The sequence below is a fragment of the Vipera ursinii genome (assembly GCF_947247035.1).
Source record: "Vipera ursinii genome assembly, chromosome: Z".
Lineage (NCBI taxonomy): Eukaryota > Metazoa > Chordata > Lepidosauria > Squamata > Viperidae > Vipera > Vipera ursinii.
In genome coordinates, this window is record NC_139517.1 from 100711561 (window position 1) to 100855739 (window position 144179).

The 144179-nt window shown below is 37.9% G+C and overlaps 3 protein-coding genes across 7 annotated transcripts; 2 read left to right on the plus strand and 1 right to left on the minus strand.

Annotated features, from left to right (window-relative positions):
* Positions 1–1788: 1788 nt before the first annotated feature.
* VPS50 (VPS50 subunit of EARP/GARPII complex) lies at positions 1789–84086 on the minus strand. Of its 5 annotated transcripts, none has more exons than XM_083376177.1 (28): positions 83947–84086; positions 82639–82707; positions 77031–77153; positions 76630–76701; positions 74945–74998; positions 73587–73657; positions 71894–72011; positions 71774–71809; positions 70174–70256; positions 64741–64783; positions 63978–64076; positions 62317–62457; positions 61035–61167; positions 59663–59754; positions 57764–57858; positions 56641–56739; positions 54950–55040; positions 53936–54112; positions 51531–51649; positions 43389–43495; positions 27378–27499; positions 21967–22047; positions 10997–11145; positions 9806–9902; positions 9466–9624; positions 7073–7194; positions 4284–4473; positions 1789–2551 (listed from the first exon to the last, which is right to left on the minus strand). In XM_083376177.1, the coding sequence occupies exons 1-28, from the start codon at positions 83977–83979 to the stop codon at positions 2432–2434; spliced, it is 2895 nt and encodes a 964-aa protein (XP_083232303.1). In that variant the 5' UTR covers positions 83980–84086; the 3' UTR covers positions 1789–2431. The 5 variants fall into 5 exon arrangements, 4 of the variants coding, with proteins under 4 accessions (XP_083232303.1, XP_083232306.1, XP_083232305.1 ...); XM_083376180.1 differs by having other exon boundaries at positions 10997–11184; XM_083376179.1 differs by lacking the exon at positions 4284–4473.
* A 6447-nt stretch (positions 84087–90533) lies between these two features.
* HEPACAM2 (HEPACAM family member 2) lies at positions 90534–119865 on the plus strand (the record flags this gene model as incomplete). Its single annotated transcript, XM_083378722.1, has 7 exons — positions 90534–90558; positions 93814–94164; positions 95043–95327; positions 105606–105899; positions 117592–117708; positions 118745–118818; positions 119737–119865. The coding sequence occupies 7 exons, from the start codon at positions 90534–90536 to the stop codon at positions 119863–119865; spliced, it is 1275 nt and encodes a 424-aa protein (XP_083234848.1).
* Positions 119866–126552: 6687 nt separating this feature from the next.
* Positions 126553–127651, plus strand: LOC310650200 (sterile alpha motif domain-containing protein 9-like; the record flags this gene model as incomplete). The annotated part of the gene is given in 5 exon segments (XM_083379031.1): positions 126553–126639; positions 126722–126922; positions 127353–127468; positions 127470–127520; positions 127522–127651. Coding segments are annotated over 5 exon segments (585 nt in total).
* Positions 127652–144179: the final 16528 nt, after the last annotated feature.

Here is a 144179-nt window from a genome sequence, read left to right on the forward strand (position 1 = left end):
TTTTTGTGTGTGCTAGAAAACAAAGATATGTATCTTTTGACATATTTATTGCAAAATACCCGGGTTGCTGTGTCATTAACAATTGTTTGGGTTCTAACAAGAAATATAAAGCATGAGTGTCTACATCCAAATGAGGCCTACAATTCAAATGAAGAGCTTTCTGCTGACAGTTAATTTCTAAGTTGAAGAAAGAACCCCAAGATCTGGGAGAAGCTAGAATTTCTGGCTTACTGGAATGTAAAGCTGGGCCTGAGATCCTAAAACAGATCAGGGTTCTGTTTTATACAGAGAAGATCTATTTCTATATGGAAGAAAAAACAACAAAGGGGAAAAAAGAGAAAATAGCCTTCAGCACCATTTTATGGAAATAATGAAGCAAATATCTTGCTTTAGATTAGGCATACCATATATGGACTATAAATATCTGGAAAACTATTAGATGGCAGCAAAAAGATACAGAAAATTAAAATTCAGATTCCAGCTAATGATCATTGGGTTTCTATAGCCTATTCATTGTACATCTAGCAATCCACCAAGAGAGAGTGGCATAAAAGTACTAGGAGAGCTTAGGAGCTACTGCACACTCTCCAATCTGGATTGAGTGCAGAGCAACACAGGTAACCCATTCAAAGGATGAGTGATATATTTCATTCAAACACAACTAGCAATAAAGTCAAATAGATAAACACTCTTAGCAGAGTCCGTTATAGTTCTAAGTGAGACAAGGGAAAGCTGCTAGGAACTAGCTCTCCATTCATTTTGTCCTCTCTGTAAAGCCTTGGAGGTGTTGCTCTATGACTTTTCTACAAGGCAGAGAATTTCTGAACAGGTTCTCAAACAGAGAACAGAATTTCTGAACAGGTTCTCAAACTCCTTTCTTCATTGTTCAGAATACATTATCAAACTCATGAATACTAAAGGATGTAATACATCTGAAATAGGACCTCCCCCCCCCATGAGTAATACAACAGAACCTGCAAAAATATGAGATTGATGTTTCACCTGACATCTCTCTGATCAATTGGTAGGATCAATTCCAGCAGCTGCTTGCTCACCTAGGCAAGTGCTTTAAGTCAAATTCAAATTCAGTATCTTCTAAAACAAAGCACTTAACATTTGACATTTAATAAGACTTTTTTTGTATAAGTTCTTCTAAGCCAGTGTTTTGCTGGTGAGTTCCGGGAAGTGAAATCCACACATCTTAATGTTGCCAAATTTGGGAAAACACTGTTCTAAGTAGAAAGAAGTAAATTTTGAATTTGGGAGAAATTCAGTACCTACAGCCAATCATTTCCATCCAGAAATTCCCCAGCCCCACTTTTTTATCTTGTTTTTTCATTGTGTGGTAGTTATAAGAATTATAATTCAGTTGTAGGTTAGAAAAGCTATATGGAAAACAGAATGAAGTTCTTTAATCTTTAAGAGCATGAAAACAAGATATTTTCATGAGATAATCCTTCACCTAGTCAATCATTAAGTTTTTCAGAAGCACTATCCTATTTTGATTGTGGCTCTTTTACTCATTTTTGAAACTGAAACAGTTTCAGAAGAGGGCCAAAGGAGGCTATTAAATTAATTACCTGTATTATTTTTAAAATGAAGACTCAGCAACATTTGAAATCCAGATAAAATTCTATTGCAGAGGTATTTTGTGAATACATCTGGTGATAAAATTGAGTCAATTGCTTTTAATCCTTTCCATCTCATGTAGCCTACTTATAACAGAATGCCATGGGAGCAGATCTATTGCATAAGCTGCCAAGAACAGATTCCAAAGCACCATTTCCTAGTATTCAGTGTTTATTATTTTGCCATAATTCCTAGTCAATTCCTTTTACAAGATAGGATTCATTCTGAAATGAATTTGCACTTAAAGGTATGTAAAGCAAAACCTAATAGTATTAAGCATTGCACACTTTTAAAGGACATGCATAATTCATAATCTCGATACAAGATTTTCTTTTTTATTTTCACTCATACCATTTTGTCAGCACAGAAGAGAGAACTATGTAGGAACCCTTTGGCAAAAAAAACAAAAAATACCAACCAACCCCCAAAACCCTCAGAACCCCAACAGAAAACCCACCAATCTAATATATTATTTTAGCTCTATTTTCTTATACTGATTTTATGTGTGTGTGTGTGTGTGTAAACATATGCATACACAAACATGCACATAACACACATACATACAAAAACAAATTTAACTTGTCATGAAAGTAAGCATACTGCCAAAGTGACAGTGGGGGTAGAAGAGTTGAGAAGACCACACATTGATTTCAAATGTCTTTGGAGCCAGTCAGAAAAGGATGCCCACTTTCTCCATTTAGCCAAACTTCATCTGTAGTTCCATGAGATATTTCTTCATGTTTCACATGGTCAAATAATAATACAGGCAAAAAAAAATCACAAGACTGGATAGTCTTTTAAATTATCTTTTAGGTCTATCTAGATCATCAATAGCTGCTAACAGTTTCTGCTTAGCTTTTTTGTTGATGTGAGTTCCCAGACAAACATTCACCAAATTGGTCAGTTGTTTGGTGGAATATTCCTGTCCAAAGTAAAGAAATCACAGTTTAGTTTCCAACAAACAGAATGTGAGTGCCCAGAAAAAAACTTGTTATAGCAAAAAAGGATATTTTCACCCCAAACTGACATTTGGGAAGAAATACTGAACAAGGGCTGAGATGAGTATTGTTTTTGTTACAAACCTCTGAAGAAAAAAGCAGTACAAGGGTAGCAGCTTAAATAGGAGCTGCTTAGAGTTTTAGTGAAATGTTGGACAGCATGAAATTCTTAAAATCTGTTTTCCACTCCTCATGGAAAAACATGTCAGATTGGCTTAAGACTCAGAGGTACTACAAAAACAAAGTTTCAAAAAACCTTCTGTTCACATTTCCAATTTAGTTCTCCCAAAGGGATTAGACACAGAGGCCCCCAACCTATGGCTCAAAGAATGTATTTTGTTTCTAGAACATCTTAGTTGCATCACCTAATCAGGTGCATCACTACAGGGATCCCCAGCAGGAAAAAGGAAGTCCTAATCCTGCTACATAAGGCTTTAGGCAGACCCCATTTGTTAATATTGTGTCCAATTCTTAAAAAAAATAAGATGAAAAGATCTGATCAAAGAGAGAAGCAACCTGGAATTAAGGAGAAACTTCCTGACAGTGAGGGTCAATTAACCAGTGGAACAGCTTGCCTCCAAAAATTGTGGATGCTCCATCACTGGAGATTTTTAAAAAGAGGCTAGACAGTCACTTGTCTGAGATGTTAGGCTTTTGAATGGGATATAATCTCTGTGAATTTATGCAGAATTGACTTGGGAGGCCGGTGTGTGGTGTAGTTGGTTCACATGGTGTGGTAGGATGGTTTGTTGTCACTGTGTGACGGGGGGAGGGAGCACGGGGGGAGGCTCAGCTAATCTCAATGTACACATGTTGTACTTTGACAATAAAGGTTTATTATTATTTATGGTATAGGTTCTCCTGCTTGAGCAGGGGGCTGGACTAGAAGACCTCCAAGGTCCCTTCCAATTCTATTCTATTCTCTATTCTATTCTAATTAGATTGAATGAGTCCAGAGGCGGCAACAAAAATGGTGCAAGGTCGGGGGGACAAAACCTATCAGGAAAGATTGAAGAAACTGAATATGTACAGCTTGGAAGACATAAGGGAAAAGGGGGACATGAGTGAAACCTCTAAATATATTAAGAACGTGAATAAGATTCTAGAAGGCCAGCATTTTCAATATTAAGCAAAAATCAAGGGGACGTAATCTGAAACTGACAGAAGGAAAGTTCAAAGGTCTACTTCACAGAAAGGAGTAGAACCTTGGAACCAACTTCCAGATGAGGTAGTGGGTCAGTCCTCAGTAATTGAGTTTAAACATGCTTGGGATAAAGTCATCCCATCATCTGACAAAAATTAAAAAAGAAAATAAAACAAAAAATAAAAAATAAAAAAGCAGACTTGATGGACCACAGTGTCTTTTTTTCTGCTGTCAGCTTTCTATGTTTCTATTTAGGCATAATTTAGCAGATGTAGAACACACCTTCATGGCCAATAAGTTCAACAGAGAAAATCAAATTGAAAAGGCTGCCAAGCAGGCAATGGATGCACCACATCAGTGTAGGATCTTTTTAGTTAACAAAGTAAAAGTCATCAGAGTCTCTTTCATATTTAAATATTAGCAAAGAACCAATTATTTGGGCTCACAGCGTATCAATATAATCTCCCCCACCAGATCCAATCCAATGAGAAAACCTAAAAATTAGTTCTTACTCTGTGTTCCTTGATCCAACGTTCCATGTCATTTTCAGTCAAATAATAAGCTTTAATATAGGTCTCCACAAATTCCTTGTCTGGAATAGGCCTAATATCTGTGAGTTTCTCCAGCTTCATTAAAAACTGTTGAAAATCCAATTGCATCAAAGCACGACCTTCATTGCTACACTTCTTCACATTCGCATAACTAGATAGATAAGCAAGAGGTAAGAAGTCTGGTTCAGTGCTTTAATTCTGATTTTCTGAAGATTGTGGTTGAATTACAATAGGAAATAGCAAAAGGTTATCCAGGAACTCAAGATCAGGGCTTTTCAACCACTGGTATGGGTACCACCTGTGGTACATTGGCACCTGGCAGGTGGTATGTGGCCATCCTAGAAAAGTGGTAACAGGGGAGGGGAATGAGCTGAACCGGTGGCAGCACCACACAAGCCTGAGCGAGATATGTCTGGAGCTGCAGGGCTCTCAGGGCTCAGTGGAAGCGCCAGCATCAGCGCTTCTTCGGGGCTATCAGGGCTCAGTGGAAGCGCCAGGCTCCAGCTGGAGCTTGGCGCTGATCCTGGCGTTTATACTGAGCCCAGAACAAGCACCGATCAGCTGGAATGTTGCAGCATCTCCAGGGACTTGTGATTTACATTAAGATGCTTGGCAACTGATTCATATTTATGATGGTCACAGTGTCCCAGGGTCATGTGAAGTGACCAAAACCTGCTGCAACCACCCAGCAGATGGGGGGGGAATAAAAACCAAACATCCCCCACCCCACCCCTGCTGCCAATCCTCAACAGAAATGCTCACAACAATGAAAACCTTGGACAGGAGGAAGAGTGCCACCAGGCAGGCAGGTAGGCAGGTATCTTGCTAGGCTGTGGCTTGGGGGGCACTTTTTTCAGTGCCATTGTAACTTCGAACAGTCACTAAGTGAACTGTTGTAAGTCGAGGACTACCTGCATTTCATCACTTTTTTCCTTTTTTTTTCTTTTGGTCATCAAGTTTTTGACACCTTGCTAGGCCACTGGTGGTACTCGGATGTTGCCATATCCTAGAAGTGGTACAATGGGTGAAAAGGTTGAAAAGCCCTGCTCAAGATTACTACAGATAGTTCTCACTTAATGGCCAGTGTTTAGCAACTGTTCAAAGTTATAAGAGACCTCCCCAGAGCTACCTATGATCCATTTTGAAGTTCTGACAGCTCGCCCCATTTGAACCCAGGAGATCCCATTTTGGATAGTTGGCAAGTGGCTTGCACTTATAACCATTTGCACATCATCACAATTTTTGGCATTTTTCCCTATTTCCAGGGTTTACTTCTGATTTCCAGCAAAAAACATCCATTGGAGAAAATGGGTACTTTAACAACTGCCTATTTAACAACAATGTCTATTTAACAACCACAGCAAACAAGGTTGCTTAATTAGCCATGGTCACACAATGATCCCTTAACAAGCATCCTAACCTATGACCATATTTCCAGACACAATTACAATGATAACTCGAGGACTGGTAAGAATGGGAGTTATTACTTCTGAACATACATACAAGGAAGTGATTTTGATTTGCATCTAAATATTTTAATCAACATGCATTCTAAAACAGGGCTTATCAACCTTTTCACCCATTGTACCACTTTTATGATATGGCAACATCCAAGTACCACCAGTAGCCTAACAAGGTGTCAAAAACTTGATGACTCCCCCCCCAAAAAAAGGAAAAAAGTGATGAAGTGCAGGTAGTCCTCGACTTACAACAGTTTGCTTAACGACTGTTTGAAGTTACAATGGCACTGGAAAAAGTGCCCCCCAAGCCACAGCCAAGCAAGAAACCTGCCTGCCTGCCTGGCGGCGCTCTTCCTCCTGTCCAAGATTTTCATCATTGGAGCATTTCTATTGAGGATTGGCAGTGGGGGTGGGGTGGGGGGTGTTTGGTTTTTACTCCGCCCATCTGCTGGGTGGTTGCAGCAGGTTTTGGTCACTTCACATGACCCTGGGACACTGTGACTGTCATAAATATGAATCAGTTGCCAAGCATCTGAATGTAAATCACAACACCCTGGAGATGCTGCAACATTCCAGCTGATCGGCGCTTCTTTGGGCTCAGAAGCGCCAAGTTCAGTGCCGAGCTCAAGCTGGAGCCTGGCGCTGATCCTGGTGCTTCCACTGAGCCCTGACAGCCCCGAAGAAGCACTGATCCTGGCGCTTCTGCTGAGCCCTGACAGCCCTGCAGCTCCAGCCATCTCTCGCTCAGGCTTGTGCGGTGCTGCCACCGGTTCAGCTCATTCCCCTTCCCTGCTACTTTTCTAGGATGGTCGCGTACCACCTGCCAGGTGCCAAAGTACCACAGGTGATACCCGTACCACTGGTTGAAAAGCCCTGTTCTAAAATATACCATTAGCATTACTCCAAGAGGTTGCAATAGCTGCTCTTCTCTGAATAGAAGTGTTATTCACTAATAAATAAAATCTTTACACATATGTCCAAGTCATATGCTCAGCTGAATTTGGCAATTTAACTTCCTATAAGACATATGGCAGTCAGTTTGCAAGTATATTATAATTATAAAATGAACAAAATTCTAATATCACCTATCTCAAGACTACACTTGAACTAATTAAATCTGCCACATTTTTGTGGGCAACATTAGGTAACTGGAAGTTATGATTATCATAAGACTAGAAGAGAAAGAGAGATAGTATTTGGGGGAGGAATACATTATGTGAATAAAGAACTTTATGAGTCCAACCATGATTTTAATGTTCATTTCAAAAAGACTATCCAAATAGCACTTACCCTTCTACAATTGTTCTATTGGCTAGTCGTATGCAGTGTTCCCAAAGAATATTTGAAACTGGCAATGGAATACGAACTCTCTTTGACACTTCATTCATCCTCTTGTTAAACTCTTCAAATTCCTAAATCATATAAAATTTATATAATGTATAAATTATTAAAAGATGATGAAATGTAAATGCCAATAAAAATGCAGTTAATCAGAAAATATGCAAACATACAAACAAAAATTACACGAACTGACAAGACAGTTGATGGGCATTCTATAGCAGCTTTTCCCAACTGGCTCCTCTTCTTATTTATAAGAACTAAAATTTCCTGTATTCCTAACAGCCATATTTTAGACTCAAGAGTTGAAGTTACAATATACCTCAAGACTAAGTTTGAAAAGATTGACTCCCTTTGTGTATCTCAGTTCTCATTGAATGAATCTATGGCTGCTTAATCCAACAAGGCTTAAAGCTTCTTGCTGAAAATACAATATTAAAATATGAACAATAACAAAACAATTGCAACCTAAAAATAGCTAGAACATCCAAGCCCATTGCAGAAGGCCTTGATTATCATTGGGCAGATCCTGAAAATGCCAGGATTTAATGGCTTTTGAAGAGACCAATAGAATAAGATCCAATCTGACCTCAAGGCTACTGTTCCATATTAAATTTTGCATTTGCAAAATGTGTATTTAAATTTGCTAACCATTTTTATATTATAAATAGGAATCCAATAGAATAGGTTATTTGTAGTTTAGGGTTGAACTGTGGGGTTCTTGGTGAACTCTTAATTTGGTTGCTTTCTTGCAGATGTTTCATTACCAAACTAGATAATTTCATCAGTGGTAGGAGGGAGTGGGTTTGTTCTCATTTTACATTTTAATGGTTTGCCCTGTCAGTATTGGCAGGAGTGATCTTGGTGATAAGTTGCTCACAATTTCCAGTTGAAATTATGGTTGAGTCTGTTCATGTGTTGTAAAATTAAGGAGTTATCATCAGGTCTTCTGCTATTTGGTGTTAATGGATACACTCTGCTAGTCTTCTGCCTGCATGCCCTACACCAGGGGTGTCAAACTGCCAGCCTTTGGGCTGGACTCGTCACAAGGAAACTGTGCCCACCCCATTGCCAGCAATGGGGGAAAAGCTCTGATACGTCGTGCGACATCACGTGATGTCGCAAGTTTGATATGTCTGCCCTATACAATAGCTGTTACAAATTTACACTGTATGTTGTTGGATAATTCCTGGTTTTTTCCTTCTGGGGCTGATAGGTCATTTGGATTATTTAAGCTGTTTTGAAGGGCTTTAGATAGTTTGTGTGCTATGGTGCCATGTGTTTGTAATAGGAATCCAAATAATATTGTGGCTACTCTCACCTAAATGATTTATTATTATTATTATTTTAGTCTTGGTATGAGATCCTCCTTAAGGATTTATCTAAATGTGTAGAGGACTTCAGACATGATGGAAAACCAGAGAAGCATATAATCTTCTTCTCTATTCTCTCCAACCTTTCAACTGAAAGATCTAAAAGGCAGCTGAACCTATCATTCAGACAAGTACATATCCTGAAATCCTCCTTTATTTATGTCCCAGATTATGCAGAAAACTGTACTTATATTTATGTTAACAGAGCTACAACTTCCTTTCAAAGCTCCAGCTGAATACAGAAGTGGGTTGAATACAGACAGCATTCTCCACCCTAGTGTGAAACTCTCAGAACATTCATGCAAACAACACCAAAGGGTGTTATAGTAACTATTAAAATTGGAAACATTCACTGGGAATAAAAGCTTATTTGGTACTATAAATTATGAATGGAGGAACATATGGCAGACAGAAAGCCAGTTTTCACTGGTTATTTGGCAAATTGAAGTCCATACCTTTTAGCCAAGCAATACAAACAGAAAGGTACAGAAACACTATAGACATATGCATATTTATTTTTCAGTAATCAAAATCACAATTAGGACTTTTAAGTAAGCATGCAAATAATTCTTTAACATCGAAACCCATGCTGAAATGGATAGTCAAAAAGGAAACTGCAGTAGACTGATTTCAGTAGTAAATGGTATGGTATGTCTTTTTCTCTATACTATTATGTGGGACCATGTCTTGGTACTTCTAATTTTAAAAAATTAACAATACATCCTCTCTTAAGGATGTATAGATTCATAGACTGAACATTGGTGAGAATCTTTCCTTATGTTGGCATATTATTTAAACATGAATAGACAAAAATGTGACTTTTTTTGCTATGATAAGAACTGAAGAAAACCGAAGGAATCAAATTACTGAAGGAAGGACTTATTGCTCTCGACGTGGAACAAAGCTACTATATTAATAATTTATCTCTTAGTTAGGAACATTTAAGTGCAAAGCAATTGAAAATATACTTACTTTTAAGAGTGAATCGACATAAATATTGTGTTGTGACATGATTTCTTTTACATCCCACTTCACATTTGCCATCAGAAGTAACATCTGTTCATAATCAATTGCTTTAGCAGCTACAATCCAATATATAGGTTTACGTAGTTCATTGGCTGTTGAAACTGTCTGAAACATGAAGTTAAACAACATTTTTTTCAAATGCTATTGCGGTAATTACATTAAGAACCAGAATGCATTAAGTAAGTAGCACTAATTATTATTAGGCATCTGAAGGTGTTTGTTTACAAAAGCAATACATAACACATTCAAAATTACAAAAAAAAAAAACTGTATTCAGAATCCTGACCTGTGAATAGAACTGTTGTAGAAAAGGCTTCTTGGCTGGAGGCATTACAGCATCAAGATGGGACTGGAGGAACTCAAATTGTTCAGCCAAAAATACTCTAAAAAATAAAACAGAGGTGGGGTGGGGTTTTTTTAAATTGGGTTTTATTATATAATGGATTTTGAAAATTTTGTAAGTTGCCTTGAATCAATTGTGAGTTGGATAGCTATATAAATTTGTTTAATTAATTAATACAGAAAAGTTACTAAGATCAAAGTCTCACTGTTTTGCACCTGACAGACAATGGGCCTACAGAACGGGTGCCTATCAATACTATATCTGCAGTTACTTACTTACTTACTTATTCAAAACATTTATATGGCCACCCATCTTAATCAACTCTGGGTATACAAAAGCCATAACACCAATAAATAAAACAATCATAAATCAATAAAGCAAAAAAACAAAAACCACGTACTGTAGTAATTTCCCTTGAGATGCCCCACAACAGACTATATTATTTTCCTTCCAGGCCTTTTACCTGTATAATTCCAGCACCACACTGAAAAGGCTACATCTTAACGCCATTTGAAAGGCTAAAAGGAAGGGGGCCGGTCAAATCGCTGGCAGGAGATGTTTCACAACTAGGTAGGGGCCACCATAGAAAAGGCAGCCATCTTAGGTCCCACAAGATTTCAGGGAGGGGATCAGAAACATGCCCATCCTATCTGATCTAGTAGAACAATTGGATATTCTTAGAGAAAGGCAGACCTGCAAATAACTGTGTTCCATACCAAATAGGCCTTCAAAGGCAATAACCAGCACCTTGAATTGCACTCAGTAGAAAACTAGGAGCCACTGAAGTTTGCACAACAAAGGTTTAACATGGGCAAATCTATAGATACCCAATATGGAGTGCACCACTGTGCTCTGGACCAGCTGCAAACTTTTAAATGGTCTTGAAGGGCAGTACCATGCCTTTGCTGGCTACAAGGGGGAATTAATCAAATTAAAAAACAAGTGGCTGTAGGCTAACATTCTCCATCTCTGGCATCTTTCAGGTACAGGAACTTTTTGTGGGGTGGGTCAGGAAGATGTTGGCAGACTTTACTTTGTCCTGCCTTATTAACAGATGCCTAAGTTAATTTGTAATATCTTTTGCAATTGATTTTAAGAAGCAGAAAGAAACACTGTTGAGAATTCTTAACATACAAGGATTCTGTGGCTACCACTCTCTCTGCCAAGCCATAGAGACTGTTGCTGGATGTCAAGATTACAAGATGACTTAGATGCGGCATTGGAACCTTTTCCTTTCTTTCTTCAACAGCAGTTAGCGTTCCAGCAGCATCAGAGGAGACATCCTTCAAAAGAAGTAAGGGTAGAAGAGGATGGGAAAGAAATTACATTGGCTGAAAATACAATCAAATGAACTTAATTAAGGCAATATTCAGACAGTATGAAGACATTCATCTATACTTTTCAGTACTCCTGAGCTACAGTAGCATAATTAATAATATAGTTATAGTTTCCAGGGCATAAGTTAGCATATTTACTTCTTCTGATAGAAACTTAATTTCTTAATTATTTAATTTAATGACAATAAAGATATTCTATTCTATTCTAAACTTCACATTATATACAGTATCTTCAGCTCTGAAAGTTCATTTATGAATAACAATGATAATCTATGATTCTGATGCATTTTATGAGCATAGAATATAGAAATATTGTTTGTAGCCGTAACAATCTAGTTTTATTGAGTAGGATGTGCCTATTTCCTCTGAGGTCATCCTTCTATAGTATTTCAATGAGGGGTTACAAGAACGTAATTATAATTTATACATGTCCTCAGGAACTCCTTTATTGATCTAAAAAAATAAATGCACTTTTAGGGATGAATCAATTCCTATGCTCAAATTAGATGTATCAGCCAGGGTTGCAGAAAGAAAAGCTTTAGGAAAAAATAATGCTCTCATAAAATATTTGCAATATAATAATAATAATAATAATAATAATAATAATAATAATAATAATAATAATAATAATAATAAAGTTGGAAGGGACCTTGGAGGTCATCTAGTCCAACCCCCTGCTCAGGCAGGAAACCTTATACCATTTCAGGCAAATGGCTGTCCAGTCTCTTATTAAAAACCTCCAGTGTTGGAGCATTCACCACCTCTGGAGGCAGGTTGTTCCACTGGTTAATTGTTCTAACTGTCAGGAAGTTTCTCCTTAGTTCTAGGTTGCTTCTCTCCTTGACTAGTTTCCATCCGTTGCTTCTTGTCCTGCTTTCAGGTGCTTTGGAGAATAGCTTGACTCCCTCTTCTTTGTGGTAGCCCCTGAGATATTGGAACACTGCTATCATGTCACCCCTCACCCTTCTCTTCATTAAACTACACATACCCAATTCCAGCAACCGTTCCCTATATGTTTTAGCCTCCAGCCCCCTAATCACATAATATTTATTTATTTATTTTTTATTTTAATTCCATTTATATCCCGCCCTTCTCCGAAGACTCAGGGCGGCTTACAAGCTTAGCAGTAGCCTTCATTCTATGTATATGCCTGCTTATTAGGGCTTTCATACACCCCCCAAGCGGCATTATTACAAAGTCAGCTTATTGCCCCCAACAATCTGGGTCCTCATTTTACCTACCTCGGAAGGATGGAAGGCTGAGTCAACCTTGAGCCTGGTGGGATGCGAACCTGCACTAATTGCAGGCAGCTGGTGTTACTTAAGGAGGCATTAGCCCACTGCTCCACCAAGGCTCTTATATAGCCTATACTATATGCCAGAAACGTCAAACTTGCAACATCACATGATGTCACGCAACATATTGGGAGTGTTTTGCCATTGCCGGCAATGGGATGAGCGCGGCTTCTGTGTGACGCATCCGGCCCGCGGGCTGACAGTTTGACACCCCTGCTATATGTAATGTAGGAAGATTCTGAGAAGTCGGTCTTCATTATCTATACTGACAATTAAATGGAAACACAGTTCATATTCAGAAGTATGAGTTAGGCTGCAACAGGAAACTTGAGAGTTATAGTGCACTCCCTTTCACTGAACATGTTTAAGTGGAGTCTAGATAGTTTGGATGCCTGCAGTGAATAAAAAGGTTGGATTTGATGGTCTAAATGGTCCTTCCAACTTTACGATTTTAAGGATTTTTTCCCCAGTGCACTGCTGGGAAAGACTCTCTCTCACCTCACTTCACAGGAAAAGAGCTCTTTTGAACAAAGCTAAATTGGAGAATGCCAAATTATTGGTTGAGTAATTCCTCACTAATGGGATTTAGGATTTGGAATTATTTCAAACCACAAACAGGCAGTAAGTAAACCACTATAAACTTTTAATTCAAAGCACAAGCAGTATAAAATGTTGTAACTTAGAGTTCAGAAGTATTTTCATCCTTTCATCAGTACTGAAATGCTCTTCTTTGTGCTTGTTTTGTTGCTGTTTGTTTTACAGTCTCACTGAAAGAGGCAAAACTGTTCACTTATTTGCAGAGAGGACAATGATTTCTGAACTGGCACCAATTGTCTTCACGGAAATCATCACAGACATAATTGTCCTTAGTAAGTACTATAACAAAATAATTTCATACTATGTGATTCATAATCAGTCAAGAATCTTCATGTGACCAATCAAAGTGGGGAAAGGGACAAAATTTGGAAGAAGAAAATTAAGAAGAAATTTGTTATCAGGGCACAAGAAAAGAGAAGAAAAAAAATCTGTGAATAAAAGCAAAATAGTCACATCTCAAACAATTTAGGGCATTTTGATTCAACATGCTAGCCCTCAGAAAGTCCTACTTTTGATCCAAATATCTGAGCAGAAGGATATGTCCTGTAATCCTAGCTATGGTGTTGCACGTCAGCATATGGGTAGGATATAAATGAAGAAAGAAGTGAATAAAATGTTCTTGTGTTCCCATCAAAACATGGTAATTCTTTGATCTAGCATACTGATCATATCCAACAAACATTTTTGACCCTTGAAGACATTTTGCTTCTTTAAAGAATCATTGTACAGGTCTGTAATTTCAATCTACCAATGAAAAAGTCTTCTTTAAGACATCAAAAAGCAGGTAGACACAGAAGAAAAGGAAAAAAAAAGCTTGGAGTCTTAAAAAGCCAAAAAGGAACAGATTGTTTCCTGGTCTCATTAATTCCCGTACTCAGGAGTGAAACTTCTTTCTTGCATTTTCTTCTTACTGCTTGGGGGGGGGGGGGAAGATTTTTGAGCAACTGCCAGTGCAACATTCACAAAGACATATATCAGTTCTCAACAGATTTTGCACAATCGAGTTTCTTATATTTAGATTCCTATATAGGAGGAAGGTATCATGGACCGTTATATTAAAACATGCAATCTTTTCTTGTTGAACAGTTTCTTTTCCTATCTAACCATCTTAAAATGTCTCATCATCTTAATAGGCACACACACACACACACACACAGCCTACACTGGAAATACAATACCATCTTTTCTTCAGCAACAAAAGATGAGAAGCAAACCAAGAGCCGCTTTGGTATAGTGGTTATGAGGCTGACCCAGAAACCAGGAGACTGTGAATTCTAGTCTCTTCTTATGCATGAAAGCTGGTTATATTCCTTGGGTCACTTCTCTTAGCCCAAAACTGTTGTTGTGAAGAAAATAGGAGAAGGAAGAAGTATTATATATGTTGGGTAATTTATAAAAACAGCAACAGTAAAGCAGGATAAAAATTTAATAAAATAAATAAGTAAATAAACTATTCACTCCATTCTACTCCTACTCCTTAATCTAGCAAAACCTATCCCGGCAATATATTAAAGATTTTTATCCTAGTTTTTCATATGGAAAAATTAAGCCATGTCACGATATTCTCATTCTTGGAAAGAAAAGGCAAGTAACACAATGAAATTAATATATAATTTGGTCCTCTATTTCTGTAACAATTTAAATTATACAAAGGGCCATTGCCTTGATTTTGACAGGAAGAGGTAAAAAGGGTATCTTTCCCTTCTCTAAATCTTTCCATCAAATATGAGAAGAAGGCAACCCGTTACCTTGCAAAATCCTAATTATATTCAGTCAAGATATACTCCCAATTCCAACATTTTCTAGAAAATACTTTCTCTTCTCCACACATACAAGACATGATAGGGCTAATCAAATACAATGGACCACCAAGATAGCTTTTCAGATCCAGAAGAACACCTAAAAAGCTAACACCCAAGAGCTGATTTAATTTCCTTAGCTGCCTTTAAAATGTTCACTAGTAGATTTATGTGTTTATCCTTATTGTTGAGAAATAAATGCTGAACCTTTCCCCTGCACACATGATCTTCATGTTTATTTTAATTAAATACTAAAGCAATAATTCTAAAGCAATAATATAAAGCAATATGTTGAATTCTTAAATCATAACTGAAAAGGGGGAAATTTTCTGTTTTCTTCTTACATAACGACTTAAGAACTTGCCTTATTTAAAGCAAAATTACCCACATTAAACTTAATAGAACCATTCAAAGTCGGCACGGTGCAGGAAGTCATCTAAAATGCAGTTGGTCAAAAAGGTAACAGCTAGACGTCATTGCCAAAGAAAGATTTCTCGGAAATTAAGGAATAGAATGGATGAAGAAGACTGCTTGAAGTCTTAGACCTTTCATATGAACAAATCATCTTTAAAAGCTTAAAAAGTAGTTGGGACTATTTTCTGCTTATTAAAACTGGTACAGTACACAGATTAGAAACTGAGAACTCATGCAAACCCTACCTGACCATTCATTAAACCTTTTAGCAAACCTGAGTAACATTTTTGGATTGTGCTTTGATTTTATTTTATTTTTAGATTGACTGTAGTTACATAAAAGAGACACACTTCTTTGTATATGGTTCCTTAGTATTCAGCTATGGCTGAATACAAAGATTACCTCTAAGCAATCGTGCAGAACATAACACAATCTTTTTTCAAAACTTTTATTAAAGTTATAGATTTTAAGCTTGATCATGTTACATTCACAACAAATACTTGATCTAGTTTAAGTTAGATGAGAACTTAATCTGTCCTTGGGCAACAATGATTTGTATTCACTCGTTCATCTATAGGGGTAGGTAACTTGTTCTGCAAGGATGAAGGAAACAACCTACCAACCATGACACTACTTCTGTCCCTTGTAAACTATGACTCAAAGGGCCTTTACGCTCAACTATTCATTTTACTTCTCTGTATACACATTTCCCACACTGAAAAAGGAGCAGGAATGAGATCGCCAGCTTTTACTTAATGTCCACTAATTCAGTAGACTCTTAAGGGAAGTTATACCTATGGCTATAATAGAATAGGCTTTTCTTCCTTGTAAAAGTATAACTGTGCAGATATATAGCTGCAAATTAAAGGTGACTTATGATATAGTTTTTCATGAATGTGTTTATTTAAAGCAGATTTTCTCTATTTACCACCCTTCAGAGGTTTTGAATTATAAATTCCACAATCCTCCCCACACTGGCAAAACTACGTTTGGCTATGAATTCTGGAAGTTTTCTAGGACATGAATCCATACTCAATACATGTGGAAGGACTCAAAACAATGTAAGATTAGCATACTAAGGTTAGTATAAAATATTTCCTCTAGATTTTTGTAAAATATTCAAATCTCTATCTAATATGAGCAATTTTTTCCTGTAAATATAAATGATCTAAGTCCATATTAGTAAACATAAATTAAATGAAAACAACAAGATTTTATATCAGATGTATCAAAGCCAGAACTAATCTATTTTTCTCTTGGGAAGTCTACTTTTCTCTCTTAGCTACTCCAATTAACTTCTTTCATTTTTGTATGGGCTTAGAAATAAAGTGTGCATGAGCAGAATGACTATATGTATATTTAGCACAGACTCTGGAAATATCTTATGGAGATTATCATAGATGGTTTTTTAAAAAAGAAGAGGATATAAAGTATACAAACTTAAGCAGCTCCTGAATGAAACACTTACCAGTTTAAAACCTTAAAACTTTCTTTTAGAAAACCTTTTCTAAGGAAAGCAAATATAGATTTAAAAAGAATTCTACATCATCTTCCCTGAAAATATTTGTGCAGCTAACCTGAAGAAAAGATTATGATGGTGAACATATATGTTACACAAGTGACATGCTATGACATTTTTGGTGACACACCAGGCCTTTGGGGCCTCTGGAAGTTATGCATAAGAGACCTCTGGAGCCTCCAAAAAGCATGTGAGAATGGGGCATGCTTTCCCACTCTTTTGGAAGCTGCAAGGCCACACAAGAGCATTCTCCAAAGTTTCCAGGCTAGAACTGCTTAGACAGGCATTCTGAAAAATATTTACAATTTTATAAGTGTGTGTGTGTGTGTGTGTGTGTGTGTGTGTGTGTGTGCGCGCGCGCGTTTATTTATTAATAAATTTAAATGATTTAATTTAATTTATTACTACTTCTTGTGAATAGTTTTTCATGTGTGTATGAGGGAGAAGAAAAGGAAAGAGAGAGAGAGAGAGGGAAAGATGGCAGGTGTTTTCTTAATTTTGATATGCAGAGCTCAAGAGATTCACCATTATTGTTCTGGGATATCAGGGAGGAAATGGTCATTCCCTTAGCCAACTCTTTATGAGAGGAAAGGGGGGAGGGAATTTGCAAGGAATACTGGTCTATCCTGCTACAACTCTTGTATTCCTTAACCTAGAATAGCTTAATGAAGACAAAAGACATGGACCTCTTACCATGTTTTATACTGCAATCTGAAATACAGGGATTTTGTAACAATATATGGTGTGTTCTATTAGCAAGTGCTGTCAAAGTCTAGCATATTTATCTTCTCCAAAAATTTCCTCTGGATTTCCAGCCTGATTTATCTTTCTTTGATTGCTGTTTATCTACATATATATGATTCCCAATCTCTCCTGTGTGGAAGGAAGAACTGTATTAATCACACCTCCCAATGCAGAGATGACCAAAGGGGAAAAGGGAGAGAGTTGTTAAAAAAAACCCTATATGGTGGCTACAATCTCAAAACAGCAGTTACAGTATTGTGGTTGGACTTTGAAAGCACAGTTGTATACACCATTTGGACTTTTTTGACATCCCCTGTGGATATACCTGCCATCACAAGACTATATACAGTGAGGAGGGAAATTATTTGATCCCCTGCTGATTTTGTACGTTTGCCCACTGACAAAGAAATGATCAGTCTGTAATTTTAATGGTAGGGGTTTTTTTAACAGTGCAAGACAGAATAACAACAAAAAAATCAGAAAAATGCTTTCAAATAAGTTATAAATTGATTTGCATTTTAATGAGTGAAATAAGTATTTGATCCACTGTCAATCAGCAAAATTCCTGGCTCCCAGGTGTCCTTTATACAGGTAATGAGCTGAGATTAGGAGCACTCTCTTAAAGGGAGTGCTCCTAATCTCAGCTCGTTACCTGTATAAAAGACACCTGTCCACAGAAGCAATCAATCAATTAAATCCCAAACTCTCCACCATGGCCAAGACCAAAGAGCTGTCCAAGGATATCAGGGACAAGATTGTAGACCTACACAAGGCTGAAATGGGCTACAAAATTATTGCCAAGCAGCTTGGTGAGAAGGTGATAAAAGCTGAAGCAATTATTTGCAAACAGAAAATAACTGTCAATCTCCCTTGGTCCGGGGTTCCATGCAAGACCTCACCTTGTGGAGTTTCAATGATCATGAGAATGGTGAGGAATCAGCCCAGAACTACATGGGAGGATCTTGTCAATGATCTCAAGGCAGCTGGGACCATAGTCATCAAGAAAACAATTGGTAACACACTACACCGTGAAGGACTGAAATCCTGCAGTGCCCGCAAGGTCCTCCTGCTCAAGAAAGCACATGTACAAGCCCGTCTGAAGTTTGCCAAATGAACATCTGAATGATTCAGAGAACTGGGTGAAAGTGTTGTGATCAGATGAGACCAAAATCGAGCTCTTTGGCATCAATTCAACTCGCTGTGTTTGAAGGAGGAGTAATGCTGCCTATGACCCCAAGAACACCATCCCCACTGTCAAACATGGAGATGGAAATATTATGCTTTAGGGGTGTTTTTCTGCTAAGGGGACAGGACTTCACCGCATCAAGGGGACAATGGATGGGGTCATGTACCATCAAATCTTGGGTGAGAACCTCCTTTCCTCAGCCAGGGCATTGCAAATGGGTTGTGGATGGGTATTCCAGCATGACAAAGACCCAAAACACATGGCCAAGGCAACAAAGGAGTGGCTCAAGAAGAAGCACATAGCCAGTCTCCAGACCTTAATCCCATAGAAAATCTGTGGAGGGAGCTGAAGGTTCGAGCTGCCAAAAGTCAGCCTCGAAACCTTAATGACTTAAAGAGGATCTGCAAAGAGGAGTGGGACAAAATCCCTCGTGTGTGCAAATCTGTGTGCAAATCTGGTGGCCAACTACAAGAAACATCTGACCTCTGTGAGGTTTTGCCACCAAGTACTAAGTCATTTTTTGCAAAGGGGTCAAATACTTATTTCATTCATTGAAATGCAAAGCAATTTATAACTTTTTTGAAATGCGTTTTTTTGGATTTTTTTTGTTGTTGTTCTGTATCTCACTGTTAAAATAAACCTACCATTAAAATTATAGGCTGATCATTTCTTTGTCAGTGGGCAAATGTACAAAATCAGCAGGGGATCAAACAATTTTTTTCCTCACTGTATATCTGGAAACTCCTTTTCAGCAGGCCCAGAGCTCTGAACAAAATGAGTATTAGGCAGTCCATCCAAAATTTGTACTCCTGCTTAATGCAGTGTTATATAAACATACTCCATCTCAGCAATTTATAAACTATTTGTTATGCACTATTAGAAAAATTCTGGGAATTATCAGAGATCATTAGAACATATACTTTTTAATAAAGAGCTGCTCAAAATGGCAACAATCTCCTTCATAAGAAAAGAAAAATTAAATGCAGGGCCAAACAGGTACTTTCAACAATTATATACTCATTCCATCTAGAACATAAACTGAATTTATTAGGTATTTTTCAGTCATCTTCTCAATTCTAGTGATGGAAATATTATTAATAGTCCAAATAGGATGTTCCTGATTTTATTGTTACATTTATGATTTTTCTTTAAAAGGATTCATAATACTGACCTAATTAATTCCATTAAAAAGAGAGGGGATATCATCAAGGGAACCATGCACTATAGCTGTCAAGTTCCTGCAGCAGTCAATAGCAGCAAACTGCTTACTTAAAACAATCTACTTTGGAATATTTTCGGAAGTCTTGAGATAAGAGAATAAACTCTCAAATCTCATTGTTCCTTCTATTGTAGTAACTATTTCTGCCACAGCCCTGCTAAACATCTTGGTCCATCTTTTGGGCAAAGATCAACTGTACAGGGTCTATTTCATGTCCCATACCATTTAAGTCCAGAAAAGTGTGGTCCATTCCTCACAGATTCCTTTCACTTGTGAAATCTTTTCCTAGAAAGAGTTGCCTATCACTAATCTTATCATTTTTTGAGAATTAGAAAAAAGTGGAGTTTATTCTGCCAGGTATTTAAAGTGCAACATTACAGTTCAATATGTCATATTCTATTTCCACTTTACTTCTTTCTGTTGTATTTTTTAAAAAATAGTTTTATTTATACAAAACAGAAAAAAAACTAGAAAAGTAACAGAAAATGAAAAGAAAAACAAGAACAATAATATAACAATAACATCTCAGTGACTGCTCTTCAGAGTACCATTATTCCAGAAATTAGATGGCTCTCACCTTTAAGCCTTTTGCAAGGCCTTAAACCAGGGGTCTTCAAACTTGGCCCTTTTATGACTTGTGGACTTCAACTCCCAGAATTCCTCAGCCAGGCTGGCTGAGGAATTCTGAGAGTTGAAGTCCACAAGTCATAAAAGGGCCAAGTTTGAAGACCCCTGCCTGAAACACATGGTTCTGTTACTGAGCGTGGAGAGTCAGGAGATAAAGCTTAAGCCATACAAATGTTATGTTGATTTGATATTGATCAGTTTGCTGTTACCCTGGCTGTGGTATATATGTGTGGTTTTTTATATTTTATGCTATTATTAACTGGACAGAGTCATGGTTTAAGACAGATGTCAATTTGAATTGAAATATAAATATAGAAACAAACATTCTTGTTATAATCTTGCTGTTACCATTGTATACTATTTTGAAAATTATGGTAAATAAACTTGCCCAAACAATTTTCATCATCTGTAAATATTACCCTACAATGAGATGTAATTCCTGCATATCAAATACAGTATATATAATCAGCTACAGAATTCTAGTAAAAACTTTTAAATACTTTTAAGTTTTTACAGTATTTCATAATATTGTATTTTGACAAATTATATAACATAGTTTGTTAGAAAATATATGTATTAGTCCCCAGTTTCAATTCTGTGGAACTGCATACAAAACAGAACTTTAAAAACCATTTTTCCAACTTTTCATGGTAGTAAAATGGCTTCAGTTATTTTCACTAAGACCTTGTGGTAAGGGAAGGCTATCATGACAAATTCACAGAATAAAGGGAAAAATATTGTTCTGTCACTAAAATGCAATTAAAGTTCAACTGTGATGGACACTGTTACACTAGTCACTACCATGTAACAGAAGAGCTTCCCATCAAAGAAACTAAGCTTCATTGAATAATTAAATCAATCCACAAAAGTATAAATTGATGGTGCAATTTTGAGAGAATTCAAGAACAGGTCTTTTCTATTGTCATTGCTCTTTCATATCCACAGACATTTTGTGACCAATCTGTCACATAAATCTATCTACAACATTGGTAGAAAATTTAAACTCGTACAACACAACATTTATTGCAAAACAATTGCAGTATGGTACATTTAGTTCAAATTTCTGCAAGAAGCTTAATCTACATTGTGGTGTTTTTCCACCTAAGAACATACACTATAGCACAGCATCTTCATTACAGGTTTATTTTGTTCATGACAGCAAAATACAGAGAAAGGATTAAATTAATTCTACTTCCTTAAGTAAAAAGAATGGGAAGGTAAAATACATTTTCAGGAATCCTTACAATTGTTCTGACAGATACAAAATACATCTTAAATCCCTATATTTTCTCAAGATAAATTTGAGGATACATTAATATTTCCATTTTAATCCTCTTGTGAAATTCTACCAAAGTCCTGTGACTTACCAGATCGATCAAGCTTTCCTGGATTCTATTCAAGGTGGTACGAAGCCTACTGCTACTAAGTCCAAGTCCTGTTGATTCAAACTAGAAATGAGAAAGAATTTTAAGTAACAAGTCTTGGGTGAAAGATAAATAAACGCAAGACTTTCCAATTTGTCATATCTTCTGCCTCAACAGACCCCCCCAATGAAATTGCTGAGACATGAAATTAATTAATTCACCAATCCTATCCATAAATAAAAAAGATGAATTAATGTCTGTACTGTCAAAATAACTCCCTCAATTACTATTGACATAAGAATTATCTATTGTTTTGGAAGATAGTAATCGGGATTGTTTACATTGCTTCATTATGGTTATACTTTGAGACACAGAAAAACCATGTGAAACCCCAAGTGAATTCAAATCAGAATGAAGAATTACTGTTCAGTAACATCTCGTCATACTCCCTGATCACCAACTTTATAATGCAGATTTTCAAGTTTCCAAGAAAAGTGTCAATTAACAATGAACATAGTTATTTTTATCAATAGGATCATGAAAAAGTTAAGCTGATTTTGTTTCATTGGTATGGATAGTCCTTAATTAGCTACTGTCTTGTTTAGTGACTACTTAAATTTACAACGGTGTTAAAAATGTAGCATTATGACCAGTCATAAAGACTCAAACTTAGGGTTGTTGCAGAATCCCCTGGTCACATGATTGCAACTCAGGCATTTGGCAACCAGTTCGCAATTATGATATCATGGGGTCCCATGGTTATGTGATCATTATTTGTGATGTTCTTAAGTCAGCTTCTGAGAAGCAAAATCAATTGGGAAGTTGGCAATAAGTCACAAAACATGGTCATGTGTTGTTGCACTTAATGACAGGATGATTCGTTTAACAACAACAGTAGAACTGAGTGTTTAGTGATGCAGTTTCAAGTCCAATTGTGATGATGAAGTGAGACCACCTATATTAATTATGCAATAGCTCAAAAATGGAAAATATTTTCTATTTGTTTGTACTGATATTTGGCCATATCTTTTAGATTTATAACTTCTAAATACATGGCATATGATAGATGTGAAAAATATGACACAGCCACAGCCAGTTTATCAATCTTTGCCGATATTTTATCCAAATGTAGAGCACAAAAATTAACTATGGGAAGTATAGCCCCTTCCCTAGAACTTTCTCCCAATTTGGGCCAAGAGACTAATGACCACAGCCACCTCTATGCTCTTTAAAGACCATGAAACAAAAAAAAATATTCTTCTCTTTATAAACTAGAACCATATCATTGAGGTTATATAGCTAGTACCATGATCTTCATGGTTTCATGCTAAGGTAACTACATAAATAACTACTTTAATAGTTGTTGTTGCTGTTAGTTGCAAAGTCGTGTCTGACCCATGGACAATGTTCCTCCAGGCCTTCCTGTCCTCTACCATCTTCTGGAGTCCATTTAAGCTCACGCCTACTGCTTCAGTGACTCCATCCAGCCACCTCATTCTCTGTCGTCCCCTTCTTCTATTGCCCTCAACCTTTCCCAGCATTAGGCTCTTCTCCAGTGAGTCCTTCCTTCTCATTAGGTGGCCAAAGTATTTGAGTTTTAGCTTCAGGATCTGGCCTTCTAAAGAGCAGTCAGGGTTGATCTCCTCTAGGACTGACCAGTTTGATTGCCTTGAAGTCCAAGGGACTAGAAGGAGTCTTCTCCAACAGCATGGTTAAAAGGCCTCAATTCTTTGGCACTCAGCCTTTCTTATGGTCCAGATTTCACAGCCATACACTGCAACTGGTAAGACCATAGCCTTGACTATAGACACTTTTGTTGACAGGGTGATGTCTCACCTTTTTAGTGTACTGTCTAGATTTGCCATGGCTTTCCTCCCCAGGAGCAAGCGTCTTTTAATTTCTTGGCTGCAGTCCCCATCTGTGGTGATCTTAGAGCCCAGGAAAATAAAATCTATCACTGCCTCCATTTCTTCCCAATCTATTTGCCAGGAATTGAGAGGGCGGATGCCATAATCTTGGTTTTCTTAATGTTAAGTTTCAACCCAAGTTTTGCAGTCTCCTTCTTTACCCGCAACAAGAGGCTCTTTAGTTCCTCTTCACTTTCTGTCATTAAAGTGGTATCATCTGCATATCTTAGGTTGTTGATATTTCTCCCGGCAATCTTAATTCCAACTTTTGATTCATCTAGCCCTGCCTTTCTCATGATGTGCTCTGCATATAAGTTAAATAGGCAGGGCGACAGTATACAGCCTTGCCAGACTCCTTTCCCAATTTTGAACCAATCAGTGGTTCCATGTCCAGTTCTCACTGTTGCTTCTTGACCCGCATATAGGTTTATGAAGAGACAAATAAGATGGTCTGGTACTCCCATCTCTTTAAGAACTTGCCACAGTTTGTTGTGATCCACACAATCAAAGGCTTTAGCATAGTCAATGAAGCAGAAATAGATGTTTTTCTGGAACTCCCTAGCTTTCTCCATGATCCAGCGTATGTTGGCAATTTGATCTCTAGTTCCTCTGCCTCTTCAAAATCCTCCCTGTACTTCTGGTAGTTCTCAATCAACATACTGCTGGAGTCTAGCTTGTAGGATTTTAAGCATCACTAGCATGTGAAATGAGTGCAATGGTGCGATAGTTTGAACATTCTTTGACACTGCCTTTCTTTGGAATTGGAATGTAATCTGATCTTTTCCAATCCTGTGGCCACTGTTGAGTTTTCCAAATTTGCTGGCAAATTGAGTGTAGCACTTTACTGCATTGTCTTTTAAGATTTTGAATAGCTGAGCTGGAATACTGTCACCTCCACTAGCTTTGTTATTGCTCAGCTTTCCTATGGCCCACTTCACTTCATATTCTAGGATGTCTGGCTCAAGGTCAGTGACCACCTCATCATGGTTATCAGGGACGTTAAGCTTGTTCTTGTATAGTTCTTCTGTGTAATTTTATCACCTCTTCTTAATCTCTTCTGCTTCTGTCAGGTCCCTGCCATTTTGGTCCTTTATCATGCCCATTTTTGCATGAAATGTTCACTTCATCTCTCCAATTTTCTTGAAAAGAATTCTGGTCCTCCCTATTCTATTGTGTTCTTCTATTTCTTTGCACTGTTCATTTAAGAAGGTATTCTTATCTCTTCTAGCTATTCTCTGGAATTCTGCATTCAATTGGGCATATCTTTCTTTTTCTCCCTTGCCTTTCGCTTCCCTCCTTTTCTCAGCTATTTGCAAAGCTTCCTCAGACAGCCATTTTCCTTTCTTGCATTTCTTTTTCTTTGGGATGGTTTTAGTTGCTATCTCTTGTACAATGTTGCGAACCTCTGTCCATAGTTCTTCAGGCACTCTGTCTATCAGATCTAATTCCTTAAATCTATTTGTCACCTCTACTGTATATTCATCAGGGATATGATTTAGTTCATACCTGAGTGGCCTAGTAGTGCTTTTCCCTACTTTCTTCAGTTTAAGCCTAAATTTTGCAATGAGAAGCTTATCATCTGAGCCACAGTCAGCTCCTGGTCTTGTTTTTACTGACTGTATAGAGCTTCTTCATCTTTGGCTGCAGAGCACATAGTCAATCTGATTTCTGTGTTGACCGTTTGATGATGTCCATGTGTAGAGCCATCTTGGGTTGTTGGAAAAGAGTGTTTGCTATGACCATCGTATTCTCTTGACAAAATTCTGTCAGCCTGTGCCTTGCTTCTTTTTGTACCATCGTATTCTCTTGACAAAATTCTGTCAACCTGTGCCCTGCTTCTTTTTGTACCATCGTACTCTCTTGACAAAATTCTGTCAGCCTGCGCCCTGCTTCATTTTGTACTCCAAGGCCAAACTTGTCTGTTATTCCAGTTATCTTTTGGCTTTGTACTTTAGCATTCCAATCCCCCATGATGATAAGGACATCATTTTTTGGTGTTAGTTCTATAAGGTGCTGTAGGGCTTCATAGAAGTGGTCAATTTCATCCTCTTCAGCACCAGTGGTTGAGGCATAGACTTGGACTACTGTGATATTGAATGGTTTGCCTTGGATTCGAACTGAGATCATTCTGTCATATTCGGGATTGTATCCCAGTATTGCTTTTCCTACTCTTTTATTGACTATAAAGGATACTCCATTTCTTCTGAGGGATTCTTGCCCGCAGTAGTATACCTGATGGTCATGTGAATTAAATTCACCCATTCCTGTCCATTTTAGTTCGCTGATTCCTAAGATGTCGATGTTCAGTCTTGTCATCTCATTTGACCACGTCCAGCTTCCCTTGATTCATAGATCTTATATTCCAGGATCCTATGGAGAAAAAATCTTTACAGCATTGGACTTTCCTTTCACCACCAGATACATCCACAGCTGAGTGTCCTTTTGGCTGTGGCCGAGTTGCTTCATTCTTTCTGGCACTACTAGTACTAGCCCTCTGGCTCTTCCCCAGTAGCATATTGGATGCCTTCCGACCTGAGGGGCTCATCTTCCAGCGTCATATCTTTTTGCCTTTTGGTACTGTCCATGGGGTTTTCATGACAAAGATACTGGAGTGGGTTGCCATTTCCTTCTCCAGCGGATCATGTTATGTCAGAACTCTCTGCTATGACCTGTCTGTCTTGGGTGGCCCTGCATTGAATTACGCAAGCCCTTTCGCCACAACAAGGCAATAATCCATGAAGGGTACTTTAATAGTTAATGATAGCAATTTGGAAATAATTAGTTAAGTCAGACTTTTATTCAGATATAATGATCAACATTGGCATAAGACAAGGCAGGATTTTTGCAACAAAGTCACTGAGATATTGGAGGGAAGAACATTTAGCCTGAAGTTTGTTTCATGTTTTGACTCAATGTTTCATTATATTTGTCAATGAACACATGGCACCATTTACCTCTTATTTTTATTCTTCCAGGAATTTATTTTCCAAAACATAATAATACAATATCAATCCCAAATAAAATCTTTCCATTGGTTTGAAAACATTCCATTTCAGAAGGATTGTATTTATCATTGTCAGTATCTTCCATGATCTTTATATAGGCAAATTCACTATAATGTATTGTAAAAGGCATCAGGTTTAAGGCCCAAAAGATTCAAAAAATAATTAATTCAAAAATCTATTTCAGAATACCTTGTAAGCTTGTAAGCCGCCCTGAGTCTTCGGAGAAGGGCGGGATATAAATGGAATTAAAATAAAATAAAATAAAATAAAATAAAAATAATGTATCTTCTTCATCAATGCTCAAATTATAAAAGCCTTATTCTTTGACTATACAGATTGCATATAAACATTGGAGAAAAATACTCTTAAAAAGCAAAGTAAGAAAAACACGTCCACAGCCTTGGTAATATTTCACAGGCAATACACTATGCTAGCTACAATTAATTCCATTATTTTCCATTTATACTGTGCTCAAAATTACTGTTTACTTATATTTACTTACTGTGTTATTTCGGCCAAAAAATGTATATATTGCATACATGTAGTAATCAAAAAGCTGTGACATAAAGTGAATCACATCAAATGCAATGGGCTTCAAAATGTTCATCATTTGCATGTATTTACCTTGAAGAAGAAGAAAAAAAACACAATTCAACTTTCTGACTCAAGAATGCCCATATACAGTGCCTGTCTACAAAATTAAAACCAGATCACAAACCTTATTATAGCTTTCCCCAAATGAGAATGACAAATGCATCCAATAGATCTAAGGCAGCCAGCTGGTACTATGGTTAAGATATTGGATTAAGTCCAGGGAGATCCAAGGGTCACTTGATGACTGTGGCAAAATACTATCATTCATAGAATGAAGGCTACTGCTAAGCTTGTAAGCCGCCCTGAGTCTTCGGAGAAGGGCGGGATATAAATGGAATTAAAATAAATAAATTTTTTAAAAAAATCTTCCATAGAGCTGGAATGTATCAGCAGAAGACTGCTATATATATACCACAATGTATTTCTGAAGGTAAAGCAGCATTATAAAGCTAACAAATCAAGCTAAATAATTATCAAAAATCTTGAATACTAGACATCAATGAAACATCCACAATTTACATGATTGCTGGGCACCATCAGGTAGTCCTCAAGGTATGAACCTAATGGAGCCTAGTCATTAGACTTGTAAGTAAAAAAAACTCATTAAATGAATCAGACTCAATTTTACAATTTTTTAAAATCAAATTCATTAATCAAATCAAATCAAATGAAGATATGACTTACTATTTCCTCCCATAGCTGCCATGTTAACTGAACTGGGAGGGTTTCCCACCAGACACCCATCAGCTGTTTCTGGTACCGGGTCAGGAACTAAATTGCCTTCAAGCAGGGCTTGCAGTCATTAAAGTTCTTTTTTAAAAAAACAACTGCTGCTAGCCAGCTCAAGCATCTTCAGCTGCTCAGGGGGGGGGGGGAGGGCATTGCTTTAAAAAAAACAACCATTCGCCAGTTTAAGAATCTCCAGCCAAGCACCCAGCGGGAGGGATTTACAGAACTCTTGACTTGCAATAGTAACAGAGATGGAATGGACGTTGAAGTCATCTAGTCTAACCCACTGCTCTCGCAAGAGAGTACAATACTTCTGATAAATGCCTATCCAGTCTCTTCTTAAAAGTTTCCAGTGATAGGGTACCCACAACTTCTGGAGCCAATTTAAATTTAAAAACTACAAACTACAGTAATATATACTAATCTCCAAAATAAAAGCTCAATAGTTTGCAAACACAAGCAGAGCAGTTCCCAAAGTTTGCAAGCACTATAGAGTAACAAAAATTATATATTTTAAAATACTTACAGAAGTAATTCTACCATACACTCCAGTCCAGGCAGTAGCAGATTGCAGCAAAAGCAAAAGAGCCCCAGATCAGCTCTTGTTGGCCATGTGACCAGGGATTAAAAAAAAACACCAACCACCAAACCTTTTGGCTTCTCCTACGCCCAAACAAGTCACAGATTTAAAAATGGAGGCCACTGCAACAGAGCCTTAATCCAAGCCACATGGCTACATAGGCTCTTTTTAGTCGCAATTTTTAATTTCTAATGTAAGTACCCTTTCTGAATTAATTCGTTTTTGTGAAAACTCGCTAAATAAACGTTCATACCTGGGGGTTACCTGTATTCAATGGATATAGACTGGGTGAACTAAGATCTAGTTCAGCTGCTAAAATAAGTGAGATAGCAGTATAACTCAATTGTGCTTTCCCACTGAAGTCCTCATTTCAGCATGCACCTCCAAGAGTTTCTCAAACCTCCGGAGTAGGATTTTTTTAAGATTCAGAGACTGTAAACGAGCCCCAGGAATAGGATTTAAAATACTTATTTTTGTCACAGAATAGATCTGATTTTAAGTACCACAACTAAAATCCAACACATTCTATCTACTTCCTGTGCTAGTAATACTGAATGTTGGATTTTGTTCTTGCTGCAATAACTGCAATGCTCAGGTTATTGTCAGTAGTCTTTCAAATATGTTAGTTTTTACTAAGAAAGACATAAGGAGATCCATGTGTAGCATAGACTGACTATCCATATTTTTCCTAACTGTGAGATAGAAGCTATGATGAATGGAGTTTTCCCTTTCCTGACTTCATTACATACATTTGTCAGCATTATTTTTAGCTCGGTGACTCCTCCATTTTTATGCAACTCCTCCATTTTGATGTCTCTCTCTATTCAGACAATGCATAATAACCCTCCCAGTTAAGAGTATTGGGGTAGGTAGATTCTTTGGGGCAATTACAATAGAATACACCAGAAAATAGAAAAATATTTTTTAGTTTGCCACACAGAATGAAATCTTATCCTTATGGTCTGAGCTACTAATGTTCAAGCTTATTCCCATCACCTTAATACTATTAAGTTCCCATTTGTGGACCAAATTATGTAGGATGTCATGCTAGAATTTGGCACAGGTATCTCCAATGGGATCTGTTAAAAATGCTACACCAAAGACACCTTCTGTTCTAAGATTCCCAAATACATATTCTATTCTTTATTCAGTGCCATATCTTCTACCCCAAATATCAGCTAATATTTCATGCAAAAAATGCCATCTTGGTTAAAAGCAATTATACAATCTGGACATCGTAAATCATGGAAATAATCAGGAAATTATAATTTATTTATCCCGAATTTTCCAATGAAAATCATATCACCTTAAAAGAAACATACCATAATCATAAAATATTTTAGGCCTCAGTACAAGAGATACACAATATATTTTTTAATTCAAATGAAACCAAGAACAGAACTCTTTAGTTATATGAATGAACACTGAGTCTCTAATGGTTCTTGGTACAATGCAATGAGTTGGTTATTACTTACAAAATTCTTCAGTCCAGCTATTTGCTGGACTGGTTATCTTCAATTCTTTCTGCCTTTTCCACAAAATCTGACAAGAATGGCATATGATGTGTTCTTCTATTAAGCAATGTTATCTAAGGAGTCATGCCTTCTACGTCTGTTGTGATTCAGGGTCAGCCTGTGGGTTCGGCAGTTGGGTCGGACGATTCAGAGGATGAGGAGGGGGGTGTTGGAGAGCTTGCTGAGAATAATATTGAGGCTCCACAGAGCCCTCAGCCAGGCCCCTCCCACCTGGTCACGACGCAGACCCAGCTGTGTGAGCCTGACAGCCTGGATGAAGATGACCCACAGCTGGCCCTGTTCAAGGACGCCTGACGCAGGAGGCAGTCAATCAGGAGTAAACACTGGAAGGCAATGGGGCACCTCGGAAGGAGGTAGAGAGAAGCCACGCCCTGAACTGTTTAAAAGGGGAATGCGTGGGAAGGCTGGTTTGCTGAAGGCAACCGTTTGAATAGCTCCTGTTTCATGGTTCGTGTTTGCTCTCTTTGCTCTGTTTATGTTTTTATGTTAATAAATTTGGCAGGCTTAGTTAATAATCTTTCTGGCTTTCTCATTGAAAATGTGAGGTATACATAGGCATTTGACCAGGATACAAGGTGAACCATTCTTTATTGTTAGTTTGTATGAAATTGGCCTCCAACATGTTTTTATTTCTGTTGTTTTGGTGCTTTCTTCGTTGTTGTTTCCCACCAGAATGGCATTGTGCAAGAAAATTGTTTTTAAAGAGGCAATTATTTATGGATCTTGTAAAAAATAATCTTAATTTTGTTTCTAAATGTTCCTATTAGTCCAAAGAAAAAATATCACTAACAGGGAAAAAAATCAACTTTTTCTTAATCTTTGTTTTCATGGTTGTATTACAGCTTTAGTTATATCAATTTTCTTAAAAATACCAACACATTTTCTTTAAACTATTTAAATTTTGCAAAGAATTAAAAAAACACTGACATAGATCTGGGGAATGAATTTAATTTATGATTTATTTTTTTCTGTGCCCTGCTTGGGTGGAAGTGCTGAATCAAGACAGAGGAGATATAGTTTTTCTTTTCCAATACATGGGCTATGTTAAACAGCTGACTCTTGCGTATTTCCTGTGGTATTCACTTAGTATCTTATCCTAAAAATGTAAGTAATAGTAAGACAAGTTGCACTCCAAAACAAAATGTACAAAGTGCCCACATATACTTTTAAATGACATTTCTTCTTTTAATGGTATTAACAACATTAAATAATTCTGAACTGTTTAATTTTGTGAACCTCTTTTTCTAGCTCTCATTACTCTTTAGGACTATAACATAATAATTCAAGTACTTAAGAACACCTATATACAATATAAAATAATTTACTCTTGTCATGCAGGCATCAATGTTCCATTTTTCTTTTAATATGGCAGTTTGAAGGACAATATTTAAGAAACCATGGGAAAAACAAAGTACTCCTCACCTAAATCTTGTCCTTCCAAGATAATTTCCACTGTTATGTGCCAAGAATATTTCTTTATCACTGCATCATTGTGCAGCTCAATACCATTTATCTTCCAGGAACATTTCTTCATTCCAGCTATAGAATGAAACCAAATTTTCAACCTACTTTTACAAAACTAGCAACCAGTCAGTAAATTGGTCATTACCAGGAAGTTATTTTTATTGTACTCTACAAAAATCAAAGGCAATGAAAACAAATGTGAAGAAAGCAAATCATATTTCTTGACAAATACAGCCAGTCCTCACATAACTATCAATATTGGGACCAGCAGCTGAGTCATTAAATGAACTCTGCTTACAAACTTGTTTCACCTTGACTTTGCTTTACAGACCTGCAAAGGTCATAAATCTGAGGACTGGTCACAAAATCACTTTTTCATCTGGTCATTCAAAATCACCTTCGTATCTGCAAACTGTTGCTAAATGTCTCTAAGCTACGCTCTGCAATGACTTTAAAGAAAAATACATGTTCACGTTTTTATTTAAACTATATTTTATTTCATTTTCATAAACTTATCTAGCTTGCAAATTGCTCAGTCATATGATTAAGAAAAAAGAACAAATTATTTTTCAAACTAAAACGGGCTTATATGATGGTGATTGTTCTTATTAAGTTATATATTGCAATTTAATTTTGTATTGGTACAATCTAAGACAGGGGTGTCAAACTGCCGGCCCGTGGGCCGGATACATCATGCCAAAACCACGCCTACCCCATTGCCAGCAATGGAAAAAAAGTCACGATACGTTGGGACATGTCACATGATGTTGCAAGTTTGACACCCCTGATCTAAGACATCTTTTACATGGCTACCTTCATCTGTATAAATTTCAATCTGGATAGATAAACTGAAAATGGATATATGTACAATTATTAGGCAAGTGAGTATTTTGACCGTATTATCATTTGCCTGCATATTTTCCACGTCCAAGCTGTATAAACTTGAAATGGTTAGTGGATGTAAACATACCAGGTGTGGCCCAAGGAGATCAACACCCTATATCAAGGTGTGTATAATTATTAGGCAACTTCTTTTCCTCAGGCAAAATGGGCCAAAAAAATAATAATTGACTCTGAAAAGTCAAACCTTCTAAAAAGTCTTTCAGAGGGATGCAGCACTCTTAAAATTGCTAAGATATTATGATCACAGAACCATCAAACGTTTTGTTGCATATAGTCAACAGGTCAAAAGAAACGTGTTGAGAAAAAAAGGTGCACATTAACTGCCAAAGATTTCAGAAGAATCAAAACGTGAAGCTACAAGGAATCCATTATCCTCCATGGCTGTCATATTCCTGAACTGCAACCTACACTTGGAGTACCCAGAAGTATAAGGTATTCAGTGCTCAGAGACATGGCCAAGGTAAGGAAGGCTGAAACCCGACCACCACTGAACAAGACACATAAGCTGAAATGGCAACACTTGGACAAGAAATATCTGAAGACAGATTTTTCAAATCTGTCTTTTTATGGACTGATGAGAGTGACTCTTGATGGACCAGGTGGATGGGCCCATGGCTGGATCAGTAAAGGGCACAGAGCTCCACTTCAACTCAGATGCCAGCAAGGTAGAGGTGGGGTACTGGTATGGGCTGGTATTATAAAGATGAGCTAGTTGAACCTTTTTGGGTTGAAGATGGATTCCAAATCAACTCCCAAACCTACTGCCAGTTTTTAGAACACACTTTCTTCAAACAGTGGTACAAGAAAAAGTCTGCATCTTTCAAGAGGACCATGAATTTTATGCAGGACAATGCTCCATCACATGCATCGAAGTACTCCACTGAGTGGCTAGCCAATAAAGGTCTTAAAGATGAAAGAATAATGACAAAGTCCCCTCCCCAACTGACCTAAACTCTATTGAGCACTTGTGGGCCCTTCTTAAATGGGAGATTTACTGTGAAGGAAAACAGTACACCCCTCTGAACGACGTTTGGGAACTGTGATTGCTGCTGCACAAAACATTGATCGTCAACAGATCAAGAAACAAGACTCCATAAATGAAAAGCTTATGACTGTTACTAAAAAGAAGAGTAGCTATATGGGTCACTGATTTTTTTTGTGTTAAATGTCAGAAATGGTTGTTTGTATATTTTGAGTTGTTTATTATTCTCATTTTAGCAGATGCAAATAAACGAGATGGACAATTTTTTCTTTTCCATTTAGTTAATTCTGCACATTAATAGTTGCACCATAATTATGCACACATATTCTCCTAAGAAAGCCAAAAACCTCACTTTTACTTTCTTAAATATTCAGATTTGAGGTTTATTAATATTTTGGATTGACCAAGAGCACTGTAATTGTTCAATACGAAAATTAATCCTCCAAAATTCAACTTGCCTAATAATTGTGCTCACAGTGTCAAGTGTTTGTCATTTTATATGTATTTACACAAACTTGCAAAACACATACAGTATACAAGAGTGTGCACAAGCAAAAATATATAGGTGTTTCTCACTTATAACAGTGCTTAGCAACCATTCAAAGTTAAGACAAGATCCTGAAAAAGCTAGTTATAACCCAGATTCAACGTTCAGATTCCTGACCCCCTTCCAATACCCATGTGAACACATTTTAGGTGCTAGGCAACCAGCTCACATTTACAATTGTCTGCAACATCCTGTGGTCATATGACCACAATTTTTGTCAGAAATTGGCATTTACTTCTGCTTTCTGGCAATAACACTTCATAGCAAACAATGCATTTGCTTAATGACTGCAGCATTCACTTAACAACCACTGCATAAAACAACCAAAGGTCATAAAATTGGGCACAATCATTTGATGACACACTCAACTACCATCATGACTCACAACCATAATTGCAGGCTCAATTATGGTCATAAGTGGAGAGCTACCTCTATGTGTATTGCCCATTTTTTCTTTATCTCTTACAGGTTGTTGATTGTTTATCAACGTCTTCAAATATTCCTATACTTGCTCTGGCTTAGGTTCTGTTTCACAAATATAAAGAAAGGAAGGAACCATCAAAGAGAAAACAATTGTTCAAGATAAAATGATCCCATATGGCTTATGAAGAAGCTATCTGAGATTTGTCCTTTACAGTCTAGCAAGGTGATAGCAGGAAATATTTTTGCTCTATATTTTGAGAAAGAAATTAAGTAGCAGGATATATCATGAGCCATATATATGTAAGATCTCTTGTAAATTCAATATAGCTTCAAAAATGTGTGAGAGCCCAAGCAGTGAAAGCTGAAATTCTAAAAAAAAAAAAAGAAATAACCCTAATCTTGGAAGCCTCCGCTCAGACACTTTCCAAGATTCCTTTGGGATATCCCTGCTGTTTGCTCTTCCAAGGCTTTCATCAAGATATACCTTTTCATGTTCATGCTGGAGTTGGTTAATACATGAAAGCACAGTTTTGCCATTTTTCATCTTTTTGTTTCAGACTATTACTGAGAATGAAAACAAAAGTTTCACAAGTTCAAATATTTCACCCAGTTAAGAGCTCTGCGGGCATGCCAATTAGCAATTTCTGAATACAGAACAGTAAAAGCTATACATAATGCCACTATAGAAATCTAACCAAACAAGATAATTAATATTACAGGTTTAATGGTGGTAAACATTCAATTAACCCTTATATTCTACTTTGGGAACCTTTTTTTTAAAAAATTACTTCATTAAAACAGGGGCAAATAACTTTTTCTTAGCTGAATCCTATCTGCAGCCTTCGGTAACATGCTGAAAACTGCACTGCAAAATGCTGGCAGAGCAAATACAAAAATGTGGGTACTGCAAGCCAAATGTGAAATATGATTATTATTTTTAACCTAATTAAATTTATATTGAGAGCCAGTTTGGAGTAGTAGTTAAGGAATCAGGCTACAAACCCTGCATTCTAGTCCAATATTAGGCACAAAGCCAGCTGGGTGACCTTGAGCCAGTCACTTTCTTTTAGCCCTAAGAAGGAGACACTGGAAAACCATTTCTGAAAAACCTTGCCAAGAAAACTGCTGCAACTTATCAAGGCAATTTTTGAGAATCCGACATGACTGAATGGAAGGAAAAAGTTAAATTCAGTACACTTAATACAATTAATATCTTCCCTCTCTATGAATTTAATTATTTTCCCCATTCTGTCAGGTTAAAAGTCACAGTTTAACTATAATTTTGAGAGGGGATCTGAAAGCCTCACTCAAAGTCTGAGGAATGCAAATTCAACCTACCTATATATCTCTAATGATTCCAATCCTTCCTAAATGGACAATTCCAACAGAACTACAATAATAGAGAATGGTTCACTCCCTTGTAAAGTTTGCTGGGACCAATTCCCTCCCCTGTAATATTTAATATCTATGTAAGCCTGATGAGGGAAGTTATCAACCAGATTCTGATGAGGTATCAGTAGCATTCTAAGCGAAATACCGTTATGCTGGGCTTGGCTGGGCTGGAAATATCATGGAAAACTTGATCCAGAAGCTGTGAGGGCCTGGATGAGATAGAACAAGATGAAGATGAATCCTAATGAAACAGGACTGTTATTCGTTCAAAGACCATTTAACTCTTTGCTGGCTCCAAATATATCTCAGGTTGAGGATATTTCCCATGAAGGAACAAGTTTTGTCTCACTTGTGCCCTTGGACTTCCAGCTACAGCTGGATGCACAGCTGGAATTGTATCTTAAGGGCTTTCCCCTATAGCTCTTACTCGAGGTATCAGTTGCAGCCCCACTGTGAGTAGGGACTTACTAAGAGCGATTCATGCCGATAAGAGGAGAATATTTGTAGTGCAGGATTGAATTGTGGGATATTTGGTGCTCTGGGCTAACAGTAAATAGACCAATCAAAGAACCACAAAGGAGAGGGCTAAAGTGAGAATTGAGAAATTAGATGACGGGGCTTATCAGAGGGAATACTTAAAAATTAAACACTTGTTCAAATATGGCTGAAGAAATAGAAAGATTTTAGTTTAAGAGGGATAAATACCCCAAGTAAGATGGTTTTTTTTTTCTTTCCTCTTTTTTAGTTTCTTTTTGATATGGGGAAATATAAAAATATTTGGGATGGTTAATACAAAGGAAATGTTTTAGATATTTAAGTGTAATTGACCTTAAGAAAATTTTAATAGATAACTAAAAAGTGTTTTGAATAGAGTTAAAATATTAGATGACTGGATTTATTAAATGGAACATCTAAAGATTAAACATAGGTTTAATTATGGGTAAAAAGAACAGAAAAAACTTGGAAATAAATGTATATTAGTTTTTAAGAGGGATATGTATTTTAAGTAGTATATTATTTTCTTATTATTTTCTTCCTTTTTTCTTCTCTCTTCTTTTCTTTTTTCTTTTTCTTTGGTGTCTTTTTTCATTTACTTTTTAAGATATGAAAATAGACTTAAATACTTAAATATAATTAACCTTGAGAAATGTTTGGCCAGTAAGAATGTTTTGAACATTGGAGGGAAAACAAATTTAAATAAGAATTGTAAACAGGATTCAAGATGAGGCAACCAAGATGACTAGACAGAAAAGCATGATGTTATGTGATTATTATTGGCAGAAATTTCAGGGGAAAATGTATATTTAAATATTACCTATTGAATTAATAAGAATTGTATTAATTCAAGGTTGGCAAAGAGAATATTATTGGAAGAAGAGGAAATCAAGCAAAGCTATTATATGGACTTTGGAATATAAAAACTGATTGTTAGTGATTACTTTGTAAATATAAGCCCAGACAACACACTGTTTACCAAATATTAAGGTGTTTATGTTACAAAATCAATAAAATATATTTTAAAAAACAAAACAAAGAACCACAAAGAATACAAACTGAGAGGAAACCCTACTCTCTACCATGACTGATGATGTTACCTAGTTTGGGTAATGAAGAGTCTGCATGAAAACAACAAAACTCAGAGAGCATCAAGGACTCTGTAGTGATTCTTGTCCTGATCACCCTTAAGGTATATAGCAATGCCCTCTCCATGGTGTTAACTTCTGAAAATTAGCTGGAAACTGCAACTGCAGTTGGCAAGTGAAAATTCTTAACAGCCATCCATTATATTGTTCTTCTTGAGGTTTCTGTGTATAATTCATAAGTCCAAGATGCCTTGGCTGTTAAGTACGTTATTTAGGAAGAACGGTCCCATTCAGTACATTGGTCCCAACTGAGGATATCAATTTTTCCCTATTTGCTATGAGGACAAATCACTGGGGATCCAGAGGCACTGATTTTAAATTGTAGTTCCACTTAACAGAATAATCTCTCCCTCTGCGTCCCACCTCAAAATTAGGTCAGCTCCAATTTGGCATCCTGCTACAAAGCTATTAAAACAGAGCTTTTCAAAGAGCTATTTGAATATTAATATCATATAAAGTAGGCACAATATAGAATTCCCAGTATAGGGATATGTACATTTAGGCCCAAGAAAATCATACAAAAGTAGGAGATGAATCCAAATAAACTTATTCTATTCATCTAAATCAGGGGTACTTGTTTTTATGATTTTTATATATCCCATTTTATTCTGGAGAAGGCATCAACACTCCTATGTAGCTTTTCAAAAATGATGTGCATCTCTATTCTGTGCTGTGTCCGGATTCTTATACTCAAACTAATATTTAAAAGCAAGACTGAAAACTTCTGCAACATAACTGCCAGGCTATCTAGGGATACTTTTTATAGAAGTTATAATGGAAATAGTTAAAAATGATCAATTTGTGAGCTGCATTTAGGATTTTTTTTCTTATTTTTCTTATTTCAATTATTTTATATATGCCAAGATCCACTAAAGATGACCAGTGTCTCTATCAAGTTTTACAAAGATAATTCAGTGTAGTGTTTAAACTAGCAAATATGACAACAGATTAGTCTAAAGACAGATACCAAGAGTTTGGCCATGAAGACTGGCAAAATTTATTAACCTATTATGACAGGATCCCAGAAGATTCTGAAGTAATACAACTCGTGCTTTTAAATGAAATTAATCAATGTAGATTTTTTTAAGCATAATGAAAATCAAGAAAGAACTCAGGGAAAACAGCACTACAAACAAAAATGCATACAAATAAGGTTCTGTGGAAAATCATTACATTCCCTTATGTCCGTATAATAAAAAAATCCATTCATTTAAATTAAAGAATGAGTACAGAGAAGAGCAACAAAGATGATTAGGGGATTGGAGGCAAAAACATATAAGGTACAGTTGCTGGAATTGGGTATGTCTAGTTTAATGAAGAAAAGGACGAGGGGGGACATGATAGCAGTCTTCCAATATCTCAGGGACTGCCACAAAGAAGAGGGAGTCAAGCTATTCTCCAAAGCCTTTGAAGGCAGGACAAGCAGTAATGGATGGAAATTAATCAAGGAGAGAAGCAACCTAGAACTAAGGAAAAGCTTCCTGACAGTTAGAACAATTAACCAGTGGGACAAACTGCCTCCAGAAGCAGTGAATGCTCCAACAGTGGAAGTTTTTAAGAAGAGACTGAACACCCATTTGTCTGAAATGGTATAGGGTTTCCTGCCTGAGCAGGGGGTTGGACTAGATGACCTCCAAGGTCCCTTCCAACTTTACTACTACTACTACTACTACTACTACTACTACTACTATTATTTTATAGATTAAGCTAATGAGTCAGTAGGATCACTTGATTGGGAATTGTTATGAAAAAGCTCTCTAAATAGTGAAGCAAATTTTGTTACGTCAGGGATTATAAAAACACATATATTGATGCACATCCAGAAGTAGTAAATTCTCCAAGGACCATCTCTTACATCTTAACAAAGATTAAGTAGTAAACAGAGTAACCAAACTATTTAAAGCTTCCTTGTAACACATACCTGTTTAACACATCATTGATTCTGTTAAAATAGTGCAATAAGATATTGCCCTATTATCTTCCCCTGATCAGAAGTCCATGTAGCATATAATGTAATTTAAAAACGTTTATAGATATTTTATCTGCAAGTTAAGAATATTAATTCCAGACAGAAACTGTTGTGAGCTTACTTCCAATAAAGATTTGTTTGTAAAATAAAAATAAAATAAAATTATGGCTCCTTAGACTTTTATTGTTATCTTTGGAAGATCAAGTACAGAAATAAGGGCCTTCTTTATTTCACAATAATTTATTTTTACCTGTAAGAAGAATCTTCCTCTTCTGAACTCAGTGACATTAATTTGTATTTACCTATTCTTTGTTAGATTCAAAATAATAGGGTTTTGCTTTTCGTTTAATATATGAGGCACACAGTGCAGAAAAAAGAAGTATCCAAAATCCACAACTGAGCATAGGATAAGTCTTTTTTTATCCCAAATCAAAAGTTAAAAGTTAACAATACTGGTGGGGGGGTGGGGTGAAAACAGCTATTTTGACTATGAATTCTCTTAATACATTTAAAATCCACACAAAGCCAAATAAAGGTGAAAAGAATAATATTTGTCTTTGCATTTGATATTATGTTCCTACTGCCCTTGGTATAAACTGCATAGTACTGGGGGTGGGGGAGTACTGAGTATAACACCAAAAACTCAACCAGATATATAAAAAGCACAAAGAGACAGCAGAAGCAGGAGTCCTGCAACAGACACCTGACTTGATAGAATGTGATTATTGCTCCTGGAACTTGTATCTACAAGGAGACTTGATTTAGAAATATGCCTGTTCTTCCAAAGCAATAGTGCCATCAGCTGGAGGGTGAGACTGAGGCAAGATCCAGTGCCCAGGAGAAGCAGGTGATTTTTTTCCTCCCCAGTCAGCACTCTCCTTTACCTAACCTGGGGTTGAGGGTGAATATCAAGAGACAGAATGGATTTTCTCTTTTCCTAATTCCCAGCTGAAAGCTGCAGATGGCAGACACCCAGAAGAGCCAACCATCACCACGAGGCTGGGCACACTGTGGCTCCAAGACAGTAAAAAATGGGAGTAATTCAAACCTAGGTTGAAGAACCATGATTTTTTAAAACATGCACACAAACATAAACAATCTTTTTTATGTATGCCAGATATATAAACATACATCTAAACCCTAAATAAAAATAAGCATTAAATACAAAAAAAAAATACTAGTTACCAAGATTAATCAGTCATAAATGAGACAAATAAAAAAATAGAGGCAGACCCAGGCAGACTGGGATGACACATTAGTATCCTGATCAGATGGAAGAAGCAACAAATAAGCTTGGCATTGCCTGCCAAGGGATTTCTTGAGAATGGAATAATCACTGTATTTCAACCTTGACAACTTCAAGATATATGGACTTCAGTTCCCAGAATTCCACAGACAGAAGACTCCACAGAGCCCACATGGAATATGTATCAAGGGATATTTTTATAATGCCACCATAAGACTATGGATGAATCCTTCCAGGTTGCTTGATTCTGTGCCTCTATTGCAATGCTAACTTTTTATTTATGTTTGTAGATTTTAGCTCTACGTGTTTCTCTATATATCAAATATATATCAAATATTCCATATATATATATATATATATATATATATATATATATATATATATATATATATATATATATATATATATTCTTTGGTTATTCGGGTTGACTGGATGACTTCCTCACACACCTCAATAGCCCACACCCCAAAATACAATTCACCATGGAAACAGAAGCTAACAATCAACTTCCCTTCCTTGATGTCTTAGTCTACAAGAAATCCAACGGCTCCCTAGGACACACTATCTACCATAAAAAAACACACACAAACCGCTATCTGAACGCACTCTCACACCACCACCCAGCACAGATCAACTCCGTAGCCAAGACACTCATCTCCAGAACAAAACACCTAGCTGACGAACAACACCAAAAAACCGAACTACACACTCTCACTAATGTACTAACAGCCAATGGATTCCAAAGAAACACGATTACCAACTTAATCCGAAGAGAGACACCCACAAAAACCTGAGACAGAGAACAAGAAAATGGCAAAGCCCTCCTCCCATACTTAAAAGGGACCACAGACAGAATCAGCAAGGTCCTCCAAAAACACAACATCAAAACAGCATTCTACACAGACAGAAAAATATCCACCATCCTAAGAAACCCCAAGGACATAATTGGCTTAGAAAACCAAGGAGTATACGAAATCCCATGCACCACCTGCCCCACCACATACATCGGACAGACCAACAGAAGAATAAGTGCACGCATTGAAGAGCACAAAAACTCACTCAGAAAAGGAGAACAAACTTCATCCCTGGTCCAACACTTTGAAGCCACGGGACATGAAATTGATTTTAAAAAAACCAAAACTATCGCCAAAATTGAACATTTAACAACAGAATAATCAGAGAAGCCATTGAGATAGAAAAACGCCCCCACAGCATAAACAAACGAGATGATACCTCTCGCCTACCAACCATTTGGAAACCCGCCTTGATTGACAGACGAGTCCCAACCACCAAGAATGATAGACCCAAACTCATGATAACACCACATGACATCACCACCACACAACCATTCAAAAAGCAAATCCGAACCCACAATGATAACGAGGCACAACCACAAAACAGAAACCTAACTACAGCTGCAACATCAGCCACTTTAAACCCCTCCAAACCACACAATAAGCAAACTGATACCCACTATAAAAACATGGCACCACCACAAACACGAAGCCAAACAAAAGCAGTACAACTCACCAGCTCAGGTCTAAGGCTGGCAGCTGAGACCAGCCCATCCACTCAAAACACACCCCCACCCAATCAGAACACACCCACCATTCAAAACACACTCCCACCCAATCAGAACACACTTACTCCCCCACCCAATCAGAGCACACCTCCACCCACAGAACACACCCCCTCTGGCAGTTTAAAAAAGAGGAACAAACAGCCACATGCTTCTCCCAGAAGAAGGAAGCACAAGCCACCAGCCTGATGATGACGGATGGGATTCCGTCGAAACGTCGCCCCTACACCTTTAGTTCTACGCGGGGAAAAACCCGAATAACCAAAGATCCACATACGAACACCCGCGAAAAGGCTATAACACTATAATAAAGATTAAGAAAATACTCCTACACACACTGAAATGTTATATGCCTTGGTGGAGCAGTACCAGAAATGTTATGTGCCTTGGTGGAGCAGTAGGCTAATGCCTCCTTAAGTAAACACCAGCTGCCTGCAATTAGTGCAGGTTCGCATCCCACCAGGCTCAAGGTTGACTCAGCCTTCCATCCTTCCAAGGTAGGTAAAATGAGGACCCAGATTGTTGGGGGCAATAAGCTGACTTTGTAATAATGCCGCTTGGGGGGTGTGTGAAAGCCCTAATAGGCAGGCATATACATAGAATGAAGGCTATTGCTAAGCACATTGGTTTGTGCTTAAAATTGTAAGCCGCCCTGAGTCTTCGGAGAAGGGCGGGATATAAATGGGATTAAATAAAAAAATAAAAAAAAATATGTGCATACATATTTTTTGTGATAGTTGTTATACAATCAAAATGACGCATCCTGGTTTGTTCTGTTGCCCAAAAAATAGAGGATATATTTTCATGAGAATGTTGAGAGCTCTAATAAAAACGTTTTCCTAATAAGGCTTAAGTTCCAGTTTTATCAAAATATATAAATCACACACAGTGGACATTTAAAAATAAAAAACCCAAAAATTCACTTACCAACAAGCCTAATTACATTTAGCGTAGTGTTGGTTAAAATTGGGGCGTTCACCTTGTTGAGGCAATAATCTGATCTCTTCCTGGTCCTCAGAGTTTCTCGAGAAACACTAGGTTAAAGATATTATTAAGTACACAAGATATCCAGTAAAATGCTCAGAAGTGTCAGAAAAACAAATATTTCATTTTATGTCAGCAAACATTATTATATATACGTATGTATATTCTATATCAAAGTAGCAACCAGTGACTATATTGAGAACAACTATCATCCTCAGTCATTGTTATGATGCAACTTGGATATTAAAAATCCTTAAATCAGAGATGCCTTATAAATACTGTGTTGAAAAAAAATGGGGGGGAGAGAGAGAATAGGAAAAGCCAAAAATTTTTTTTCCCCTTTCACATTTCAGAAATTCATTTTTTTCTTCCTTCTTTGTTCTTTTCCTTTTTCCTTTCCTTTTTAATCTATTTCTACTGCAGTTTAAACAGTAGACAAACAGAACAATTAACCAGTGGAACAACCTGCCTCCAGAAGCTGTGAATGCTCCGACAGTAGAAGTTTTTAAGAAGAGATTGGACAGCCATTTGTCTAAAATGGTATAGGGTTTCCTGCCTGAGCAGTGGGTTGGACTAGATGACCTTCAAGGTCCCTTCCAACTTTATATTATTATTATTATTATTATTATTATTATTATTATTATTATTATTATTATTATTATTATTATTATTATTATTATTAAAGCTTGTTCAAGTTTGAAGTTTTAGTTTTTTAGTTTTAGTTTAGTTTTTATTCCTTTAGATATGAAACGTTCTTAACAGAAGTTAAAGGAAACATATTTGTTCTTTGAGTATTATCATTTATATTATTACTTGAATTACTTGTATAATTAATTGTACTAGGTTAAAAATTTAATATAATTCTTATAATATAAAACAAAGTTGAAGATAGTGTGTCCATATTTTAATATATTTTAATTGTTTTTGTTCTGACATCTTAGACATTTAATTTCAATCATGAGAGAATTGTAATACCTTGCTTACCTCCATTTTATTAACATATTCAAATAAAAACAATTGCTGGAATAATACAGCAGTTCCCTAAAATTGCTTTTAGGATCTATTCATTGTCATCCTCTCACTTTGTACTTTGGATTATTTTATTTATTTATTTATTTATTTATTTATTTATTTATTTATTTATTTAATTTATATACCGCCCTTCTCTCAAGAGACTCAGGGCGGTTAACAGGGCAATACGTAAAAGACAAATACAAAAGTTAAAATTATTAAAACATGATTAAACAATGCCCATAGTACAAATTTAAAATTAAAGTCATAATAACAAACCCACCCCGTCCCATCAGGCCAGGCCCGCTTCCTTAAAGAGATGGGTTTTAAGGTCGCGCCGGAAGGAGCGGAGGTCGGGCGCCATCCGGAGCTCTACCGGAAGATGGTTCCATAAGTCCGGTGCACCCACAGAGAACGCTCTCCCCTTGGGGGCCACCAGTCGGCATTCTTTGACCGGCGGCACCCTGAGGAGGCCCTCTCTGTGGGAGCGTACTGGGCGGAGGGAAGTTGACGCCGGCTGCAGGTGCTCCCCAAGGTATTCTGGACCCATGCCATGGAGGGCTTTGTAGGTCATTACCAACACCTTGAACCTCACCCGGAAGACAACTGGCAACCAATGCAGCTCGCGGAGCAAAGGTGTAACACGGGAGTATCGGGAGACCCCCGACACAACTCTCGCGGCTGCATTCTGTGCCAGCTGGAGCCTCCGAGTGGTCTTCAAGGGTAGCCCCATGTAGAGAGCGTTGCAGTAATCAAGACGAGAGGTCACGAGCGCATGAGTGACCGTGCGCAAGGCATCCCGGTCTAGATAGGGCCGCAACTGGCGCACCAGGCGAACCTGGGATTAAAAAATACAACAGATGAACAATTTAATTTAATTTTATAGGCAATTTATAATGTTTTATTATTCTGTATAAGGACTAGAAAAAACAGATTTATTGGTTTTCAGGATAAAGGTTATATGTTGACCTTGAGTACAAGTAATAATACCTAAGAATTAAAGTTAGGCTAATTTTGGAAACAATGAGTGTTGCAAGAAAATAAATCTTCACCTAGGGGAGATTTAGTGTTAGAAATGCTTAAATAGTTCTTTCCAATTATAGAGGACTTTTTTCTTCTCTCCACAGAAGACATACCTAATGCTAAAGTCAAGACATTTTGGCTGCCTAAGACAACAAAGCACATGCTCATCCTCACTAGAAGTGAAAGATCTCAGGACCCAAGACAATTTATAATAATATTGTGATGGTCATTAATTTTAACAACCCAGACCCAGAAATCTATCTAACTAACACTGACTGTTTTCAAAAGGTTAATCAGACTGGGCTTCCGGTTTGTGCGTGCAGCGCTTGTGGATGTTCAGCAAGAGCTCTCTCCCTGCGTCCGATCTTTCTTCCTTGGAGGACCCTGAAAGGGTTGAAAGTCGCCCTGGAGGGGCAACCACCGTGAGGAGGCCCTCCTTGTGATTGTGGAAGGGTGGCAGCCCTCCGCTTGAATCCAGAGCAGCTCCTTTGGCCTTAAGAAGACGAGATCGGCCATTAAGATGGCCAATCATTAAGCCATTCCTTGCTGAAAGCCGAAAGCACCATCTAGCACAACGAAGCAAACTGGAGGACCTTGGTGAGACCTTACCTTTCTTATTCCCCTAACTACCGTATATACTTGAGTATAAGCCGACTCGAGTATAAGCCGAGACCCCCAATTTCACCCCCAAAAACTGGAAAAAGTTGGTGACTTGAGTATAAGCCGATCCGCCGTTCTGCAAGCCTCCGCCGCCGGCTGCTTCGTTCCGCAGCGGAAAGAAGCAGGCAGGCTGCTTCGTTCCGCAGCGGAAAGAAGCAGGCAGGCTGCTTCTTTCCGCTGCGGAAAGAAGGCTGCTTCTTTCCGCTGCGGAAAGAAGGCTGCTTCTTTCCGCAGTGGAAAGAAGCAGCCTGCTTCGTTCAGGCTGCTTCGTTCCGCAGCGGAAAGAAGCAGGCAGGCTGCTTCGTTCCGCAGCGGAAAGAAGCAGGCAGGCTGCTTCTTTCCGCTGCGGAAAGAAGGCTGCTTCTTTCCGCAGCGGAAAGAAGCAGCCTGCTTCGTTCAGGCTGCTTCGTTCCGCAGCGGAAAGAAGCAGGCAGGCTGCTTCTTTCCGCTGCGGAAAGAAGGCTGCTTCTTTCCGCAGTGGAAAGAAGCAGCCTGCTTCGTTCAGGCTGCTTCGTTCCGCAGCGGAAAGAAGCAGGCAGGCTGCTTCGTTCCGCTGCGGAAAGAAGGCTGCTTCTTTCCGCAGTGGAAAGAAGCAGCCTGCTTCGTTCAGGCTGCTTCGTTCCGCAGCGGAAAGAAGCAGGCAGGCTGCTTCTTTCCGCTGCGGAAAGAAGGCTGCTTCTTTCCGCAGTGGAAAGAAGCAGCCTGCTTCGTTCAGGCTGCTTCGTTCCGCAGCGGAAAGAAGCAGGCAGGCTGCTTCGTTCCGCAGCGGAAAGAAGCAGGCAGGCTGCTTCGTTCCGCAGCGGAAAGAAGCAGGCAGGCTGCTTCTTTCCGCTGCGGAAAGAAGGCTGCTTCTTTCCGCAGTGGAAAGAAGCAGCCTGCTTCGTTCAGGCTGCTTCGTTCCGCAGCGGAAAGAAGCAGGCAGGCTGCTTCTTTCCGCTGCGGAAAGAAGGCTGCTTCTTTCCGCAGCGGAAAGAAGCAGCCTGCTTCGTTCAGGCTGCTTTGTTCCGCAGCGGAAAGAAGCAGGCAGGCAAGGCACAGAGATCCGGAGACCTGCCGACGTTTGGGGAGGTTTGGGGAGGAGATCCGGAGACCTGCTGACGTTTGTGGAGGTTTGGGCACCTCCCCAAACTTCCCCAAACGTCGGCAGGTCTCCGGATCTCCGTGCCTTGCCTGCCTGCTTCTTTCCGCTGCGGAAAGAAGCAGGCAGGCAGGTCACGGAGATCCGGAGACCTGCTGACGTTTGGGGAGGTTTGGGCACCTCCCCAAACCTCCCCAAACGTCGGCAGGTCTCGGGATCTCCGTGCCTTGCCTGCCTGCTTCTTTCCGCTGCGGAAAGAAGCAGGCAGGCAAGGCACGGAGATCCGGAGACCTGCCGACGTTTGGGGAGGTTTGGGGAGGTGCCCAAACCTCCCCAAACGTCAGCAGGTCTCCGGATCTCCTCCCCAAACCTCCCCAAACGTCGGCAGGTCTCGGGATCTCCGTGCCTTGCCTGCCTGCTTCTTTCCGCTGCGGAAAGAAGCAGGCAGGCAAGGCACGGAGATCCCGAGACCTGCCGACGTTTGGGGAGGTTTGGGGAGGTGCCCAAACCTCCCCAAACGTCAGCAGGTCTCCGGATCTCCGTGACCTGCCTGCCTGCTTCTTTCCGCAGCGGAAAGAAGCAGGCAGGCAAGGCACGGAGATCCGGAGACCTGCCGACGTTTGGGGAGGTTTGGGGAGGTGCGCGCGCACCTCCCCAAACCTCCCCAAACTTCGGCAGGTCTCCGGACGGCGGCTGCTTGGGAGAGGTGCGCGCAATCCCGGAAGCACCAAAGCCTCGGCCGCGCACAAGTCCTCGGTAAGTTTTTTTTGTTGACTGGAGTATAAGCCGAAGTGGAATTTTTCAGTCCAAAAAGTGGGCTGAAAAATTCGGCTTATACTCAAGTATATACGGTATTTTCCTGTGGGACTTTTCCAAAAATCTCCTCCCCCTCTTTGGAAAGACCAGCGACTGCATACTTGGGGAATAAACTTTAAAGCCTTAAAGCCTTAAAAGAAATCAAATGACTAAGCAAAGAAATTAAGGAATCTTATTTGTATTTATTAATAAGCTTTTATTTTTGTGGGGATCTTCCACCCTATTTTCTGCTTAAACTTAAGGAAAAAAATGGACTAATTGAACAAAAGCTTTATATTAATTTGGAAAAAGACTTTACATCTTATTCTATATGCTATTGATGACATCTTGTGGTGAAACTTCGTATAGCAAGTAAAAAAAAATATTGTGAGAGTTGACTGAATAACAGAGCTGTCCTTGACATTATCTTCAAAGATAAGAATTGGGAACAATTTTTAGGAATACTGGAAGTGGACAATCTTTGACTCTTATTAAAACAGCCTCCATGAAAGACCTGTCTGTAAACATCAATGAAATGGAGGAATATATTCCACCACTTAACTACAAACTGTCTTGGCAATGACTCAGCAAATCAAAGCCAAACTGCAAGATAAATCTGACAGCTTAAAGCTACCAAACCAAACTTTGATCTTAAATGATGAATTGACAATACAAAAACAAACAAAAGAAGTGGAAACTAACATTAAAATAGGAGAGTCTAAAGTACAACAAATACAATTTACAGAGAACCTTGAAGCCCAAACCTCGACCTCAACTATAAAATCTACAACTCAAAAAACAATAGTACCCGAAGAAAACATCAAGAAGGAAGATATTAAAGGCCTTCAAATACAGTACGTTGAGGACCCAGCCAATCAAATGACAACCATAACACCAATTACTACTTCTTACCTAAGCCAGATGGAATCGGAAGAAGAAAAAGACCAGACTGAACTAATGACAATTATATTACACCAAACATCGAAAATTGAGCTATTAAAGAAACACTTCAATGATTACAAAGGGGACACTTTCTTTGCAAAACTGATATTTGGATGGTCTCCCTGGATTCAAACAATGTGTGTAGAAAGAAAGGGAGACAAATCTGAGAATCTAAAGGCACCAATATGGAAGCCTGATTGGCACAAAAAGAAGGCGAGTTAGATTTAAAAAATTAGACTTGTCTCTTTCTTGGGATTTGTAAGGACAGAGTTTAAAAAATTTCTATTAATGGGCTAAGGGGAATCTCTAAAAAAAATAAACTGATTTTATAGTTAGGTTCTAGATTTTTAAGGGAAAACAAAATTAAGCTAGTAGAACATAACTCTGAACTATATTATAGAATCTGGAATGATATAATAAAAGACATTATTTTAATAATTGATGAACTATTAAGATGACATATAGAATATATTTGTTGTAATGATACAGATATAAATTGATTTTATATTAGAATTTGGAATATAACAAAAAGATATTTTTCTAATAATTGGTGAACTATTAAGATGATAAATAGAATTTACTTGTAAAAAATAACAATGTACTGAAATGAACAATGTAGGTTCTGTAGACAGGATAATTACTTTTTAATGAAATAGGGAAATGTGGGTTACCCAAAAATTGTGTGTGTGTGTGTGTGTGTGTGTGTGTGTGTGTGTGTATCATAGGCTATTCTAGAATATTCTATTGCAATTAGGTAAAACTTAAAAACAGGACATGGATATGTATGTGAAAATCTATTGAAAATTCTTCTAATTGATTATGTCACAATTTGAAATGTATTAATTCGATTAATTTGATTATGTTATAACTAAGGGAATCGGAGAGGGAATCTTTGTTGATGTAACTTGAGCTATTTACAAATAATTTGTTATTTGCTATTGTTTACTTTTGATTACCCAACCACCATATTGCTTCACAAATACCTGAATATAAAATTAAAAAATTAATAAAACTTGTACAAAAAAAGTTAATCAGACTGGCTTGGATTTGGTTGGGAGATCACAGAAAAACACAGGCTTGCAACTCAAAATACATCCCAGAAAATGGCAATAGCTTATTGTTGCCAAGAAAACTAAATGGATGTGTCCATAATCTCAGCAGCGGAGCTGACCACAATTCAAAAAGAGGCTTTCATTTAGGCAAGTCATGGAGAATAGTGATCATAATTAATAATCTTGATATATTATCTCCTGAATCAAATGCAGCATATCTTAAATACAGTAGTCTTCACTGAGTGATCACCACTGAAACTGACATCTAAGCACCATGGTCACTAAATGGAAAATCATGTGACCACAATGAGCTTACAACCTTCTCTTTTGATTGTTAAGCAAAGCACTGCAATTGTTAAGTGAAACATCAGATGACCACAACTTAGAAGTTTATTTCTGCCTTCTCTATTAACTGCTTGTCACAGGCCGATTGTGAAGCACACAAATGGTGATCATGTGATTCAAGGATCCTGAAACAATCAGAAATTTGAGGTTTGGTCACAAACCTTTGTTGTTGTTGTTGTTAGTTGCGAAGTCATGTCCGACCCATCGCGACCCCATGGACAACATTCCTCCAGGTCTTCCTGTCCTCTACCATCTTCTGTAGTCCATTTAGGCTCACGCCTACTGCTTCAGTGACTCCATCCAGCCACTTCATTCTCTGTCGTCCCCTTCTTCTCTTGCCCTCAACCTTTCCCAGCATTTGGCTCTTCTCTTAACCGTTTTTTAACACTTTGTAATTTAGAATGGTCCCTAGACAAGGCAGTCAGTAAGCAAAGACCACCTGAACTACTATTTGAGGAATAATGGTACAAAGGTATCATGCTCTTGTCCTTGCTTGTGAACTATAGGAAATACTTACTCGATCATTACGTGCCATAAAATTCTAAGACAAGTGAAATCTTTGACCATTTAGCAAGGATCTTCAGTTACCATGGCAAATGACCCAAAATATCTTAAATATGCTCCTGGTCTTTCATGATGGCTCAGCACGCTGGGCTTGTCAGCTTGAAGGCCAATAGCCCAGGTCTGAGACCCAAGCATTGCGCAATGGGGTGAGCACCCATCTTTACCTAGCTCCTGCCCACCTAATAGTTTGAAAACACGCAAATGATAAATAGGTACCACTTTGATGGAGAGGAAACAGTGCTCCACAATGTCATGCTGATCACATGACCACAGGTCCATGGCCTTGAATCAGAGATGAGGGCTGCCCCCTATAGTTAACAATGACTAGTGGAGTAAAATCTGTAGGGACTCCTTTTTTCCATGATAGTAAAAATACTATTAACACATTAATAATTAACTAATATTATAAGCTAGTTAACTGTTCCTTCAAGATATTCAAAGTGAGGTTCTTGAGGCAAGTTGCTTTATTCTCTCTACAAGGCCATTTGGCTATCTGAAAGTAAGGTTTTTTTTTAAAAAAGTTGTTCTTTCTTTTGGAATTTCAGTAATGCTGAAGTGATTAACAAATTCTCAAGAATGGAACAAACTGTAAAATATGTATGCTCATAAAAGTACCTTTTTACTGGGACATCTCCAGTCTGTTCATCAACATAGTCCCTTTTCAGTTCTTCAGGAACATCACTGTCACTATCATACTCTTGATAGGCGCTCTTTTCTTGTTCATCCGATTCATACTATCAACAACAGATTGGAAGAGTTTTCAGTTTCTTTGTGCCAATCCAGAATCCACAATAATCTTTCAGTGGCCCTTAGAATATAAACTTATACACAGAGCAACATTGCCTCAAGTAATATATATTAAGGCATCCTATTTTACTGTTTTCTACCATTTCACTGTTTTCCACTATTTCTACTATTGTATTTATTTTCATTTTTTAAGAAAATGTATTATAATTCAGCCAGAATATCCTATCAAAATGTTTTAGAAATTTCAGAAAGGTTTGATTAAAAGGTTTGATTAAAAATCATTTTCTTATTTTTCCTCCCACAAATGTAGCTTCCATTAAAACTCTCTATTTCCATCCAAATTGAAGGAGAGAACAGAATTAGACTTGCAAACATTGTAATCAGCATTTTATTTTAACCTCTTTTGAATGCTGAATGTGAGGTTTCAGGAAAATGAGAGGAACAATGCATGATGAGCAAAAAGGAAAAAGAGCCAAAGGAAGCTGTCTCACCCAATATGGGATGTGTTTATTGCATTTAAAACATGGATCTAAATAAGATATCGTAACAATTTCTAAAAAATCATAATTTAAAACAATAGATACGTTTCCAAATAAATGAATTCCAAATGTAAAACTGACAAAACTTATTTATATTGTAAATCTAATAATTATCCAATCAAATTTAAGAAAAATATGCAGTCATTTTTCCATTTTTATAATTCTTTGCAGAACATTGTTTATTGCAAAAGCTAGAGGAAGTCAAAAGATTGCCTACTGCAGACTCCTTGTATCACTCTGAGGAGTAACTCATCCTAATTATTTTAAATTGGAAAGTAGCCCTATAAGCTATAATGAATGCAAAACATATGTAAAATGGCACACATCTCCATTCAATTATAAGCAATCCAAAGCCTGGTTAAAGAAAAACACATTACTGTATGAAATGGATGCAATTAATGTATCTCCTAGTGGTTGCTTGTTTTGATCTCATATTTAAACAAAAGAAAGATTAATTACAAATTTGAATTTGAATTTTAATATCCCAAAATTGTAGGAGCAAAAAACTGATGGGAAACTTACACCATGATTAATTTGTTCAAGTTCTCAACAGCTTTGGAAGCATCATATATAAACTAGGCATGATTCCACTGTGGTGGTTCTGCTGGTTTACTTCAACAAGCCAACAAACAAAGGGAGCACAACGGCTCAAATGGTTAGGATGTTAGGTTGGAGATTAGCAAGCAGTGTTCAAGACCTGAGTGCTGCCATGGGGAAGGACGAGCTCCCATTCTTTGTTCCAGCTCCCTACTGGGTGTCCCCAGACAACGGTGATGTCACCAGCTAATTCTTTCAAACTGGAAGAGCCTTGGTGCTTCTGACATGAGTGTGATGTGACTTCAACAAACCTAATTTCTTTTTAACCATCTTAAAAGTGGGAATTTTGGAACATATAGGCCAAATATATCTGGAGCACACAGAGAAAACTGGCATAACTTGAACCACAAATCAACTGTAGTAATAAGTGTATGTATGATACAATGTAAAAACAAAAAAGAAAGCAAATTCATATCCATTAATGAAAGATTTATATCAAGTGAGGGCAAAGAGTAGTTTAAACATTTAGTTACACAAATAAATACTTCTAATCACTGAAGTTACAGCCCATTCCTAATCAGCAGTCACCAAACGATAGATAATATAAAAAGTATCAAAATATTCCTAAAACAAGAGTAATTTATTTCTCAGAGAAAACCATCGATTCTTTTAATTTGTTATGCCCAAGTCAAAAAGGTTGATGACTAATTCCAAATGGGTAACTTTGTGTCTTCTTTTAATAGTTTTTGGTCACAATATGATAACTTTAAAAATCCCAGAAATTGTAAATGTTCTCCAATTACTGTTACTATTTGTAAATGTCCAATTATTTCCCATTCATTTTGTATGAAGTGAATAACCTCTCTGGAATATATATATGGCAAATGAATCGACTCTTGATGGTAAGGATGTCACTATTCGGTCTTATAACAGCATCAATTGCCCATATGTATGACCAATTACAATACAGAAATTCTACACATCCCTGTTAAAATGCCAAGTTTTTGAGATGTAAAAAAATCAGATCAAGATAACTCATTTCAGAATTCTTTCCCTTTTTAATATAACATATAAGCTATATACAATGCAAAGTGAATGTCCAAACAAGTTTTGACTAATAATTATTTTGTCCCATTTCTTTTGAATATCAGTTGATATTCTATGCACTACAAGTTATAGGATTTTTTTTTTACTTACCCCATTAGAAGCCAACACATCTTCTGTCTCTTCCTCCTTGTTGTTGGCTTGGATTTCAAAGGGATTTCCTCCATTATAATACTGCTCAAAAAGAGTTAGATCTCCTTCTGTTTCTAACGTAGGCTGCTTGCTCGGTGACACAGTAGGGGAACGTGATTGTGCCATAAACTTAAATTCCTATTACCATCAACAGAAGATTATTTATACACTGGCTGTGAAGTCTAAATATTTATCAACATTATTATATGTTGGTATAGCACATTCTGTACAAATCCTGCAATATTAACCTTTTAGCTATTAACATTTTCATTCTTGCCTTTTTAAAGACTCCCTATTTAATGGTTATTTGAATGCCTGTATAATTTTTGTCAAACTCCTTCACATCATACATAATACATTTTGGAAGCAAAAAGCTTTCTAAACACAGTTTAATTAATGCAGTGGGATGAATTATGCAAATAGAAGCTTAACATGTGTACAACTATGAGAATTCAAATGCATTTGGCTTCAATGGCTGTTTAAAAATATAATAATAAAAATAATTGATTATAAAAGATTGTCAAAACTGAGCTCAGAAAAGCTCCCAAAACTGCTTTTGGGTGTATCAATTTGCAGCCTGTAGCTCTAAGCTGACAGTGGAGAAGATCTGTAGCTTTTATTTCCAGAATTCTCCTTCATTCATGGAGTCTGTCAGTATACCTCCTCATTTTTTCAGAATGATAGCTGTTGAAAGTTAGAGCTATCACCAGCTAGGAACAGCTGGCAATTCCATAGTTCCCTTCAGTAGAAAATGCAACTAGCTTGTTAATGCTGAAAATGGTTTGGGCTTGGCTAGTTCCAGAAACTTCCTCTTAGCTACTCTGGTGAGAGTTTAGAGATCCATGGAAATCATTACAGTGGTGTGTGAAGTTAATGAGTGAAGATGTATATGATACAAGATTTCAGTAACACTATGTAGCAGCCTTGATCAAAGCTGCCATCACCTTTCCTGTGTTTGAAATGGTTTGGACTTACATGAAGTTGCAATATGCTGAAACTTGATTTAACAGGACAAAGTTCCCAAGTCTCATTCTCTAAGAACATTCGCAGTTCTTCAAGACGAGTTCTGAAAGGAATAATTAGTGTCAGCAAAAGCATACAGTGTAGCTTATTTTAGAAAAAAATAGCAAAGAGGAAAAGTCTTCATCAAGGCCATATGGCTATACATAACATGGGAAAGATGGATGGAGGTTGGTTGTTTCTGTTTTTGCTGGGATCATTCAATGAAACTAAGCTATGAGTAATTTAGATAAAGAAATATTGCTTTATAATGCACGTAACCTATGGAATGTCTAAACAGGCATCACACAGTGCATACATTCTAACTTCCCAACCAGAAGCACTGAGTATCTGAATAACAGTCACCAGGAAAACAAATGGAAGCAAACACTTGATTAATCTTTTCATCTGTCCCAGTTGGTTTTCCTTATGGAATTCTCCCAACAAGTACACGTAGGATTTTCTAAAAACTACAATCTTTACTCCATAAAAGAAGCACAATTTTCTTTTAACTAGAAGATAGTTAAAGCACAATTACAGAAATATAATTAATGTATCACTCTTAGCATATTCAACAATAAATTAGCAACAATAAAAAAAGATTGAGAAAAACTATAATGAAGAATAATTATATTATTGGTAACTCAAATGACATTTTATTTATTTATTTATGAAAATTTATACGACCACCCAACTCACTCTCAGTGACTCCAGGTGGCTTACAAAAACATTTACTGAGTTATTTCTTCTTCAGATTGCTCACTAAACTAAAACAAAGTTGAAACAATTTTCAACATGTCCAACAAATATTGCATTTTTCTTTTACCATTTCCCTTTAGAAATTATGAAAATTGAACAGTTTTGCTGAATAAAAACTGAACAACAAATATCTGTGAGAATCAGTTTGGTATTCTGGTTAAAAGTACCAGACTAGAAACAAGGAAATCATAATTTCTAGCTGACTTAGGCACAAAGTCAACAGTGTAACTTTGGATCAATCACTCACTCTCAGCTCTAGGACAAGGCAATGACAAACCACTTCCAAAAACCTTGCCAAGAAAACTGCAGAGATTTGTCCACAGAGTCACTGTTAAGGCTGACCTGAAGGCTCATGCACAAAGTTTAGAGTAAAACGTGAGATTAATTATCCTGTAGTTTAAAACTTCTTTGTTAGAAAAAGAAAAAAACTTTTTAATATCAAGAGCAGTCCATATTGTGGTTATTTTATTTTTGACTTAATCTAATGTGCAAATGGAATTAGGAATTATATTCTGTACATTATTGAAATTATGTAAGAATATATCCCTAAATTAGCAGCCAGTTAAAAGTTGTTACTCAAAATATGAGATTTAGTTTCTACCATTTATAATGATGGGAAAAAGCTTGTCAAGAATTTCTGAGAGCTACTACTAGCCAGATTTGGCAATACTGAACTAGACAAACAAAGAACGTTTAGATGTCAGTTCTCATATTTGTTCATTATAGAAAAAAGTGACTTCCTTTTTAGAGAAAATTTTATGTTAATTTACATATTTTATATGAAGCATTCATTTTGCTTTTTCTTACTGTATGGACACCACATGATGTGGGATGCAGGAGCATGTGCTTTATAATTTGTTTCCACTATATTATTAAATCTCAACAACTGAAAACACTGTAAAACTTACCTGTGATAATTCTTGAAATAATTAACACTTTGTTTTCTAATGGAATCTTGCAAGACTTCTGACTTGCTGCCACAAAATTCTTCGCCAACCTGCACCAGCCTAGTACAAATAATACTCCAATTAAACATTCATTACAGCATGTAACTGTAAATGATTTTTTAAAAACTCTTTTATCTTTTATGTGTCTCTAATCTCTGCAGATCTAGAACAATTTCTGAAAAGAAATTTTTAAACTTTCCAAAAGGCTTTTTAATTAAAGTGTATTGCAAAATATTGCAATATTAACTTGCCTACAACAGCAGCACATATAAAACTAAATTGAGAAATTGAATCTGATTTGAATAAGACATTTATCTCTAAATATATAAGAACCTCATTTATAAATCCTGAAAATTTAGACTCACAAGGATCTTCTCGGATCATTCTTACATTACATCAATGGTGGGAAGTAATGACATAATTGCTACTAGTTTCAATGCTTGATTACTGCAGTACAAAATTGTAGCTAATTCAATATATAGCTGCAGAAATGGTAAATTGTGTTTTGGGGACATATTACATCACTTCAAAGTGGAAACAGGTGAACCTATCACCAGTTGTTCCCCAAGCAATTCAACTGATTCATTATAGCATATAAAGCTTTATATCTCTTGAATCCAAATTACTACAGAATCATTAAGGCCTATGTGTGTCTTCCACATAAGATATCCAAAGGGAAACCTTTTGCAGACTCTTCTGTGGATGTACAGACTTTTCTATGGAATAAATGGAACTGGAGATTGTTCCTATTCATTTCAGAAATGTTTTATAATTTAAAAAAAATTGGTCTCATTTTCTACATTTTTATTGCATGAAAATATTGGAAAGTTATATAAGGTGGCATATCAAATTTACATGAATAAATTGATCCTGGCTAAAAGACTGCAGGAGGGCACCAATGTGGAGAAAGTTAAACTACAATATAACTAAGAGCTTTGGGAGATAGTCCTATTTATAGCCAAATGGGACAAGTAATGAACAGTAATTTTATCTTCTATACACTATTATATACAGAACCTTGGTAAACCTATACTGCATAATTGTTTTGATAACATTTCCTTAAAATAGACGCTATCCAAATTACCTGCTGATAATATCCAGTACAAATATGAAGTCATCATATTTGAAGTTAGACATATCGGTGCCTAGCAAATAGATCTTCACTTTCAATTGGACATCCTATGTAAAAACAAAAAGGCTGGAATACTAGAGAAACAATAATTTACTGTATTAACTATTTATAATTAAACAGTCACAAAGCATAAAGAAGAGACAGACACTATTGTTTGCTCTTGAAATTCATCAAAGATCCCCATACTTGCAGGATAGTTATTTAAACTCAGCTTTAAATTTAAAATTATTAACATATTTCATTGTCTGTCCTTTGCTGGTTACTTGTTGAGAAGCACCCAGCCTTGCAGGGAGGGATCAAACACGGGGTTGGTCTGCAATCACTATGTAATCTCAAAAGGGGTAGGGCTAATCCCTTCAAAGTTCCTTGGAGTCTTATCTAATTGTCTCCAGGAGTAATCTGCCAGACTGGGGAGATTTCTGTATTATAGGCCGAATGTATTTTTTTGTTTTATTTGTTAAATTTATATGTCACCCATCTCCCTGATAAGGCAATTCTACTCTGCATGGATCTAACTGGTCACTCCTCACATTACGATTATATTTTATTTGGAAATTCAAGCAATACAGATTTTTTTTTAGAATTTAAAAGTTGGATCAATAAAATTGTGGAAATTCAACTTGATTACAGCAGTTTAGGCTACTCTGCAGATACTAAATAAATATTTGCAACCAACTGTTAGTACAAGCACAGATAGATAAAAAACAGATGGTTGAATAAAAAAGTAATGTCTTTAATGTTATAAATCATCAACAAATCATAGAATGGATGCAGTAGAAGATCTTCTGTATTTTTTAGCATCTGTTCTTCTACTTTAGTTGGGAAAGTTGCAATGAGAAAAGACCATGCTATCGTTCATGAAATGGATTTCTGCAGTAAATACTTGAGAGTGTACTCTAAGCAATACAGAGATTATAAGTTTCACCACCAAAGGGGTTCCTCCAAATGGAATTCACCAGTAGATACTGATCATTCATGGTGATGGCTGTGTTCATATGAGGAGTATGTATTGCTGGATCAAAAAATAAAAAGATGGTAAACTGGGAAGAGCTATTTATGGATCAAAAATTACAATAAACAGCTAGTTTCATATGAGAAAGTTTGATGAATTGCTTAAAGTCAATAAGTTAAACACTGAAGGAAAATGGCATTTCACAGGAATGGGTTTATGTCCTTCAACAAGTGAAGATGCTGTAAGATGCATTCCTTAAATTGCTGATGGCAAGATGGAAGTTTCAAGAGCTGGAATTTGCTAGCAATTGTTATCAGACTACAAAAATGAAGTTGAGGATTTTTTTTTCACAGCAACATGATGGCCAACAAAATCTAGGCTCATCAGCATGATCTAGAAACAAGGCCTCAGTCTTGGTATTTCAAGACTGCAAAACCAAAAATTCAAATCCCAAGATTTGGAAGGGGAGCTCATGATTATAGTCTTTGGTGATGTTATTCACATCAATTTCCTTAAATCTGGCATAAACACAAGAGCACTGCACTGCAACAATCAAAATTTCAAAACAAGATTAAGCAGAGTTTGGATGCATAAGACAAAAATGTTGTTGCAACATGACAATGGTAGGCCTCACTCTTTCTTCCTTCACAAAGAATTCAGTATAAAAACAAGATAAAAATTCAGTAAGATTAATCACCTTTCACTCAATTGAAAAGCTTGAATAAGATATCAAAACAGCATAAAATAAATAAACAGAATACAAAGCATTTCAACTGATACTCATTCCTCAGAGAACATTTGCCCTTTTAAGCTAAATACTTTTTCAGTTTTTTAAGCACATCATTTAAAATCATGCACAGATATTGATCTTATTTTGATGGATCAAATTCCAAACAAACCTGCCATATACGTGAAAGCCCATGCTCCAATTTTTTTTTCACATAACTACGATCAAAATTGGTCTCCTCAGTATCCAGGATATTATTTCCATCTGAAATATAATTTAACTGTAATTTGAGGCATCAGAAAAGGGAAGAAAATTGATTTTTACAAAAAAAACCCCCAAAGATTTATGTATTGTAGATTTATTTTATTTCAAATCTTCAACATCTCCAAACAGGAATTAAATGCTATAAGCAAAATCTTGTGTTTTACAACTTACAGCAGAGAATCTATGAGTAGATACAGCTAGAATACAACTCACATTGTTCGTGAGTAATCTGCTGGCTGGGATTGAGGAGTCCTGATGATAAGGAGATCAACTACAAGCAACAATAAACCATCTCTGTTTTAAGGAGCTTACAAATCTGTTCCAATATGCTACTGAATGTGGCCCAATGTTCACTGCCTCACTGATGCCTCACTGATGCCTCACTGCATCACTTAAAAATAACAAGTCAGTCAAACAGATCTAATTTGATAGAGTAGAGATGCCCCCAAATCCAATGATTCTGTCATACAAACAAAATGTACCAAAGCAGCGGAGCTTGCATAACAAAAGCATGATGCTCATTTCATCATTTGTCCTCCTCTCACTCATAGAAATGGAATAGAATTACTATGTTCAACAAAAAAAACTAATAAATGTGTTCTAGACTGCAGCCTTACAATGTATATTAAACTTGCGGTACAACACAATTTCAAACTAAGGATTTCATTTAGCCTATGAATAGCATGGTAGTAGCAAAAAAGAAGTGGGTAGGACCAGACATTTACAATTAATTAAATTAAGTATAGCTAATCTCACCTCTCCTCCAGAAACTTGTATGTGATGTACATAGCACCTCCTCCTTTAATTTCATCACTGCAAAAACTTAAGTAAATCACTCTGAGAGAAAATAAACTGTCTCAAAGTTTTCCAGTGAATTTTACAGCATAGGGTAGATCTGAAGGTCCTAATATTTATACTACATTTTTGAGTTTGTGAATCCATTACTTTCAGAGTAGGAGGAGATTCTGGGCTCACAAGTTGTGTGTTTTTTGCATTAGGCAATCATGTTAAATATAATTAAGCCCCTAAATGTATGACCCAATAAAAGTCAATGGCCTCTAGCAAATGGTGTAACAAAGGTTTAGATGTTCCAAAGAAAATGCTAACTAATCACAAAAGAAGATGAATATAAAATACAACAAGCATTTGGTACATGTTCCTTAAACTAAGACAAGCAGCTTCCCACTGAAACAATAGACACACATTAACAAACAGATCAGATGGGTTCCACTCCAATTTTTATGCTTGGAACTCTGAAAATAGCAAGAGCCATTTCCTACCAGAAGATGAAGGAGATTCCCCATGGTCATATTTTTCATGCCAGTCCATTGTCCGATAATAACTCAGCATCACCTCCCATAGAGCTTTGCACAGATCAGCAAGGCATGGAATGTAACTGTCTGATGTAATGTGCTGTGCAATACACAAAACAGATCTGTAAACGTACCTTGCTTTCTTAGTTCAAAAATAAAGCCAAGTATACATAAAGGTACAGCTATTAGCATAAAACAACAATTAAAAATGATAGTTTAATTTGTACATATTTTAATCTTGCATTTTATATTTTAAATTTTATATTACTTAGTATGTATTATTTTAATTGTGATGTTTCTGGCATGAATAAACAAACATTAAAAATGACAAGTTGCAAGTATACTTCTGTAATTTAATATCTGTCTGATAGATGAAATTCTTAAGAATTTCTTCTTAAGAGGACACCCAGCCTCCTCAATTTTTGCTTTTTTGTTTTTCTCAAACCATGAACATTTATCTTTTCAGGCTTCAAATTCTAAAATGGATTGCAAATTAAAAAAACAACAACCCTATTTTCCCCAATAATAAAACAGACCACTTTCCATTTAATATAAAATGTTCATAACTCTTGTATTATTAAGTGGCATAAATTTCCAAAAACATTCATGGATTGTTGCTACTGCAGTAATTAGCAAGCACCGTTAGTCTGAAAAATTATGTGAAGAGTCCCAGGATCCATATGCAAACACTTCCTTATATTAAATGTCACATTGCTGCTTTTTTGGAATTTATTTTCAGTTTTCCAGACTAGTCTATAGTCTAGAGATTTCTTGGTAAACTCCATCCAAGTATTTCATTAAGTAGTTCTATCCTGTAAAACTCCCTCCTCCCAGAAATTTGGATGGCCTTGACTCTGCTAGTATTCTGATTTTTCTCTCAGGCAGTGAAGCCAGGATATTAAAGACATATGTGCTTTATGATTTATTATTGGAGACATTTTGCTTATGGGCCTTATCACTTTACGTTGCATTGCACTGCATTGTTTTATTCTGTTTTGCTCTATTTTATGTTTTCTATATTGCTAGCTGCCCAGTCATTAGCTGAGAGGGATGACTTTATAAATTTATAAATATGCTTGCACAGCTTTCCAGTATACCTATCTACCTGATCATACTTTATCCTTTATGACATATATTTATCCCCTATTAAATATGGGCTTAATTTTAAAAAGTTGCTTTTGAAAAGAATAGGTAGGCCCATCAGCATATAGAAACATTAAATGTTCAAAGCCACTGTAGAACCACATACTGTGCAAAGATCCTTGTACTGAAGCTTCTGAAATTTGGTGTCGGTATTTCCTGCACACAATTCAACATATCCAAGGACAACCTGGAATACTGTATTGTGAATGGCTTGTGTAAAGTGCATATGCAGTTGGTCCATTGCTGTCTGAATAGAGATGAAGGAGAATTTAAAGATAATTATATAATTATTTAGTTCTCTAATTCTATTTGGACATTCTGCAGTTCCAAAAAAGTGAACTTATCTATATATCAATAGCTCAGGGTTAAACTATGAAGTCCTTGGTACTTCCTGAAATTGTTTGCAGATGTTGTATTACCCACCTAAGTAACAATAGCATAAGCAGTCAATCAGGTAGAAAACAATACATTAATCAAGGAATCACCAAACAGAAAATCACACTGCCACCAAAGCTGGCAGGGTAAGCAAATTTTGAATTCATTCACACTGATATTACCTAATTGCACAATGAAATAGCTGCAAAAGAAGAACCAAGCTCAGACAGCACCGGGGACTTCAAAGTGCACTTTCCCATCCATTACAGCAAATTTGATAATTTGTATCTCTTTATATTCAAATGAAAATTGAGGGTCAAGAATTTTCCTATTTCTTTTCCTAGGTTTTCTTTCCCAGAAGTAAATAATGACATTCCCAAAATCAGAATAAGTCATATTTTGCTCCCGCCTCAATATAATTAGACCTCAAAACACTCCCATTTTTTCATTCATGAATATCAGAAATAAGCAACCGAGTGTTTCTCAGTTAAAAGTGTATTTTTTTCTTACAGAGAAATTTATACGGTAATTATAAGATGAAAAAAAGATGAATCATGAAAGAACACACTATTTAAACAAGGAGAGCATATATATTTTGTTCTTCTTACACTGATATTCTGAGGCTATGCTTTAATCATTTATGATCATGGGTGCCATGAATAACATTTGAATAAGGGTTGTCTTCCTTCAGCTCGGCTCTATTTTTTTCTCCTAGGTGTGAGTCCTGTCTCTCTCTCTCTCCCCCCTCCCAAATTTGTCTCTCTCTTTCTCCCCCTCTGTCTCTCTCTCCCCCAGTCTGTCTCTCTCCTCCCCCTCCCCGTCTGCTCTCTCTCCGTCTTTCTCCCCCTCCCCGTCTCTCTCCCCACACTCTCTCACCATCTCTCTTTTGCTACTTGCACGTACGCACACACGCACATGCACACGCACGCACACACACACACACACACACACACACACACAGAGTCCTTGACTTCTGGCTACAATTGAGTCCAAAATTTCTGTTGCTAAATAAGGCAGTTATTAAGTGAGCTGTGCTCCATTTTACCACCTTTTTTGCCACAGTTGTTAAGCGAATCACTGCAATTAAGTGAATCCTGCAGTTGTTAAGTAAATCTGACTTCCCATTGACTTTGTTTGCAGAAACCAGGTGTAAATGTTGCAAATGGTGATCACTGGACACCAGGATATTGTAATTAACATAAATACATGTCAGTTGCCAAATGCCAAATGATCATATTACCATGTATATGCTGCAGTGGTCATAAGTGTGAAAACATTGTAAGTCACTTTTTCCAGTGCTGTTGTAACTTCCAGTCACTAAAGTTGAGGATAACCTATAGACAAGCTAATCCACTGCATATCAGGATGCAATCTGAACAAGACAATACTAACCTGTGTTTTTCCCAGTAGCCTGTATGCCTGTTGCACCTTAGTATAATGGTTTATATCAAAGTTCTTGCATATTTTAGAAAGTGCAACATCTAACTGCTCCTGTAAAGTAAAAATCTGAGCACTTAGTAAAACATAGTATTAAAAAAACTACAATTCAAATGACATTTGTTCACAATAAAACAAAATGTCTTTAAAGAAAGATATGAGAAACTTACTTTTGGAACATTGAGTAGGCAGAAATCAACCAAATGGCATATGAAAATTATTCATTCCTCATGAGCTTACAGCTTTAGTGTTTAATTAAAATACAAGTGTGGGTTTTGATAAAGGCATGTAAATTATATAGGTTGTGGAGAAATTTCTTCCCCTTTCTCAAAATTCTAACAGAAGTAGGATTACTATACACAATTTATCTAAATTGTTTGTAAAATCCTGGGCAGACAGTATATACCAATAATGAAATGATGAATGTCTTTGCTAAGTTGTGATGACAACTACCAAGCTAGAAGACTTTTAATTGCAATTTAACAAATTTCTGGATCTTAAAGCTATTAATCCAAATGCCTATGGTGCAGGTTATCTTTAGTTCAAAGTCAGCATAAGGAACAATAGTAGGAAAAGAGCAGCTGACCTTGCATCCTGCATCTGATTAACTTCTGTGGGAACAGAATGTTGAAATAGATAGGATTTCAGTCTGATCTAGCATGATTAAAATACTTTTATCATTTAATGGGTGAAACTACTTACACTCAACTAAACTCACCTCAATTTGCTCTAAGGTATCCTGTAATTTTGAATTCAATTCACTGCAAAACAAAAAAAAACATTAGAAGTTATAACATTTTCAAATTTCAAGTTATATTTTTTTCAAATTAAGATGAATATTTTGATACATTAGTGTAGTTTCATAAATTTTTTAAGGTCATTCTTCTAAAATATTAGGCAGAATACATTTTATCCACAAATATTCAATGATAGCTAGATAATCATTTTATCATTTGAAGTAGAAACAGTGCAATTTGCATCAACCAAGGAATAAATGGGCAGTCAACTAAATAATTTTTGAAATTCAGGAATCTCATAGACCTTCATAAAGGTCTACATTAGCAGGTGACAGCATCTAAATTGGCTCATTCCAAAAGGCTAAGGAAAGTTACACCTATTTAGATGAGAGACCATCAGAAACCAGGGTTGCAGACCTGACTGGAAAGTTGAAAAAACAAATCAGAAAAGACAATGACCCACCAATTCCATACTGCTGGTAAGAAAACTACATGGATGTGTCTAGCAAGTCATAGGAGTTAAACTTAATTCAGTGGATTCTTTCTCTTCCTAAACTGGGATCCATCAAAAGCTAAATAACTTTTTGATGTAGAGGAGTATAGAAATGACTTTGGAGAAAACATGTAGAAACTCTTAACAAAACAAACCCAGTCCATGAAAACAAGGAAACTTAGTCTCAGCTTAATTCTGTGCATGTTGAGATATTCTATTGAATTTAAATTTTATTACAGTCAGACACCAGTGTGAAACAATACAACATGAAAAATAAATAATATGAGAAGGAAAAAACATTTAAAATCAATCATGGTATAGCTAAAGCTTCATAATATATATTAAGCACAAGAATAGTAAGTAGGATCAAAGCTATATAGTAAATATATAATATATACATCTACACAGGTAGTCTTCGACTTACAACATTTGTTTAGTGACCGTTCAAAGTTACAATGGCACTGAAAAAGGTGTTTTATAACTGTATTTGACACTTTTGACTGTTGCAGCATCCCCATGGTCACATGATCAAAATTTGGAGCCTTAGCAACTGGCATGTATTTATGACCAAGACCCAAGACCATGAGATCACCTTTTGTGACCTTCTGACATGCACTCAATAGAAAAGCCAGATTCACTTAACCATGATACTAACTTAACAACTGCAATGATTCATTTAACAACTGTGACAAAAAAAGATCCTAAAATGGGGCAAAACTCATTTGACAACTGTCTTGCTTAGCAATGGAAATTTTGGGCTGAATTGTGATCATAAGATGAGGACTATGTGTAACAGACAAATCAAACCTAACGAGAGGTAAAATAGGCTAAAACTAGAATCCCTATAAAATTGCTGTACATAAAATGTACTTGTTCATAAAGTAATGAAATATTAAAGCACAAAGCAATTGAAACAATTGAAAATGAAAAATATTAATAAGAATTAACTTTCAAAAAACCCTTACAAAAAAATTCAAAAAAGTTAGTTATGCTACCATTTTGTGTTATCTTCCTGACCTTATACACCATCTTCTTTCTGACCTTATACACCATCACTCAGACCTTACTGAGACACTGTTCAGCCTTTGCAACTGGACAGAATCAAAACAAGTAGCCATTCACTCAGAAAGGTCACTTTCTCAACTCAATTCCTCATGGGGGGGAGGGGAGACAAATAGCAGCAACCGAAGGAAAAAAGTAGATGGCAAGCCATCTATTTTTTTTTACAAATTGAGCTTATATTCTATCTAGAGCTGACTGTGTTTGGGCTAATTTTAAAAAGAAATATCTATATAAACTCTGCCACAAATCCACTTTATTCTTATCAATGTTAATTGATGGAAATCTATGGTTCATGCCTCAAATCCCCAACATGAAACAAATAAGATACAATTGTTCTCAGAATAATTATTTGGCCTTTCAATGATGTAATTAATTACGACAAATCTATTCACTTGTGGTATTCATTTATTGAAACAATTAAGGCATGTTAAGACTCCAGTTTATTTTAGTGTCTATTTGCTAGAAAATACTCAAAAGAAAACAGCACCATTCCACTGAGGAAAATAAAGTTGAGATAGAAATTTCATATGCTAAAGAAAACACAGCTGTATATAGATAATCGTCAAGTTACCAATGTAATGGAGCTTTCCAATTACATTTGTAAGCTGAGGTTTCCTTAATTGGAACACCTTAAATGAATAAGCCCCATCCCTCCTCTCCCCATTAATCGAATGCACATTTGTTAAGAGTGCATGGGGTACTTCAGGAGTGGGGAAGACCATGGAAGCCCTAGTGCAGAGACAAGACCACTGGGTCCAGCCACCAAAGGCCTCCCCCATCCACTGAGAGCCCATGCTCCTCTTCCCACCCCTTGAGATCCCAAGCTGCTTGGCCTTTCCTCCACACCCCCACCGCAAACTTATCTTTGGCACCATGCTTGAGAGCCCTACACTGCCCACGCTCACCTCCTGCACAGTCTTGGGTGCTGGAGCCCTTGCAGGTGAGAAACACTGGGCCAGCCTCTCCCCTTTTCTACCAAGCCCCAGCCTCTCACACACATGGGCGCGGCCCTGCTGTGACATTTGCTGGAAAGCCAAACCTGCAAAGATTTCACAAACTGCACCACCGCAGAGCTGGAGAACTGCTCTCCTCGCTTGCCAAAAGCAAGACGAGCTAGCTCCTAAACAAGAGGAGCCAGCTCCTTTCCAGCTCCATTGCATTTCTCCCTGCAGCTCAAAATGCTCTTCTTTCGCTGGAGAAATGGAAAAGCATTGTAAAAGGAAAAAATGTGCAGGGAAACCAAAGAAGAATCTTCCAAGACTTCCAATTTTTGCACTGTAGCGCACGGCCGCGGGATTGCAAAACTCCGCACCCCATGACTGATTTCACCCTGCCAGGGGACCCTAAATAGGTCTGAAGTTGCCCCAGAGAAGCGATGAAGAAAGAGGGGTGCCCCGATGATCATGGAATGATGGTGATTGTTCCTTTTGAGCCGGGGGAAGCCCTCTAACCCAATAGGAGAAATGCTAGCTGCACACTAGTGTCTAGCCCAAACTACTTGCAGCTGAAGTCCAAGAGCACGAACCAGAACAATGGTGAACAGCGTGCTTGGAACTGGTAAGAATATCGATCTTTTCTCCTCTACTCTGTAACTAAGTCCTTGGGAAAAATCCCCAAAGTAAGAAAACCTCGGAAAGTGAAGGGAACTACACCCCCACTCCCTCATAAATGGAAGCAGAATGACCCCAGTGGTACTGCAACATACGTAACTTTGGGGCCTGGTCAGAAGGGGATATTGTAACTTTGAAAATTCACTCAGTGATCATTCGTAACTCAAGAAATACCTGTATAAAAGTATTTATTTGGAAATACAATATATTAAAATGTTTGGACATGATTAATTAAAATGCCTATATATTCGTATAAATTGAATTTCTTTTTTTCAAGATAAAGTAAAAGGTGATTAAACACATGGATGAACAGATAAATGTCAGTTTTACATTCATAAATCCAATTCTGCATGAATATATTCTTAAAAATTCAGAATATTTCTTAATTTTAATATTTTTATGGAAAATATAATTGTTGTTGTTAGTTGAGAAATAGTGTCTGACCCATCGCCTTCCTGTCCTCTACCATCTTCTGGAGTCCATTTAGGCTCACACCTGTTGCTTCCGTGACTCCATCCAGCCACCTCATTCTCTGTCGTCCCCTTCTTCTCTTGCCCTCAATCTTTCCCAGCATTAGGCTCTTCTCTAGTGAGTCCTTCCTTCTCATTAGGTGGCCAAAGTATTTGACTTTCAACTTCAGGATCTGGCCTTCTAAAGAGCAGTCAGGGTTGATCTCCTCTAGGACTGACTGGTTTGATCACCTTGCAGTCCAAGGGACTTGCAGGAGTCTTCTCCAGCACCATAGTTCAAAGGCTTCAATTCTTTGGCGCTCAGACTTTCTTATGGTCCAACTTTCACAGCCATACTTTGCAATTGGGAAGACCATAGCCTTGACTATACACACTTTTGTTGGCAGGGTGATGTCTCTGCTTTTTAGTGTGCTGTCTAGATTTGCCATGGCTTTCCTTCCCAGGAGCATCTTTTAATTTCTTGGCTGCAGTCCCCATCTGCGGTGATCTTGGAGCCCAGGAAAATAAAATCTGTCACTATCTCCATTTCTTCCCCATCTATTTGCAAGGAATTGAGAGGGCCGGATGCCATGATCTTGGTTTTCTTAATATTCCTTCTAAAATACATATTTCTTGGATTCTACAAGCATTTTTTAAACACAGTTTACAAATATTTAGAAATAGCAAACTTTATCACAATACTGGAGGAATCACATGTGGGAAGATTTAGTAGAAAAAGTAAAAATAAGATTGGCTTAACAATACAGATGTACCAAATTCTCAAGCATCCTTAGAAAATAAAAAATATAAAATACAGTCAGGTGAAATAAGGTCTACAGAAGAATTGTGCCTAATTCTTTACATATACAATCATAAAAATCTTAGACCAGTGTTAGGACATGCATTTTTGCATATTTCGTCTATCTGAAATAGTACAATTCAAAATCTCTCAAAGCATCCAGATTCCAATAAACCTCATCCTTCCTTGAAATAATACCATCTAATGGGACATAGGAAGCATGTCCCTTCTGAAGCAGAACCTGCTGCTTGGAACCATCTCTTCCTTGAAAGATGACAAGCCTTAAGCCTGTTGGACTTTTGAAACACAGTAAAAAAAATCATGTTTTCCTTGGGACTAGTGACAGGACAAGTTCCTACAGAAGTTGAATAGGAAATGTGATTGCCTAGCAATAGTTATTTACTGATTTTTATAGTAATTTTATTAAAATTATAATTAAAAACATTTAAAAGTTTTTAAAAGCAAACTTTATAAACTTTATAAATAAGCAAGCAAACAAGTCGGATTATGGATTTACATAATATGTCATGCCAAAAACAAACAAATCACACTTTGATCTAGCATCATGTACAAAGCAAGTTTAAGCATTTCTACCACACAGTCCAACTCTATGCATATTAATCTTAAAATATGCCCCAGTCTCCAGATGTATGCTTAGCATTGCAAATATAGTTGTTAATGCAGCAGGGACTGCATTACAAGACAATCAGTTAATGTTGGAACAGAAATACTATGTTGCATAACAACTAAGCCCCTTAAGACTCAAGTGCACTGTCATTGCAGCAACTACTTGCATCTCGGAAACTTTATTAAAGCACGATTTAAAAGCATTAAACATATACCTATACCATTCTTTTTATTCTAATTAGAAAATTAATCTTTGGAGTCAAAGCCAACTAAATTCAAAGTAACTTAACAACTCTGCTTTGCTGCTTTGCCTCTTCGTTCACCCTATTTAATTCCAAGAAAGAATCAGCTTTACAAAATGTCTCTGGTGTTACCTTATGCAACTGTAGTGTTTGAAAGTGCTAGCTGCCTTCTGGCATTCCAGGCACAATTGTATAGCCCCTGGATAATCTTCCTCCTGTAAGAAATCAAATATATATTTTAAAAAAGCAGTTGTGTGGAGGCTATGAAAGAGAACATTGTTGTGCTTTCAGACTTTTAGCAGTGCAAATCATGAAACATCACTGTCTCTTATGCGTGGAACTGCACTCTTCAAGCCAATGTAAGGTAATATAGATCAATGTCTCTCAACCTCAGCAACTTTTAAGATATGTGGACTTCAACTCCCAGAATTCCTCAGCCACCAATACTGGGAGTTGAGGTCCACTCATCTTTAGAGTTGCTGAGGTTCAGAAGCATTGATAAAGATTCACTTAGATGAAAAGAAGGGCTCCATCGGGGCACTGTGATTTTCCCATCAAAGCCACAATGCACTAAAGCCCACCAGGACATCCTAAGTAAACCAAAAGACCCAACAGACCAGGGGAAAAAACAGGAATTACCTACAACATACAGTATAAAGACTACAACATCTGTTATGTAGAACAGACAGACACAAGCAGAGCACATTCATGAACATCTAGAAGTCAGAAAACATAATGAAAACTGCTTAATTTCACAACACATGGACAGACTTAACCATAGTTTCAACTAGGAAACTATGAGCATCCTAGACCAAGCCAAGTCCAACATTGCTAGAGAATTCCTGAAAGCCTGGCACTCAGACAAATGAGTCATCAACAAGCACATAGACATAAACAGTATCTATATACCATTCAAAAGAAACAATCAAAAAGCCAAAAAGGAAACAAGGAATCAACACCCAGGCCAGCAGAGATTAACACCAAAATTAACACTAGACCAGGGGTGCCAAACTGCCGGCCTGTGGGTCAGACATATCACGAGGAAACTGTGCCCACCCCATTGCCGGCAATGGGAAAAAAGTTCCAATACGTCGTGCGACATCACATGACGCCGCGAGTTTGACATGTCTGCACTAGACCAACAATTAGGAAGCAAATAATGCCCCAATCAAGAAATTGCCAATTCAGACAAACAAGCTAACACTAAACAACAGTCCAATCAAGGAACTATCAAGTCCACTGCCACCAACTTTGGCAGGGCAAAACACTAGTATAAAATGAGATCAAATCCTAGCTCAGAAACCACTAAGGACCCTACAATTCTACATCAGAATTTGCTTTGACAAAGAACTTAGTCCAAACCCATTCCTGCTAACTGCAACAGCCAGAAAAGCCTATTATAAGTTGCTATCTGTGGGCAAAAGCCTCTTCTGGTTTTGGTAAGAAAAACCTTCCAACACTGCTCACTGAAGTTTGGCAATAAGAGCAAACATCTTCCCCCAGCTGAATATAGTAGTGTCAAGACATAGAATAACTCAGACTTTATTTCCCTTCTAAAAGAAACTACACAACTTTTTAGTAGCTTGTATAGCAATGGCCTTATACTGGCTGTGAATTCTGGGTGTCGCAGTCTCAATAAATTTGGACAATGTCGAGAAGGCTATTCTAATATCTTTGGAATATATAGGAGGATGAATAACATTTTTCAACCTCAATTACATCCATTTCTTACCTCCAACATTTCACTCAAACGCACATCTGTCTGTTGCTAAAAATTAAAGAAGAAAGATGTTATTGTATGTGGCACTAAAATTAAGATAGTAATTTGACAATATATATGTTCTGTTCATACCAGGGTTTTTATTGTTCTTAGAGATTTTAGCAGCCCAAACAGTAACTGGCGTTTCCGTTGATTCGCAAGAAGACCCAAGCTGGCTTGAGTAAAGCCCTCCTTGGCTGTATTCAGATGCCTGCAGGAAACATTTTTGTTTTTATGAAATCAAAGCTTTTATCAAAAACTTTACATCATAATGCACTAATCTTCAAATATTCGGAGGGTAATACAGAGTTCAGTCAAATACCACTCAAAAGTTTGGGGAAAAAAAGATTCAATACAATAATGCATTTACATACATTTGACAAGTAATAATTTCTTAATTACCTACAAGCTGCACTCAGATGTCATGCTAGGCCCATCAACATGATGGCTTCACATGATGTGCAAATAACATCTAGCAAAGAACAAAATTATATATGGAAGGTCAGAGAAGTGATTGTTTAATTATCAGGGGCGAATGAAAACAGTGTCTCCAATATTGTAAGCGTCTAACAAATCACAGTACTACTGCAGTAGAAATGCAGCTGAAGCTCTGGCCTATTTAACATACATTCTTTAACATTAAGTTGGTAGAAAGTTGCTGTAAGAAAAGGATGTGTTGCTATTGTTCATGAAATGGAAGTTTGAAGTGAGTATTTCCCACCACCAAGTACAAGTTTTTAATAGAGATAATTACGTTGACATGAATAGGCTGCATCATTGGTTCAAAAATACAAACATAGTAAACTGGAAAAAACTGATTTATGTGAAAAAGAATGAAATGCATGACCCCTTTTCTTGAACCTGGCACTATTAACAGGGAACTATGATGCAACACTCAAAATTTTGAAACAATGATTAAGCAGAAGAAAATGCTGCTAAATGGTAATGCTAAGCATCAGGCCCATTAAGCCACTAAAAATGCTGTTGGGAAATTGGATTCCCCTCTCTTACCCCCATCTGCTATGGGGAAAATGTCAATTTGGTGGTACACCTTTTGCCTTTTCCCAAAATTGAAGGACTACTTTCACATTTGATTCAAATTTGACAGTCAGGACTTGGATGACGAGACAATATATCATGTTTTTCATGATGTCTTTAACAATCTTGTCTATTAACAATTTGTAAGAAGATTTAGCAGTTTAACAAGTTTGAAATTATTTTGGCCTGTTATGCAAGGGGATGGGGAACCAACATTGCTATATTATACTAATCAGCATTCAACTAGAGAGGATGTTAGTTGTATATTTGTTATTTTAAAACCCTATTTTAAATGTCTTTTTGTTGTATTTTTTGTTGTTTTTTAAAAATATTTTGATGTTTTGTATTTTAATCTTTTTTGAATAAACTAACATTTTCTATGAAAAAAAAGAATCCTCTCTATTATGGCAGAAATGCATTGTAAAAGATGGTTATATATAGAAATGAACACCAGTGACAAAAGAGATCATTTCAAAGATTATTTTCCTGCTTTGTTCATTAAACTATCCCCATAAAAATTAAAGCTGTCATAATGGCTTCATTGCTTTTTATTCAAGCAACAGATTCATATTCAGTATTCGACTACCAAAGATATAAGCCAGCAACATCTTATAGCCCAGGATATCTTTACATGTCTTGTACTGATATAAATGAGACAAAACAAAACAATAAAGCAATTATGAAACTTTTTAAAACAGTTACTGTTATTTTATAAAGCAATTAACCTTAATTCAAAAATATATCATACCGTCTTCCATTTGTGCAGATAACAGCCGCTAACTGAAGGCTTGTTTGTAACGATGTAACTCGTTCAAGTTCCTACAGAAATGAAATATAGTCCATTAAGCTTTCCAAGAAAATAGAACCATTGATCAAAATGCAGTATTCTCATACAAACATTTTATATACAACGTAAAGAACACCCTTAAACATTTAAGTAAACCATGATAATGATTTAATGAAGACAACAATGTAGGAATTTATCAGTTGCATAAAGATAACTCACACTAGAAATGTATTAGATCCTGACACTAAATTGTAATTTTGACAAGAATTATAGCTGCTTCTTTGAACAAAATTCTTCAATGCACAGATTTGTCCTTAAGGAAAATACATGTAAATCAGAATCCATTCTCTCCAAATGGCAAAAATCTAAAGGATGCAGCAAATATTCAGGCAAGAATAATATGTGGAGCTGGACAGAAAGGAAGGAACACGGAATAAATTATATAAAGCACGTGTCCCCAGCAATCATCGTCATTTGTCACTAAGGTTTATGGTCACTAACTGCTTATGGTCTGGCTCAAGAATTCAATTAAATACACTCCTGGTGCTGAACATGAAATATTCAATTCTTTGATACCGATACTGTTTTTCAAGCTGCAATCCATCTGCTTTTTTGCCTTCCAAACAAACTTTGGATATGATTGAAAATAATGATGGGAATAATGACTCATTGGAAAACAAAGATGCTTCTGAATGCTCACAAGATGTAATGTCCACTCAACCAACTCTCTCAATCCTTTATCTAAATTTCTTTCAAATGAAAACTACTGAATTGCTTAAACAGCAATCATATGGAATAGCCAAAAAGGGCTTATAGCCCCCCCCAAAAGGGGGGTAAATAATGTGGTACCTATAATCACAAGTGCCTTCACATACCTCCTTGGTTCTAATCAGACGCCCAGTTCCATCTTAGAGTTTGTCAATTATAGAAACAAAACAAGAAGTTGGAAAATGCTATGCTACAAAGCCAAGTACCAACCTTCAGAATGACATAAAGTGTAGCTGTATCAGACTCCCCATAAATACAAGAAAGATATGCTGGAGTAGTAAAGAACATTCCAGAGGTCTCTATGTAATATGGAGAACAACCCCACTATTTTGCATTTCAGCACCAGGGAACACTACATGTATTACTATATTCTATACTATAATTCTGATATATCAAGCCCATCAACTGTGAAGCTTACATAGACAAACCTGACACGTTTATTAGAGGTTTCTCAATGATTCTCTTTCAGTTTTCTTTCTGCAGTAAACACGAGGCTCAGAGTAAAGTATTATATGATTTGTAAACTTATTAGTTTATTTATATTATCTTACCTTGACATATGCAGGTTGTTTCTCAAGGATCAAGTCTGCAACCTTTTTGGATACCTGTAGAGGAAACATTTAAGGTTAATGCTACAATATTTTTATTATACCAAATCTGTATCATGCACATTGAAGACCTTCAGCAATTTGGAATGATATATCTTAAATATTTTATTTCACTTTTATTTTATTCCACATTCAAATAAATGGAGATAAAAGTAATAAAAACTTCTTAAGACTGCCATGCTTTGCAAAATAAATAAATAAAAATTACAGGTCTTCATAAAAAATCTGAAGTAAAAATGTAATTAATCTTTGACCCCACTGCAAGCTGAAGACATACTTGAATAAAAATTAAGGTGCTACATAGTAAAAAAAGCCAAATGCAGCTCATGCAGTATGTCATAATTATAATATGATTCATCTATAAAGAAGAGTGAAAGAAATCTGCATTTTTGTAAAATATATTCTTTGAATATATTCTCTAAAAAGCAAGATTATAGAATGCAGCATTACCCCAGTTAGGTTAAAAAATAAATTGTTTTCCTGTTTAATAAATTCTTTTTCCCATTCTGAATTCCAATATATATGAAAATTGTGCTTTGCAATAAATGAATAAAACAAGCATCTTTTATTTATTATTCAATTATAGCTGGTTTACTGGGTAGGACAAGGAAGTAATATTACACTGCTTCCTTCAAAACATTAGTTTCTGCTTATTTGTCCGTATTATTCAGATTCTTTTTTCCTAAAAAAGCAAGACACACAACATCTAATTCCTACATTACAGAGGGTAGCAGCCACAAATAATCCTGAAAGATGAAAGAGGACAAATTAAAGAATCACTCCCTATCTTTCCCTTTGACATGCAGGAAATTTGAAAGTCTCCTATGAAGCTAAATTATCTTTGAATCTATGCTGTTTATATGAACTTCTTCACAACCACCATGGAAACACAGATTGGATTTATACACTATGTTAAGTTATACTATTTCTTTTGTTCCGATTTATGATGTGGTGATATGTTAACTCAGGCAGCTGTGTGTGTTCAAACTGTGGTTAGCAGGTTTAGTATACACTTAACTAGATTTAGACCAGCAAAAATTGTTGACTAGAAATTATTGTAAGCTCATTTTTAAAACTCAAATTAGAGTTTAGATACCAGCATAATTACATTCATGGTTAATCAATATCTACCAGACTACTCAGCAAGCAAGCCAAGCCAGGCATGGAAAACTTTTGGAGGTTTCCCTACAATTAGTGAGCCTGTTGGTCTATTTAGCATAGGCAACAATACTCCAACATCTTGGTCTTGAATAAAAGATATCTCTCAAATGCTTTCAACTGGGTATGCCAGGGATTAAAATGTAACCTTTAAAGGCAAGGCCTATAATGTCCCATGGAGTTATAAGAAGTTTAAGAAGCTTGCTGTCATCCAAGTATTTTGAACTTTAATACCCATCAGTTCAACTTACCCTGACCAATAGCAAAAGGCTGGGAACGTTATAGATCATGACAATTAAGCAATAAATAACAACCAGCAGAAAGTGAAATATGATCATCTTAATTATAATTTCTGAGTCTTCACTGAAGTACCTCAACTGTTTTCAAGGTCATACAACAGTTCTGAGAAATAATGAGATTTATGGAAATCAATAAAATGAGCAGGAAAGAAGAAAGAACTTTCCACTTACAGCTGCTTGCTGCTGCTTTAATTTGTCTCTATATTCTTCCAGTTCCTGAAGACTAAGAACAGTTGGCAGCTTCTACAGGTAAGCAGAATCAAAATCCATTTTAAAAATAGACATAAAATCCACCTAAAGGGCAAATTTCTTGAAAAATATTACTTTGACTTGGGTTACTAAAATAAAAAAAACATGGCTTCTATATTTATTTTGTGGATTTTTTAAAATTGTTTTATAATTTTGGAATTGTAAGCCTCTCGGAATCATTTAATTAAATTGTGCAGCTATAGAAATTGATTGAATGAATACAAGATTGTTCTCCTTTAATGGCAGTGAAAAAGGCAGAGCAATGAAGATCAAAATATATTATCAAGAAAAAATATACTGTTATTCCAGTTCAGTGTTCTTACCTCTAACTCATACTTAACAATATCAAAGGAATCATTGGAAAAATAGATTTCTTCAATGCTGTTAATTATTTCCTGCTGGGCTTGAGGATCAGTTGGTTGCTCCCGGAGTTCTCTAAGTTCTTCCTTCAATATATGACAGGAAATGGTATCACCAATTTATTTTTTAAAAGCATATGAAAGGAAAGCCATAGAAAGAGTTTCTATGGCCTGAAATACCTCCCCATCACAGGCCCCTCTCTGATGACTCAAACCTGGCCCATCACAAGACACTCCCACACCTGAAACCCTTAAAGTAGAACAGTGATGTTACCTAGCCTGGTAACAAAACGTTTGGAAACCAGCCCTCACCCTGTGTGTGTGTGTGTGTGTGCGCGCGCGCGCGCGGTTGTGTGTGTGTATGCTTGTGTGTCTCAATAAATTAGTTTACTCAATAAATCATAATTAAAATGTAATTGTGTAGACTTGAACATTGAAACTATTATTTAAGAAATTTATATACCAATTCAATCCAGTTGGATTCCAAGTGGAATACAATCTATAAAATATAGTTAATAGCAATACAACGATATAAAATATATCCATTATTTAATTATAAATATATCGTATCAAAGTGACAAGGCATTCTAGTTGTTCCTCTCAATTTGCAGTAAAAATTGGAAATAATTGCCTCCCCCCCAAAATTTCAAATTTTATAATTTAAATTGCAAGATAGCTCTAGAAGGATAAAGTACACACATTAAATAGTTCCCAAAATCATTATGTGGATTGTAACTATATGCAAATTACACATATATCCACAATTTTTAACATACAGTACATCTGCAAGAATACATTTATTGAGCTAATATGTTTACAGATGTTTCATTTTTCACCCTTAAATTTTACAAAACTATGTAACATACTGGAAAATAGAGTAACAGTTCTACTTCTTATAATTAATTAACCATACTTGAATATTAAATAAAATAAAAGTATGGTTTAATTATCATAACACATTTGCATTAAACTCTACCTAGATTGTTCTAAAAGCTATTGCATTCATTCTTTGAATTGCTTCCTACTTACGTAACTAATATGTAACATACCCAAAGAGAAACAGCAATCATATAATGAAACCTCAGCGTAGGGAACAAAAACAAAATATGACAAGAGTTACCACTGGGAAGGTGGAAGAAAGCTGGCATTCAATTTAGCATAAGCTTTGGCTTTCCCTGCTGTATTCTAACATATAGAAATAAGACAGTGTGTCTTATGTGGGAAATAACTGAGAAATGGGCATTCCACCTTGAAAACATTGGAATATTGTCCTTAAGAATAAATACATGTTCTCTTAACAACTCAAAAGATGTTTTGCAAAAAGAATCCCCTAAAATTTTAAGGGGAGCTAAATGGAATAACATGGAATAGCTTCTGATCTAACTACACCATATAAGATGAAAAGAAAACATATTCACTAGAAAAAGTGCCACTGTCTGTTCATGCACTGACCAATTCGTTTTTTAGCAGAACTGTACTTTTAGAATTACACAGTTCTCCATCAAATGCTCTCTGCATGCTCTCACATACTCTTTTAAGTTTTATTAAACTGCCATCTTGAGGAATATCTTTGAAATTACAGTTTTCATAGCAAATAGCTATGATTTTAAAACCCAAATACTAAGAACTGCAGTGTTACAGCTCAATATTTTTAGAAAGTTTAAATTAGTTGACATATCATAAATAACCATAACTGTTTTAATTGACATATTCATAATACATAAGGGACGCGGTGGCTCAGTGGGTTAGGACGCTGAGCTTGTCGATCAGATGGTCGGCAGTTTGGCGGGTCGAATCCCGAGTTCCGCGTAGCAGAGTGAGAGCCTGTTACTCGTCCCAGCTTCTGCCAACCTAGCAGTTCGAAAGCACGTAAAAATGCAAGTAGAAAAATAGGGAGCACTCCGGTGGGAAGGTAACAGCGTTCTGTGTGCCTTTGGCGTCTAGTCATGCCGGCCACATGACCACGGAGACGTCGTTGGACAAGCGCTGGCCCCTAGAGTCGCAAACGACTAGCACGCATGTGCGGGGGAAACTTTACCTTTACCCATGATTGGAATGGTTGAAAACACTTTTTTTAGAAAATTAATTTATCCTAGCTTGTATACAGCAGTGTGATTATATTAGAATAACAATAGTGTTGGCTGTATTTCTACTATATCACCACCCAGAGTCACTTGGGTGATTGTACAAATTGAATAACAAACAAACAAACAAGCTCAGATTTGTTGCAACTGATCAAGTCTGCTGAAAAACTTTTATGTTAAAATCTCTTTAGACCAAATTATGCTAGCCAGCAAGGATTAACAGTAATGGGAGCTTTCTATTGATGATTAGGTCTATTCTGCCATTCTGTTGGTAGGGGGGAATGCTTCGCACTGTCTTGCCTCTTTGTCCTTCCCCCATGAGAAGGAATGCAGCTGAATAATATCACCCTTATTTATGACAGGGCTTTTCTACCTTTTCAGCCATTGTACCACTTTTAGGATATGGCAACATCTGAGTACCACCAGTCGCCTAGCAAGGTGTCAAAAACTTGATGACCCTCTCCCCAAAAAAGGAAAAAAGTGATGAGGTACAGGTAGTCCTTGACTTACAACAGTTCGCTTAGTGACTGTTCGAAGTTACAATGGCACTGGAAAAAGTGCCCCCCAAGCCTCAGCCAAGCAAGACACCTGCCTGCCTGCCCAGCTGCGCTCTTTTTCCTGTCAGAGGTTTTCATTGTTGTGAGCATTTCTGTTGAGGATTGGCAGCAGGGGTCGGGTGGGGGGGTGTTTAGTTTTTATTCTCCCCCCCTCTGCTGGGTGGTTGCAGCAGGTTTTGGTCACTTCACATGACCCTGGGACACTGTGACCATCATAAATATGGATCAGTTGCCAAGCATCTGAATGTAAATCACAAGACCCTGGAGATGCTGCAACATTCCAGCTGATCGGCACTTCTTCTGGACTCAGAAGCGCCAGGATCAGTGCCAAGATCCAGCTGGAGCCTGGCGCTGATCCTGGCGCTTCCACTGAGCCCTGACAGCCCCAAAGAAGTGCTGATCCTGGCGCTTCCACTGAGCCCTGACAGCCCTGCAGCTCCAGCCATCTCTCGCTCAGGTTTATGTGGTGCTGCCACCAGTTCAGCTCATTCCCCTCCCCCACTACCACTTTTCTAGAATGGTCATGTACCACCTGCGAGGTGCCAATGTACCACAGGTGATGTACCACAGCTGGTTGAAATGTACCAATGTACCACAGGTGGTTGAAAAGCCCTGATCTAGGAGATGGTTTGCATTTGGAGCCACAGAGAAACGAAAGCAAGAGAGACCTTGAAGAGCACACCAAAGGAACCAGTTACCAAAACAACATGCCACTTGTGGATTGGCTGGGATTCAAATGGACCCTGGGAGGAGGAGTAATGAATATTGCTTTTAATATACTGCTTGCTTGGGTTTTTTCTCAGACCTCACCTTGTTTTCCCTGCTGTCACTAGTCTCTAATAAAAGTTCCTTTTGAGACAATGCCTGTTTCAAGAGTTTTGCTTTCTTGAGAGACGTAGTTGAGGCAGGTCTTACAATAGGTTAATTCTTTCAGGGTGCATTATTTAAACTCTTTTTGGTTTCCCAAAGAAATTTAAGAGATAATGACATTAATTCCTTAATCTAATGATAAATGTTAATGTGTTTTTCCTGGAGCAATATTGTTTCTTAATTTATAAGCATTGTGTAAATTGAGGGTTTTCAAACTTTTTGTCAATCCTTCAAGGCAGTCCAGATAAGAAACCAAACCATGAGTACTAACATTACCTTTATTGGCTAGCTGCAGCTCTTCCATCTCCCTCAGTAATTCTCACAGCCCATTACATTTTTTTTCAGTAACATCTTAAGTTTTTTTTAAAAAAATAATGGAACCATGATAGAAAATGGGCTGCATCTGAGTGAACCCCATCATGTTCTTTCTAGAACCCACAAAACTGTAACTTTCATATCCAGAACTACTTTTAACTATACCAGCAATATAAATAGGTAAAACATTTTCAATTTTTCAATGCCAATTCATGTCACCTAGATAAGATGAGCAATATAGAAAAATGATAAGTAAGTACAATGAACAACTTATTTGAATCATTGGGCATCATTTGCCTTTATTTGATCAACATAACTGTTACAATAATTTCATCTTTCCAGAATTAGCAAAAAGAAAAAAGGGATCTGCTTTCCAACTGAGAAGTCAAATAATAATATTTTTTTATTTTTCTTGGCCTACTTCTATAAGTTCTATATTGACAATCACCATCCCTACGCAATCATTACTATACCCAGTTTAAAGATGATTTCATTCATATCTTTTCATGACATCATGATTCTGCACTTCATGACATGAATATATCTTTGCAATAATCCACAAAAATGGATGAATTTAGAGGAGTTGCTTGGGAGTTAAATATTTTAAGTTGCTTGGGAGTTAAATATTTAAGATTCTAATATAATGGGAACTCTGACATCAGTAGCAGTAAGAGTCATAAAATGTTTAAAGGATCCTCAAATAATTGCTAGAAATATAAAACTCAAACGTGAACCTTTGGTGTTCTTGCAAATGAGCTAACCAATAATTGATGTGAAATAGTAATGTAATTCAAAAAATATTGAAAATGTGTAATTCAGACCGGAAACATTTTTGTTAGGTTTTATGGATAAATTTTGGGAAAAATCAAATGGTATTTTTTATGGTTATATACGATAACAGCAGCATGACATTTATATTCTCAGCAATGGAAAGATTCTATGATACCTACAATAGAAAAATGGTTAATAAAGATGAGAGAACCAGCTAATTTAATGTCCCTTGTGAAAAAAAATCACTGAAGAAATTCATCTACAATTGAAAAACCTTTGTGGATTCAGGAGATAGAGAAAAATCAAATTTTGACATACTGATTTGATGAATGTTAAAATTTAAAAAGAAAAAAAGATCACAATCTTTTCTTACCCCTTTTCTTCTTTGGGGAAAAATGGACATTTTATCACAGTATTAAACCAAGAGTCAAATGTAAATGTTTCTTATATCTCTGGTAGAAAAAGTTGGAAGTCATCCTTTGTATATATTTTTTCCTTCTCTTTCATCTCTTTGCACTTCTATCCTTATTTTCTTTTTACTCTTTATCTTTTCTCTTGATTTTCTACATTGGTCTATATTGTCTTTATGTATGTTTTGTAAAATGTAATTAAATTATGTGATGCCAAATAGCAGTAAGAATCATATCGCACATGGGAATTGCCTGAAGTACTTTTATAAATTAAAGCTGCCATAGGATCCTGACAGTAAATTTTAAACAATAGTAACAAGCAGAGATACATCCAGTTATTAGGAGAGTGGCTACCACAAATGCCTACCCAGTGCTATTGCAGGATAGAAAGGACAAGGCTGACATATTGCTAAAAATCTCATCATTTATGCTGCATGTTAATGTCATTAACACTATTTGATAAGGATGCTGGCTTCTTTGGCCTGCTATGGTAACTGTATGGAATACATATAGATGCTACAAGTATAAAACAAACTGAAAGAAATATTAACATTATATGTCCTACCTTGTTTGGAATTCTGAAGTTCTCGAGGGGGCTCAAATCATGAATACTCTCCTGAGGACTTTTAAGACCCTTAAGGGGGAAAAAACAAATATGTCACTTTCTGTAGCCACAATAATTAAACACTTATTAATGAATATATGACTGCTTCTACTACTGCTTTAATAGGCACATATATTTGAAAACCAAACCTCAGAAAATTCAAACTATTCTCGTGAAGAAGGCTTTCTAGCTACAAAATAGCTGAAGGACAAAAGAACCTGTACAATAAAATGATGGACATTTTCTCAGGATAATCCTTCACTACAATCTATGGTTTGGAACTAAGGGATTTTGTAACCCAAATGTTCCAGAAAACACTATTTGCTCAATCTTAAGATGTGTATCAGAGGAAAATTGCAAAAATGCTTGTTGAATCGCAGAGAAAAATAAATTAGAGAGCTTTGAAACCAAATGTCCAATATTATTTCCTTAAAAAACACTGAATATGAGATTTATGTTCAAAAGGCACAATTTTGGAATATTCAATGTCAAATATTTTTTTCTATTGTTCTCATCAAAAAGCACACCTTGTAATAGTCTCTCAAACAAATATTATCTGGCCCATTTTGACTAAGAGTCCTAATGACATGTATCAAATCAGTAATCACAGTTGCCACCCTTGTGATGTTCCCCTCAAATCTGCAACCTTTGCATTTACCAATTGCTAAACATCTTTATTTACACATATTTTATAATCTTTTTGCCATCAAATAGTATGAGAAAAGATTCCAAGTTTAGCTCGTCATTACATTCTAAAACCATTTCCTCAGAGAATTTAAACTGGGGAAACGAGCTCAACCTGAACAGCCACAATTCAATCCTACAATGCATCTGGAGTCCCTACGTTTCTGAATGAATAATCAATGAAATAAATTATGAACAATCCAGGAAACCTTCTTTATATACCTCCTTTATTCAAGCATCAGACCTCCCTACCCAAATAATAGTAATAAGTAAGTTTAAATCCTGTGCGCATTTACGAATATTCAAGTCCTATTCAATTGAATTCCTTTTCAATGAAACGCACGCTAAATCGTATCTTATCTACGACAGAACGCATTTGGGTCTTTTCCCAGTAAATATAAGAGATTGTCGTGGTTTTTCTTCTCATTCAAAATTCCATTTTTTAATCATAGGAATTCCGGCCTTGCGAAACACACACCCAAGAGACCCTGTCTTATGTGCTGTCTTATGCAGAAATCGTTTCAGTTACATCTTTCTTAACCTCGCTTTATCAAACGTAGGTCTTTCGTCTTCCCACCCCGCTACCTGTCGGGTCATCAGAGACTTGATTTTCTGCATGATCACACAATTTCTGCCGGCCGGCCAGTTCGTCTCGCAAACTCCCTTCGCCCATCGAACGCAGCTGCCTCTAACACAGCGAAGCCATTTTGAACATCACATGACCCTCCTGTTTTCTTTCGGAATCATGGGATTTAGAGTTTACAATAGGAGCTTTGTTTCCGGATTTTAGACGCCAATACGCTTCTGAGAGAAATACAACTCCCACAAAGCTCAGCGCATTGTATTTCCTGTCTTTCCAAGTAGCGAGTTCTCAGGATGAAATAAGCCTTTTAGCGATAAATGAATTTAAAAGAACCATCTGATGCTTGGACGCAGAACTTGACTATTTCTAGAAATGTATTTTGCTTCTAGTGAAATAATTTCGTGATCAAGGATATCTATCGATATGACTATTTGAGTTTGTCAACACCGAAACTTCGCTGTATTAAATGCCAAGAGAATGCTTTACGATGCATCACGACTGAGTCCTTTTGAGTTAAAAAGATGATTCTAATTGCACCCAAAATCAAAATGGTAACCAATATTAGTATTATATGACAATCCCACGTTAATCAAGTTAATGTGCAGGCTGCTGCATTTATGCTAGTTTCAGTTTCAGTGTGGTTTACAAAGGCAATCCCATGTATGGCAAATGACAGTAGTTCATTGTGAGAACACTAGGGATCCTGCCATAGTGGGGAATAACGCTAGCAAGATTGTGAGATAACCAGGACATGACTGGTTAAAGTGGCTAAAGTTAATCACTGATTGGCTGGAAACAGGACTCCCTTGCTCTTCCATCAGGAGCTGAGAACGAAGAACCACCCCTGTAGTGTATTCTAGCTCTTTCCATGGAAACAAAACCACATCTAGAGCTAAAGTTGCTATTTCTCTAGAATTAGTTTATAAACTTGCAGCTACTCTGTCACGCTGTTTCTCCTCAACGAAACGTTATGGCCTCAGGAATAAATTGAAAACTGCATGATCACATATAGAACCTCATCCTAGTAAAGGCATTGCCTAACTTTTGCTATTTTGGTTATCAATTTACATGGTTTATCTAGTGTGAATCTATGAAAAGCCATTGCCTGGAGGAGGGGGTCTTCACACTTGGCCCTTTTATGACTTGTGGATTTCAATTCCCAGAATTCCTCAGCCAGGCACGCTGGCAGAGGAATTCTTGGAGTTGAAGTCCACAAGTCATAAAAGGGCCAAGTTTGAAGACCCCTGGCCTGGAACAATTGAAAGGAGAACCTATACACAGCAGAGCAAGTATAAAAACAGATTACTTATTTCTTTTAACTGGGTCCATTTAAGAATATTTGTAAGCAAGTATTAGAAAATGTAAAGGGTTTTACTTCTTTCTAAACTCCCTTGACTGATTATTTATTTTTATTTTATTTAATCCCATTTATATCCCGCCCTTCTCCGAAGACTCAGGGCGGCTTACAGTCTAAAGCACAAATCAGTGTGCTTAGCAATAGCCTTCATTCTATGTATATGCCTGCTTATTAGGGCTTTCGCCCCCCCCCCAGCAGCATTATTACAAAGTCAGCTTATTGCCCCCAACAATCTGGGTCCTCATTTTACCTACCTCGGAAGGATGGAAGGCTGAGTCAACCTTGAGCCTGGTGGGATGCGAACCTGCACTAATTGCAGGCAGCTGATTTTACTTAAGGAGGCATTAGCCTACTGCTCCACCACTAAGAAGTTGGTATAATTAATACCAGGGAGGGACTAATTAAGGACTATGTTTTCCATAATCCACTTAAAACCACAATTCTGCAAACTCATTTTAGCTTAATATGTTATATGTAGTGGGCTCATGCAGAATTTTTATGCTCCAGTAATTAGATAAACCAAAATGAGCTAAATAAAATCCAGTTATGGTAAACATTGGTAATCATGCAGTATTATTTATTTATTTATTTATTAATGGGACTTATATCCTGCCCTATCTCCCGAAGGACTCAGGGCAGCTAACAACAATAACATACAATAAATACAGAAATTAACATAAAATTAAAATTAAAGGCCTCTGTACAATAAATTAAAATTAAACATTAAAATAAATTAAAAATTAGAGTTAAAAATTGTAAACATAATTAAAATCCCTGTCAATCCAGGTCAGCCAGGTGGAAAAGGAGTGTTTTGAGGCCACGGCGAAAGGACTGGAGATCTTGGGCCATACGAAGCTCAGGGGGGAGCTGGTTCCATAGGGTTAGCGCTCCCACAGACAAGGCCCTTCCCCTGGGGGTCGCCAGCCGACATTGTCTAGCCGACAGTACCCTAAGGAGGCCTTCTCTGTGTGAGCGTACTGGGCGATGGGAATTCGTTCCCGGTAGCAGATGGTCCTGCAAGTGTCCTGGGCCTAAGCCATGTAGGGCTTTAAAGGTAAGTACCAGCACCTTAAATCTCACCTGGAGGGCAACCGGTAACCAATGCAGCTCACGCAGGAGGGGTGTAATATGGGAGTATCAGGGTGCTCCCATCACTACCCGTGCAGCCGCACTCTGCACCAGCTGAAGCCTCCGGGTGGTCTTCAAGGGCAGCCCCATGTAGAGAGCATTGCAGTAATCTATACGGGAGGTAACGAGTGCGTGGGTGACTGTACGTAGGGCATCTCGGTCCAGAAAGGGGTGCAACTGGTGTACCAGGCGAATCTGGGCAAATGCCCCCCTAGCCACGACTCCAATATGATCTTCAAAACTGAGTCGTGAATCCAGGAGGACGCCTAGATTGCGTGCTCTATCAACGGGAGGTAACATCTCTCCTCCTATAATCAAAGATGGAACCTCTTGGACTAAACGAGATGTCGGTACGTAAAGCCACTCAGTCTTGGCCAGGTTGAGCCGGAGCCTGTTCTTTCCCATCCAAATCTGTACCGCTTCCAGGCAACGGGACATCACATCGAGGGCATCACTGGGTTGGTTCGGGGTGGAGATGAAAAGCTGGGTATCATCAGCATATTGATGATACTTCACCCCAAAGCCACGGATGATCTCTCCCAGTGCTTCATATAGATGTTGAACAGGAGGGGCAAGAGCACCGACCCCTGAGGCACCCCACAACTAAGGGGCCTAGGGGTTGACCTCTGCCCCCCTGCCAACACCGTCTGCAAACGGCCCGAGAGGTAGGAGGAGAACCACTGCAGAACGGTGCCTCCCACTCTCAACTCAAGACGATGCAGCAAGATATCGTGGTCGATGGTATCAAAAGCCGCTGAGAGATCTAATAGGACCAGGACAGAGGAATAACCCCTATCTCGGGCCCGCCAGAGATCATTCACCAGCGCGACCAATGCTGACTCCGTGCTATACCTGGGCCTGAAACCCGATTGGTATGGATCCAGATACTCAGTTTCCTCCAGGACCAAAGGGAGCTGCTGTGCCACCACGCTCCCAACGACCTTCGCAAGAAAGCGAAGGTTGGAGACAGGATGAAAGTTGTTTAAAATAGCTGGATCCAATGCAGGTTTCTTAAGGAGGGGCCTTACCACCGCCTCTTTCAACGCAGCAGGGAAGTACCCTTCACTCAGTGAGGCATTGATAACTGCTAGGAGCCAGCCTCGTGTAACCTCCCGAGACACATAGACCAGCCAGGAGAGACACAGGTCCAACAAACACGTGGCGGCACTTAATTTCCCCATGATCCTGTCCACTTCATCCAGAGTCACAGGGTCAAACTCTTCCCAAATGTTCTCAGCCAAACTCATCATTTTCCTCTCATCAGATACTGCCCAGTCAGAGTCCAGACCAGCCCGAATCTGAGCAATTTTGTCCACCAGATATTTACTACATTCCTCGGCCCGTCCTCGTAAGGGGTCCTCTCCCATCCCTTGATTTAAAAGGGAGCGGACCACTCTAAACAGGGCGGCCGGGCGGTTATCTGTGGACGCAATGAGGGTGGTGAAGTAAACGCGCTTTGCCGCCTCCATTGCCACAAGATAAGATCTAGAAAAGGATCTTAACTGTGTTCGGTCAGACTCGGACCGACTGGTTCTCCAAAAGCCACAATATAAGTTTAGTTTTGACTTAATGTATTGAATGAACTCAGCTATTATGGCTAATTCAACAAAACATGCTGAAGCAAAACATGGTTTAAATAATGCAAAACAAGTTTTAATCTGATTTACTTGGGTTTGGGAAACTGTGAGGTTAACAATGAAAGTGTTCTTTATAATTCTGGTCAGGTAGATTGCCCAGCTAATGAACAGGATGAATGAAGAAAGTTATGTTATCTCTACACTGCCACCATTTTCATGTTGTCTGGATTACTGAGGCCCTTCTGAGGGAATTTGTAATTTGCACCCTTTCTGCTTAGTCATAAATACATACTTGGGTTTTTAAAAATCTGCATTTTTATCATACTTGCATGCTACTGAATCTTGCAATTCAAAGCAGTTTTTCAATTTTTTTCAATTTTGCTATTTTTAAAGCAATTTTGTACTTGTTTATTTAAAAGCTTTTAGGACTAATTTCATCTAACCTAAAAGACACAATATAAACTAACAAAAATCATCATTTGCAATAATTCTCAGGGTTTGTACAATTTTATGTTCTTCCTGGAGCTGTTTAACTGCATTCATCAGATGAATATAACCTGCATCTGATCTTTAAGCTCATTTATTTTTATCAGTGTTGAGTGATTCATACTGTATGCCCAATTTATCGTGATCTATATTTGCTGTGAACATACCAGAGTAGAGAATTATGATAGGGCTATAGGCAATGAAGATGTTGAACACTAATCTAACAGGTGCTCCACTCCCTGTGTCATTTATACACATAGTCAAATCACCTGAAGCAAGACAAGGCAGTGACTCGTAACTCACACCTGATTTCCCTAACAAATAAACTCCATAGCTGCTGGATCAAGGCTCAGTCTCTGCACTGAAAGAAGATGGCCTTCACACAAAACAGGCTACTTTTTAACACCATGTTTTGTGGCTTGCAAATCTATATGCTCTACCTATTTTTAGGTAAGATTCTGCATGATTTTCTGTCCTTTTATGAAACTTTATCCAGGTACAAGGCTTTACAGAATACATAAATATCTTAATAGCTTTATGGATATAAAATTCGTAGTGTTAATGCTATTTGCATCATAGAATAAAATACCACCATGGGGTTTGTATAAATGGAAACTACAATTCTGTAACTGCATGTCTGGGTTCTTGTGAATAAACTTTTAAGACTTTCTTCAGATCAGATGAGATTGTTCTATAGTTCACACATTATGTAATATGCTATCTTTTAGGAAGGTTGAATCAACACAAACTGTACACATTGGGGACAGCAACTGTTCTCATGTATCATTGAATGTAACCAATGCATTTTTAAAACTTTATAATGCCATATGTGGTAATTCAGTATGTTCCTTAAATTCTTTCTGATATTTTTCCATAGATAGTATTTAGCATTAGAAATTATAAAGTAGATTTTTTAAATATTATTTTAGGAGAAGGGGGAATTATGGCCCTCCCAAAACTGCTAAAATGTTACTCTCAGCAGTAATAGCCCATGTGATCAAAGGTGAGGGATATTAGGAAGTGTAGTTCAGCAATGTCTGGAGGGCTGCTAGTTCCCTATTTCTGCATTATTGTTCCCAAGTTCATTACACATACAGGAGATATAAAAATTTCCACATTACTTAGAGTAACAGATTTGTAATACCTAGAGGATATTTTTTTCATTCTTGTGCAAACTGGGTTTAAAATTAGCATTTGGTTCCAATATCATTATTCTATTCATTGTGGAAATATAAACAGGATTTTATAAATTATGTTAAACCTGGGTGTAACCTTGCCTAATAATTTCACAATTAAATGGATTTGGACAAATGGCTAAGTCATAAATCCCAGTGTTAAAAACCAAACAGAGCAATTGTGTTCTACTATAGTACAATATTTGCATTTTGCCACTAGTGTAAGGTAAAGCAACAACAAACTAAACTAGGTTAATTTCAAAATTATACCATCACTGATACTGCAAAGCACTTTAAATAAAATTGAAATCCTTCCCATGGAATGTTGGTTTATGTATGAAACTCAAAATATTATGCCATCTTTTTTATTTCAGTAAAATATTTGAAGGATGTTTCCAGTCAACAAGGGTGGTGTTGTGCTTACTAATACTTAAAGACTGATGTAAAAGCCAAAATGCAGCCCAGGCAAAAGTTGGAGGTCACTTTGGGAATATCTAATTTGTTTATACTGAATACGAAGAAAGTAAGCACAATCAGACACCAGAAGCTAAGAAAGTGCATTATTTGCTTCAGAAGCTTCTTTTATATTTCAGATTCTTACAAGTTGGTGAATTATATTTGAAATTTGTTGTCTATGGATCAACCATTCCTAAACTTGTTTTTAATAAAAGAAAAATTTAAATACCAAAGCAAAAATGGAACACAGAAAAATAATTTTGCTAGGTTTTAGAATAAAATTTTCCATGTATTTATATAATATACCTGTGATAATTTAATTTCAGTTATGGCACTACCATATACTGAAAAGCAATGGTTCTGCTAGAAAATACAATGTTTGAATCTCAAACTATTCTTTTGCTGCAAATATGGTGAAAGGCAATACTGTATTAGGTAATTAGCAAATTAGATATTCCCAATATTGTATTCCATTGCAACATGAAATAAAATTTCCAATTCATTTGATTACAGTACAGATGGTACTCAGCATATAACTATTTAGTGAGCATTCAAAATTATAACAGCATGGAAAATGAGTTATGTCTAGTTTTCACACTTGGAACTGTTGCAGCATCTCCAAGGTCTGGTGATCAAACTTCAGGCCCTTGGCAACTAGCATGTATTTATGACAGTTGTACAGTCCTGGAGTCATGTGATTACCACTTGTAGTCTTTCAAGCTAGCTTCGGCAAAGCAAAATCAATGGGGGGGGGAGCCAGATTTGCTTAATGACTGTAGGATTCGCTTAGCGACAGCACTGATTTGCTGTACAGTTATAACAAAAAAAGTGGTAAAATGAAGTGCGTGCAACTCATTTAACAACTGCCTCACTTAGCAACAAAAATTTGGGGCTCAATTCTGGTCGTGCATTGAAACTACCTGTACTTGGAGCAGGTAAAAAGCATCACCTCATTTAAGACAAAATCTTAATACAATATCTTTGGTGGCTCTATTTAATTCAGTTAAAACCTGCATGTAAAATTGAGCTCCTAAGGCTGAAAAAAAACCAAGCAGTCTTCAACTTATGACTACAATTGGGAACAGAATTTTTAAGCGTTGTTAAGTAAGTTGTGTCCAATTTAATGACCTTTTTGCCACAGTTGTTAAGCAAATCACTGCAGTTGTTAAGTGAATCACACAGTTGTTAAGCAAATCCAGCTTTCCCCATTGACTTTGCTTATCAGAAGTGGGCTGAGGAAGTTGCAAGAAGTGATCCTATGATCCTGGGACCCTGCAATCATTGTGGATACACACATTCAAATTCCATTCCAAAGTGACAGTAGGGATGCTGTGATGGTCATAAATGTGAGGACTGAATGTAAATCACTTTTTTCAGTGCCACTGTAGCTTTGAGCAGCCACTAAAATGGATCTAAGTCAAGGGCCAACTCTAGTGGCTGGGTTCATAAGTCATACTAGGCCATGATTTATTTAGTTTTGGTTTATTTCATGTTTACTTGCCATAATCAAAAGATAACTGGTGCATTTGAATTATCCCAGTAAAAAATAATAAATCATAAAAATCACAAGCTAAAAGTATTAAATAGGAATCTTAAAACAATCACCAAATCAAGTAACAAAATGGCAACATATTAAGAATCAAATGCCTTCTTGTCATAAGTAATTTTTCTGAAGCTTAGTAAGGCAAGTGCTGATCAAATATCACACATCATAATATTTGTCCTGTAATGGAACACCAACCTATCTAGGCTTCCGTTCACCTTTTTTCATAGAAATTGGGAACTGCTACTAGATTCTTCCATGAGCTCTGCATTGGACAAACTGAAATTGAACAGAGAAGGCTCCAGAGATATCTTGGAACCAGGTCATGTAGGGGCTAAGGTTAAAAATTGCATTTGAATTGCACATACAAGCTGAAAGGAAACAAGGCCTGTGTAAAGTCGCGTGCTTCACATAGAGACGGACACAGAGCTGGGGTAAAGATGAGTTTATTCTGAACAGAACGAACTGGGGAAACAGGGAAGCCTGGCGTCTATTTGTACCTGCCCAGGTGGATGGCATCCAATCAGTTCAAACCTGGGCTTCCTGCCAGTGCAGGTGACAATGAGTGTAGATCCTGGCTTCCCACCAGGCTGACCATGCCTGGGGCTGTCAACAGCTTAAGTCATTAGGCTTATCGTGAGTGAGCAGTCATCGCCCGGAGCTGTCCAGCCCCTCTGCTGATCTGCACCATCAGCCTCCTGCTGTGCTGTCCTTTGTGTATGCTTGGGAGGCATACACTGCAGCCTATTCAAAGCCTGAAGCATAGATATGAATTTTTGATAGTGACCATCTGCCAACAACTGAGCCACCATTCTGGTCTAATGGTGCCCTAATGTCCATTTGGTTTTCAGAGATAGACCTACATGACGTACACTTCTGTACTTTAGCAGTTCGTTGAACTAGTCCTCAACTTGCAACAGTTCATTCAGTGACCATTCAAAGGTACAGTGGCACTGAATAAACTGACTTATTTTTCATAGTTACAATCTTAGCAGCATCCCCACAGTCATGTGATCAGTATTCAGGTGCTTGGCAACTGATTCATATTTCTGATGGTTGCAGAGTCCCAGGGTCATGTGATCACCTTTTGTGATCCTCTAACATGTAAAATCAATGGGGAAGCCAGATTCATTTAATAATTGTGTTACTAACTTAACAATTTCAATGATGCACTAAACAACTGTGGCAAGAAATGTCATAAAATGGGTTAAAACTTGCTTAACAAATATTTCACTTAACAATAGAAACATTGGGCTCAATTGTGGTTGTAAGTTGAGGACTACATGTATAATGGTTGCATTCACACAATAGTCTTGTGGGATTGGTACTTGGTTACATTGTATTTAAGAGTACTATCAATTGAGCACCTTCTGAATCCATGCTATACCCCCATGGGCAATCCCTAGCCATTCAAATCAATCCAGAAGCAAATTTGTTTACTCTGGATTACTCAATCAATAATTGCAAGAAAATATTAGAGGAAAAATGAACGTCTTCTATAGTTGTAACCAGCACAGGTTTTAAAAACTTAGGTTTTCACATAATGTGTCCAAAGAAGAATAATTTTAGCCTGGTCTTTTGTGCATCAAATGAGAACTTTGGGTTGATTTGTTTAGTGATCCATCAGTTTAGTTCCTTGGCTATCCACAGTATTTTCAAGAGACTTGCCAACACAAAGTTCAAATATGTTATATTCCTATCACTTCTACAGCATGTCACAAAGAATACCATGGCTTGCGTGACTCTGGTTTTTGTAGGTAGAATCACATCCTGGCATTTGAGTACCTTTTCCAAGATGTTCCTGGCTGCTCTACCAAATAACCCATCTGCAGTATTTCTTGGCTGTTTGTTCCTTTACTGTTGATGGTTAATCTGAAAAGTTAATTATTATTATTACTTTGTACTTTTCAGAGAGATGTGTGTAATGTTTATATCTAACCCAATATGAAAAAAAATGTATCGCATAAAGAAATATATGGCATTATATATAAGGAACAAAAATGCAAAATGGTCATAACATGAATTTACACATGTGATATATAACAAGTGATGTTTAGTTCTGAAACCATTTAAGATACATTACAATAGAACTGAAGCAAGTCCTATGTGTATTTTCACCTGTAATATATGTAATCTTTCTGCTGCAGGTATTTCTTCTGCATTAAACATGACAATTCCCTCATACACAGTCAATGGCATTGAAGGACAGCCACTCAGACTTGAGGTTGCTTATAATTTCAACTTTGCCTTCTCTGACATCCAGATAATATGGCTCTTTGAAAAACCACCAACGACCCCTAAATATCTGCTTGGTTCTGTCAATCAATCGGTTTTTCCAGACTTAGAATATAGGCACAAATTTACACTTTCACCTCCAAATGCATCTTTGCTGATAAACTCTTTACACAGAAGTGATGAAGGAAATTATATTGTAAAAATTAATATCCGTGGCAATGGGACAAAATCAGCAATTGAAAAGATTCAGGTTACTGTTGATGGTAAGTAACTTGAAATGCTGGAGTATATTTCTATTCACCAATATTTACCATATGGGATGTGACTAGGCAATTAGAGTTCAGTGGCATATCTAAATGTCATAAGTTCACCATTCCTTGTTTATCTGCGATATTTTCTGGGCTTTCCTTTCCCCAAAGCTGCAATCTGTCCTGCTGAACATTCAGTGCAATGAAGTAATGCTATTTAGAGAACTTCCTGGCAATAGAGAGAAATCTAACGGGGGTGATAGTCAAAATCCAGCATTATTGCAGGAAAGGCACAAGCTTTAGCATATATTCTGCAAATTCTTAAAAAATTAAAATATACTACAAAAGATGACATTCACAGTTATATGACATACTGTTGCCTATTACACATCAGGATATTTTGGAATATTTACTTACATTGTTCTAATGCATGTGCAAATTAATGCATGTGCAAATTAAAATCCAGTGGCAATTATTTATAACTATATTCTAAAAGATATACTGGTGAAGAATCTAGAGCAATTTTCTCCAAACTGACACCACCTGGTATGTTGAAACTAAAATTTCCAGGATTCTCAACATAATATAATGAAAGCTCTAGATAAGATATATATAAATTGAGTCCTATAATGCATCCCAAACTGACTGACTTACAAACTAACTTACGATGTCGATTCTCTTTATGGAGTTCATTTGGGATTAAAAAGACAATTGGTTCTTTTAAGAAAGTTTTTGGGTTGACAGTCCACCTTTTGCAGAGGTTCCAAATACAAGCAATGACAGTTCTTAGCATCTTCTACTAGTGGAAATGTGGACTCTAAAATTAAATAGACTGCTGTATGCAAATAACAGAAACGACTTGATCATAACTCCCAATATTGTTTCAATTGCAGTGCCTGTCACTAAGCCTGTCATATACATGGAACCCTCATTCGGAGTTGTAGAAAAAAAAGGAAATATCACTTTGAAATGTATGGTGGAAGAAGGCACAAGGGTGGTTTACCAGTGGATGAAAAATGAAAATCCAATTGAAGACAGCAGCAATGGCTCCATGACCATAAACAAAGATACACTTTCCATTGCCCCCGTTCTTAAAGAAGCTATTGGGAATTACAGCTGTTTAGTAACCAACCCTATCAGTGCCATGATGAGTGATATGATCATACCAACAATATATTGTGAGTAGAGGAAATGTGTCTGATCTCTTTGATTTGAGTGAATTTGCAAAATAATGATGTTATTTAGTTTGGAAATGAAATGAAAAGTCTTCTACAGATATTCCCTTCTAATAGTAGGTATTAGTTGATTTGAGAGAAGAACTCATTACAATATCTTTTGTGATAGTGTATATCAGGGGTGTCAAACTCAATTTCATTGAGGGCCGCATCAGCATTGCAGTTGCCCTCAGGGGGCCAGGTGGGTGTGGCCTGGGTGGGCGTGGCCTACTGGGTGGGCGTGGCCAGCTCTGCATCTTTCGCATCAAGGGTGCGTATGGGGGCCTGGGCAGGAGTGGGACAGATCTGAGGGTCTCTGGCAGAAGGAGGGTCTCTGGGCCAGGGCCAAGGCAGTGGGGGCCGTTCCCTCACTGTTTCCAGGATGGCTTCGCTGGCCACATGTAACCACTTCGCGGGCCGGATCCAGCCCCCGGGCCTTGTGTTTGACATGTCTGGTGTATATAGTCATAGTAAGGAATAGTAAAGAAAAAATTATTCAACATTTTCCTGAACTTCAGTGTAGGTCTTTTAAAATACTGTATTATGTTTAAGAGTTATACAAGAGGTGTTTTTTTCTGGGGAGGGGGAGTTTACAGAATTTTCTTTTGATTTTTATTTATGTGGGTGCCGAGAATTGAGAGGCCAGGATCCCAAAGTTAACCTAGTTAAACTTCTACGTATCCAAAGTTTAGAATTGGCGAATGCCTGAAAGATGGACAACTTTGAATACTGTGTATCCCACTTCGAATTTCATGATTGTATATGGAATTAAATTAGAGTATTAACCTTTACTTAAACCATAGTCTCCATCCTCAATATACGTGGTAGAGCAGTCCAAAAATCTAAACCCTGTTTTGGAAAACTTGTTGTACAAAGCTGTCAGACTCTTAAAGCCTTTCCAGCAACAATTTATAATACAAGTTATAAATTATAGCAAAGAGTACCACAAGAACAGAAAAATCTTTTTCAAATTAAGGATCTGATGAAGAGCTGGAAAGTCATAAAATGTCTCTTATGCAATTATCACACTTCTTTAGCTGTTCCTGATGACAGGAAAAAGCCATCCATGAAGGCTGGTGGAAGAAAGAGGGGAAATTTCTAACACTGTATTGACTCCTGTATTAAGGCCCACTCTTGGGACTCTTACTCCTGTTTTGTATAATTTTTCAGAAGTGGTTTCTGTTTTGCTTCATGGTGGTATATTAGAGGGAAAAAATCCAAATCCTTAATGGGCTTTAGACTATATTTGAGACAAGCAAGAACATTAAATTCTAAAGTCCATATCATTATCATTTTTAATTTCTGTGCGAAATCAATATAGGACACTGGATATGTTTGCTTAAGAAGACACCTGTGAAACAATATACAATTGAAAATGACATGATTATGGCAACTGCTCTTGTTATTCTATTATTATTTTGAAATGTTATGTCTTCTTACTCAGATCATTTCAAGATGGCATGTGTTAGAAAAATATTTGTATAGAATACAATATAAAATACGACATAATACTGTAGCACAAAATACTTAAGACAGCAAGCATTAGGAAGTATACAATAAAAATAACCCAGGTTAGTTACATGCGTTAGCTACATCCAGTATGTTGGAGGCAGACAGGATTTGACTGGTAGAGGGGAAAAAGGCTAACAAAAATGCCTTTACCAAGCTGTAACCCAATTGGTTCACTTGATCCTCTCTTGAAAGTTGGATCAAACAAATGCTTCCAACATCTTTGTTGACTCTAAAGATGTTGGAAGCATATTAAAGCAACACGACAAAAAGTGAATTGAATTTAGTCAAACAGAGAAGATGGAGAGGAAATTATGATTTTTTTAAAAAAAATGTTAAAAAGCTATAATGCATAGGTAAAGGTAAAGGTACCCTGCACGTACGTGCTAGTCGTTTCTGACTCTAGGGGCCGGTGCTCATCTCCGTTTCAAAGTCGAAGAGCCAGCGCTTGTCCGAGGACGTCTCCATGGTCATGTGGCCGGCATGACTAGATGCCAAAGGCGCATGGAATGCTGTTACCTTCCCACTGGAGTGTTCCCTATTTTTCTACTTGCATTTTTACGTGCTTTCGAACTGCTAGGTTGGCAGAAGCTGGGACGAGTAACAGGCGCTCACTCTGCTACACGGCACTTGGGATTCGACCCGCCAAACTGCCGACCTTCTGATCGACAAGCTCAGCGTCCTAACCCACTGAGCCACCGCGTCACTTTATAATGCATAGATATAAGTTCAAATAGGAAATTTTCACTTGAAAACAGGTAAACCCAATCAATTTCATAGAGTATGCCAGTTTTTTCATCCTGTTTCTTGTGCTCCTTCCCTCTGTGAGCCATGTGTATTGCTGGACTTAAATTCTTTGCTCTTGGGGTGATAACTAGCACAGATTTCAATAGAAGCCACAATGACAGCATGTATATTTTATTAAATTGATATGTTTTCCACATCAAGTGACTCTGGTTGGCTTACAATGCCATATCATGATTATGTAATGTAATTTATATAATCTGCACAATGATATTATGGTCATGTGATATCATTTGCTCCTTTGGTTGCTTATGATGCTAGCTAAACCTAATGGGACCTGCTGCTCAGTAATTTCCAAACAGCTACATATTGTTCATTGATTAAAATCCATATCACTGATTCACCATGAGGTTGCCTGCGACTTGTAATAACTTTTTAGTGACCCTTACTTTTTTCTTGCTTTCCTTCCTTTAGCCACTTCACTAGTTATTAGTATTTATGTCTAGTGGAATCATGCCAGGGTCATTGCAATAAATTATACATTTCAAACTGTCATTCAGCAATGACCATTTTCTGCCTTATAGCCATCTCTACAAAATGGTGCTTTCCAAATGTGTTGGGATTAATCTCTAGGGATTTCCATCTGTTGGTCATATTAGGGACTATGTGAGAATCTGCTTGAGGAAAGGTATAGTAGCCTATAAAGAAAACAAAGCATATATAATGCCTCTACAATTGATAAAAATGTGACCAACCCCTTTTTCTGCTGGTGAGCTCCGATTGAACTGCAGCCTCCAGCAACAATAATGGCAGCTAGCTGAAAGTTGCCATTTCAATGTCCCATGGAGTTTTAGAATGACTAACATTGGAAGGATTGTAGGGAATTTCTCAGTTAAGGTTCAAAACTGACTATTCTTGAGCAATTCAGTCTTGAGTAATTCACAACCACCAAGGAGGAAATGGCCTCCACCAAAATTGGCAGGCAAGCTACTACATATAAACAATTAGCAAACCCCACATTCACTTGTACTGATATTACCTAGTTTGGTAATGAAATATCTGCAAGCAGCCAACTAGCTCAGAGATCGTCAGCTCTGTGAACTGCACTGTTCAATCCTGAGCTATAGAGGTTTTCCATTGAGTTCTATCTTATTCTAAGGTAATTGCGAAGCTGTCATTCTACTATGAATTCAGGAAGGAAATAATGAATAAAAGTACAGATAATCCTCAACTTACAACCACAATTGAGCCCCAAACCTCTGTTGCTAAGTGAGTTTTGCTCCATTTTGTGACTTTTCTTGCCACAGTTGTTAAATGAATCATTGCAGTTCTTGAGTTAGTAACAAGGTTGTTAAGTACAGTAATCGGGCTTCCCCTTTGACTTTCCTTGTTGGAAGTTCATAAAAAGTGATCGCATGACCCCAGGACATTGCAACCATAATAAATATGAATCAGTTGCCAAGCATCTGAATTTTGATCACATGACTATGAAGGTGCTGCAATGATTGTGTGAAAAACTGTCATAAATCACTTTTTTTCAGTGCCATTTAACTGGTCACTAAATGAATTGTTGTAAGTTGAGGAATACCTGTACAACAAATCTATAAACAAATATATTTGAATATAATGGGAATTAGGCAGCATAACTGTCTTACCTACACTTGTCTTTTTACCTGTGGCAAGTAGTTGAGATGGAGGGAGAGTGAATAGTAATGAATTATTATTTAGCACTGGTAATGTTAAATATACTACCGTAGACATCAATGTGAATGTCAGACCATGGTGTGCCTCCAGCACCTTGTAACACAGAACCACATAAATAGATGTTTTCTTTTTTTACATTGTACAGTCTTGTATTCAGGATGACTTGTTTTTTTTTTCCAGATAGATTAGTATAATTGCTTGCAGAATTCCTACTGTTCTTATTAGACTGGGAAGGCTCAGTCAGCTCATTTCCTGCACAATTTTGAACAATCACAAATTAAGAGAGCCAGTTTGTTATAGTGGTTAAGACATCAGGCTAGAAAGTGGGAGAGCATGAGTTCGAATCCCATTTTAACCACAAAGCCAGCTGGGTGACCTCGGACCAGTCAGTCTCATTAACTCACCTCAAAAGGTGGTTGTTGTAGGGAAAATAGGAGGAAGCTGCATTGGACATGGTCACTATCTTGAATTGTTTGTAAAAATAATAAAGGCAGGGAAAGGAAGGAAGGAAGGAAGGAAGGAAGGAAGGAAGGAAGGAAGGAAGGAAGGAAGGAAGGAAGGAAGGAAAAAGAAAGAAAGAAAGAAAGAAAGAAAGAAAGAAAGAAAGAAAAAGAAAGAAAAAGAAAGAAAGAAAGAAAGAAAGAAAGAAAGAAAGAAAGAAAGAAAGAAAAAAAGAAAGAAAAAAGAAAGAAACAAAGAAAGAAACAAAAAGAAAGAAAGAAAGAAAGAAAGAAAGAAAGAAAGAAAGAAAGAAAGAAAGAAAGAAAGAAAGAAAGAATATTCCCTGAAAAGCTGCTTGAGTTGCCCCATCTAGTGACATGGCTAGAGCACTACACTACTGCTACAAACAACACAAATAGAGGGCATTTTTCAATACAGTTGAGAAGTAATATTATACACCCAAGTAACATTAATACAGAATTTAATTCATGATAACTGATTTTATGTATCATGTTTAACTTTTGCTTACCTAAACCATGATTCATTGAATAGACTTATGGGCAGGCTGGCTTATATAATGATATTTAAGCTTATCATCTGTCCCTAAGACGAACAAGGGAAAATTCATTGTGTAAGCTAGGCTTTCTTTCAAACAAGATTAATTAAGCCATAATAAACTAATCTGTATATATAATATTGCAGTGGTAAGTTTGTTTGATTTGTGTGCCCCCATCTCAGCAAGAGATGATTCTGGGTAGCTTATAAACATTAAAAACAGTAAACATTAAAAGGATAAAACAATAATTAACAATGATGATGATATAGTATGGTATAATGTAATAGCTGGATTCCCTAAGACAAACCCAAGCAAATGAATTTATGGCATGGGGGACTCTGTGGATTGATTCCTGTTAATATTTAAACAAATATTAAACAAAATATTGTTTCTTTTTACACAAGAGGATTTGCATGAAACTTCAAGAACTTATAAACCATCAAGAGAAATGACAGAGAAGCCCAATATCCACCATGACTTCCTCCATTAAATATTACTTTCAAGTTACATAATTTAAAGTACACTTGTAAGTGGTATTTTAAAATTCTATCTATTGGCTGCCAATTTTCTCAATAACAACCAAGTAATGGCTCTACAAGCTACAAAGACCATATGCCATTGCTGCCTGGGGAATTAGAGTAATAATAAAGGTCACTCATGGTAAATACCATCTGTTCAAAAACAAGATGGATTACAGTTTCCTGGTGACAGATACAATTGCTTATGTTCCCCCTGAGAAGTAAATTGTTGCTAAGAAGTGATGATTTATTGTTTTACAAGTCATTTAGTAAATAGGTTTTACTGAGGCAAAAGGTCTTGGTTCAGAATGATATCAAAAAAGAAGTATTGGCCTACTAGAAACCTTTATTTAGAAATAGTCTTAAAACCTCAAATGTATTTTATTTAACATGTAAAAGATTATTTTGGAAAGAATTTCCCACGAGGACCATTCACATACCATTAACCCTCTAGTGACTTCCATCTTCTTGGACACTTCACAGAGATACAAAGCTTGTCTTCATGTAGCATTTCTGTTGCGTCAGCATAAAAATAGTTGACAAAAGTCACAAGTGGAAATCCTGCCACACTCCATTTTTTATTTGTATAAAAATTGCAAAACAAGTTTAATGGACACCTAATTTATATTGAAATAGTGCAGAACAAAATGAGCAATGGTTATAATCTTTTCAATTGTATCTTTTCTTCCAAAATCCCTTTTGTGTACAATTGTATTTAATCTGCACCACCACAAGCTCTTCAGGGCAATCAGGAAAGGGGGGAAATTAAGTACACGTTTGAGCAAGTTACTAGCTAATTTTACAAACAGAATAGATAGTGATTCTATATTGCCCCAGGATCAGACCCAGAAAATAACATCCTTAGAGAGACATCAAGGCTCCACTTCCTAAACAGAACTCACAACTGACAGAGGGCTCTAATATTTTGTATCTCTACTCCAACCTAATTATTTTGACTGGCAATACATGTATGGCAAGTAAATGCATTTAATAACAATTTTATTGTAAAATGGTATATCTGACCATGCACTGTCAGGGAGCATTATGGGAATTTACATTTGATTAAACTCGCCCAGCCTGCATAATTGGATCACTATCAGCACAGCAAAATCCCAGTTTGTGCCAGAATAGCCAACCATAAAACTAGAGGTTTTACAGAGCTTTGGATTCCTTTAGGAAGAAATATGATAAAGTCTCAACTGCATTACATTCCCACACAGTGCAGTGATCCCATATTACACAATAAATTTCCCAAAATTATAGGAGGTATATAGTGCAACCAATATCAAAAGATTACATAGCATGCTTTAATGCAGACATGTCAAACACAAGGACCAGGGTGCGGATCCGGCCCACGAAGTGGTTTCATGTGGCCCGCGAAGCCATCCTGGAAACAGTGAGGGAACGGCCCCCACTGCCTTTGCCCTGGCCCAGAGACCCTCCTTCTGCCAGAGACCCTCAGATCTGATGTGAACGATGTAGAGCAGGCCACACCCACCCAGTAGGCCATATGCATTCTAGCCACACCCACCCAGTAGGCCACGCCCACCCTGGTCATACCCATCCGGCCCCTTGAAGGCAACCGCAATGTTGATGCGGCCCTCAATGAAATTGAGTTTGACACCCCTGCTTTAATAGAACACATATTATTCCAAGCCTCATATTTAGATACGTAAACATGGTACAAACACATTTGTGAAAGCCTGTGAACCTGGGCGTCAGTATGTGAGCCACAGAAACTGTCTTATCATGTTTTGTTTTATTGATGTAGAATTGCACCCCTTATCACAATGTGAAACTACAGTATTGGAAACAATAAAGTTATAATACTGCACAAGAGAATAAATATCCCTTTTCCATGACAGATGTTAGATATAAAGTGGCCAAAAGATAATCTGAGAAAAGGAAGCGGAAAGGTCCTCAGTGGCAATCAGAAGAGAGTATAATTATGTTTCGTTACTATATTTCTGTTGCAATCAAAGTTAAATCACATCAAAAGTCCTTCAAATGTAGCCATGAGCAAACTACACTATACTTGGTACTCTTTAGCAGTGCCAGAGAGTCATTATAAAGAACAGAAATTGGGAAAAGACCAAAATGAGAAAAGGGGAAGCAAGTTATTTTTAATGGCATAGTAGAGCAAATCCTACTCCACTTCTTCCTTCAAGCTGTTCTTGTGGCAATATCATTTCCTGCATGCTGTTCTCAAACTAATGATTTTCAATATGTATTTATAGCACTTCCCCCATATTTGTACCAGTATTTATAAGCCTCATAGCTTCCTGATTTTGCTGGTTCTGCATGTCCTTAATTCTGTGCTAAGCAATGACATGGTCTATTTAGTTTTATCTTAGCACAGTGTATAAAACTAAATTTTGTAATTTGCAAATTGTAATTTGAGGTTTAGTATATTATACACTACACTACTGTACAATCTAAACAACTGTATTTTTAATACATTTGATTTTTTAAAATTGTATTGTATTATGTGGACCCAATCTATAGCTTCCTTAGTTAAAATAAACTCTGGTTTACCATAAATGGAAATAATACAACATTAGTCAATCATTCTCTGGTTTCCTGAGCATACATAAACTCATACATATGCTTGCTTTTTTATTAGGTAATGGTTCTCACAAACATTAAATTATATTGTTGTTGTTGTTAGTTGTGTAGTTGTGTCTGACCCATTGCGACCCCATGGACAGTGTTCTTCCAGGCCTTCCTGTCCTCTACCATCTTCTGGAGTCCATTTAGGCTCACACCTACTGCTTCAGTGACTCCATCCAGCCACTTCGTTTTCTGTCGTCCCATTCTTCTCTTGCCCTCAACCTTTCCCAGCATTAGGCTCTTCTCCAGTGAGTCCTTCCTTCTCATTAGGTGGCCAAAGTATGTGAGTTTCAACTTCAGGATCTGGCCTTCTAAAGAGCAGTCAGGGTTGATCTCCTCTAGGACTGACCAGCTTCATCGCCTGGCAGTCCAAGGGACTTGCAGGAGTCTTCTCCAGCACCATAGTTCAAAGGCCTCAATTCTTTGGTGCTCAGCCTTAGGGAACACCTGCTGCCGGCATCAACTTCCCTCTGCCCTGTGCGTTCCCACAGAGAGGGCCTCCTCAGGGTGCCACCGGTCAGAGAATGTCGATTGGTGGCCCCCAGGGGGAGATCCTTCTCTGTGGGCGCCCCGGAGCTATGGAATCAGCTACCGGTTGAGCTCCGGACGGCGCCCGATCTTCGCTCCTTTCGCCGCGAGCTAAAAACATACTTTTTTGAACAAGCTGGCCTGGCCTGATGGGGGACTGGGGGGGGGGTTGTTATTGTTATTTTATTGGGGCTTTAAGATGTATTTTTAGTATATGGGCATGTATTTAATTATTTTTTAACTTGTAATCCTGTATTTTTATTCTTGCCCTGTTCACCGCCCTGAGTCCTTTAGGAGAAGGGCGGTATAGAAATATTATTAAATTAAATTAAATTAAATTATGGTCCAACTTTCACAGCCATACATTGCAACTAGGAAAACCATGGCCTTGACTATACGCACTTTTGTTGGCAGGGTGATGTCTCTGCTTTTTAGTGTGTGTCTAGATTTGCCATAGCTTTCCTTCCCAGGAGCAAGCGTCTTTTAATTTCCTGGTTGCAGTCCCCATCTGCAGTGATCTTGGAGCCCAGGAAAATAAAATCTGTCACTACCTCCATTTCTTCCCCATCTATTTGCCAGGAATTGAGAGGGCCAGATGCCATGATCTTGGTTTTCTTAATGTTTAGTTTCAACTCTCCTTCACCCACATCAAGAAGCTCTTTAGTTCCTCTTCACTTTCTGCCATTAGAGTGGTATCATCTGCATATCTTAAACTATACTTGCTTATAGTTTTGTAAATTCAAACTGTGGTTTATAACATCTGAACATCTTCCTTATATGCCAGAAGTACTACTCCTGAAATTCTTTGTCAGACTTCCTGAGAATTCTAGAAATTGTGATCTCAACATAGAGGGAGAATATCACATTGAGGAAAGCTTATGTCAAAATCTTACATGAAATGCAGACAACTGAAGAAACTATGTTTAGCAAATCATGGGCCCAAGCATAGCCTTGTCCCAAGGTTCTAAATGATCAGGTGAAGAATGCTTATGCAGAGGTGGACACTATTATCAAGAAACGAAGACTTATATCAAAACTGACCATAGATTTCTAGGTTTAGTGGCTGAAATTGACATTAATCAAGCAAAAGAAGGGTATTTCTTGACTAGCAAAGAGGCCGTGATGCTAGAAGTACCTGCCAGGTGGTTAGTGGATTAAAAAGATCCCACCTCCACCTCATTGATATAATGGTTCCTGGCTTACCCAATTTTTGTTAATTTTAATTTTTAATGTTTTTATATTTTGTTTTTATAATGCTATACTGTAAGCTGCCCAGAGTTCTTTGAAAGTGAAATGGATGGCTTATAAATTTAATAAATAAATGCTAACATCTCTGATTGCTTGATGTATCAAAAATATTTATGCTAATTACAAGAGAAAACAATGTATATGTCTCTCTCTTTATGTATTTCAATAGTGTTCTGAACCTGAGTGTGTGCATTCCTTCATCCAACAGTGTTGTAATGGACAAGAAAAGACAGGCATTATTTGCAGGAGGCTGAGGATGGGTTAAAGTTATCCTTAGTAAGCAGTTAGTTGGAGTATGTTTGCAATGGACTAAGCAGAATATATGTAAGTCCCATCTGTTGAATCTGTTTTCTTTCTCTCTGTGTCACTGTGATGTTTATGAAGATGGACCCTATGGACTTACCATAAATAATGCCAAAGGCCAGAAAGTAGGGAAAGTGTTTACGCTTGATAAAGGTGATGCTGTTCAGCTGTACTGCTCAGCAGATTCCAATCCACCAAATATTTATTCATGGATCCTGAAGGCAAACAACTCCATACATCCAGTACAATATGGAGAATTTCTAGAAATTGCATCTGAGAAGGTGACACAGAGAACAGAATACATATGCACTGCTTATAACAACATGACTGAAACCCACGTTGAAACCCACATCCTGGTGATAGTAATACCAAAAGGTAAGAATGAATGAATGACAGGTAGACAATAGATATAAGTTTACAGTGTAGAGAATAGCAGTTTGGGAAACGCTGCTCTGTGAGATGTATTGCATCTGCAAAGAAACATTCTGATCCTAAATTATCCCACAGGATACATATTGTTATATGCAGAATGTTCAAATTTTCTTTTCTTCAGTACATATGTAAAAGTTACTGTTTTTAAGACATTTCTTATCCTTGGATGTGTTAAGACATTCTCCTAAGAATGGAAGCGAAACAGAGCTTTTACGCATTGTAGTATGGTTGCATATTATTCTTTAACATCACACTATTTAATGTAGTTATTTGATGATATTTGTGCCAGCATATCAAGATTTAAGATTTATCTATTTGTATTTCAGAAGTTCCAAATGGATCAACAATGATAAATCAACTGTATATTGCTTTATGATACATTATTATATTGAGTAGTTCAAACCTACAAACCTCCATTGTTTGATCCAGATTGCTGTCAGTCTCAGTATGGCCAATAATTAAAAATAATAATTTCTAAATGGTCAGAGATTGCCTACCCTTTCTTTAAGCTCATGTAATGGAAGAAGACAACTACATCTAAAAGAAAGAAATAGACTAGGTCCCTCCCCAAAAAGCATTTGATTTCATTTTAAGTTATATTTATGAAATATAAATGATATGATTGCTTCCAACTATTATTTAAATGATCGCAATTTTGTGACAATTTAAAAAAATCTCTAATGGCCCCATCCAAGGTTTTGGGGATTTGAAGGTAAGCCTAGGGCAGGGGTAGGCAAGCTTGGCTCTTTTATGACTTGTGGACTTCAATTGCTAGAATATTCTGGCAGTTGAAGTCCACAAGTCATAAAAGTTTAAGTTTAAGTTTATTGAATTTATATACCACCCTTTTCCCGTAGGACTCAGGGCGGTTTACAAAGTATTTAAAAACGTCAATGCAATACAAAAGTTAAAAACAGTTAAAAATAATTAAATTTGATCCCTGAAAAAAATATAAAACCCCATTTAAAAACTCTCAGCCTGGGCCGTAAAGCTCAAAGAGCCAGGTCTTCAGGTCCCGGCGGAATGACCGAAGGTCAGGGGCAGTCCTAAGCTCCACAGGCAGCTGGTTCCAAAGGGCAGGTGCACCCACTGAGAAGGCTCTCCCCCTGGGTGTTATCCACCAGCAGTCTTTTACCGGCGGCACCCTGAGAAGGCCTTCCATGTGGGAGCACACAGGACGAAGGGAACTTGATGCCTCAAATATCCCGGACCCAAGCCATTTAGGGCTTTATAGGTCATCACCAGCACCTTGAATCTCACCCGGAGGGCAACCGGAAGCCAATGCAGCTCGCGGAGTAGAGGTGTTACATGGGAGTATTGGGAAACCCTCATCACAACTCGCGCAGCAGCATTCTGCACCAGCTGAAGCCTCCGAGTGGTCCTCGAGGGCAGCCCCATATAGAGAGCATTGCAGTAGTCTAACCGGGAGGTCACGAGTGCATGGGTGACTGTGCGTAGGGCATCTCGGTCCAGATAGGGTCGCAACTGGCGCACCAGGCGAACCTGGGCAAAATAAAAGAGCCAAGCTTGCCTACCCCTGGCCTAGGGCATCTACAAATTGTATTGTCTTCCCAACCCCCACTCCTCCCCCCAGGTTTAAATAGACAGAACAATCTTCCTTCTCCTTCTCTCAGTTTCTTCAGTAAACACTGGTAGAATTGTGATAGGTTCATCATCTTATCCCACATTCTGTGGCATAAACATACCTTGTTAAGTATTTTTTAAGCAGGTTGTCCTCATTATGTTCGTCTGAAGCAACCTTTAGTCTGACTTAAACTCTTTTGATAGTAAAGTTCCGGTTCTGAAGCAATTTTGTTAATTAGCATGATGCCTTACAGTACATTTCCCAAGCTTATTTGTCTCCCGCACCACAAAATTCTGTGCCATTTGTGAATAGCAGCTGCCTATTGTATAGAGGGATTTAGTGTAATAGTACATAAAAAATTTCTTTCAGGCATGTTAAAAGGACAACAGGTTAGAACTGTATAGTGAAACCAATATTAGGTTGAACCAGACAGACAGACTGACAGACAAATTGGTGTTTCAGAGTAAAAACTAAGTGACTAAAAATGGTTTGGCATTGGTAGAACATTTAGCATTTTTAAACAAAAGTCTAACATTAGGCAGACTGACTTATCAGAAAAAGAAGCACATTGTTAGTTATTACATATGAAATGTTAGTTTGCTATGTGATCAGGAGATACAGCAGGGGTCTTCAAACCTGGCCCTTTTATGACTTGTGGACTTCAACTCCCAGAATTCCTCAGCCAGCATCCTGGCTGAGCAATTCTGGGAGTCGAAGTCCACAAGTCATAAAAGGGCCAAGTTTGAAGACCCCTGAGATAGAGGAACCAGTATTTTCTGTGGTATGAAGGACTCAGAAAAAAATGGATCCTGGATTTAACTGACAAGGGTGGTCCTTGGTGCTTTCCTTCTTTCTTTCAAGAAAACAACCAAGTTCAGAGAGCCTCAAGGACCCCTCATTTCAACCCAGAGCTATAAATATTCTCCTTTATTCGCAAGCAAGGTCTTATAAGAAAAGCTGACTGTATTAAAGACTGCTACACTCCACAGAGCACTCCCCCACTTCCTTTTCAACATCTACATAGAACTGCTGAGAAGTTATTCCCAGTTTGAGGTTGAGTACACTCCGTGTCTTGTCCCTTTAAAAACAACTTATCTCTGTCTACTTGCTCCTTCAAAATACAGAGAAAAAAGTGAAATCAACATCACTTCTCTTTCTGAAGCCTTTTCCCCTCCAGATTGACACTTATTTATAAAGGGTAAGGGATCAGTAATGTTTTCCTTCATGCCATAAAGCAATATGTGGAGTATTATATAAAAATGTGTCTACATGAATTAAACACTTGCCTGGTGACACCTGAAGTGATAAATTATTATTTTTCTTTCTCAAATAGATTAGCTGTGTTTGTTAATCTAGCATCTATACTAAATGTTTTTTCCCCCTCTCAATCCTATTCAATTAGTGTGAAAATAATATCTCTGAACAAATTCCCTATTCATTTTGGAAGCTTCTGTAGAATTGTGAAAAGTTTCTGAACATGATTAGCAGAACCAAAACTGGAAGCACTGGACTTTATCTCTAGCACACAGATGCCTTATCAGTGAAATAAGCAAATTTGTGAAACCATGGTTACATCTTATCTTTTTCATATTTACATTTACTAAATTAGGGGATTAAATATATTTAACTAAAGATAGGCATTTTAGGAGACAAATATAATTTGTCCTGGCACCAGGCAAAATGTTCACCATGAAGAAAATATATACATAAGAGGCAACACAAATTAACTTTTAGATATATAAACACACACACACACACACACACACACACACACACACACACAGGGTCTCTCTATTATGAATACACTTTCACCATGTTGTTACCAGATATATCTATTCTTCTCCAGGAAAAACTAAATCCATTAGCAACACAGTAGAATATGATTATTCAGCAGCTACAGCAGCATTGTTTTCTTTTCCTCTTTAAGCAATTTTATAGTTGTTGTTGTTGTTTTAAAATTTTTTTTGCTATATCTACCTTAAACTAAATCTGCTAGGTTCATGCACAAAGCCATGGTTTATTTAATAAACCATAAGTGGAAAGGCTCACAACATTATGCTAGGCTGTGATTCATAAATCACAATAGTAATGACCCAAGTGTGTGTAATGTAGGAATAAGATACCGATTAGAAAACCTGAGCTGGAAATTCCTTTCAGCCATGAAGTCCACTGGATAATTTTAAGACAACTTAATTTAATGAACATACCTGCTTCATATATCATGCTAAAACCATGCTTTACTTAAATATAATTTATTAACAAGCTGGATGCATTGATATATTCCACTAAACCAGACATGTCAAACTCGTGACTTCACTGACATCGTGCAATGTATTGGAGCTTTTTTTTTTCCCATTGCCGGCAATGGGGTGGGTGCGTTTTTGGGATGATGTGTCTGGCCCATGGGCCGGCAGTTTGACACCCTTGCACTAAACAATGAACCACAATAGGTAGTTTGCACAAAATGTAGCCAAAACCCAGCTGTAGTTCTCTAGCATGAATAAAGTAAAAGAGTTTGAAGAACTATAAATATTTCCTTGAAGAATATAAGCTACAGTTAATAAATAAAGCCAATTTTATTTAATTAGTAAATTATAGTTAATTATAGTTTAATACACAGTGTGAACCAGCATCAGAACCAAATCAAGTATAATGCAATTTCAGTGATTCATCCCTAATGATGCATTGAACTCTATCCAGTTTTGTATGGATACAATGATTGTATCAAATGATTTACACTCTGTTTTCTACTAATAAATTTGGTCTCTGAATTTTGCATAGAATGGAAACTGGTTTTAGCTGTTGCAGACACATTTACAACAATTGAGACATTTAAAAAAGTGCTTTTGGGTCCAGCAAAGTGAGCTGATGCTGGAACTCAGGTACAAGTTAAAACCTCTGGTGAATTCTATTTTGCTCTTCCACACTTAATTTAAAATTTAATTTAAAATTACTACGGGGATATTCTAAAGTTTAAAATTGGTTAGAACTATCCTTCCTATTTCCTGCCATTTATCTCTAGTGATTAATGAAGTATTTGCAATTACTTTATAATTACTAAAACATTTAGTTTGTAAGAGGATATTAGCTACTGTTGGGTTTTTTTTATTTTGTCCCTTCAAATGTGCAGCAGCAGAAATACATAATTTCATGTTTCATGCCTTGTTTCATGTCTCAACGCTTTAACATTGCTAAGGGAATGATATCTGCAAAAATCTAGACAACTCTTGGTAGAAATCTCTGACTTCTTTGCTGCTAAAGAAAGCTGTAATATTTGGGCAGAATGCAGGAATGGTAGTTCAAGCAAATAAAAAAGGATCTTCTATTGTCTTTCTTCTATAGCAAGATGGTCTTTGCACATTCTTTAGTCTTAAAGGCTTCAGGATTTTGTTTACTTGTCTCATTTATCCAGGTTTGTACACATTGCTAGCATTTGAGCTTAATTCAGAGAAAGAGCAACAAGGATTTCAATTTCCTTTTTTGATGCAGGAACCATTTTTTTTCTCTAGCTCCTTTTCCTGCTGTTCTATTTTTGTTCCTAGTTTTCTGTTTGCCTCTCAAGTCTAAAAAGAGATATCCTGCAAGAGGAGACGGCAGCTGTAAACTGTGACAAGGCAGTATGCATTCTGGATGGAACTTACATTTTGGGTTTGATTTATGATACTATATGGAGTTGGCCAGGATGGCTTTTGGAACAAACCTAGTTATGTTGTCAGGAATAAAAGTAAAAGTAGATTTTATAAACAATGTCACAACATGTTGAATAAGCAACCCAACATATTCATACATTAATACTTTTAATCTAAAATCATCTCTAGCTGTTGTTTTCCTAAGTAGTTTCTTAACCTTAATTTTAAGATATGTGGACTTCGATTCCCATAAATCTCCAGCCAACCAGGAATTTTTGTACGGACTTGAGATCAAAAATTCCATATTAGGAAGACATATACCCCTATCAGAGAAAAAAGCAAACCATTTATGTGATCAGACTTATGTATTAAATCCTATGGAGGTCTTTTACCATATTCTTCATGTGTAATCCTTTCTCTGGATATCTTGCATTATTTTCTTCATGGTCAAACAATGGCTCCCTACTTAGGCTTCATCTAATTTTTTAATAATGTTCCAGTACTAGTTTTTTCATTGCTATAGATTTCAAAAGGTGTTTTTTTATGTTCTCCAAGTTGTTAGAAGTAGGGATGAACTGTGAGTATCCCCTAATGGCTACCTACAAGCACAGCAAATGCTTTTAATGAGTAACAAAATAAATCCTCGTTAACAATTTCATCTGCAAAAATGACTTTTTGAAAATAACAATTTCAAGTGGTTTTCCTGTTCAAGAAGAAGGAGCAATTAAATATTTTTTGCATGTTTGTTCTTTGTCACCTCAGTGAAAGGCTGGAACAGAATACATAATTATTATTTTTTTGAAACCCAGAGGTAAGTAGTCATTTAAGGTAATATTGAGTGTAAGGCAGTTCTTAGATTCCCCTAGGTGAGAGATGTCTGTAGAAAGAAACTACCTACAGTGTATTTCTCTTATCTCTTGCCATTCCTTTACAGTATTCAAAACATCAAGTTTAACTTTATTGATTATTCTCCTTCAATGGTACTTTATTGATTAGTCAGTTGACCATTATCAAAAAACAATGGGCACGGATTGCAACAAAGTAGAATAAAACAAGATAAAATGAAGAAAGAAGAAAGTTAAAATATAACAAAATAAAATAAAATAGTGTAAGATAAAATAGAATATAGAAACATAAGTACTAATATAGAAATCAGTACTTGTTTAGGTAAATGAACCCAGCTTTACATTGCAACCAATGTGCTCCATAAAATGTATTCAGTTAGTTGAACAGTCTCGAATAAAAGCAGTTCAAATGATAACATGCATTTGTGCTTTGAAGGAATTTAGGTGATATTTTGTTAGAGACCCAGTGGGTAGTTCTATTAACTAATGTCTATGAATTTTGAGCCCTTGGTGGGACAGTACTCCTTACTGTTTCTCCTTCCCAATCTCACAGAGAGTATTCTGAAACTGCTTGAAATTAGCTGTGCGAACTCTCATATCAGAATGTCAAGAACAAGTGAAGTATCCTGATAACTATTTGGTGTTCCCTCTAGCCAATCGTTTGCCATTTAGTCAAAGCCACAATATCTTAGTAGAATCTAGGGTAGCAGAACATCATAAAATAGAGATAAAAATAAATGTAAGCTGATAATAGGAGAGCAAGCTACTGGCCAAATATTGTTCTTTTTGCACATTTCTTTTTTCCTGAAAGCTCTGATGATGACATGATACAATTGTTTGCAATCAAGCATTTTCCCCAAGAGTTGCAACCATAGCTATAGGTATACTCAGTGCTTTTTTTGTCATAAAACACCCAGAAGGGAGTTCCAGCACCTTTTTTGGATGGAAACTTGTAGGGTAGGCAAGGCAGTTTGTATGACAAGTGTGAGTTCCGGCACCTTTTTCTTTTACAAAAAAAGCACTGGTTATACTGAACAGATAGTCATTGTTTAACAACTGTCTCATATAGTAATCACTCACAGCTGATAATATTGAAAAAGTAACTTTACGACCACTTCTCTAATTATGATCTTTGCAGGTCTGCAGTGCAAAAGAAATCTGAACTAAGATTATATTTCACTTACTGTAGCAACCATTTTATTTAACAACTGAATTGTTGGTTCCAGTTGTATTCATTCAGCAAAGACTACCTATAGAGCCTCTTTATGTGTATCTGATTGTTGTTAGCTGCGAAGTCGTGTCCGACCCATCGCGACCCTATGGACAACATTCCTCCAGGCCTTCCTGTCCTCTACCATCTTCTGGAGTCCATTTAAGCTCATGCCTACTGCTTCAGTGACTCCATCCAGCCACCTCATTCTCTGTCGTCCCCTTCTTCTATTGCCCTCAATCTTTCCCAGCATTAGGCTCTTCTCCAGTGAGTCCTTCCTTCTCATTAGGTGGCCAAAGTATTTGAGTTTTAAATTCAGGATCTGGCCTTCTAAAGAGCAGTCAGGGTTGATCTCCTCTAGGACTGACTAGTTTGATCGCCTTGCAGTCCAAGGGACTCGCAGGAGTCTTCTCCAGCACCATAGTTCAAAGTCTTCAAATCTTTAGCGCTCAGCATTTTGTATGGTCCAACTTTCACTGCCATACATTGCAACTGGGAAGACCATAGCCTTGACTATACACACTTTTGTTGACAGGGTGATGTCTCTGCTTTTTAGTGTGCTGTCTAGATTTGCCATGGCTTTCCTCCCCAGAAGCAAGCATCTTTTAATTTCTTGGCTGCAGTCCCCATCTGCAGTGATCTTGGAGCCCAGGAAAATAAAATCTGTCACTACCTCCATTTCTTTCCCCATCTATTTGCCAGGAATTGAGAGGGCCGGATGCCATAATCTTGGTTTTCTTAATGTTAAGTTTCAACCCAAGTTTTGCACTCTTTCTTCACCCGCAACAAGAGGCTCTTTAGTTCTTCACTTTCTGCCATTAGAGTGATATCATCTGCATATCTTAGGTTGTTGATGTTTCTTCCGGCAATCTTAATTCCAACTTTTGATTCATCTAGCCCTGCCTTTCTCATGATGTGCTCTGCATATAAGTTAAGTAGACAGGGCGACGGTATACAGCCTTGCCGGACTCCTTTCCAATTTTGAACCAATCAGTGGTTCTGTGTCCAGTTCTCACTGTTGCTTCTTGACCCGCATATAGGTTTCTCAAGAGACAAATAAGATGGTCTGGTACGCCCATCTCTTTAAGAACTTGCCAGAGTTTGTTATGATCCACACAATCAAAGGCTTTAGCATAGTTAATGAAGCAGAAGTAGATGTTTTTCTGGAACTCTCTAGCTTTCTCCATGATCCAGTGTATGTTGGCAATTTGATCTCTAGTTCCTCTGCCTCTTCGAAATCCTGCCTGTACTTCTGGTAGTTCTCGATCCACATACTGCTGGAGTCTAGCTTGTAGGATTTTAAGCATAACTTTACTAGCATGTGAAATGAGTGCAATGGTGCGATAGTTTGAACATTCTTTGGCACTGCCTTTCTTTGAAATTGGAATGTAAACTGATCTTTTCCAATCCTGTGGCCACTGTTGAGTTTTCCAAATTTGCTGGCAAATTGAGTGTAGCACTTTTACTGCATCGTCTTTTAAGATTTTGAATAGCTCAGCTGGAATATTGTCACCTCCACTAGCTTTGTTGTTGCTCAACTTTTCTAAGGCCCACTTCACTTCACATTCTAGGATGTCTGGCTTGTGGTCAGTGACCACCTCATTGTGATTATCAGGGACATTAAGCTCATTCTTGTATAGTTCTTCTGTGTAATTTTGTCACCTCTTCTTAATCTCTTCTGCCTCTGTTATGTCCCTGCCATTTTGGTCCTTTATCATGCCCATTTTTGCATGAAACGTTCTCTTCATGTCTCCAATTTTCTTGAAAAGATCTCTGGTCCTCCCTATTCTATTGTTTTCTTCTATTTGCACTGTTCATTTAAGAGGGCATTCTTATCTCTTCTAGCTATTCTCTGGAATTCTGCATTCAATTGGGCGTATCTTTCTTTTTCTCCTTTGCCTTTCACTTCCCTCCTTTCCTCAGCTATTTGCAAAGCTTCCTCAGACAGCCATTTTGCTTTCTTGGATTTCTTTTTCTTTGGGATGGTTATGGTTGCTACCTGTTGTACAATGTTGCGAACCTCTGTCCATAGTTCTTCAGGCACTCTGTCTACCAGATCTAATTCCTTAAATCTATTTGTCACCTCTACTGTATATTCAACAGGGATATGATTTAATTCATACCTAAGTGGCCTAGTGCTTTCCCCTACTTTCTTCAGTTTAAGTCTAAACTTTGCAATGAGAAGCTCATGGTCTGTGCCACAGTCAGCTCCTGGTCTTGTTTTTACTGACTGTATAAAGCTTCTCCATCTTTGGCTGCAGAGCATATAGTCAATCTGATTTCTGTGTTGACCATCTGGTGATGTCCATTTGTAGAGCCGTCTCTTGGGTTGTTGGAAAAGAGTGTTTGCTATGAGCATCGTATTCTCTTGACAAAATTCTATCAGCCTGTCCCCTGCTTCATTTTGTACTCCAAGGCCAAACTTGCCTGTTATTCCAGTTATCTTTTGGCTTCCTACTTTAGGATTCCAATGCCCCATGATGATAAGGACATCATTTTTTGGTGTTAGTTCTATAAGGTGCTGTAGGGCTTCATAGAACCGGTCAATTTCATCCTCTTCAGCACTGGTGGTTGGGGCATAGACTTGGACTACTGTGATATTGAATGGTTTGCCTTGGATTCGAACTGAGATCATTCTGTCATTTTGAGGATTGTATCCCAATATTGCTTTTCTTACTCTTTTATTGACTATGAAGGCTACTCCATTTCTTCTGAGGGATTCTTGCCCGCAGTAGTATACCTGATGGTCATCTGAATTAAATTCACCCATTCCTGTCCATTTTAGTTCCCTGATTCCTAAGAGGTCGATGTTCAGTCTTGTCATCTCTTGTTTGACCACGTCCAGCTTGCCTTGATTCATGGATCTTACATTCCAGGTTCCTATGGAGAAAAAATCTTTACAGCATCGGACTTTCCTTTCACCACCAGACACATCCACAGCTGAGCATCCTTTCGGCTTTGGCCCAGTCGCTTCATTCTTTCTGGTGCTACTATTACTAGCCCTCTGCTCTTCCCCAGTAGCATATTGGACGCCTTCCGACCTGAGGGGCTCATCTTCCAGTGTCATATCGTTTTGTCTTTTGGTGCTGTCCATGGGGTTTTCATGGCAATGATACTGGAGTGGGTTGCCATTTCCTTCTCCAGTGGATCACGTTTTGTCAGAACTCTGTGCTATAACCTTTCCATCTTGGGTGGCCCTGCACGGCATAGCTCATAGCTTCATTGAATTACACAAGCCCCTTCACCACGACATGGCAGTAATCCATGAAGGGAGTGTATCTGATTACGAAGAGACTAAGAGAACTTAGGATCTAAAAGTAAAGATGGAGCGAAAGTTCAGGGCACCATACTTATATAACAGCATTTTTTAATTCTAAAACTGATTGAAATAGACTATGAGAATTAAAATTCGATTCTCAGATAATATTGTTTCTGAAATTGATTAGGGAGTTCTGAGTTTATTTAGGGTGACATGAGAACAAATATAGGGAAAAATTGCATGACTTAAATTCCATGAAATTCAAACCAGGCAAATTACAAAATGGAAGGTTTATAATTTGAATTATGCAGCAACCCAGCAGAAGAAATTCACTTCTGCTGCCCAAGATGGATGATGATGTGGGAACAAAGTAATGGAATCCTAATGCTGTATTGGTACAAATGGCAGATGTAAACAAACTCTTAGTTATTATTTGTTTTTTCCAGAATCAATTAATTAAATATCCCATTATGCTTGCTTTTATGAGAATGAAAGAAAAATGAATGAGTGTGTGTGTTAAATGTTGATAACATAAAAGTTGAGAAATTGTGCTGTGATTGACCAAAAAATGGAATAAAGAAATTTGACTTAATATTTTATATGTTACTAAAACCAAAATAACAACTGTATTAGGTACCAGTTGTCCCTAAAATATTGTCCCTTCATGTACATAGTCACAAAATATGTGAATTTGTTTTCACCATTGTAATATAATAGGCACCCAGCTTTTCCAGCATTTGGGTTTGTATTTTTGGAGAACAGCTCCGTCAATGGTTGGTATTGATTATTTTTACTAAGGATGATAGAACATGTAATCCAGCTATATCTGAATGTCAACACTGAGAGAAGATGCCATAGAAGCACCTTTAATCTATACCTAATCTAAATGCAGGGTTTTATTAATATTCTTGTTTGTCTGATCAACAAGAGATACTAACTTTAGATGTTCTGGGGTCACCTAAATCAAACGTAAGCAGTTTTGTATCTGATGTTCTGATTTAAAAAAAAATAATTTAAAGAAATTTTATGAATGTTATACTATATGTCTATTCAGGATTATCTCACAATTAACTATCAAAGATTAATTTCTGTCCTTCTCTGTTATAGGACTGGATCAGAAAGGGAAATATTTGTCACCTCTAGCAATAATAACTGGAATTTCATTATTTTTGATAGTATCAATATGTATTTTCGCAATATGGAGACGATTTCAGCCACATAAAGGTATGTTAAATGAAAACCTATTACCTTCAAAGTTTCTATAAATTATACTTTTTAAAAACAATTTTTATTTTCTTTCTTTTTTGCAGTAATACAGCACAAATTGAACAGGTAGAACACTAAATTATTCTTTTTATATGAACTCTACATAAACTTTTTTTAAAAAAAAAAATCTGCTATATACTAATACTACATAAAATTTAAAATACTTCCATTTTTTAGAAAAGGCCCCAGGACTAAAGCATGTTACCGAAAAGGACAAACTGTTTCAGGTAATATAAGTATAAAATAGAAACATATCCATCATAAACTAGAAAGAGAGATATATAAACAGGCAGAAAGACATAGATGATAGACAGTTGGATAGAATGGGCTGTTGGCCACTCTACAATATAAGTGCTAGGGACGCCTGTCAAGTGACAAATTTTCTTATCTTTGCCTTTTATGGAGAAGGGCAGATGCATTTACTTTGGAACAAAGATCTGGATTATAGCTTTTCATATTTTTTTAAATTAAAAAAAACCCTTTTTGTACCAGAAATATGCTTGGAATTATGCTGGAGACTAGTATTTATTTTGCAGTATGCCTGATTCCCGTTTTTTAAATTAATATGTAAAAAGTCAAACAGATGAGTCGGGCAACTTGGGGGATATCAAGGAAAGTAAGTGCAGGGACATGGATATATACACATAAACACACAAACACACATATACAATTTCTTACAAATATGAAGGCAAAAATATAAAGTTTCTATGTGCTTCATCTACTTTGGAACAAAATTAGTGTTTGAGGACAAATAAGGATGATTTTTTTTTCCACTTTTATATATTTACTTTGTGGGGAAAGTGTGAACTTCTTTTCTGAACTTCTGTTTTGTTTTAATGTTTTACATGGAACATCATAGACATAACTGTCATTCTATTACTTCCATTCTCTTACTCAAATGTTCCAGCATTCAACTTTTTCTTAATATTTCATTGGAATTCAACTTGAAGTGTAATATAGTACAACTCATCATAATTCATGTTTTTATTTTTAGGACATGAAAATGCAATGAGAGATTTTGGAGTATACGAATTTATTGCACTCCCAGATTCTGCAGAAAACCCACGGGTAAGTGAGTGTATAATGAAATAGACATATTTGAAGAATCAGTACTGTCTGTAAAATGGGATTATAAAATAATTTAAAGATTCCCCAAACTAGAAATCCTATAAATCCATGTTTTGAGAACTTACTTTATTTTCCACTTGTACATTCAGTTCTTCCCCCTGCAAGATCATAGGAGTTAAAGTCCTCTTAAACCTGTGATGGTGCTAAAAGAGTACTACTTATGACGGGCCCTTGAAGTGTCAACAGTTGCAGCATTTCCATGTTACTTGAATGTAATCCATATGCTCAGCTATCAGCCCAAATTTCTGACTGTCAGAATTCCAGCTGTTCATACGATTGTGATTTACAACCTTCCCTGTCAGCTTCCCATAAGCAAAGTCAATGTGAAACCAGCAGGAAGTTGGAAAATGTGGTCATGTGAAGCCCTTGCTTAACTTTGGTATCTGGGGACTGCTGGAACCATTATCGCTAGTGGGGTGGTCGTATGACATTATAATTGCACTTCTTAGCAATTGACATTCCAGTCCCAATGACCAATGTTAAGGGAGGACTACCTGTAATTTCTGTGCCTCTCCCAATTTATCTTCATATCAACAAACTTGTTAGGTATTTTAGGCTGGAAAAGTGACAGACCTAAAATATCTCATTGAGACTCATGGGGTGCAAAAAGTAGTTTGCTCTGTCTTAATCCATCAGTTCCACCATTTTCCATATTGACTATACTTACTTTATTTATTTATTTTGTGGATGTTTTTACAGCTTTAATATTTTTTAATTGTTTCATAATTTTAGAATTGTAAGCCACCCAGAATCACTTGGTTGAATTGGTTGACTATAGAAACTGAATGAATGAATGAATGGGCTTTTATTATGGTCTTGCTTATTTATTTAAATAAAATTGTAACCTGCTTCTTTCAGGTACCAAGACTGCGTGTTACTGACTTTAATGTTACTGACTCTGATGTTGGGCAAAGTCAGGATATTAATGTTACAGTTTATGAAGTTGTTCATCCTGTTCCTCAACCAAATGAAGAACCACAAGAGTAAGTTCATAATGCTGAACATATATTAAGAAAGACATCTGTTTGGGCCCTACAAAACTTCCAACAGTGATATCTGTCTTTTTTATCAAGTCCACCAACCTTGTTGCTGATAGTCCTCATGTCTTGCTTTACCTTTTCCTATACGTAAAACATAATATTCTTTAAATTTCTTAAGGACTGTGACATAGAAGAGAAAGTTGAGTGCTTATTCTCTGTTACCATAGACAGAATTATTAAATTCAGTGGGTTTATGTAACAAGAGGATAGTGTTCAGCTGAATAATTTGATAATGATAATATTGTCTGAGAGTATTGCTAATTACCTAGAATTAGGAATTGACTTTCTCATCTTGAAAATGTTTTAATTCTATATTTCCTGTGTCAAACAGGGAATGAATTAAATAGCCTTCAAGTTCCCCTTCCCCCAAATACTCCCTTCAAAGTTCTTTGAGATTTACAGTATAATCTCTATGCATGTTTCCTAATTGCACTGAATTCGTTGGAATTTGCTGCCAAGCTCAATTATATTGGGGAAGGGAATAAACCTTGGAAATCATTTTGTTGTTGTCAAACAATTCTGATAGTCACAGCATATTCCTATACATAGTCCTGGAATAAAATAATTCTGACCTCAGAAAGTCAGGCTACATTTATACATCACCTAAAAATGTTGTTTTATTCTCATGATGACCACTCAAGCTATGTATTTGTTAAACATAGTTTATGGCTTAGTATTATGTGGGAGGCCACTCCATCTCATTCAGTCTATAATTTAGATTATAACAATATAAATATACATATTATGTATCAGACTCTAGTTAATTTTTTTTCTTGACTCTAATCAAAACCAAAGTAGGAGGTATGTGCTGGAAGTTTGATTATCACAAAAATATTTGGCAATACTGCTATTCAGGAAGCTTTTTGTTGAATTGGTATGAGGTTACAGAACAGCAGATGAAGTCCATGGATCCCTCAAATTTAATATAATCATGCATTTTCACACAAGATTAAAGAAGATTTCAGAATAAAATTGTCCCAAATCTTGTGAGGTTTGATAGTGTTATGGGATTCCAGCCTTTGAAATCTTCAGAAACTCTTCAGAAACTCTGCATTATATGTGATTATGCAAAATTACACTGTCCTTGGAACAACTTCAGGTTCATATGTTAGTTTGTTTTACACCACACACACACACATGTATGTGTGCATACATATACAGTATATTCATATTCACTCCTGAGTTGGAAAGGGAAGGTAATAATCTTTCTTATGCTCTTAAGGCTGTGATTAAATAATACTCTTTTTCCTTTTAGTGAGACATGAAAAGAAAAATGGAAGCCAAATTATTACATCTGTTTCCATAGAGAACCAACAATTGCCCGCAGGAAAAAAATTCTGACATATAATACAAATTCTACTTCAATGTTAAAAAGCAAAATGCTTTCTCATGGACTGCATTTCTAACAGAAATGGCTTATGTTTATTAGTTAGACTGTAAAAGTTACCGCTCCAAAGCTAGAGCAAAATGTTAAAATATGATATGGTGTTCAATTATTTTATTCTAGAATGGGGGATTGCCTATTTTGCCTAAAGAGGTTGGCAGTTTCATTATTTGTTTAATGCAACAAATGTGCCTTATTATTTTGCATAAGCCTATGCTATCTAAAAAGGAAAAACAGCAGAATGTTAGCAAGTACAGTATTTTTTTAATAAATACCTTTTTTTAAACAGCACCAACTAAAGATTTATCTGCAATTAAAATAATATCCAGAACTTCAACTGATATAGTTCATACTCTAAATAGTATACTTTTCTATTTGTCAGCATTTAATGCACGGAGTATAAAATATAATACTAGTAGCAGTGACTAGAGTCAACATAAAGTATGATGGGGAAAGTTATTATGATCGTCATTCTCAAATTTCCCCCAATCCCAGCTATGTAAAATTCTAATCAGCAGAAGGGGGAATAAGAGTGGAGGGAGGAGCTTTTTAATTAAATTCACTGTTATTAATTGTCTTGGGAATCTCAAGTCTGTTTGGGCTCTAAATGAACACAGTGGATCCACATTTCAAATGTCTGATTGGTTTGCATTCATTTGTTTACTTTGAAACACTCAATATAGGTTTAAACAAGGCCAACTTTCAAAAACCTTTGGGTATATATTTTTGTGCTCCAACACTCTGGGTCCTAGTGTTTTAGATGTCAGTTTCTCTACACCAGGGTGGCATCTGCAATCACGAAAGCACATTCTGGGAACTTTCACCAATGCCAGCCTTAATGGAGAACTTAACCATTTCCACAATGGCTTGTTATGGTGGCCACATCCACCAGAAAATAGTTGCTAGTCCTCTGAATGTTATCACTCCAGTTCAACTTTAATATCCCCCTCCCCCCCAGGCAGATAGGTACATTTCCAAACCAAACTGGTGAGTTACAGCCAGGCACCATTCCTAAAATATCTATGTTATGCCCAGAGTATTTTTTGTAAATAAAAGTAGAAGTGGATATTTTACTTGGAAGCATGTTAGTTTCCAATAATAATAATGAAATAAAATATCCCTTAAAAAGCCAGGTAGCTCAGGAACCCTGCTGGGAAAAAAGGAAATGATTATATAGTTTCATGTTGTCTATTTCTTAGTACCATCTTGAGCATAATTAAAAGATAATTTCAGTACAGATTATTATGATTAGATCCATTTTATTTTACATGTATCATAAAATTCTTTATCAGAGTCAAAGAATTTGTCCCAAATAATGCCTATATATACATACTTATATTACATATTGTGTAGCAAATAAACACTCTGATTATTAAAGAGTGAAATATGTCTTCATGCAATTAGGTTTCTCTGTACTGTAATATATAATATGATTTAATTGAAACCAAAGTATTATAGTTTTTTATTTATATCATTGTCAGGATGATGGATTCAGTATGTATATATTTTGTTCATTTGCTGAGTTATAAATTTATGTTATTCATTTGAAAAGATTTTGAATATAAAAAATAAAATTCTATAAATATGCAACAGTGTATATTGATTATTTTTATTCTGGGAAAAAGGGTTGTTTTATTCACTTTTGTAATTAAATATTTTAATCTAGAAAAATAATTTTTCACAAACTATTTTCAGATGCCATAAAATTCTTCAGTTTTTTTACTTCAGCAGATTAATATAGTTATTCATCTGGAAAGAATTGATGTGGTATTCTTGCCAGGCACAGATACAGATCAACAAGCACTTCACAATAAATTTTATATCACTTTTATATCCAATATATTCAGAAAAGTGTTATAGGTCTTATGTGGTTTTTAAAAATTAAATATTACAAGTCACTCTAGAAATTCATTCCAATATTAAAGGATTTGTGGAATAAAGTGATGTTCCATCAAGTCATTTTTAACTCCTTGTGTCTACTTAGATCAGACATGTCAAACACAAGGCCCGGGGGCCAGATGCAGCCCGCAAAGTGGTTTCATTTGGCCCGCGAAGCCATCCTGGAAACAGTAAGGGAACGGCCCCCGCTGTCTTGGCCCTGGCCCAGGCTGGCCAGGAGCCAATGTACAATTTCGTGATGGTCATCTATGCTGAAATACATTCAGTCTTAGCTCCACAAGGCCATCTGGAAACAGCGAGGGATCAGCCCATGCTGTCTCGGCACTGCCCCCTCGGCGCATGCTGGGGAGGTATCACCCTTTGTGAGGAATGAAGAAATGCACCATCGCCTGGAAGTGGCCAGCACATGGCCCTGCCTACTTTGGGTAGGCTAGGGGTTGGGCAGCATTGTGCTTCTCTTCAGATTCATGCCACCCGGCTCAGCCTCTCGGCACTGTGATTAGAGCACCCTGCTACCTACCAAACCCGGGCAGGCTAGGGGCTGGGCAGCATTGCACAGGTAACATCAACTCTCATGCTGCTCATTGCATCCCCTCCCATAGAGCCCACCAAGCTGGATATGTGAAGTAGGCGAGGCCCATGTGCTGGCCATTTCCAGGCAATGGTGCATTTCTTCATTCCTCACAAAGGATGACACTTCCCCAGCTGTGTTTCTTGCCTGTTTTTCTCCCTCCCTCATCTCAAATATTTTCCCACCACTCTGTTCTTTGGAAGGAAGGAAGGCAAGGGAAGGTCTGAGGGAAGTCCTACCTTAGTCCCGCCCTGCTGCCCTTTCACCATCCCCTTGCCCCCTCCTCCTGGCCTATCCTGGGGGGTCTCCCTATTGCTAAGGAAGCTTTGGATACAAAGCCAAAAGTCTCCTCACATGGAGAGGGAATGGGCCTCCCTCTTGATTTTGCCCTCCTACCCATCATGAGCAACCTGGCTAAGGAGACCAAGCACAGCAGCAGCAGCCTTGAGGAGGAGGTAAATGCAGCTGGGCACCCCCTTGGGGAAGTGGGGCTGGGCTTAGTGCAGTGGGTGCTTGAGAGCTGGGCTAGGCATTTGACTTCCGCAGCACCGTCCAGCCCCCCCCATGGCCTGAGAGGAACAGTGAGGCTCCTCCAGTGGACCATGCCTTGGCACTTCCCTGGTCCTATCTCCTTCTGCCAGAGACCCTCAGATCTGTCCCACTCCTGCCCAGGCACCCATAGGCACCCTTGACACAATATTTGTATTTATTGTTTTTTACCTTGGGCATTATGTTTAATTCCTTTTAACTTTTGTATTTTTGTATTTTATACATTTGCCCTGTTCACCGCCCTGAGTCCTTCGGGAGAAGGGCGGTATATAAATAAAATTATTATTATTATTATTATTATTATTATTATTATTATTATTATTATTATTATTATTATTAATTATTATTATTATTATCTAACTTAAATTAGATAGGCGGGCCTGTGCCTAGGGTTGAATCAAAAACATCTGCATATTCCTCACATACTGACGCTAGGTCTGCAGTTTGTGTCCGGTTTATGCCAATAATCTGAATACCTAAGGCATCAAACCAATCGAGTCCAATGAGACTCGTTCTCTGGCCCCCTACTACTATTACATCCAGGTGCCCCCAAAACCCTTTAAACTTTACCAACAAAGTGGCTTTCCCCATAACTTTAATGTGAGCATTTTGAAAATCTGTTAGGATTATATCTGAGGGTCTTAGTTTGGCCCAATTGTTACTGCGCCTACACACAAAGTGTCTTGAGAAATAATTGAAACTGCAGAGCCAGAGTCCAATTCCATCTTACATGGAACTCCTTGTAGCTCTATCATGAGCTGAAGTTTGGGTTTGAGGGGGCATTGAGCCCTGGTGCAGCATACGCTTCTACGGCTTCTGAAGAAACCCACACTAACTGGACCCTGGGCCCCAGTACCTCTCCTAGTTGGTTCTTCCAACTGGTGTTTGGTTGGCCGGTCTCTCTGGCGGGCTCTGCAAACCACTGCGATGTGGCCTGTCTTTCCACAAGCTCTGCACGTGGCTGATTGAAATCTGCAGTTGGTGCAAAAATGGTTGCTGCTGCACCCCTTACATCTCAGTAAGAGAACTGCCTTGTAATTGTCCTCTCGCTGCTGGCTGTTTTGGTGTTGCGTGTTGGGCTGCTTTTGGAGTCGGTTGATTTCAGTTTCTTCCACTTCGGAGAATTCTTCGGTGTGTTTGGCGTCCTCACGGTGGACTGTTTCTTCAAACTTTGTCAATTTAGCGGGCTGCACTGTTTGAATGGCGCCCCGGCAGCTTCGTCAGCCATCACCTCGTCTTGTGCTTCAGAAAACGTTAAATTTGGCCTAGCAAAGAGTCTCTGCTGAAGTGTTCTGTCCTGTAGGCCGCAGACAAGCTAGTCTCGTAGTTGCTCTTCTAAATTTGAAAATTTGCAAAGGCATGCGGCCTGCCTCAGGCCCGCTATGAACTCAGAAGCTGATTCACCCGGTTGCTGCACTGTTTGGTCAAACTTGAACTGCCAAGCCATTTCAGACATCTTGGGCTGGAAGTGCCCGGTTAGCTTCTTTTTGAGGTCTGTGTAGGAGACTGCTTCGATCGGTGTCGGCACGAAAAGGTTCTCGGCCAAATAAAAGGTTGCTGGGCCACATACGCAGAGTAGCATTGCGGTCTTCAGTCCTTCTTCCGCGATCTGATTGGCCCTGAAGTAGTTTTCTACTTGTGATAGATATGATGGCCATTCCTCCAGGTGTTTCACGTCGAATTCTCTCAGTTTCCCGACCTTTGGCATTCTTTTGCTGGTTCCTGCGTTCTTCCGGATCCTGCTTCCAGGGTCAGGGAATGAGTCCACTGAGCACGAGGTCGCTAGCTTGCTAGCCAACCTTGAGAGACGGGGGGAAATGCCTTTTCCCTCCGGCATGCGCTGCCTGTCCCTCATAGACTTCAACTCTTAATCATTGAAGCAGGATCCCACCTTCATCGCTACTGTTAAATAGCGGGTTATTTGGCGCAAGAATGCAGACGCGAAGCTGAGTACAAGGTAACTCATAGTTTATTTCGTGCAGAAACTGTACAGGGGAAAAGGCTGCAACTAGCTGCAATATATAGTCTAGCCCCTAGGCAGCAGCCAATAGGTTTGAATCAACCATTGCCACCTGGAGTTAGCCAATTGCAGCACAGGAGACTTGTAGTCTGGGTTGCTGGAGAGCCGTTAGCTGCTCCAGCAACCCATGTGGTATTCTTCAAGAGCCCAGTACATAACAGGTGGATTTTTTTTCTCTTCTGAAAATTGTACTTCGCCTTGCATTAAATGGATGTATGTGAAAACAGAAACTCTGACTGAATCAGAATCTCAGGCTTCTGAACAATCCTCCACAAAAATAATCAGGCTTTATCATCATGTAGGACTGACAACAACTATTCTTGAAAACTCTCACCATTCTTGTGGGTGGTGTTTTTTGTGTGTGTTTTTTTTTTTTTGAGGCTGTGCAAGAGGACACTGACCTCCAGAGCCTCCGAAATGCTTGCAAAAAGGGGGCACGCTTTCGTATGGTCTTTGGAGGTTATAGATGCCAGGGAAGAACATCCTCCAAAGCTGCAACAAGAACAAAGGCCTCATGCCACCCAGAGCAGCCTTGGGTAGGTCGCAGGGGCCTGTCAACAAAAAGAGAACACTGCCTGAAGGTAAGCAGCACCCAGCTGAATCTAGGTAATGCTGGGCCATAGGGCAATTGCAGCATTCCCCAGGCTCATAGGTCTTGGGGAATGATATGAATCAGCCTCTTTGTGTGGCAGCAATGACACTAAGGTGGAAGTCAAGGCCTGAGCTTCTACTTCAGGTATAATCTTGGAGCTGCCACCAAGAGCCACTGTTCAGGGTGGCCAAGATACAAGGTGAGGAATTTTTTGTTTGGGGGGGATGCTCCTGTAGAAACAACCTATGCACTTTCTGAAGTATTTTCATGCCAAGCCCAAAGGGTTTGCTGTCATTGATAAAGGCTGTGGCAACACTGCTTAAGCCTCTGTGAACGGCAAGTGCAAGACATTCAAATGCACTGTTCGAAAAATAAAATGCTTGATTTTTCTGAAATTAGAGCACAATTAACCACCTTAATTTGATTATTTGTCAATATTGAATCTTGTGGAAGACTTTAAAGAGCAAGAAAATTTTTACTTACTACAGCATGCTATTCAAACTACTGCTGCAGAAAATGTTGTTATATACAAAACTCTTGATCATAATTTTGAATTATATGCAGTCCCATAGTCTTGCAGAAAGTTCAGAGTCTGAAAAGTATTGGTTTGGAACAAAACCTAACTGAGGAACAAAGGGCTTTTGAGGAAAACCTCAAATATAATGTAGGAACTTCCTGGAGATTTCTATACATTTATGATTATGAAAAAAATCATTGAGAATATAGTCCAGAACACACTGAAAGATCTCAGTGTTGCAAATGAGGAAGCAAAACTTATTTCCTTTCTAGCACTATTAGATTCTTATCATAGAGGAGCTGGACAGGATTATGGGGAGGCTGAACTCTACCACCTGTTTATTGGACCCGTGCCCCTCCTGGCTGGTTTATTCAGCTCGGGAGGAGACACGAGGCTGGTTCCAGGCAGTGATATCTGCTTCTTTGAGTGAGGGTGTCTTCCCTGCTGCCTTGAAGGAGGCAGTGGTGAGACCCCTTCTCAAGAAGCCTGCCCTGGACCCAGCTATTTTGAATAACTAACGTCCGGTCTCCAACCTTCATTTTTTGGCTAAAGTTGTTGAGAGTGTGGTAGCGTATCAGCTTCCTCTGTTCCTGGAGGAAACTGATTATCTTGACCCCTACCAATCGGGCTTCAGGCCCGGGTACAGCACAGAGACAGCATTGGTCGCGCTTGTGAATGATCTCTGGCGGGCTCGGGACAGGGGTTGCTCCTCTATCCTAGTCCTATTATATCTCTCAGTGGCTTTTGATACCATCAACCATGGTATCCTGCTGCGACGTCTCAGGGGGTTGGGAGTGGGGGGCACTATTTTACACTGGTTCTCCTCCTACCTCCTGGGCTGTTCGCAGTCGGTGTTGATGGGAGGGCAGAGGGCCGCCCCGAGGCCTCTCATTTGTGGAGTCCTCTCTCCCCTCCTGTTCAACATCTATATGAAGCCGCTGGGTGAGATCATTCGTGGTTTCGGGGTGGGGTATCATCAGTACGCTGATGATACCCAACTTTTTCTTTCCACCCCGAACCAACCCAGTGATGCCCTCGACGTGATGTCCCGTTGTCTGGAGGTGGTTCGGTTTTGGATGGGGAGAAACAGGCTCCGACTCAATCCTGCCAAGACTGAGTGGCTGTGCGTACTGGCATCTCAAGTGAACCATTCTTCTCCATCTTTAATGATGGGGGGTGAGGTGTTACCCCCTGTCGATAGGGCTCATAACTTGGGCGTCCTCCTGGAATCTAATAGTGCTCAGTTTGGAAGATCATATAGGAGCCGTGACCAGGGGGCCTTTTGCCCAGGTTCGCCTGGTGCGCCAGTTGCGGCCCTATCTGGACCGGGATGCCCTGCGTACAGTCACTCATGCACTCGTGACCTCCCGGTTAGACTACTGCAATGCTCTCTACATGGGGCTGCCCTTGAGGACCACTCGGAGGCTTCAGCTGGTGCAGAATGCAGCTGTGCGAGTAGTAATGGGAGTTTCCCAATACTCTCATGTAACACCTCTTCTCCGCGAGCTCTATTGGCTTCCAGTTGCCCTCCGGGTGAGATTCAAGGTGCTGGTGATGACCTATAAAGCCCTAAATGGCATGGGTCCGGATTACCTTAGGGAGCACCTGCTGCCAGCATCAGCTTCCCATCATCCTGTACGTGCCCACAGGGAGGGCCTCCTTAGGGTTCTGCCGGGTTAGAGATTGCCGGCAGGTGATTCCCAGGGGGAGGGTGTTCTCTGTGAGTGCGCCCGCCCTTTGGAACGAACTGCCGATGGAGCTTCGGACTGCCCCCGACCTTCGCTTGTTATGCCGGGACTTAAAAACCTGGTTGTTTGAATTGTCTGGCCTGGACTGAGGGATTTTAAATTATATTAATTAAATTAAATTAAATTAAATTAAATTAAATTAAATTAAATTAAATTAAATTAAATTAAATAATTAAATTAAATTAAATTAAATTAAATTAAATTAAATTAAATTAAATTAAATTAAATTATTTTTAATTTTTAATGTTATCTTAATTGTGGGCTGTATTAATTTTATTTAATTTAATTCTCTCTTTTGTATTGTTTTTAACTTGCCCTGTGAACTGCCCTGAGTCCTTCGGGAATAGGGCGGTATATAAATTCAACTAATAAATAAATAAATCTCTGTAATACAATACAAAGAGGATGGGAAATAAGTATTAAAGGAAAAAATGAAACTGCAAAGTCCATGTGGCATATCAAAAGCTTGGATGTGAAGATGGGAAATAGTTCCAACATTATACTATAACGAAAAACTGAAGTGCAAGAACATAAGGTAAAAGGTAAAGGTAAAGGTTCCCCCGCACATGCGTGCTAGTCGTTTCCGACTCTAGGGGCCAGTGCTCATCTCCGTTTCAAAGCCGAAGAGCCAGCGCTTGTCCGAGGACGTCTCCGTGGTCATGTGGCCGGCATGACTAGCACGGAACGCTGTTACCTTCCCACCGTAGTGGTCCCTATTTTTCTACTTGCATTTTTACGTGCTTTCGAACTGCTAGGTGGGCAGAAGCTGGGACGAGTAACAGGCGCTCACTCTGCTACGCGGCACTCGGGATTCGACCCGCCAAACTGCCGATCTTCTGATCGACAAGCTCAGCGTCCTAACCCACTGAGCCACCGCGTCCCTTGCAAGAACATAGACAGTATCAAAGATATATGACTCTCTTGCTGATTAAATAAATAAGTAAATAATTACCGTAAGCTGATTAAAAATAAGGTGATTACTGAAAAGGGACTTATTTTATGGCATTGGCCTAATAAATTTCAGCAAGATATGGAAAGCATACAGCTGAGGAGACACAGAGAGGAACATGGGGATAATACAGAAACATTGATTTAACTGAAAAATTTCAGAGATGGGAATACCGGTAAGTAAAATAATTTTGAGGTGGTACTTCAGTGGATTCTGAAAAAGAAATGAAAGAAAGCTTTAAGAATTTTTCAGTAAAAATGTAGGTATATTTTGCCATCCAGATTTTTAGGGGTCAGTATGCTAAATGTTTAATACTTCTTTGCAGCTGGAAAAGTTGAAAAACAGAATGATTGAAATGTGAAATGTGTCATGGGGGGATGGTTCTCAAATCAGTGAAGAAAATTCATGTAAGAAAAAGTGATTTAGCTGTCAAGAGAATAGAACAGTTCCACATACATTAGCTCAAAAGCAGCTGAAGACCTCTAAGATGCCACAATATTGACCCTATCAAAGAGCTGTGACCATTTATTCCTGGCTCAGCAGCAAAATACTCAAAATCATAGTAAAACTAACTAATCATTTTAAAAAAGTAACTCTGGAGAGATTGTGGGAACTACCCATTTGCAGGAACTCCAATTTCCCCTATCCTACCCCAAGTTTCACTTGCCTTTGCAGAAATTGATGCTTTTGACACCCCTCAAATACATCTTCTTCCCCAAATTCCTTCAAACAAATTTGTAGACAAATGCACATAACATAAAATAAGGCAATGAATGGTAGAAACACACAAGCAGTTTATCTTATTTCATTTTGCATGAAAATGGAATGAGCGACTTTATAAAGAACTACAGGACTTGTGGGATATGAAGATGGGGCAATGACTTTTGCTCCTTATTTTCAGCATTGCAGTGGCAATGTGGAAATGCCCATAGTCAAACTGAGACTTGTTGGATCATTGTTTCAGAGATATTTCTTTATCTAAACAGACAAACAATATGACCAAAGTAAAAAATGCAACAGAAGCGAGAGATGGATGGGACTAGTCTACTGAATCTCTGGGTGGTGAACAGAACTAAGAGCCATGTGTCAAATTTTGGGGGCAAGTTGGGGTATTAAACAATTAATCCTTTTGCCCCTTAAATACCCCTCATGTACCATGCCAAAGCCAATTTTTTTCTCCTCCTGGTTCTAGTTAGTTTGGAGGAAACTACAATAATGGTGCTGGTTGCATACAGCCATCTAGCCATAGTTTTCAAATCCCTGTTCAAATAAATGATTTATTTATTCATCTTGCATTATTTTAAACTGTCCCTTTTTAATTTCCTGTTGAGAAACAACATCAACATGGCTTTCTTCATCAGTTTGTATCCAACTGTGTGGGGGCCTTTGAGTCAGTCTTGACTCTTTATGACTGTGTGGACAAGTCCCTGAAGTTTTCTTGACAAGATTTTGAAGTGATTTGCCATTGAAAGAAACGACTAGTCCAACGTCACCAGCTGGATTCATGCATAAACCAGGACTAGAACAGTCTCCCAGTTGTTAGACAAATGCTTTAACCACTATACGAAACTTGCTCTCTTAACAAAGTTAGGATGAAATAAAACCTTTTATAAAAAGCCAGGAGGTGATAGCATATTGCACCTCTGTGGGGAAAAGAGTTGCCTAACCGAGGAAGCCAGCCATGTTGTCTATACCCCATGGACTTCAGAAAGGGGCAGGGGAATTTGTGAGCAGGTCATCTCACAACAAACAAAAAATCTATTGAATATAAACCTGCTAATCCCAAATTAGCAGATCATTTCTAGTTGTATTGAGATGAAATTTTAGAGTTGCCTATATGAATACTATAGGGACGCGGTGGCTCAGTGGGTTAGGACACTGAGCTTGTCGATCAGAAGGTCGGCAGTTTGGCAGGTCGAATCCCGAGTGCTGCGTAACAGAGTGAGCGCCTGTTACTCGTCCCAGCTTCTGCCAACCTAGCAGTTCGAAAGCACGTAAAAATGCAAGTAGAAAAATAGGGACCGCTACGGTGGGAAGGTAACAGCGTTCCGTGCGCCTTTGGCGTCTAGTCATGCCGGCCACATGACCACGGAGACGTCCTCGGACAAGCGCTGGCTCTTCGGCTTTGAAACGGAGATGAGCACCGGCCCCTAGAGTCGGAAACGACTAGCACGCATGTGCGGGGGAACCTTTACCTTTACCTTTATATGAATACTATAAAGTTGTATTTCCATAGTGAATATGACCTCTTTAACTATTTGTCCAAAAACAAGCTCACTATGCAGTTTGTGCCTGAATACTGTATTGATGTATTTCTACTTTTTCTTCAAGTGTGCACTTACTTCATACACATATTTTCCAGTAGTTGGGTTGAGGATTGGTGACTACTCCAAAGCAACCCAAGCTTCCATGACTGACAAAGGACTTGAATCTGCTTAACTCTGATATACCTCAGCCACTACACCACAATATCATTCCTAAACATATGCTAATCTATCCAATGTCATAAACACCCACAATGCTCCTGCAGGTGTCAGTATCAGACTGTATTCCTCAATGTCCATGTGCTTTTGTAACCATTCAACCATTTAGGCTGGTTGATGTTATTGTACTATTGTTCCCTTTAGATATCCAAATAAGCTTTTAAATAAACTGAAATACTAATTACTCATTTACTGGTTATGTATATGTTGAGTAAAAACTATATTTCTTCTGTATCAATAAAAAACTTACTCAATGCTCTTTTTCTTTCAGTGATATTTTTATTCTTATTTTTTAACCTATACCCAAATTTCTACTGCCATCTAGAGATATTACAATAGCAATGCTATTACTGTTGCTATTCTTAAAATTAAATATTTTTTCCAATATTCCACTACTTTACCAAACAGTAGTTGAACATACAAAGGTGCAGGGATGAAAAATTAAGCCATTAAAACCATGGTATTAAGGGCACATAGTTAAAACCGGCCGCTGAAAACAATCAAAGAAATAGACCCAGACAGTAAAAGCCAGTCAGAATGTTTAAAAATCACTTTTTAACAAGAAGAGTGTTGAGTGATTTTTCACAAGGAAAACATACCAAAGAAAATCTTGAATGCCATGCCCAAGAAAATCTTGCTTTATACTCTTATCCACTGAATGACTTAGTACTGTAATACAAAGACAGGTCTTCAAAGCTTATCATGCAGGTCAAGAGATAATTTTCAATAGCCTCTCAAAAGAGTTTAGTTTAGTGTTGGAGCATTCACCAGTTCTGGAGACAGGTTGTTCCACTGATTAATTGTTCTGTTAGGAAGTTTCTCCTTAGTTCTAGGCTGCTTCTCTCCTTGATTAGTTTCCATCCGTTGCTTCTTGTCCTGCGTTTGGGCGCTTTGGAGAATACCTTGTCTCCCTCTTCTTTGCAGCAACACCTGAGATATTGGAACACTGCTATCATGTCACTCCTCGTCCTTCTCTTCATTAAACTAGACATACCCAATTCCAGCAACCGTTCCTTATATGTTTTAGCCTCCAGTCCCCCAATCATCTTTGTTGCTCTTCTCTGTACTCTTTCTAGAGTCTCGACATCTTTTTTACATCGTGGTGACCAAAACTGGATGCAGTATTCCAGGTGTGGCCTTACCAAGGCATTGTGAAGTGGTATTAGTACTTCACGTGATCTTGATTCTATCCCTCTGTAAATGCAGCCTAACACTGTGTTGGCTTTTTTGGCAGCTGCAGCACACTGCTGGCTCATATTGAAGTGATTGTCTACTAGGACTCTGAGATCCCTCTCACAGTTACTACTATTGAGCAAGGTACCACCTATACTATACCTATGCATTTGATTTTTCCTGCCTAAATGTAGAACCTTACTTTTTTCACCATTGAATTTCATTTTGTAGATCATAAGTCAAGGCACCATGATCAGAAGTCATTTTGTAGCTTTTTTTAGCAACAGTTTTCAGTGAATGCTGCAGTTGTTAGACATGCATTTGAACAATGTGAATCATGGTCACATGACTGTGGGATACTATGACCAGTCTTAATACTTATCTTTCTAACATATAGTCACATGACTGGGGACCTGGGCAACCATTTACAACAACTGCCCATGATCAAACAGCCATGGTGGCACAGTGGTTAGAATGCAGTATTGCAGGCTAATTCTGCTGACTACCAGCAGTTTGATTCTCACCGGCTGAGGTTGAATCAGCCTTCCATCCTTCCAAGGTCAGTAGGACCGAGATTATTAGCGGTAATATGCTGACTTATAAACTGCTTAGAGAGGGCTGTAAAGCATTGTGAAGGTATATGTCTAAGAGCTATTGATATCATAATTTTGAATGGTCATAAAATGACCAGTAGTTAAGTTCTAAGTGAATTCAGTTCTAAGTGAAGATATAATAAGAGAACCCTGAGAGAGAGAGAGAGAGAGAGAGAGAGGGAGGGAGGGAGGGAGGGAGGGAGGGAGAGAGAGAGAGAGAGAGAGAGAGAGAGAGAGAGAGAGAGAGAGAGAGAGAGAGAGAGAGAGATGTAAGGAGAAGGAAAGAAGTTGCTGATTCATCTTCCATCTCCTTGCAAGAAAAAGTCAGCTGAAAAGGACAATTTCAAATAAATCCCAGAGCACCTGGAATCTTTTGCAAGAGGAAGGAATATTTCTGAAGATTGGATGGTATATTCCTGGTATTGGAATTCCAGTTTAGGACAGAACTTTGCACCACTACAGAATGGAGATAACCTTATGGAAAAAGGAATTGAGGGTAACTAAACTAAACTAAACTAAGTCTTTCTAACAACTTCATACAAAGAACTGTCCCTGACTTCTCCCCCAAAACAAGCAGCCACAAGTGGCCCAAATTTATTGGCTAAAACCAAATAGTTTTAGTCTAATCAAGAGTTAACTGCTCTCTTTGCAGCCAGAAATCACCACAGCTTTCTTTCTTCTATTCTGGGATTGCTAGGAATCCCAGCCATGAGAGGAATGCAACTGGGCTCAGCTGTAGGACTTACCATCACCTGAGGGAATATACAATTTTTTTAAAAAAAAAAAGTTTATCCCTGCAGGCTGGTCTGAATTGGAACACAGTGCTCCCCCCCCCACTCAGATGAAAGGAAAAGTTTGCTTCTTAAAAGGTATAATTGAATTAAATTAAGGAACTCTGGTTTTCAGGAGGTCTTCCCAAATTTGAGACACAAGACTGTTTTCACTTTTGCTCAAGGATCATTTTAGCCAACCTTTCCATTTTGCAAGAGGACCACCTTGTAGTTGGTGCATGAAAAAATTGTTGGCTTCATGAGAGAACCTGAAGTGGAATAGAATGAAGAAAACAGATGAAATTCAGTTGATGTGATACATTATCTACAACAGCAGAACTTTGATAAAACAAATGGACTGAACTGAGAGACTGGATAAGGTGAATTCTGTCAGACAGATATGATCAGGACACATGAGGAAGGGGCAGCTTGGTTGCAAAGACTGTTAAATACTGAATTGAATTCAGAGAATAGAAGGATCAGAGGAATTTAAAGGCAAAATTTATCATGAAACAGAGCAAAGTAATTCATTTCAGGTACCAAATTTTGAAGAGAATCATTTCTCACTTCCAAAAGTTGTCATTTTTAATCTTTGTTCTGATTTTTCCCGACAGACCTAGCTGAAATCTCTACAGTCATTATGATCTCTTGCCTCAGCATAAAACTACTCTGTACAGTCCACTAATTTCCACAAAAGCCCAACACTGCAAATAAAGGGAACAAATAATGTTTTCATATGTTTTTGATGACTGAAGCAAATGAATTAAGTCACACACTGCAGATGTTGATCTTAATTTCTGGCCAAGGTTATCTGCTTTGAGGCTTTCCACCCTAGTTGGTTATAGCAACACTGGAATGCATGTCAACCCCCTCAAGCTTTCTATAACCTATGATTAAGACCTCTCTGTTGCATTTCTTCCCAGACTTGGAAAAAATCCTCTAGTATTACGCTCATTAACAGTTTGGACATCCTCAAAGCTTCTTTCTTCCCTCTGTTAGGCAAGATCTAGTGAGTAATCACCAAGGGTATACAAAGCATGAAAGTTCCTATTCAAGACCATTCCACAAAGTAACCACTTCAAGAGACTTTGTCTTTTGTGCATATATGCAGATGGGTTGAAGACACCTCTACCAACATTTCGGGCAAAGCAAAATTCACTCCAGATGTGGCAATAAAATATCATCTCCAGAAACTCAGTCTAGTAACAGCAAAAGCTTCTAAAGCCTGACAGCTACATAAATTGCTTTTTTGCAGACAAGAAAGGAATCATATATTCACAGAAGATCTGCAGGATCTGAGCTACAGGAATCAAATCCTATATATATACTGTACATGAACCTTTTTTTTCCTTTGTACCTTTTAAAATCAATATTTGGATTATTCTTTCCTTGGCCTTCAATGTCAGAGACCCTCTTTTCATGTTTACAAAAAAGTTTTGTCTGGACTGATAATCAGTGTTTCCTGCTTCATCAGCTTGAGACCTTAAAACAGCCAAGTACAGCAATTTGTCACAATGCTTTGACTTCTGTGTTGAGGCATCACCTTGAACTGAATAGTTTGTTCAATCCAACTTAATACATTTCTGCAAAACAAAGTAATGTTGATTCACACAGACCAAAGGCTTGAAATATGCAATTTTCACCTTTTAATTTTCTTATATATTTTCAAATCCTTTGATGATTATTTGATTTATATTCTCCATTAAATTATTTATTTCTTCCTGCCTCTACTCCAGGCAAAGGTCAACTGTAGAACACCATATGAAATTCCAAAGATTACACATACTCTCCTCTCCCTTCCCTACCCTGATTACAAAGGAACTTGCAAAGAGTTTATAAAAGATAAAGAAATGGATTTTCTTTCTGTGGATTTTCTTTGCTAATGACTAGTTGTCCTGGGATATATTCAATTTTCATTGAGCATTGATACAACCTACACTGATTTTCAGTTATAGATAATAACCAAAGTTTAATGCTATTTTCCCATTATTCAAGCAAAAGTTATTGCACAGTTATTCCATCTTTCCCACCTTAACAAATTCATTATGGTAGAAAAGAATTGAGAGAAAATTAGAAAATGTATACAGGTATTCTGAAAACATTACGTTTAGGCTCCACTAAAAAAATCTCATTTGAATAAAATCTCATTGGTATGTTAGCCAATGTCTTACAGGAAATCAGTGCAACAGCTTGTACCTACAGGTGTTCATGAATATGGTGGAATATACCTGGGCCGGGGAATGAGAAAGGATAAAATCATCTTGGGATGATTACTTAGATCAGGGAAAAAAGACCGCATTAATAACCAATAACAGTAAACATTTTTCCCCTTGCTACTCCTGTTTTTTGACTTTGTCTAACTTGAAGGGTTAATTGATTTTATAAAATAGTGAGCATGCATAATTTCATTTATAAAATCAGCATATTATGCAAAACTAGAATTGACTAGCAAGAATTTTGAAAGTAGAATAAAAATACATGTTTTGTCTTACAAAAGGAAAATGCTGACCAAACCATGACAAGTAAAACTTAGAAAAGGATGAACTTTTTATTATGGGAATCAGAAAATATAAGGAGTGGAGATAATTTTTCAGCACATCCCAAAAGCTGAATTTGTTGGAAAACCATTGGAGAAAATCAAATGATTCTAACAAAACCAATATAGATTTCAACTTATGAAGCTTGAATTTCTTAAATGATTTCTATTTTTTCAAAATAAAAAGAAACAATTAAATAAAAATGAGAGTTAATCCTTTAGTATCTTCAAACTGCCATAGGGTGTGCTTACTTGTCTGCACAAGTAGTTTCACTCCCCAACTCCACTGCCACCTTGACAAATCTGAGCATATCTCTGCAAACTGTCATCAGGAATTTTATTCTGACATAAAAATGTCATTTTCAAAAGCACAAGCTAATTGACACTCAAACTTAATTTATTCAGTTTCTTGGCTTAGTCTTCTTGGTTAGTGGTTATTTGGGCTTATCCTCACTATGTTCTAGAACTACAGCCAGTACCAAGAACCACACCATGGGCGTGCCTGACAGTCATGGGACTGAGATGCCAACCACTGGAATGTATTTAATGTACCTTCCCTACCACCCCTTGAGGCTTGGCTTCCTGCTTAGTCATAAGGAAAGACTCTTCTCTAGACTCTTGTCTGACTCCAAGCCTTGAATGTTCTGGAATTGATTCATGGTCAATTTATACTTGAACCAACACACCCTTCAGGGCCCATTTCCTTGTACAAATTCCAACAGAGTTATCTTTATAAGAAACAAGGACAAAATAATCATTTCCCATCATTATTCCAATAATATCTGCATAATGGGTACAGCCCAAACGTTAACAAGGGACTGCTATATTGTTTTCTTGTAACTGAACGTATCTAAAAATTATATTGACGGACAAATAATTAAACAATTGATCTAACATTATTTCACTCTCTGAATAAAGCAATATATGTTTGAAATTCATTTTGATAGCAAAAAGTTCTACTATTGGGAGAAATCCAAAAACAAAATCAGAATTAATTAACAGAGGAAAGAGAATTCAAATTGGAGGGATTTTGCACAACAAGAGACAAAACAGAAATTACAGCTTTCACATTAATGATATTGTCAAAACAGGAAACAGAAATGAAGAAGGCTTCATACAAGAAGTATCAAAGAGTGCTTTGATTTGGCACTGATCATGAGGACTGCTTTGAGGAAAATCCTATGCTAACAGCTGGAGCAATTTCATGATACCAGTGGCAGGCATAAACATGCAAAAATTCATTATTACCTTGGAGAATGAAGGTTTTCGTGTCTAGCGCATTTCCAGTGTGGCGAAGAAAAAAGCATTCCTCTATGATAGCCCTCCATTTCCTCTCCTTCCAACTCATATTTCTCTTCAGATAGGAAGAAAAGTAAAACTACTGTCTCTGGAATAGACTCTCAACCTTCTCCATAGATGGAGATCCCCAGCAGGGATATGCCTCCCTCGGCAGAAGATCATGCTACAATAATAAAGGTCATGTAAATTTCATGTGAATTGAGAATGCTGTATTCCCAGAATGATTTTGAATATGTAAGAAATTAATTCACAGAAACCTAAATGTCCTGAAGAACAATTCCAGCAGGGAAAATTATGTAGGGAACGGACATGTATAAGTAGTTCTTAACTTACAACCATAGAGATGTGGTGACTCAATAGTTTAATGATGCTGGAGATAGTCTCTCCTCCAGTGGTTCTAGCACTGTGTGGTGGAGTGAGCTCCCATCACTTGTTCAGGTTCTGGCCACCTAGCAGTTCAAAAGTATGTTCTATGCAAGTAGATTAATAATAATAATAATGATAATAATAATAATAATAATAATAATAATAATAATAATAACAACAACAACAACAACAACAACAACAACAACAATAATAATAATAATAATAATAATAATAATAATAATAATAATAATAATAATTTTATTTGTATACCGCCCTTCTCCCGAGGGACTCAGGGCGGTGAACAGGGCAAACATATAAAAATACAAAGGTACAAAAGTTAAAAAAGAATTAAACACAATGCCCAAATTAAAACAATAAATAGATATATTAAAAACAACAATAAAATCCCAACCCATCCCCCATCAGGCCAGGCCGGCTTGTTCGAATAAGTGAGTCTTCAGATCGTGTCGGAATGAGCGAAGGTCAGGCGCCATCCGAAGCTCGACCGGCAACCGATTCCATAAATCCGGGGCGCCCACAGAGAAGGACCTCCCTCTGGGGGCCACCAGATGACATTCTCTGACCGGTGGCATCCTGAGGAGGCCCTCTCTGTGGGAACGCACAGGGCGGAGGGAAGTTGATGCCGGCAGCAGGTGATCCCTGAGGTACTCAGGACCCATGCCATGTAGGGCCTTGAACACCATTACCAGTACCTTGAATCTCACCTGGAAGACAACTGGGAGCCAATGCAGCTCACGGAGCAGAGGTGTAACATGGGAGTATCGGGAGACTCCCAACACAACTCTCGCGGCTGCATTCTGTACCAGTTGGAGCCTCTGAGTGGTCTTCAAGGGCAGCCCCATGTAGAGAGCATTGCAGTAGTCTAAACGAGAGGTCACGAGCGCATGAGTGACCATACGCAGGGCATCCCGGTCTAGATAGGGCCGCAACTGGTGCACCAGGCGAACCTGGGCGAAGGCCCCCCTAGTCACAGCCACTATGTGATCTTCCAAAGTAAGCCATGAATCTAGGAAGACTCCCAAGTTGTAAGAAATGAAATAGAAAGAGATGAAATATTCTGAATATCCTGGTATGCCGGTATGCACAGCCACTCAGTCTTGTCGGGGTTGAGTTGAAGTCTGTTCCTCCCCATCCAGACCCGAACCGCTTCCAGGCAATGGGACATCACGTCAAGGGCATCACTGGGGTGGTTTGGGGTCGAAATAAAAAGCTGGGTATCATCAGCGTACTTATGATACCCAACTCCAAAACCACGAATGATCTCACCCAGCGGTTTCATGTAGATGTTGAACAGGAGAGGCGAGAGGACCGACCCCTGAGGAACTCCACAAGCGAGAGGCCTCGAGGTCGACCTCTGCCCCCCTGCCAACACCGACTGCGAACGTCCCAGGACATAGGAGGAGAACCACTGAAAAACTGTGCCTCCCACTCCCAATCCCCTGAGACGCCGCAGCAGGATACCATGGTCGATGGTATCGAACGCCGCTGAGAGGTCTAATAGGACTAGGACAGAGGAATGTCCCCTGTCCCAGGCCCTCCAGAGATCATTCACCAGAGCGACCAATGCCGTCTCCGTGCTGTACCCGGGCCTGAAACCCGATTGGTACGGGTCTAGATAATCCGCTTCATCCAGGACCAGAGGGAGCTGATACGCCACCACACTCTCAACAACCTTCGCAAGAAAGCGAAGGTTGGAGACCGGACGAAAGTTATTTAACACAGCTGGGTCCAAGGCAGGCTTCTTGAGGAGAGGTCTCACCACCGCCTCCTTCAAGACGGCGGGGAAACTGCCCTCACTCAAAGAGGCAGATATAACCGCCTGGAACCAGCCTCCTGTTCCCTCCCGAGCCGCATAAACCAGCCAGGAAGGGCACGGGTTCAATAAACATGTGGTGAAGCTCAACCTCCCCATAATCCCATCCACTTCCTCCAGAGTCACAGAATCAAACTCCTCCCAGATAATATTGGCAAGACCACCCGTGTCCTGATCGTCAGACTCTGCCCAGTCGGATTCCAGACCGGTCCGAATCTGAGTGATTTTGTCTGACAGATGTTGACTAAACTCCTCGGCACGACCCTGCAAGGGTTCCTCCCTCACCTCCTGATTAAGGAGGGAGCGGGTCACCCTAAACAGGGCGGCCGGGCGGTTATCTGCGGACGCGATAAGGGTAGCAAAGTGATTAGACCTCGCCGCCCTTATCACTGCGAGATAAGACCTAATATAGGTTCTTAGTCGCAATCGGTCGGATTTGGATCGGCTGGATCTCCAACAGCTCTCTAGGCCCCATCTCCGATGCTTCATCTCCTGAAGCTCTACGGAAAACCATGGAGCTCGCTGGGATCTGCACTGGGTCAGGTGCTGCAAGGGTACAACTCGGTCAAGTGCCTCTATGGCTGCCCTTTCCCAGGCTTCCACTAAGGCATCCGCCGAGTTGTGAGCAACGGAGGCAGGTGGGGACCCCAGCGCTGCCTGGAACCTATCAGGGTCCATTAAGCACCTGGGGCGGTACCATCTAATTGGGTCCACACACCCACGGCGGGGAGTGGCAAAACGGAAGTCCAGCTACAGGAGATGATGATCGGTCCATGACAGGGGCATAACAATTGGGGAGCCCCCACCAAGATCATCTAACCACCGTCCAGATAAGAAAACCAAGTCAAGGGTGTGGCCTCCCTCATGAGTCGGTCCATGAATTACTTGCGTCAGCTCCATGGCCGTCATGGAAGCCATGAACTCCTGAGCTAACTCAGATGATCCTTCCAGGGATGGTAGATTGAAGTCACCCAAAACTATAAGTTTGGGGAACTCAGTCACCAACCCCGAGAGGATGTCGAGAAGCTCAGGCAGGGCTGCTGCTGCGTGACTAGGCGAAAGGTACACCAGCAGCGAGCCCAACTGCGCCCCAGGACCGCATCTCAGAAAGAGAGATTCACACCCGACTATCTGGGGAACGGTGGCCTCCCGCGGACACAAGGTCTCCCTCATAACTGCCGCCATTCCCCTGCCCCTACCCTGAGCCCGAGGCCAGTGTAGCACCCGGAAACCTGGTGGGCAAAGATCAACCAGAGGAATACCACCCTCTGGGCCCAGCCAAGTCTCCAAAGGTACCACTTTGGTAGGGAGACCAGATGGTGCTTTGTTCAGTGGTTAGAATTCTGCTGGCACTGAACCTTCCTGGTTGTGATGCTCATTTGCAAGGCAGGTTCAGGGGAAGGAGAAGGGCCTTGGATGATGCTGTGGGAAAAGCTGCTCATCTTTCTTTCTGGTGCAAAGCTAGATTGCCCTCCTATGGTGCACCATGGAAAGCACACAAGCAGGTACCTAACAGAGCTGGTAAAGAGGCAGTCAAACTATCAACTCCCCCTTGAGCTTTGGATGGCCCCGGACCTCCGGTCCTTTCGCCGCGACCTCAAGACGTTCCTTTTCCATCAGGCTGACCTGGATTGATGATGGGTTTTTAAAAGTTTTAATTTTTAACTGTGTAATTAATATTTGGGGCTGTTACTTAATTTTTTTCTTAACTTTTGTACTGCTGGTTTTTTATTGTTGTTAGCCACACTGAAAAAACAGGTCCTTGCACTTATGACCTCACAGCTTCCCCAGAGTAACAAGATCGGAATTCAAAGGGGTAACATGGTCACCATTGCAACCTTACCAGTCAGCTTCTAACCTCTAAAGTTAAAGGGGGAAGCCAGATTTGCTTAACAGCTGCATGATTCACTTAGCAATTGCAATGATTTGCTTAATGTCTGACCAAAAAAAATTGAAAAAAATTGGGTGTGACTCACTTAACAACTGCCTTGTTTAGTAATGGAAATTCTGGTTCCATATGTCATTGTAAGTCAAGGACTACCTGTGTTCCAATACTATCTGTACAGCAGATGGCATTGTTGACTAGAATCACATATCACAATAAATAATACTAACTTGCTTAATCATGCTTTACTATCTGGTCCTACCAGCAAACTTAACCAAAAAAAATCACATTATAATATAGTGCATTACATGAATTAAATCTCAGATTTAAGATGAAATAGGCAGAGATTTCCAACTGCTGGTTCCATTCTTTCCACTGTACTCAGAACAAAGTCCTGAAAAGGAAAGGTCATGCAGTTACAATTGTTTGTGTAGATATGCATTAGTTTTCAGATTATTTGCTTTACACATAAAGATCGAATGGGTCAAATAGGATATCTAACATCAGTGTTGTGAAACGAAATGTATTCTTAGTATGCCTTTGGTATAATTCTGGACTTACATTTCAGTAAGTATGGAAGGTAAGTTTGGGTAGCATTCAATTTTCAAACAAATCATAGAACTGACTTTAAATGGTTCATAAAGAAAATAATAAGGGCTTGGAACTTGCCACTACAAGACACCAAGGCCAACTTGATAGGATTTTTTTCATTTTAAAGAAATACCTATTTATGACTCATGCAAATATTTTCAGTTTAAGTAAACTATCATACAGTGTTTTAAGGAACCCACATTCAACTAAAATTATTCTGTAGAAAAGCTAGCAATTACATGTGGCTCTGTGTTCAAGGCAAACAATTGCATAATTGGCAATGGTGGGTGTCTTTTTTTCTAAAGAATCTGATTCTGGCTACTGTTGGATATATGACAAAAGACAAGAAGGTCTGAACATGCATAGCAAATCTTGCATTCCTACATGTCTGTATAATTCACTGAAGTAGGTTAAAGTGAACAATTCAGGAACATATAGAGAGCCCTCCTTTATATCATGTTAAAACTTAGTACACTTCAAATATCAGGTCAGAGGGCATTAA

Coding starts and splice junctions, on each gene's coding strand:
- VPS50 (XM_083376180.1), bottom strand. CDS start 83,979: ATGCAGAAAATCAAGTCTCTGATGACCCGACAG. Junction 54,113..54,949: donor TCAGCATATTGCAACTTCAT/GTAAGTCCAAAC, acceptor TGATGGTAATAG/GAATTTAAGTTTATGGCACA. Junction 9,903..10,996: donor GTGGTAGCCACAGAATCCTT/GTATGTTAAGAA, acceptor TTTATTTTTTAG/AGTATTTTTGGCTGAACAAT.